Genomic DNA, 144,179 nt, shown 5'->3' with positions numbered 1-144,179 from the left:
ATTCTTGCCTTGACTGTTAGTCTTGTATTTTCATGTATTTTAATTATTATTTAATAAAATTTATATTAAATATCAGAAACTATAGCATAAGGCATACAAAGTGTAATTTTATAAAAGTATTAATTTTATGAAAATTTTATTGTCTTTCTGTCCATGATACACAAGTTCTACATGAACTACACTAATTAAAATCCTAAATTATTTGCAATTCTCTCCAATGTCACCATTTTTGGAAAACTCTATTTTAGATCAGAAATGATTTTTACCACCTTTGTCAGCAAGTAAGAATACTTTTTCTATTTGTGAGCAAAGGACTGTTTAGCTCTGTATTATTCTGCTTTCCTTTCCCAGGGACATAATACTGGATACCCACAACTTAAAGGAGAAGATGGGGGGCTGGGGATTTAGCTCAGTGGTTCCACCGCCTGCTTCACAAGCACAAGGTCCCGAGTTCGATCCCTGGAACCAAAAATAAAATAAAATAAAATAAAGCAGAAGATGTTTACTGGACTCCTGCTTTTAGAGGTTTAGTCTATGTTTCCTAGATTCCAAAGAAGAAACTTCATGCTGCAAGGATGTGATGGAGCACATGTGACCACTACATTGTGACAAAAAAGCAGAGAGCAAGGAAAGAGCATCATTCTGTAATAGATGCAATCATTTCAGTTCTTTTTTGCTCAATATTCTACATAAACAAGTTTTCTTTTTCTAGTATAGTATTCTCATAGATTTATGAATATGATTTAGTAAATCTCTCCCATTTTTCTGTTGAAAATATCACTTTTTAAGTAAAACATGAAAAATCATCTTGCTGGAGCACCAACCCTCCCCCAACTGATATATACTTTCAATGCCTGTAAATTTGGATTAGTTTTCATCATTTGACACACAATATTTCCATCAATACTTCAGCTTAGTCCAATAACATTTTTGACATTATGTTTTTGTCTGCTTCTTTTTTTGTTTGTGTGCTTCTTTTTATCCAGATTCCCTTTGAGTTTATTGGGCTCTCCTCCTCTAGTTTCTTGGAAATGATTGGTGAAGTGAATAATTTCATTTCAGAAGATTCATAAGATATTTTTACATCATTTTGAAACACTTAATTTTCATTATCATTGCTCATAAGTTGAAATTAGTAGATATCACTTGTAAACTCAAACACTCACATAATACTAGTGCCCATTTGACTTCTGTACTTAGCCAGCTTTAAATGAAGCCACAAATGAAATATTTTCAAAATTCTACTCATATCCTTCCTACCAATCTTCATCCTCTCTTCATCTATTATGCTTACTCAATATTCAAGACAGAATCCTTCAAAATATTTTTGACACAAATTTCCATATCCTTTATATTTTAGTCCATTACCAAATTACGTTAATTTTAGTTGCAAGCATCCAAAACTTAGTCTGACCTTTTTATAAAAGCGACGTCATCACATCAGTTCAACTCACTATGTCCAAGAGAGCAAATGCAATAAATTCCTAACTCCAACCTCTCTCCTCACTCCACCCTGACTTTTCTATTTTGGCCGCACAATAAACAGGCATCTCTCTAACATCAACACTCCAGGCATACTTAACTAATTACAATATTTCAATTTGTCTTTCCACTGCACATGGAAAACTATTTTAATGTGAAATACAAGACACCATATGACTTGAATCCTGTCCAATTCACCAACATCTTGTCCAACATGCTTCCTTCTTTTATTTGCTTCCATCTTTGATGATTTTAAATAAGTTACTCACTTTCTAGTTCTAGAATATTTTTTTTAGATCTAGAATATTTATATAAGCTCATACCCTCTCCTGAAATGCTGGTTCTCTGCATTTATTTTTTCCTATTATCTTTGTCCTGATAAAATATTTGCTTTAGAAAAATTTATCTTGCTTTCCTCATAAAAAATAAAGTTCCTCTTTTCACAATGTCTCATGGACTCTATTCTTATTCATCACTATATGTATGTGTATTTATTGTCTAATTTATTTTTTTGTCCCTCTGAGGAAACAGGACTTATATCTATTGTATTCATTGGTAAAAACTCAGAGAAGCACAAAAATACACATTGAGATACCACATTCCTTGAAAAATTAGTCTGAGTGGAAGAGGGATAATTATACCCACTAATTTCATATTTTACATCCCCATCTCATCGATGTACAATTCAGGTTTGAATTGACTGATTATAGACTGTTAGAGTGTAGACAAGGCAGTTTCTCTGATGTTCTTAATTGTACAAAATCTGACTAAAATATATGAGAATTACAAAATAGCAAAGGTAATAGACTTTCTTTTCCACACTTTCTTTTCCATACCTACACTGGAAATTAGTTGAGTGAAACATCATGGACTTAAGTGGGGTGGCCCTGAGTGATTTTCTGGAATTTCCACAGAGCATTTGAAATTACAGGGAAGCCATTATAATGAAGGCACAAAATTTTCTGCCATTAAGGGCAAGAATACCAATGAAGAGTAATTTGGTGTACAATACTGAGATAATAGTTGCTTCTTCGGCAAACAACACATCGAGTAGTGAAATAAAAACTGGCTTGATGAACAAAGACAACCTTTGGAGTTTTTGAAAACTGTACTTAGATAGTGAGCTTAATCCCAGATGGCCTTCTTAAGGACCCTACATAAAGAGAAAAATACTTTATGTTCCAAGAGACAATTCTGTTCCAAAAAACCAACAACAACTGGAAGTCTATTTTGAAATATACTGAAGTGAATTTTTAGGAAAACTAACATATTTATCATCAGATTAAACATTTTTATATCATCAACTGTTTTAGTTCGGATCAAAAATGTTCCCCCAAAGACTTAAGTGTTTGAGAATTACTACCATAGAAGTGGTTGTTACTGCAATTTTATCTGATCATGTAATTCAGAACCCTTTCAGACCATATTGCTTCAGGGGTGGGGGTGGGGCAGAATGATTTAGAGTTATAGTCTGGAGAAACCTGAAAGCAGTTTAAGGCAGAGTTGAATGGCTGCTTCTTGGTTAGAATGCTGATAGGAATGTGACAGTAAAGGCCAGGCCCATGAGGTTTAGTTTAGGAATGCTGACTCTATTAGGAATTGGACTAGAGGCCATCTGTCCAACATACTGACAATAATTTCTCTACATTTTCTTTGCATATGACTGAATTTAAAAGAGAACTAATTAATCTAATAGAGAAAATTTAAAGCCAACACAATAAGAAGACTGTCACTTCTTTCAGATGAATTTACAATAAAATTTGAAAGCAAAATCTAAAGCTCAAAGATTTGGAAAATATTTAGTTTCTCTAGAAAGGAAGAAAACGTAAAGTTGGAGCCACAGAATATACATATATTATATACTCCCTATTCTACATATATATACTATGGTATATGTATACTATAGTAGAATATATAGTATCTGAACAGATAAATGACATTAAAAGAAGCCAAGTAATTTGCACCAGAGAAATAGGAAAGATCCTTTGAGTGAATCTCAAGAATTGGCCAAACCCAACTCATGCAGTCACAAGAGTATAAAAGTATAAATATACTGCAGAAAAGAACCCCAGGGCACTCAGCTCATTTGGGGGGATTTAGGGGAGAATTTCTCTAACTTCAGCCATCCAAGTACTCTACAGCCATGGTCCAAGGGGACATGAGTATTACTGTTAGCTTCGGTCCTTGCCATGATTTATAGGGCACTGATTTTTCAGGCATGTAAAATGGAAGAGTTATACTATCCTTTTAATCTAATAGTGCAATATTTACTTGAATATAATTGAAAATATAAATAAAATTGAGATCACTAATACATTTAAGTGGCATAGTGTCTTGGAGCCTTGCGCTTAGATTTCTGGGAGAGAACTAGGAGCCCAACTGGTGTGGTGTGGCAGGGTCACATCCCTACCAAGTGTAACTGACAGTATAATCCATGAAACTGTACGTGGATACCCCAGCATGTTGTAGACATCAGTAACACAGAATGTCAGCCAAAGCAGGTCAGAAGCAGCAAGAAGAGCCAGCCTTAGAGAGAAGCCAAAAGGACCGCAACTGGCAAGACCAAAGGGGCAACATTAGGAGACCACATCTTGCCAAAAAGTCCTCCAGATTCTTAATGTGGAGCAATGGTTTTACTGTTTGCTTTGCTGGGTTTCTGTCTTGATTTTGTTTCATTCATTTCTAATCCCATATTCTTCCCTTTTAGAATAGGAATGTTTACCCTGTTCCATCGTGTATTGGAAGTATTTAGTTTTTTTAAACTTTATTTATATAAAAGCTCACAGCTAAGAGTTTGTCTTGAATCTCAGAAATTTTGTACTTGGACTTTTGAGTAATGCTAGAATTATTTGGACTGATGACTCTTGAGGATGGACTGAATGGATTCTGCATAATAAAGTGAACATGAGATTTGCAGACAAAAATTCCCAGGGGCAGAATTTTATGATTTTGAACTAAAATGTTGCCCCAAACTCTCATGTGTTTACAGATGGGGTTTTAAACAAAGCTTTTGTAAATAAGGAGGGGAAGAGCAGTTGAAGGGAGGTGAAGGGAATAGGGATAAAAGAGGAATCAACTAATATAATATGCAAGTACAAATTCCCTATGATAAATGTGATCACTATCTATATCTACATTGTACCATTAAAATTAATTTTTAAAAATGATTAGATCATTAGGGTATTAGGCATATCAGTGGATTAATTCACTGATGAGCCCATCATTGTATGTGGTGTTAGGAGGTAGAGTCCTTTTGAGGGAGGTAGGTCAGTCGCAGCATGACTTTGGAGGGTGTGTAACTGTAGCTCTGACTTTTCCCGGCTCTTTCTACTTCCAGCCACTAGGAGTTAAGCTGTTTTCTTTTTCTAGCCTCTTCCACCATGTTGATTCTGCCTAGGAGCCTTACATTGAAATCTCTGAAAAATTGAGGAAAAATAAATCTCTCCTCCTTTAGACTGTGTCAGGTATTTTGTCTCAGCAATAGAAAAGCTGACAAATATGGCAAAATAAGAAGACAACTTATGTTATCTATTCAAGGAAAAATACCAGATATGGTCATCACTATTAAATGTATGGTTTTTAAAGATAAATAGTTGAAGGAGCTACAGTTCTTCACTAAAAGCAGTGTATTTATGGGAAGATTACCCAAAGCCTAAATTATGAGTGGCCATTTGGAGATAATGTGAACTTTACTATGATAATTTCATGAATTAAGCATCATAGTTTTTAAAATGTTTAATTTCTCTGTGATTAACTTGGAAAAATTAAGTGGTATAGGTCATGTCATATCAATCAGAGTAAGGTGGAGATGGTGAGTGAAGACAAGGCTGTGTTACAAGACCATCCTATGATATGACATAGTCTTCTCACAAGGATCTTAGAATATGTATTTTAAATAATGACCTTTAGTTAACTCCAGATATAGAAATGTGTGATAAAGAGAAAACAGTAACTTCCAAGGGGAAATAATGGAAAGTGAAAGTATAAATTTTAAATAGCTTTATTGAAATATAATCGACATAAGTAAACTATATATATGTAAAATGTATAATTTAACGTATTTCTCTATATAAATCCTATTTTTGACAAGTTTTTAAGTTTTGAGATGTTTTCCTATGTACATGCCAAAACTTCTCATAGTGTATTCCTCTGTACCTGAATCTCAGCATCATTATTTTGGAATTCATCAACATTCTTTGTTTGTTAATAGGTGTTTCCTTTATTATTATTCTGAAGTATATCATGTATAAATATCCCACAATTTATTTTTTAATGTGTTAGCAGACATTTAATTTGGGGGCAATTAAAAGTAAAACTCTTATGAACATTCTTCTACAATTCTTTATATAGACATTTCAATTATCTCTGAGAATTGATGGTGGAGGAAGGCCTTGAACACAAAGTCAATATACTTTATATTTTAAAAGAGATTGTCTAACTCTTCTACAAACTGTCTATATTATCTCACCAAACAATGGTACATTGTTTCAGAATGCTCAGTAATTTTAAGTTTAGAATTTCAAATTATTTGGTTTTAAGTGATGTTTTCCTACTGACTAGTGACATTGAAGTTCACTCTATATGTCTATTTGCCACTTGTAAACCTTATTTTGGTGAACCATCTCTTACATTTGTTAATTCAGTGGGTTATTTATTTTCTTGAATTTGAGTATTGAAATTCTTTCATGCATACTCAATACAAATCTTTTATCAGATTTGGGAAGAACTACAAGGGATGTAAAATTTTTACCTTGGTGTCAAGTTGAGAAAACAGTTTTATGATGTAATGGTTGCTGGTAGAATCAGGAGACTGTTAGGTCAGAGTGGTACAGTTTAATATTTACAGAAGTAGTGATAGTTAGAGTATTTTTGTTGTTTTCACAAGTTTTCTTCACTCATGCAAAGGGCCAGTTAACACCTTTAGATGTAGTAAGTTATATCTGAAGAATAATGAAAAATACAAATATTTTGTGGGCAATAAAGGATAGCTATTGTATAAAATTCTTTGAAATTGTAGTCTAGAAGATAGTGACTCACCGATGTACAGAAGTAATCTCTACTCATTGAGATTTGCATCTCAACAACATTTCAATGTCATGCCTATATTTTTGTTTTACTTCTGGTTAATTTTCCCATGAGAAAATGTGTTTGATTAACCTGACTAATAGAGGCTGGAACCAAAGCCAATTTATTTTTCTCATGTATCATTCAATTAATGCTGTTATCAAAAGGATACCCAGCAGAAGCATAATGTCAACTACAGTATCCTAGGCCTCACATCAGGGTCTAACTGAAAAATTTAGGTGGCTTTCTCCTTAACCCTCTATATTATCCTGTCCTGTTTTCCTAAGATGTGAATATAGGTTCAGTGAGAATGTGTTAGCAATTGCCCAAACGTCAGCTTGCCTCACAAGGATGAAGTTTAGGCCATTCTCTCATCCATAGCAGAGATACTTGGGGGCTAAGACAGGCCATCCCTTGCAGGGTTCATTATACTTTGGAGCAACTTTGCCATTGGAGAGAATGGTAATGAAATTGAGATCATAGCCACATTGTTAGGATGCAAGATCCACAGTTAGTTAAATTTAAAGTACTTATAAATATTCCCAAAGCTGCACTGGAGCACTTTTCTCTGAGAAGAGGACCCCAGAGGTGATTATAAAACATGGGTATCCTTAACTTCGTTTCTTCTCAGATACCACTGGGATGTACTGTAAGTTGTTTGTATTTTAGATATTAATGTTGTTATTCTCTTTTGATAGCTCAAAAATTGATGTGTTCTATTTTAATAGCTGTGACTCCATTTCCTTTTTCCAAACTTACCCTACACTGACCTAAGCCTTTGTAGAAAAGTATGAGGTAGAATAAAGTCATGACATCTGTATAAAACTTAATAAGACCTATTAGGTATATTCCATATATTATAGTTTATTTAATCAGATAGTCATTATTATCTGGGAGCATGTCAGTCTAAGGAAAGAATCTCTGTAGCTAACACAGAATTAATGTCATAAATTGTGTGCAAATGTTAGGGAGAATTGATTTTTAAGGTAAAGTATCCAAAATGAAATGTTCTCTCTGCCACAAAAACACTGGCCAAAACACTTTAAAAACTTTTATTGAGACATTTCTAGGTCAAAGGATGCACCTTGAGACCATACTCTTCAGTGAATTAAATTGGACAGATATGGGTAAATATCACATTGTTTCTCTGGTGTGACAAATTGAAATTGTAATAAGGGCTAAAATGCATAATAGACATTGTGAAATAGGAAGATAATGTTTAAATGGAAAGGGGACTAGCAAGAAGAGAAGGGGAAAGGAAGGAAGGGAAAATAAAAAAGAGAAAACAAAGAAAAAATATAAACAAGGCTTTTGTAAATAAGGAGGGGAGGGGGGGTTGAAGGGAGGGGAGGGAAAAAAGAATCAAGATATATCATGTGGAATCACAAATTCCCTATGATGAATGTGATCATTATTTATATCTAAAATGTACCAATAAAATTAATTAATTAAAGAAAAAAAGTTTTGTGGAGTTTAGAGGGAGAATCAAAAATCATTTTGCATTCATGGTTAAGTATGTTAAGCCTCAAAATTTCATATGCCTAAGGATAAAAATATTTAGAAAAGATTCATTAAATATTTTGGTTGTCATTCACAACTGAATGATAATGGCAATATAAGGTAAATTATTGTCAGATGAAAAACAATCAGAAAGTCAACAGAATTTCAAAGGTCCCAGTTTAGATTTGACTGATTAAACATGAACAGAAACAACATCAATAATAATGAGATGCCACTAGTATCCTTGAGAAAGAGAACCAAAAGTTGGATTTTATCAATCTGCCAGGAGTGTCAGTAGCAGTGTATTACACAGTATGGTGCCTCTTGTTAAGAAAACCAGGTTACTTTTGGAAAAATTTTCAAGTTTGCAGTACAGATTTAATCACAAGCATGAAGCTGTGTACATTGGGCCTGGTGAAGACGGTATATGTGTTGCTATGTCTTTAGTTATGTACAAATGGTGAATTTCTGGAAAACTAAAATTCAGTCAGCATTTTAATGTCATGAGATTTCATCAGAGAATGATGCCTAACGATTAAATTTGAAAATGTGACCAGGGTCCATGACTTGTGTGTACATTTCACAGTCCTAAAGAGCAAAGTCTTTATTCTGGCACTCTGTGATTTTCCAAGTCAACAGATTAAATGCCTAGGTCATTGGCAATACCTTAAAGCCAATAAAAATGCAATAGACACATTAAGAAAAATATCAGACAAAGCTAAGAGAATGGCTTTGACTTTGAATATATTGCCAACCTCTGTTTTCAGTTCTATATAGGTACAGATGAGATTAAAAGTGAGCAGCACCCCAGTGTACCTCTGGGATTCAGCTTAGTTTTGATTCCATCAATGAACAAAGCCTCATTATTTAGAGGAACCTCAGTGAATTGAGCTATTACATTTCCTTTGAAAATTGGAATAGGAGGCTACCTTTCACCTGAGAATTATATGCCATATTTTCATTTAAAGTCAAGATCCCACTGAGACTGGATTGGCTACATTCTTTTTCATTTGACATTTTCTTTTGACAAATGAAGTTTTGTCAACTTTTACCATCCTTTTAGTAACTTTATCTGATTTAACCTCACCTCAACATAGTGTTATGAGGCTGGAGAGTCTTAATTTGTAATTAAGTTTTGTAGTTTAGATATTAATATAAAATAAAGCTTATCACTTCTATTCCAAAGTGGAACACATGTTCAAAGTATCAGAAAAGCTATAGGTTTAAAACCTGAAGGGATTATTTCAGGCAGGTAGTTCCCTTCTTTGCCAAACATTTACATTAGAAAAATGGTAACATTAACATGAAGTTCACAAATGTTCTTTGGGTTTCAGGCCAAAAGAACATTTTAACAAGATGGCATCTTGATTTGGGACCTACCCTAGGATAATGACTTGTAAATAAAGTACAATGCTAAAGTATACCAGTTAAAAATACAAAGTTCTGGTTTTGTATCATCAGTTAATGGTGCAAAAACAGTAGTGTTAAAGATCACTGAAAAATGCTAAGCAAAATCTGATCTATGTTTTATAATTATCTTCTTTCAATAAATGTAGAAATACTAGTATAAGATAATCATATTTAAATATTAACATCCAATTAGTCTATGCTCACTTAGTTGCAATTTTCATTTTATTTTTAACATATGATGTGAAATACAAAATCCAAAGGTTTATGTAGGTGTCTTTGGGTAAAATGGATTTTATTATTGGTTTTCTCCCATGTTTACAATTTTTCCCCTTACGTACTGGTACAAGATGACAGAGGCATACATAATGACTCAAATAACATTTTAAACATTATTTTCCTGGAAATTTGAATAACATACAAAACCATTACAGATCTTGAACATTGTTTTTTTCACAGCATATTACCTTAGTCCATTCAGGTTTCTTTATCAGAATTCTGTATCAAAGAATTAAAAGAATCATACCACAGTAATATATGGTACCCATGTTCATAGCAGCACAGTTTGTAATAGCTAAAACTTGGAAGCAGCCCAATTGCCCATCAACTGGAGTCTGGATAAAGAAAATGTTTATACTTTTATAAAATGCAGTACTACTCATCCATAAAAATGAGAAATTAGAGACATTTATAGCTAAATGGATGCACATTGAGGCCATACTCTTAAGTGAAATAAATAGGATATGCATGTGTAAATATCGAATAGTTTCTCTAGTGTGAGAAACTGAAAGTGTAAATAAGGACTAAAAGGTATAATAGATAATGTGAAATAGAAAGAAAAGGGGCAAAGGGGAAGGGGAAGTGGGAGGGGTAGGGGAAAGGAAAGAAGGAAATGGAATTAATATGAGAAAATGAAAAAATAGAAACAAAGTCTTTGTAAATAGGGAGGGATGGAGGGGTTGAATGGAGGACAGGGAAATGGGGATAAAATAAGAACCAAGAGAGATTATGTAAAGGTGCAAGTTTCCAGTGATGAATGTCCTTATATTGTACACCTAAAATGTACTAATAAAATTAATTTTTTTAAAATTATATTATTTTTCCAAAAAAAATGAATTCTGTATCAGAATGCAAGTTGGTTGGGTGCTGGTTAGGGTCTGTTGCTATGGTAAGGGCTGCTATCTGCTCATTGTGTTGTCACATGGTAGAAATTGGGTGAGAAAGCACCCTGGAGTCCCTTTTTATAACCACCCTAATTCCATTGCTGAGTACTCTGCTGTCATTACCTATTTACTTTCCAAAGCCTTATCTTCTAGTACCACCAAATTAAGGGTTTGTATTTCAACATATAAGTTTGAGGTTACATAAACTTTTAGCCCATTGCACATGTCCAGGATTTTGCGTTCCATAAGAGGTTTTATTGAATTCAATTGTCATAAGGGAGGCTATCAGAAATAATTACAAATCTCTCAATAAATTTGTGTCCTTCTTATTAGTCTCTGAGACATTTACATAATAAATACCAACAGCAAATTATCCTGCTTTGTTCTGTAATAAAGACATGAGAAGTAGAAAGCAGCAGATGGGACTCCCATTTTAGACATGAAAACAAATGTGAGGGGAGTTTGCAGGCTATCTTTTTTTCATGTTTTCATACACTGAAGGGAACTAATTGGGTATATAACTCACTTGATTTATCTTTAAAGAAACAACTTGCACACAAAGAGTCACAAAATAGATCAAAGTCAGTAACAACTGCTGACTAGTCAAAACTTGCTCTAGTGTGTTAGTTGTAGGACCACTGAGATAGATAGATAGATAGATAGATAGATAAATTAAATAAATAAATGCAAGCTATTTCATCAGACAATGTGTACAACCTACAAAAGAACTCTTGAAACTAGTTATCTTGTTTGTTTATTCCTTTATAGTACATTTTAAATGAGCCCTGAGTGACAGTATACCTAAGTGAATTGCCATGGATATGAAACTGAGGAACATTGTCACTTGGAGAAGCACAGAGAGAAGGTGGCTAGCTTTTACACTGGATATAAAAAGGAGGTAAAGGTTAAGATCTATTTTTTCCAGTTGCATTAGTTACGTTACACATTGAAATTAACTTTTTAAAATGTATTTGTGATGCTGAAAATGATATTTAGATTTTACATAAAATTACATGGGCATAATCCCAACACTAGGAGGGTGAGGCAAGAGGACTGAATGTTTCATCCCAGCCTGGGCAATTTAATGACTTTTAAAACCCTGTTTCACTAAGTAAGTGTGGAATGGGTAATATTAACTACTACATTGAATGTATACAAAATTATATTTCCCAGGTGTTTTATATACTTTTCTTACTTACAGTGAATCTTTAAAGTAAACATAATGAGGTCACTTATTAAATAGCTACAATAGTGGAAATAGTAGGAAATAATGATTCTAGAGGTTAAAGATGGATCTACATTTCACTGAAGTTCAATGTTCTTCAGTTATGATACTGATTTCCAAACAAATTATTAAGTGCAAAAAGCATCTTATTGAATACTCTTGATAATGCTTTCCTTTGGCTATAATAGTGTGAACTAACAAAATCTATCAAAAATCATTTTCCACTATTTCCAGGGATATACTTTAAGTGAATGGTAGTGAGCATTGAAAACCTAATAGCTACATTTTATCCATCTCTAATTATATGCCTTTTTCTGCTTTCTTTCTTTCTTCTATAATACTAGGACCTATATTCGCCCTTCATGGTCAGGCACTAGTCTTTCTTACTTTTTGAAAATATAGTTAGCAATGCCTAGTTCAGCCTTGCTATGTAAGACATTAAAACTAGACCAAGAACACAGTTGTAGGAAGAAAAAAACTTGAATAACAAATGGAAAATCACCCTCCTCCTGTTTATGATTTTTCTGTGCTTAATACCTTTCATCTATACTCTTGCATATATTCTAGACTTTGTTCACTGAAGCAATAAACATGTGTCAGACCTACGTTAGCCGTTTGGCCAGGGATTTCACACATTGAGAAAACAGGAAAACATACTTACCGCTATTAAATATCTATTGCAGTAGGGGGAAATGACAAATAAAAATGAAGACATCATTTGTTGGCACATGCTATGTAGAAAAATTAGGAGAGAGATAAATAGGATAATGACCATAGCACTTACCACATTGCACTACATTAAAAATATGGAACCAATTATCTGTTTAATTGCTAATCTAAAACTCCCTTAGAAACATCTACATATCTTTCCAATCATTGATTATCTGTTACAGTGTTAGTTCCTTATTTGTACTGTAACAAAATTTGTTGTGACAAATTCCCACCAAACTAGTGACTTAAAGAAGCACATTTATTGTAATACAGTTGCAGAATCAGAGTTCCAAAATAATTGGCTGGGTTGTTTTCCTTCTGAAATCTGTAGTGTACAGTCTGTGTCCTTGTTTTTTTTCAGCTACTAGACTGTATTCTTTGGTTTTCTACCCCTCCTCTATCTTCAGAACTTAAAATACACCATCCTCAATTCTCCATCCTCTGCTGATCTCTGTCTCTGACTCTCTTGCTGTTCTTTTACAAAAACTCTGTCAATTTGTTTAGACCTGTAAAGTAAATATAAAATAATTTCCTTATTTCAATTGCATAATTTTAGCCCAGTAGCAACATAAATTTTGCCACATAAGGTTAAATATTCACAGGTTCTGGGTGTTAGGACATGGACATTTTTGAGGCACAATTATTTTGTCTTGCAGTCTTGTAATCTTTACATATAAATGTGTGTATAAGTATATAGAGATACCTCAGTGCACTAACGCTTTTGTTTGCAAACAATTTGGTTTAGTTCCCAAACAAAAGGGTTTGGCAAAATTTTGTTTTTGTTTGCAAACTCTGCATCAGGCAACTGCGATCATCTTTCTCACACAAACACAAAAGTGGCCATCTCTTCCAAAATTGTGGAAAAAATGAAGTTCATGAACTAAGGTACCACTGTATGTAGTATTCATAAATATTGTATGTGAATATTTATATGTCAATCCTTTAATGTGTATGTATACGCATATTTATATAATATACATTAATGTGTTTGTGTGACTCCTTTTAAAAAATAGAGAGTGATTTTTTTCAAAGCTGTTTTACTGGAAAGGACCTGCTACTTTGATTCAAAAGGCCTGGATCTAAACACTTAAAGTGTTTGAGTTTGTGAGTCTTTTACCTTTTCTTTTCTGTAAATACCCATTCAAAGACATGTAATGAAGCTCAACATGATAATATATAAAGAATTAATTTATGTGCTTAAATTTATTATTCTTCCTATCCTGATCCTTCCAGAGGTTTCATCTTCTAATTTATATAAAATTATAGCAACAGTAAAAAAGTCAAATGACATAGCAATATGAGAACAACTTTCATACACAAAATTAGACTTTGAGTAGTAGCTGTGGAGTTAGAAGGGAATTTTTACTGTGTAGTCAGGCATACCTGGATAGGAATTCTCGATTCTTCAATTTCCTATACCACAATGTCTGTACTCATATCCTGCCTCCCTTTCTCTCCTCCTTCCCTCCCTCCTTTCACTCCTTTCTTTCATTCTTTCTTATTTTTCCTTCCTTCCTTCTTTCTTTCCTTGCCTCCTGGCTAATAAAACCCTTTATTGTACTTATGTCTAGGATTCAAAACCATGAAAAAAATTCAAAAGTACTTTTATTAAGAAGTACATTAAAATTCTTACAAAACCAAAAACAACATTTTTAGGTATCTAGAAACTCTCCACATAAATGATGGGCATGTCTTTAAAAATAACTCAATTTCTCTCTCTCTCTCTCTCATCCTTTCTTTTTTCTTCCTTATTTTATCTTTTTTTACTTATATATTATATATTTACCTTTATTGGGGAATAATAATAATGTCCACAGCTGTTTTAATAATTAACATCTTCCTAGAATGGATGCATGAGGGTAATTAATACTAATAACTAATTATTTTTAATTTTTAATGTTTGGTCATAATTTGAACATTTCATATATTAACCTATTTAATTCCCTAAAACTCTATCACCTATAAAGCAATTACTCAATACAATCTTTTATAAAGATAATCGAGCCACATATAAAGTTTCTTGGCCAAGGTTATGCAGTTAATAAATGATAGAAATAGAGTAAGAGCACAAGATCATTTTCTAAAACCTATGTTTTTACCACCTCACTATAACTTTAATTTTCTTTCTCTTCCTCTCTCGATAAGTAATTTACATTCAAATAGTAGTAATTTATCCATAAACTTAATACATAAAACTTTTTTGTCTTGCCTAACAAATAGATTTATTGTAACAGTGAATTTAGATTGGAAGTAACATTAGCCATACTATCTGCTTGCTTAGCATTTCATTACATTCTTCTAAAGTTTAGGAATTAAATAAGGGGAATGATGACTTTCATGTCACATATCTATTAAGGAATGTGTCATATTTTAATCTTCAAACTATTTCTACCTGAATATCTGTAGCTACTGATTCAAGACAAGATATTCCAGTGATTTCTGCCTGTAATTCCATTGACAATTTCATACCTGACTGTACTTTTTAAAGATCAGGCATAGTGGAAGTGCCAGATCACTGGGCGTATGACCTGGAAGAGTACATTCTTTGCCCCAGCTGCTCTCTGTTCTTCTTAATTCCTGCTTCCCATGGGTTAAGCATCTTTCTTGTCTCATGTTTTTCAGCCTTGCCATTCTGCTTGGAGCTAAGCAACCACGGATTAAATCCTTAGAAAACCATGAGCCAAAACAAGTCTTCCCTCTTTTAAAGTATGAGTGCTGAGTAGTTTATCCTGACAATGGAAAAATAACTAATATAGATTTAAAGCAATTTTGCAAGTTTTTTGAAAATTAGAAATGAAGAGACATTTGTTCTTTGTGTTATATGATTATTCTTTACTTACTGCTTTTCATGTATTGTGGAGAAATACTTTTTCTAAAAATATAATATACTTATTTTTAAAGTAATTCTCTATTAATTCAGTAAGTTCCCTCATATAGATCATATATAGATAGATAAATATCATCTATTTATATACATGGGTCATAATTTAGTATATATATGTAGTTAAATATAGACTAAAGTATTTTAATTTTGCAGTAGCTAATGTAAATATGTAGTAGTTTGTTTCCTCAAACTCTGCTTGTTTGTTGCTGGGGAAGTGGAATATGATGAACTTTTGTATATTAGTCCTGCCTCCTGCAACAGTGATATCTCTGTTATTATTTTTCTGTTCTTTTAAAAATATTTGTTCTTGGCTCTATTGACATAATGTATTACATTGATTGGTTTGCGTATATTGAACCATCCCTGCATCCCTGGGATGAATCCCACTTGATCAGGGTGTATGATCTTCTTGATGATCTTCTGCATTCTGTTTGCCATTATCTTATTAAGGATTTTTACGTCTATGTTCATTAGTGAGATTGGCCTATAGTTCTCTTTTTCGGTTGGGTCTTTCTCTGCTTTGGGGATCAAGGTGATGGTTGCTTCCAGGAATGAATTTGGGAGTACTGCTTCCCTTTCAATTTCATTGAAGAGTTTAATCGATAATGTAAAATAGGAAGAAAAGGTCCGTAGGGGTAGTGGGAGGGGCAGGGGAAAGGAAAGAAGGGAAAGGAAAAATGATGAGAAATGGAAAAAATGGAAATAAAGTCTTTGTAAATAGGGAAGGGTGGAGGGGGTGAAGGGCGGGCTAGGAATGGGGAAAAAATAAGAACCAAGATGCATCATGTAAAGGTACAAGTTCCCAATGAAAAATGTAATTGTGTTGTATACCTACAATGTGCCAATAAAAGAATTTAATAAAAAAAATATTTTAGCATACTTCACTTGCAAACAAAGTTTAATTTATTTTTTCCAACATATTTATCTTTTCTTTTCTCATCATTTTTGTCTTTTCTATTGTGTTAGCTAGGAAATAAGCAGAATATTGGAAAGTAGTGTTGAAAGAATACATTCCTGACATTATTGATTTTGGTAGGAAAGTTTCTAACTTCTCATCATTGATTTATCACAATATCTGTAGTTTTGCCTTCCTTAGAATGTTCTACATTTGTAATTTATAATACAGTTAAACTTTTTCTCATACTCTAGTCTCATACAATACAGAACCCTTCATTTTGACATCAGAATATATGGTGTGGGGTTTACCCTCACAACAAGCAATTTACCCATTCTACGAGTCATCCTTATAATTCAATTTAATTCTGACACTACCAACTGGGAGTTAACATTAGTCTGAACAACACAGCAAGCTCCAGTCTCAAAATAAATAAATAAATAAATAAATAAATAAATAAATAAATAAATAAATAAAGGACTGGGAATGTATTTCAGTGCAAAGGCCTTAAGGTCAATCCCCAGGAATGCATGTACATGTGTGCACTCATGTACACACACACACACACACACACACACACACACACCCATACACACACAATCTATGATATAGAACGTAGACATGAAAAAAGGAGATAAAGATTACAAAGAAACCAAGAACCAGGGTTGTGGCTCAGTGGTACATTAATTGCTTGGCACGCATGAGGTCCTGGGTTCAATCATCAAAGTCAAAAACAAGAAAAAATACCCCACAAAATTTCTCAGAAAATGTCAAATAAATCAACATTGTTGATATTGCAGCCATTGTGATTTATAAGAATTAAAACCACAGAACATTTCAAACACAGGGTTTATTCATATTTAGTATATTGTGTAGCAATATTCTCCTTACTGGCTAAAATATTCTTTAAAAATATTTGTTTATACCAGGGCTCAGTAGAATTTTGTATAAAGGCCAGAAAGTAACCCAAAATTTGGCTTCATAATGTCTGTTCCAACTTTTCAGTTCTTCTATTGTAGAGCAGTAGCAGCAATAAACAATTCATAAATGAATGGGCACAGGCTGTTTTCTAATAAAACTGCATTTCCAAAACCAGGAATTGGGCCAGATCTTGCCCACAGTACAGCTTGCTGGCTTATGTAAGTAACTTAAATTTCAAATTTGTCCAAAAGCCACAATGTGTAAAACTGAAATGTTCTCTCATTTTCAAATAAATATTTATTAATAATAATAGATACATTTTGCATAGCACATACCATTGGAGCTATGTACTCATGTAAATCTTTTGGAATATTCATGAAGCAGATATACTTTTAGGGACAAGTTAATGAACCCGTGATTTGAAACAATCTAGATGTCTAGCTCCATCTTGTTTGTTTGTATTAAGACTTATTCACCACTTTCTACTGTAATTTTACCTAGATTCACTAAACTCTTTTTTTTGTGGTACCAGGGATAGAACTCGTGTCCTTGCACTTGTGAGGCAGGTGGAGGAACCACTGAGATAAATCCCCAGCCACTAAACTCTTAATTCTAACATATAAAATTGGTTGGTTCGATCCCCGGTACCTAAATAAATAAATAAATAAATAAATAAATAAATAAATAAAATTGGTTGACTTTTAATCTCAGAACCACAGGTTTAATGATTCAGTATCTCTTCAAATCAGTGTTTCATTTAAATACAAACAGATTTTTACGAGAATTTGATGCTACTTGTGAGATCATGTATATCCATAAAACATTATAAAATGCTGATCACTTTACTGGAAAATACATTTAAAGTTAAGAGCAAAACACACTACTAATTGACATTATAAAATTATAAATATAAGAATACATAATTAAATAATTAATCTTAAACATAATTCTATATCTTTTCTTGTTTTATTGATCAAAATAGAGAATGCAATGTCTATTCAGTATTGTTTAATGCAATTGTGTAATCACCAAGAAAATTATTTGTAGAATATAATTAAATTAATCATTAAATCTTTTCCAATAATTTTCCATTTTTAAATAACTATTGATTTGAGACATTATTTGGAATGAGAAGGGCTTTTATTATTAAAGTTAGTAAAAACAATAAAATATTAGCTATTAAGTAAATATTTTATTGAAAAGAGATGCTTCAAATTTACTAAACAATATGCATTTTAATATTTTAAATCACATATTGGTGATTGGCATATTTCACATATATACTTTGATAGAAACTAGGACAATTCAGTTTATATAAAGGTTTTTAGTAAGATGTATTGGCAAAAGTAAGTTATGTTCTTTTAAAAATTACATAACTATTTAAATAAAGTATATTAATAACTATATTTAAAACTTTAAAATGTATTAAATTTAATTACAATGCCTTTTAAACTGTAAATATGCGGTACATGTACAAACTATCCATGGTAAATGTAATCATTATGTACAGCAAAAATATATTAAATAAATAAATGAAATTTGGCATTACATAATAAAAAGTTTAAAAGTGGGAAAAACTAAATAGGTATTAGTATAGACTTAAAAAAGAATTTTTAGCCAGGGATTTAGCTCAGTGGTTTCACCACCTGCTGCACAAGTGCAAGGACCCAAGTTCGATCCCCAGTACCAAAAAAAAAAAAAAAAAAAAAAGAATTTTTAGAGCTCTGATCATGAAACAGCAGTTACTAAAAATAAAATGATGTTGAACTCCCATTTAATATAAACAAATTCTGTGATATATACAATCTAAAAAAAAAACCACATTTTTCTCACATTGCTAAGTATTTTAAAAATACATGTTAATTATACCGTTATGTTAAAATGCTCAACACATTATGCTGGTAAGGAATGGGAAAAATAAATCCAATAAACTCAGTTCAGTCTAAATCACCATCAAGGGAACAGAAACAAGTGTGTGTCAGTATGATGAGTATTGGAGCCCAGGGGGACATAACACTTGCTACGTGTAGGGAAAAAAACAGCAGGACTTCTCAGTAAGAAGGAGACAGAGGAAAAACTTGTGATCACAAAAACAGAAAACCATATTGCTGATAAGACATAAGTGCTAGAGGTTTGCTACAACCTCAAGCTGTGCTTCTCCCCACAAAAGCCTCATGCTAATTTACACAAGGCAATTTTAGTTACACAGCTAGAAGAACTGTGAAAAATGAAATTAGTTGTTCTTTTACTAGAGATGATTCATTGCAAACTTCTGAAATGCTTTTCTCTTTTGAACTCAGTGGAAATAGCTGACTCTAGAATTGCTTCATAACATTATTTATTAAAGAAAACAATAGCTTTTTATAAATGCATTTGAATATATCATTACTTTTTTTCTATAATCAGAAATTTCACAGAATTCATATACCTGGAAAAAATTAAGATTAAACCTGACATCTGACTGTTGCACAGAGCCTATATACAAGCTAAAATTAAAGATGCACCAACAAGGATAGATAGGTGGTTTTACAATGATAATTCTAGAAGTGTAGTTTAAAGAGGTGCAAAGAGATCACTTCCAAATTATCTCCCAGCTTGACCTTTCATTCCGTAGCCCAGAATCTGGAGATTTTTCACACTGGTCTCTCAAGAGAAAAGTGTGTCTCTCCTTATCAAAATCTATGTGATTATAAAAGACAAAATAATTGATACAATCTAATTTGGTTGAAATGAATCTCATACACTGTAATATGTAATGCTTTATATTTTCATTATTTTCCAGAAGTGATTAGCTATGATATGTCCTGATATGAGTTCCTTTGTAACTCATATGTACAATAATAATTCCAGTTAGGCTCCTAAATTCTGAGGTCCAGAAAACTTGAAGAGAAATTCAATTTTGAGGTGAAGTGAGAAAAATTTTTCATGAGTTAGTTTATAAAAACAAATTGAGGGAGTCCTGATTTTCACTTACTTAATTTTACTCAGGCAAAGTTGCGTTTATTATATGTATCAGTAATTAAAGAGATACAATCACTTTAATGACAGGATTTTAAAAGTGAAATTCACACTTTTGAAACTAGTAATCCTCTATTTAAATAAACCTATTATTACCCATGTAGAGAATATTTTGAAAGAAATTCCTGTGCCTCAAAATAATAATCTAGAATGTTCACTATATAATTTGTTTCAGGAACTGAACTTCCCCTACACAGCATGTAATGCCTTATTTGCTTCTTTATACTTCTCTAACTTATCTTTGATTATGACTCTTTTACTGTCGAGGCATTAAAGCTCAGATGTTATCAAAATTATCTAAATTCTTCACAAATAATTTGTGGTTATTACACTACTAAAATACTGTTCTTATTGAACTTAAAATCTGTTTCTTACAATGAAACCTGAACAGATGAATCTCCAAAACCCAGATCTGCTAAATGATTTTGTTCTTTTATTATTCCTAATCCAATCATTATTAAATATTTTCATTAAATTCTGCTGGACAGAATAATGTCCCCAAATGAAGTCTTCAGCTAAATAGCCAATGCCCAAACTTGCAGACGTTTTAAATATTCCTTCTCCTTATTTTTCTTTTGCTTCTGATACTAATGTCTGTCCATAAGTTAATTCTGATGAAACTAATTTTCTTGTTCATTTCTGATGAGATCATTTATTTAGGCACAACAGGGAGGCAGAAGTTCTCTACAAGCCTTTTTTTCCCCCTGTAAATTGATCTAGAAACTACATAAACTTAATCATTTAAACAATCCTTAAGAAGCTAGTAAAAATGTTTTCTCCATTTCCTTGTGTTAATGTAATAGTAACTCAAAATTTTTATTTATTTACTTGATTTTATTTTTTAATTTTACTGGTGCATTTTAGGTATACAATATAATGACATTCATCATAGGAGATTTGTACTTTTACATAATCTCTCTTGACTCTTATTTTTCCCCATATCCTGCCTCCCTTCAATCCCTCCACCCTTTGCTATTTATAAAGTCTTTGTTTCCATTTTTTCATTTTCTCATGTTAATTCCATTCCCCTTTCCTTTACCCTACCCCTCCCACTTAACCTTCCCCTTTGCAGCTTTTCTTCCTATTTCACATTATTCATTATACATTTTGATCCTTATTTACACTTTCAGTTTCTCACACCAGAGAAATTATTTGGTGTTCTATTTATTTCACTTAAGAGTATCTCCTCAATGTGCACACATTTAGCTATAAATATCTCTAGTTTCTCATTCTTTATGGCTGAATAGTACTCCATTTTATAAAAGAAAAACAAACCACATCTTCTTTATCCAGTCTCCAGTTGATGGGCAATTGGGCTGTTTACATGTTTTAGCTATTATAAATTTTGCCACTATCAACATGGGTGCACATATACTGCTGTGGACTGATTCTTTTAATTCTTTTGGGAAATTACCCAGCAAGGGAATAGCTGGGTCAAATGGGACCTCCAATCCTAGATCTTTGAGGTTTCTGCATATTGATTTCCACAGTGGTTGCATCAGTTTACATTCCAACCATGGAGAAGGGTTCTTTTTTCTCTGCAGCCCCATCAGCATTTGTTATTGGTTGATTTCATGATAGCAGCCATTCTTTTGGGGGTGAGGTGGAATTTCAGTGCTGTTTTCATCTGCATCTCTTGAATGATCAGTGATGTTGAATATTTTTCATATGTTTATTTACTATTTCTACTTCTTTGAGAAATATCTGTTCATTTCAGATGCCCATTTTTGGATAGTATCTTTAAATTTGGAAGGTCTGAGTTTTTAAAGTTCTTTATATATATATTATATTATATATTTTATATTTTATATTTATTATAATATATAATATTATATCATATAACATATTATATATATAATGATATATATTATATATATTTTTTCTAGATAGCAGACATTTGTCTGAGGAATAGGTGGCAAAAATTTTTTCCCACAACATGGGTTGTCTCTTCAATCTGTTGTTAGTTTCTCTTGCTGTGCAGAATCTTTTTAATAAGAAGAGATCCCACTTGTTGATTCTTTGTGTTAGTTCATGAGCAACTGAGGTTTTGTTCATGAAATCTTTTCCTATGCCAAAAAGTTTAACCTTCAATCTTCTGTTTCTTTTGCAAGAAGTGCTTTTCATTGACAGCATACTTTGAAAGAAGAAATAAAGGAAGGGAGGGAAGAAGTAAGAGAGAAACAAAAATGAAACAAACTATTTCTAAAAACGTACAAATTGTTTTAACATTAGATGAGAATTAGTATTATATTTTATATTATATTATATTTTATATTTTATTATATCATATTTTATAAGCAAAGGCATACATATGCATGTACAATTTAGTTTCTTAGGGAAAAAGTTTTGAAATTCACAAGATATATATTCAATAAAAGTAATTTATAAAACTCTGTCACTTATCTTCTAATATTCTCATAGTTGTCTACACAGCCGTCGAACAACTCCAGTTGCCTGATCAACTACTCTGCCTCTGCTAGTTCCTTTATCACTTCTGTTAACTTTATGAGAGGGGTGAATGAAATATGTAGTGAATGTTTAAATTAAGTATATATATTATAGTAAAAGACATATTGCCATTAGTTCCCCTCAAAGTACACTACACTCCTTTGGGGCCCGGGATTTAGCTCAGTGGTTTCTCCGTCTGCTGCGCCAGCTCAAGGACTTGAGTTCTATCTCCGGTACCAAAAAAAAAAAAAAAAAAAAAACCCAAAACAAACAAACAAAAAAACCACCCCCACCAAAAAAAACCCCGCTATACTCCTTTGCTTTGAGCTTATCCATTGTTCTTCTTGCTTTCTAATGTAGTTCTGGAAGTCTATATTTCTGTGTGCATTTAGAACCTGTGATTTAAAAATGGTGACTGCTGCTGCCAAGTGCCCTCCATAGGAAAAGCAGGCTAAAAACAAGACAGTGTATCCTCACCTATCTTATTCGCACAACCTGGTACCATGAGCCTTCCAGATCTTCCCCAAAGTAAAAAATGACCCTGAAAAGTAAACAATTTGATTTCATTCAGGATATCCAGGCAACCATGACAGCATAATTTACAGGTTAAGACTTCACAAAACTGCTTCAGAAAGTAACAAGCATAATGGGATAAGTGCATTCCAAGTGAAGTGGAATGGTTTGAAGGGAGTTAATGGCAAAATGCATTTTATAGTAATAATTATTAAAAAATTTGAACATGAATTGTATTTTTATCACATCATATATATAGTGATATACATATGTAGTTAAATATATTTGAATATAGTGATATATATATATATATATATAGTTAAATATATTTGTTAGCAGTTGATAATTCTTAAGTCTTGACTCTAGATATTACTGCCTGTCAGGTAAATCTGAATATCTCAGAAAGGCACCTCCTAGTCAACAATAGAAGTCCTAGACATTTATTAATTCAAAGCAAATTACATAAAACTGGAGAAATCCTTATGTAAAATAATTTGCTAATAAGCTACAGCATTATGCTTACAGCTAACATTATGGTATTTTTCACCTAAAATTTTGTTTACAAGGCAGATCTCAAGTGTTCTTATCATAATAAAAAACAAAAAGGAAAAAGAAATTGCCATTTGCCTATTGCACGTTTTAAAGAGGTTGGAGCACATGTCCATATCAATTTTAACTTTATGGCTTTAAACATTGTATTCTGCAGATTAGAGTGCAACTTCATATATAAGTAACATAGCAGTACAATGAGGGAAAGGTTTTTTATATATTTTATAAGAACAAATACTTTTCTTATTTTCTGAAACATTCTATGTCAAACATGTAGTACATACTCAATGTATATTTTTGAATAATGGAATTAATTTAATACTCACCTGTATAAAAATAGTATGTATATATCCATGTTTATATAAGAACACTGATATTCATTCAAAATATCGTCAAGTGAAAAGTGTCTAATGAATGCCTATTATATTTAAAGTTCTATGTTCTTGCTCATGAATGGTTAACTCTATGAGAGAACAAAGATATTAATGAAGAACCACACACAGCTTGCAATCACTATCAAGTTCACAATGTTCTATGTTAATAGTTCTATGTTGATGGTAAGAAAAGTCAAAGTTGGATTTCTTGAGCAAGTAATTTAGCTTTTAGTTGATTGGTATTTAGGAACTGTAATACTAAGAGTTAGAAAGTCAAGTTACTTTAAAGAGTGAACATTCTTTCACACTTCAAAAAATTCCATTCCAGAGGAACAGAGATGAAATTGAAACCTAAGAAAAGAAAGTGTAGACAAAAAGCCAAAGAGGAAGACAAAATGAACAGCTATCGATTGGCGAGTCTGGGATTTAATCTTAGTTACTTTCTCATCTGATACCCAAGTATATTGATATGGTAGCTGTATTTGATTCTCCTCTCCTGTGTGATGAGCCCCTTGAAGACTGTACTTTGGTTATGTTGTGTCTCCAATTACTGGCATAGTGTCTTAAATATATTCAGCACTTAATAAATATGTGCTAAGTAAAAGTACAGAATATGAGACTTAAAGTTCGTCTTTTAAATATCTGTAGTTGGTCTTTGATGGCAATACACACAAATTTTAGGACCAAACTTATAATTGGGGAAATTTTGGAAAACTGGGCCAAAGCGTATACATATTCCTTACACTGGATTTATTTCTTTTACATTTATGCTCATTCCTTATACATATTGATTATACTTATATATATTCCCCATACTTAGCCTTATTCCTGTCCTCAACATTTAGGTTCTAGCACCTTTGCTGGTTTCTTCATAATTGTTTCACTGTGTTTCCTATGTATACACTACTGACCTCATGTAACTGAATGATGATAACATTAATGCCATTTTTTAGTACCTTTATACTATATTCCTTGATAATAGAATTGTTTTTTTCATTAATATGATTAAAAATGGAAAATATATTTTTTAATTTCATGATTTTATATCTAACTTTATATTTAATTTTTATATAAGATTTATTAAATTCTGTATCATCTAGCATATACATATATTTATGCATTCTAAAACAAAGAGTTGTCATTGCTAATAGTTTTACAAATTCCATAATGAATGGAATTGAAAATAATATTTATGCACCAGGACCCCCAAAACAAGGGTAGCAGTAGCAATTCTAAACATAGATGAAGTAAACTTCAAGCTAAAACTGATCAGAAAATAAAGTCACTACATACTAGTTAGAGGAATAACCCAAAAAGAAGAGAGAATACTGGTAAGTACATATGCACTGAATATTGGAGCACCTATCATCATAAAATGAATAATATTAGGTATTAAAATCAAATAAATACTAACAAGCATATTAGTTGATCTCAATACCTCACTTTCACAGATAGGTATAAACAAAATATCAATAAAGAAATACCAGAGGTGACCCACACCCTTGATCATATGGACATAATAGATATCCACAGTTTTCTACCATACTATAATGAGAATATATTCTTCTATGCAGCACATGTAATACTATCCAAAATTGATCACATACTAGTCAAGATGCCTGCTTAAATAAATATAAAAGAATTGAAATCACTCCATGTTTACTATCAGACCACTGAGCAATGAAAATAGAAATCAACCACAGAAAAACCACAGAGAATTTAGAAGCATTTGCAAACTCAATAAGACTTCTGAACACCCAATGGGTAACAGAATATAACAAGGAAGAAACTAAATTATTTTTGAAAGGAAATGACATTGCCTATACAGCACAGCATAACCTCTGTGTCACAAGCAATACAGTTCTAAGAGGGACGTATATTGAAATCAATGCTCATCTTAGTAAAACAAAGTGAGTTCATAAATAACCTAATGAGGAAACTCAAAGTACTCGAGATACAATAGGGAATATTGGAGATATATTCGCAGGAGATTTAAGCTGGACCAATATCTCTCACCATATACACAACTAAAATCAAAATGGATCAAAAATCCATTAAAACAGAAATAGTGAACTTACTGGGGATTAAATAGGTAAATAAATTGAAGTCATAGGTGTAGGCAATAATTTTCTGAACTCCAATTATATGAAAAATAACAGAAAGAACAAATAAAGGGGACTGTATTAAACTAAAATACTTCTGCATAGCAAAAGGAACTTAGAGTGATGAGACAACCTACAGAATGATAAAATATTTTTGACAGCTATTACTCAGGTTGAGAAATAATATCTATAAAATAGATATTATAATATATATAATATATACATAACTAAAAAATTTAGACAACTCAAAGTAAAAGATTCAATCAAGAAATAGGCAAATGAAATGAATGGACAGGTTTTTTTTTTTTTGGTACTGGGAATCAAACTCTGGACATTGGGTGGCAGCACCACTGAGCTAAATCCCCAGCCCTGAATAGACAGTTTTAAGAAAAAGAACTACAAATGAGGGCTCAGTGGTTCTGGTGCCTGCCTTGCAAGCGCAAGGTCCTGAGTTTGATCCCTGGTACAAAAAAAAAAAAAAAAAAAAAAAAAAGGAACTACAAATGATTAACAAACTATGGAAAAATGTTCAACATCTCTGGCTATTAGAGAAACACAAATTAAAACAATGCTAAAATTTCATCTTACACCAGAAATGGCAATCATTAAGTAATCAAAGAATAGCAAATGCTGGCATAGATACAGTGAAAATAGATTCCTTCTGCATTGTTGGGTGGAATATAAATTAAAAGAACTTTTATTAAAATTTCTCAAAGGATTAAAATTAAAAATTCCATTTGACCCAGCTATTCCCCTTCTAGGTATATTTGCAAAACATCTAATGGCATCATATTACAGTGAATATGCATACCAGTGTTTAGAACAGTAAAAGTCATAACATCTAAATCCTAGAAACAGCCTGTATGCATATCAAAATGATGAATATATATAAAGAATATGTGGACTAGTAGAATATTACACAAGCTATAAAAAAGGATAAATTTAAGACATTTGTAGGAATAATGGACACACTCAAAAAGTACAATTGTGAAATAAATCATACACAAAACTTAAACCATGCATTATCTCTCGTTTGAATAAGGCAAAGTAGAGATGAAGAGATAATAAAATTTGAGGATATGGAACAGGAGATGAGGGAGAGAGACAAGGGTAAAGGAAGTAAAAGGACTTTAGATAATTCAGTTACATGTACCAAATATACACAATAAATATAAGGATTTTATGTCATAAACATGAACTAAAGATAATAATAGGAATGAAATGGGCAAAGGGGATTTAGAGAAGGAGAGAGGGAGATATGAGATATGTTGTGTACATACACCACCTTCCCAAGATGAATGTAAATTTAATGTACTGCAAACATTTTTAATAAAATAATAAAGGAACATTTGTTATGGCTTACATCTAAAATGTCCCCCAAACCCAATACAGTTATATTCAGTTCCTGTAATTATTATATTAAAATGTAATTTTTTTATGGTGTGTAATTTTCTTCATGCCTAATCCTTAAATACTAATCTAAAAAATAATGCATTAACATAAGAGGATAGTTCCTTTACATTTGATAAATATTTTTATTATTATCTATAAAATAGAAAGCTTTTAAAATAACTAATCTACCATGAAAGATCCATCATTTTTAAAAAGTACATTTATTGCCATGAATTTAACTTATTCTTTTCTAATGGACATTCCCTGTATTTTTGAATTATCCCAAACTTACACAAGCACACACACACAAACACACACACACATTCATATATCTGTATATATCTGTGCAAATTTTATTTTCACTAGTTAAGAAGTAGTGTATATATTTGAAAAAGGAGGACACAAAAGTAAAGAACAATTAGATAAAGCAAACTCTCACTATTTAAGAATTTACACTTTATCTTTTCAAAATTATACTTTGCTCTTGATTTTGATTACAAATAGTTTACCAAGAAGCACATATTATATCTTTTTTAAAATCACATTTGAAGGAAAATTGTTTTTTAAAGCTTTGTTTGGTTAGACAATTCTGACTAAACTGGAACTCATTATCTGTATCTTTGTGGTGTTTATGGGGTTAGCAAAATAGTGTGTGATTCACATATTCTCCATGATTTCTTTAAAAAATCAATTAAAATGATGTTGATGTTGAATAGGAATATCTCAAATTAACAGTTTATCTACAGCCCAAATATGATAAAACTAATATATTAATTTTTGTTATAACACTGACTTTTTGTTATAGTAGGCATATAATAGAAAAACTAATTATATTTTTGATTATACATATAAATTAGATATCATAGTTAAAATAGTCACAAATTCTATAAAGAATTTTCCTTAAATTAGTTAGGTATATTTTGTATTTTTTGTATGTTTATTTTGTGTTTTCTTTTTTTGAGATAGGATCTTGGTATGTAGTTCAGGCTGACCTTGAACTCACTATGTTGTCCAAGGTGACCTGGAGTACTAGGGGATCCTCCTGCCTCAGCCTCCCCAGAGCGGGATTACAGATGTGCACCACTATGCCCAACTTATTTTCTACCTTTTAATATAAAATACCTTTAGGACTGTGATCAATAAAATGTGATGAACTGGTGTCAGATGTTTTTTGAGACTGAACATAAATTAGTCTGCTTTCTGCCTTGTTCTTTGGGAAAATGGGACTGTTATTCTATGATGAACCACAGTAATGAAGAACCAAAGGAAGAAAGAAGCCCAGTTCCCACAGCCAATGCCTCAGATGAGTAAGTCAATCTATCTTAGACATCTAGTCCTACCAAAGCAGCAAGCTGACTACAGGCATATGAAGGAACTGAGGCAATCAATGCAAAAATGATGGGGAATAATTAGTCATTATCATTTTAGATACCTGAGTTTTGGAGTTGTTTATAAGCATGAATACATGCTATTTATGTATGGATCACTGTATATATGATATGTATATATATGTGTGTGTGATTTATATACTGTATATATATGATATAAACATCTATAATTTATATATAAATATGTATTATATTATATATAATTTGAAAATATGTATTTATATATCATATATAATTTGAAATAATTTTGGAAGAAATATAAAAACAAATTTGATAGATCTCAAGCATAATTCCATATTAATTTCTTTAAATGAGAACAATATTCCATAATATACTTTTCACTGCTGTCACACATATTTTAGTATTTAATCAACTAATTAAATGAGAAAAACATAAAATTATTAATAAAGAGAAAATAAGCAATCCTTAAGCAAGATTTCAAATAAATTATTCCTATTATGGAGTCACATTTTTTATCAAGAAAATTCAATATTTAATAAATCATTAAGAATGTAAAGTAAGGGCCGGGGATTTAGCTCAGTATTTTCTCCGCCTGCTGCGCAAGCGCAAGGACCCGAATTCGATCCCCAGTACCAAAAAAAAAAAAAAAGGTAAAGTAAGAAGAAAAATAACTTTAGAGGTTCCTTATCTGAATACAAAAATAGTTAAGAAAGTTCAAAGAATATAGTAAACACTAAGTAATAAATAATATATATTAATTTCTAATGAAAAGTATAATCACTTTAAGATTCTTGCAGTTTCTTATGTATTATTTTAAAAGTTCATTTTGGAATTTTCTCCCTTCTCAATATATTTTGCTTAGCTAAGTTTTCACCTGTTAGTTTTTTTCTCTTTTTAAATTTTATTGTATCACCCTGTGATCTTAATATTTACAATCAAAAGAAAAGCAATGCTCATAAATTTATATATATTGACTCTGGCAAGTACTGAGTAGATTCTATAATTTTTTGTATGTTTTAGATAATTATTTCCATCTTTCATTAATTGATTTAGAAGTTCCCTTATGAAGTATTCTTCTTTTTAAGCTCTTCTACACAGCATAAAATTGAACATATTTATAACTCTGGCTAAGGAATAACCTTTTGATAGACTACGTTTAGAATTTTGGAAATTCATACTTAATTACACCTTTGCCTATATATTGAGTACTCAAAAACTTAAATTCAAAATACCAGGCCTCTGCCTGTTAGAATGAAGGGGATTGTGCTCTGAGCCTTCCCCCTTGGTTGCTGCAGCAGTAAGTCTAGAATAAAAGACTTGATACTGTGTGAAGTATCCAAGAGATAGAGTCCAGGGTCTTGTATATGACAAACAGAGAACTGCAAGTGTACATCCAATGGTAAAAGAAAAAGCAGCTATATTTATTGAAGATAACAGAAGATGTGCTCAGGTAAGGTCTGTGCCAACAGAACCAAGGAAGCATGAACAAACAAGTAGTGTCAGGACAACAGGAAAATAAAAAACACACAGATGTGTCAGTCTTTCAGATTTTATAAAAGATGTGCAACCCAGTCCAGGTTCCTCTCACTGCATCTCTGGATATGATTGACAGGAATGAATAACAGGGCGCTGAATTATCTTCAGGGCTTCCAAAAGGCATGCTTCCCCAGAGCTCCCTCTGATCAAATTACATACATGAGATATGGTCCATATGTATGAACTTTTACCAAGGTTTAAGTACTGAAAAAATTTCCAAAGTTCAGGTCAGGTGATCTAACATGTATGTGCTCTGGCCAGGAGCTTTAGAGATTTCCTGAGTTTTTAAAAATTTCTGTTTCTCTTAGAATAATGGAAAAAGATCGGCCTTGGCTGTGGGGTGCTGCCCAAATTCTGGTGAGGGGAGGGGATGTGAATTGTGCTACCTATACTGGTCTCACTGCTATTTCTACAAATGTGTAAGGGTTCTTCATGCTTAACTAAACAAGTGAGTGCATAATCCATACTTCCTTCCCTGTCTTGCCCCCGCAATAAATACAGATCAGCAGAGTCTCACAGGAGTACTTTCTGCATGCATCGAGTGTCCCAAATATTGCAACATCCATCTAAGGGAATAGTTTCTAAAACAGCTAGCTCTGGAGGTGGGTGGAGACTCCTGAGTCACCTAGACTATAGAAAACAAAATGGTGAATTCTCAAATTGCAAACAATTAACAGTTATCTCCTCAAGTTCAATGTGAGCAGTTTGATTAAGAGTACAGACATAGGCCTTATTTCCTGAAAGCCAGAATGAGACCGAGACAAATTCTGGCTTTCACCTTCTTTTCAAGAAAAGAAGAAATAAGGACATATATTCCAAATCCCATCCTCCCCAGCTGCATCTCAAAAGTCTGGATTCTATTCCACTCCTATCAAGGCAATAGACAATTTCACATCAAATTTTTGGTGGCAATTAAGAAAAAGATAGCAGGTTGGATAGCATAAATAATTTAGAAGTACCTAAAATCTCTGGCTAGGCTGAAAGAGAAGAATATCTCTTATAAGAGACCAGACTGCAAAGACTAGGAGAGGTGATTCTTTTATGTAATATGCATAAACTAACACAGAAAGTCAAGAAAAATGAAGGAAAAAATTATATGTTCTAAATAAAAGAACAAGACAACTTTAATGAAATTGAGATATATAAATTACTTCACCAAGGAGGTTTTGTTAGGGCCAGATAATTTGCATATAAAACAAATTCTAAAGTTATGCTGTTTGCTCCTCCGGGGAACACACATTGAAATTTAATATATTAAACAGTCTTTGGGAGCAACTGGAAATAAATTGCTATAACTTATAAAAATCTATTTAAATTAACTATTAACAAGGACAACAAAATACTCCATGATAAAATAATTATAGCAATGAAGGATATTTACATAATTCACAATGATGCAGGTACATTGATAATTTAATGAAATATTTAAGATTTAAAGTTAGAGTATGTAGAAGTAGGGAGATTGCATATTACTGGGACTGATCATTAGCAAATAAAAGGAAAACTAGCCACATAAACTCCCTTGTATCTAAAAAATAAAAAATTGTCAATTTGTACATTTTTTTACCCTCTCCAGTACACAGGATAGTATTGAGGGCTAGAGAGGTTTAACAATTTGTCATTGAAAAAATTATTCAATTTTCTCTTTTGCACATTTACTCCTATTTACATTTTTAAGTGTAGCCACTTAATTTTAAATAATACAATCACCAAAAATCCTCAAAATTAGGGAGCTAAGGAAGATGCATACACAGAAGAAATAGTCAGAAAATTGAAAGATATAACTGAAAATATAACAAAATGCATTATAAATTTTAATGAATTAAGAAATAGAAAACAATCACAACTGCAAATGATATTTAACAGATATTTCAAATGGGGAAAATTATGGAGAGGTTGCCATGAAAAGATTTTAACTGCAAATGTTCAATCACAAGTTTGCTTAGAAACTTTTCCTCCTGACAAAAGCAGCCCCAATCTCTTTGTTGAGAGAAGCAGTTCTCCCTCACTTGACTCCCAAGAAGTTCTTACCTGGGAAAGGTATTGTCCAGGGTATAATTATTAATAACTTGCCCTCTTTATGATGATCCCTTACTGTGACTAAAGCTAATAATTAAATACAAGCATTACTAATGACCAAGTCTCTACTTATAGTTCCAGGCTGGGGATTTAGCTCAGTGGTTTCACTGCCTGCTGTGCAAGTGCAAGGACCGGAGTTCGATCCCCAGTACCAATAAATAAATAAATAAATAAATAAATAAATAAATAAGGGGCCGGAGATTTAGCTCAGTGGTGCAGCTCCTGCCTTGCAAGCACAAGGTCCTGAGTTCAATCCCCAGTACCAAAAAACAAACAAACAAACAAACAAACAAATAAATAAATAAATAAATAGATTTTGGGCAGGGATTTAGCTCAGTGGTTCCAGCACCTGCCTCGCAAGCGCAAGGTCCCAAGTTCTATCCCCGTTACCAAAAAAAAAAAAAGGTTCCAAATGCAAAGTACAAAATATGAATAAAATGCACTACTAAGGTCAAAGAAACACATGTGACAGTGACTTTTGTGTTTCAAGGTATTGGAGAGGACAGAGCAGTACAGAAATTGAAACATTTAGAAAATAATGTAGTAGATTTGCTTTATAAATATTTATTAAATCATTCTTAAGCTTTTATTCATTTCTATGCATGTGTAAAGTACTATAATATATATATACTATACTATAAAATATATATTTTTGACAGTTCTCCAGGCCCTTTCTTTGCAGCAGAACTAGATGCCAACTTCTTTTTTTAAAAAATTAATTTTATTGCTACATTTAAGGTATACAATACATTGACATTCATCATTGGATATAATAAAATATTTTAACAATATTGTTTCATAATACAATTTCACTTCGTTAGAAGAAATACATAAATATATATTAAAATGACTGCGCATTAGAAATAATATTTACCCATGTTTTTTGCAGTGGGGTAGTACAGTAACAGTGTGTATTCATAAACAAAAGGACCAGTCCTTGTTTCTTTACCAAAGCCAATAAGTTATATCTTTTCAGTTCTGTGTGCTTTGTTTTTCTAAAAACTGTGTAGGACAGATTGTATCAGTTAAAGAGAATGGTCTCTTTTAAAGTGCAGCAAGGAGTATTAATCACTAGTTTACTTTTTGGCTACACAATCCTGCCAAATTGTGATATCTAGACAAATTTATGAGTTCAGAAAATCCTTGCTATGAATATATATTTCCTACATTTTACCAAAATAATTTAATATGAGGCCTATTAGGGAAAATATAGGAACAAGTGTGGTAAAAGTGACTTGCTTTACAATAAAGTAATGCTTGAATGGTAAGTGATCTAGGAAAGTATTCTAAAATACTTTCTACTCTCAACCATAAAGCATAAAACATACCTAAGATTCTGACCAACTTTATACCTAAGTGAAAGTCGAGTAGTACATCGTAATGTTTCTTATAACAGCAAATCTGAACAGTTTTGACTGTAATAAACCCTCCAAAAGAAAACTTTCTTTCTGAACATAAAACATAAAAAGTAGATTTCACACAATTTGTTAGAAAAGATTGTACTCTTTAAGAGTAGGAGAATAAAAAGGAATAGTTACATTTTAGTACTTCCAAAGAAAATTACTGGCTGAAATAGTTTGTACATGGACTTTTATCAGTATACATTTCAGTTTCACTATATTGTGGAAAGATAACTTAAATATGGTGTGTCTCACGTCAAGTCACATCGACGAATAAGTATTTAGGATATTAACAGAGATTATCTGCTGTTTTTCAAAGTTTTATGGTAGAATTACACAAGGAAACAAAAGAGTATAATTTTCTCCAAATCGTATTATAATATCACAGGAGGATACACTTATCCTCTGCTTTTTTCACAGGATGATAGCACTGCTAGTGAGAAGTCCTCTAAAAACATGATGGGGCACTAGAGCAGGTGGCTCTATTCCAGCTCAGCAGAAGTGCTGCTTGAGAATATTTAATAATAAATTCTAATCGGGTGGATTATTTGTTCTGCTTATTTAGTTTCTCTCAGCCTGTGATGGGAGAACTGTTGAGCAACTTTTGAAAGTGAAACTGGCTACTACTGCTACAGAGCCTATTCTACATTTGTGACTTGAGTATTACATGTCAATGAAGTACCCACAAAAAGCACTAATGCTCAATAGAGTCACTTAAAATTTTGAATTCAAAGTAAGAATCCATGTTTTTTATCTAATAAGCCATTATTACTTCATGGGGGGAGTCCCACTAAGCAACAACTTTAATACCAAAAATACTTAAATCAATCAACTATTTTCTTGGTGGATGAAATATATAATTATTTTTCATAAACCATGTACTCTGAACTTAAATTTTCACCAGTGTTTTCTTTTATTTTGGAGTGCACATAACCCTAGGATAGTTTAAAACAGGAATACTATATCCTGGCAACTTTCCCTCTTAAAGTCTTTCATCTGAATTTAAGTGTGCTATGGAATTTTTCAGCTAAAAATAAGAGTATATATGACTTAGAAAGGTGTAGTTAGTCAACAGGCACTAAAATTTAGTATGTCACTTAAGATTTAAATATTATAGTGCTTTATAATAATACATTAAAATTCTTTAATATTATTGCTGATTCCTATATTACAGATAGGAATACCATGGTGGAGTGATATTATGTAAATTTTACAATATTAAATTTATGTCTATTATTGAAAATCTAGAAATTCTGACACCAGAATCAATGTATTTAATCATCATGTTATTATTTTATATGTTTGTCTTGTGCTTTTACACTATTGACATAGCTATCACTTAAGTAACCCATGGTGTAACTATTCACATATATTAGATATAAGTATATATGGTACATTTTCAATAATCTTTGTTTTTAAAATAAAATCCAGTGTCAAAATTAAAAGACCACACTTTAGGGGTGGGAATTTAGTTCAGTGGTGCTGTGCTTGCCTGGCAAGCGCAAGGCACTGAGTTCTATCTATTCCCAGTACGTGAAAAAAAATTTTTAATGCCTACATTTAAAAAAAATATTTATCCGTAATATTCCTATTTAAGTGGGTAACTTTATTTGATATTGATAAAATAAAATGTGCAAACCAAATGTGAACACAAATTGAAATGATAAACTCATTAATTTTAAAATAAATCAAAGAAAATTAAAGGAAATGATAAAGTGAGATAAAAGGGTTAAAATAATTCACTGGAAATAAATTATGTCTAACAAATTTATAGAAAATTATTTCTCATCTTCAGCTCATAGTGTGACAATTAAATGAAGTGGTTTTAGTGACCTTCTCATACAGAAATATTATTTTCTCCACTTTCACAATTTAAAGAAACCATTGGAGTAAAATGCTAAAAAATATGCAAAAGGTCTGAACAGATTACTTATCAAAACTGATACAAGGATGGTAAATAATGTATGGAAAGTTGATGCCATTGTACATCTTTGGGATCTGCAAATTAAAAACCAGAGACATTATTGTGACTTTTAACCTGTACTGTCAACTTAGTTGGCTTGGAGTCTGCCCAGAGCATTAGTAAAGCACACTTCTGTGTGTGTCTGAATGAGTCATGAAGGTGTGACCTTGGGCACTGTATCTGGCTCTGGTCTGTTTCTCTCAGGCACTGTTCCCGAGTTGCTTTCTGGTCATCATGTAAAAAGCAGCTTTGCTCCACCATGCTGTTATAATCTTGAACTCAGCTGACTCTAAGCTGAAACCATCAGGCAAATAAAATCCTCCTTTAAGTTGTATGTGATAAGTATTTGGTACCAGTAATGCAAAAGCTGACTGATACACTTTTATACACATATTTAAGTAAAAAATACAAAAATACAAAATAGTGGCAATAGTAGTGCTGGCAAGGACTAAGAAGAACAGGAACACTTAGTCATTGGTAGTAAGAATGCAAAAACACACAAGTTTGCAAATAATTTAACATTTTCATAAAAATTAAGCATACTCTAACCACATTATCCAGCAGCTATGCTATTTTGTGTTTACCCAAATAAATTCAAAACAGGTCCATAAATCAATCTGTACATAGTTTTTTTTCACAACCATCTTCACAACTGCCAAAGCACAACAGCAATCAAGATCCATTTCAATAGTGAATGGATAAATTTGGTACGTCAATAAAACTGCATATCATTTAGTGACCAAATGGAGCTATCAAGTAATGAAAATATATTTGAAGGCATGTAAATTGTGGAGTAAAATATCAAAGTAGTCCCAAAGGATAGTGTATGACATTTTATGTTGTAACACATAATGGGAAATACATATTTTAGTTTTTGCTGTAAGCTTCTGGAGCAGAACTATTAAAACCTTTTTGAATCTCTGAGCAAAGAAAGGTGTTAGAAGAACATTTTTAACTAATATCTGATATTTTGCCATGGTTCCTGACAGAAGGAACCTAGTGACCAGAAAGAAAAAAACATGATTAGAAGTCTGGAATTGTCAGCATTATCCTCATCTTCTGGAAAGCAGAAAGCAGCTGAAATTTGATTTAACAATGTATCATATCCTTGTGATGAAGCTTTCAGAAAAACCTCTGATCTACAGGGTTCAGAAAGTTTTAGGGTTTCTGAACACAGGAAAGGAGACATGTCTCCCAAAGGTCTAGTAATTCTGAATCTCTTTTCTCATACCTTTTTCTGTATATGTCATGCTGAGTTCTATTATTGTACAATAAATTAATAAATACAAGCAAACTATTTCCCTAAGCTCTGTGAGGCATTGTAACAAATGATGGAAAGAAGGGATTGGCTTCTAGGTATTACCAATCTATAACCAGTTGGTTAGAATTAATAGAGAACCAGTTATGAGAAGTCTCTGGGATTTTACTTGGAGGATCTGTTGCATAGTGTCAGAGTTAAGTTGAATTATAATGCATATAATGGTATCAGTAAATTTCCTGATTGGGGAGAAATCCCCACATGTTCTGATATTAAAAAGAAGTGTTCTGTATTGAATGTGAGACTATAGTACAAAGAATAAAAGTTTTCTACATGACATATTTCATCTATACAATATCCTCAGGAAGGGAAAACTAATATACTATAATAAATCAATCATGTAAAAGTAGTTTCCCCACTAACATCAGTAAGTTGAGAATGTCTCCTTTCAGCACAGCTTTCCAACATCATACTGATACCCTAGCTAGCAAAATAGGACTGACAGAAAAAGAAAAAGAAGACAAGAAGAAAACATAAATATGTTGGGAAGAATAAACAGTATGTCTTTCTTTGCATATAAAGTACACAAAAATAAGTCAGAATAAATGACAACTAAAATTTGTGGTTGCTGGAGGCAAGGTTGATATACAAGATTCAATCACATTCTACTATACCAGTAATGGACAAGTGGAATTTGACAATAAATTCTGGTATCCTTTACATTAGCTATACCAAAATAAAATATTTAGATCAACACTTAGAAAAATATTACAAGATCTTTATGAGGAAAACTACATAACTAAAAAACTAATTTGAGTGGTATTGCTTGTTCATTAATGTAAAGAATTAATGCAGCATGTCTTTTTTCCCACCTTGAGCTATGTATTCAATGTGATCTTAGTCAAAATCATAGCAAGTTATTTGATGTATATAAACAAATTGAATTTAAAATTTATATAAATAGTCAAAAGCCTAGAATAGCTAATACAATACTGAAGAAAAATAAAGTTGAACAATTGACACTGCCTGAATGCAGTATAAAGTAAGAGTTCATGTAGTATTGATGAAAGTAGTAAAATAGATCAGTGTAACAGAATACAGAGACCACAAACACACCCTTATATATATACTGTATCTCTCTTTGACAAAGAAGCAAAGGGAATACAATAGAAAATAGACAATCTTTTAAACAAATATTGGTGGTGGTAAAAATGAAGTTTCACATGTAAACAAACAAAAATAAGCTACACTAACCTTACACATTTCTCAAAAGTTAACTTACATTATATCACAGACCTACATGTACAAAGAAAAACTTTAATATTCTTAGAAGATAAAATAGGAAAAAAATGTAGATAACATTGTGTTTTGAATGTTATATTTTACACACACCAAAAACATACTTCATGAACTCCAGGTATAATAAACACAAACTGACCTGAGAACAAAAAGGAATATCATGGGAAAAAATGCTGAAAGTGAAAAACAAGGATAATCTCTTAAAATCAGAAAGAAAAATAACTTGGCCTACTGATGGGAACCTAGTGAGTTTAACTGTTGACTTCTCTGCAGAAACTTTGAAGGGCATAAGGGAGTAAGATAATATATCCAGACTACTCAAAACAAAAAACCTTGCAGCCAAGAATACTTTGTCAAGAAAAGGTACCATTTAAAAACTGAAGGGAAGGGCTGGGGATTTAGCTCAGTGGTTTCACCACCTGTTGCACAAGTGCAAGGACCCAAGTTCAATCCCCGGTACGGAAAAAAAAAAAAAAACTGAAGGGAAAATATGAACTTTCTGTGATAGAAATACATAGAAAAGCAATATTTGTGCAAAATGTTTCCTAAAAACAGCACAAGTGTAGTCATAATAAAGTTATATTAAACAAAGAAAATTACTATGAAAGAAAGGTAAAAAAAAAATCTTAATATTAGGTTAAAAAATATGTTACATCAGATGTGTAGTATGTATATAATATTACCTCAAAAAAAGAAAAAATAAAGCTTGATAGAAAGTGTTCTTTCATATCACTGGAAATAAATTAGCCTGAATAGCTTGTCTAGTTAACATAAAAAATGTTAAATCCTAAGGTAGCCGCAAAAAAACTCACAAACTATTATTATTCAACACTATTAAAGAAAAAAAATTGCTAAATTAAAGATATACAAATAAAGGAAAAGAAATAATTGAACACAGAAAAAAAAATGCTATGGAATATACCAGGAAAAACGGTAGACATAAAAAAAAAACTATATCAATAATGCTAAATATAACTTGATTAAATAATCTATTCAAATTCAAAGGTTTGAATTGATAAAAAATAAAATAATGACAAAAATTGATTCAACTAGGTGCCCCGCTGGAGAACACGCTGCATGGACGCCATGCCCCACCGGAGACCATTCGATGCAGACGCCTTGGGCAGCCTCTGAATCTGCACAGCAGAAGCACTGGGGGGACAATAAAGCCCATGGATATGAGCCCCAGAAAATAGAGCAGAAGTGAACAACAGAGAGGGCGTTTCTGACGCTCCTCAATGAAAATGGAAGCCCACTGGAAAAGTGAAGAAAAACTCTTTAATAAAAGCACACTGGACCACTGTGGTTGGTAAATTGGTTGTATCAGCACCTCCCATAGAAACCCGGACTCGCTTAGTGGGGGAGGACAGCAGGAACCTGCAGTAGAAACTTGCAGAGTTTAATCCTGCAGGAGGTCAAAGACTTCAATTTGGATCTTGCAGCCAGAAATCAGTCTGAATCTCAGTCTGGTTTGCTGATACATATTGAATTAGACCCACACACTGCTGCCCACATGCTACCAGGACAATAGAGACATATCCTGAGGGAAATCTTCGTTTGTTAGTTTTGTTTTATAAATATATAAATACATTTTTTTCTTTTTCTCTCTCTCTCTATCCCTTCTGGCTCTATATTTCTCTCCCTCTTTGTTCCTGTTTCTATCCCATTCTGAATTTTTTTTCTCTCTCTGTCCTCTTGACTATCACTTTTATAGGAAGGTGAATATAATTTCTATCTACACTATTGTTTCAGTTTGTTCTGTGCTTATCTCTGTTCTTTTGCTCTGTCTTCTCCACCTGTCTTCAACAGATCCCCACAATTTGTGTGATCCTCCCATGTCCTCTAGCCTCACCTCTAACCTTTAACTCTCTCTCTATCTCTCTACCCCTCCCTCCCGAACCCCTGCTAAATCCTTATCCTGAAGGGTAAATTTGCCACATTGAAGGGTTTATTTACTACAAACATATTTTGGACTGGCCATAGATTTTGAACTAGCTCAAGCGGTTAAAGATGACAGATTAATTGCTACCACAAATTGTCATTTTTTAAGCTGTATTTGATGCTGATTATGTTAATTAGGCTAAGGTGTTGTGATTGATCTAATCAGTTGTTCTCCCAGGTAGACCAAAAACAAGATTGCCTAAGACTCATTAGAGACTCAAAGCCTCAAAAGTCCAGCTATACATGGAAGATATCTCTGAGAACCAATCACTCCATAGGGGTTCTAAACACCAGTAATAAAGATACTCAAAATAAGAAATATTGGAGTATCAGCCCAGGAATTAAAGAGAAAAACAGCACCAACAGTAGAATTAAAAATGAGAAGGCACCTTGGCAGGACACAAACACAGATTTCCAGCTAACCAAAGGCAAATTATGGGGGAAACGAGGTAGAAAATATGATAATCAACCACCTGGACACCCTGAATTGATAGCACAGGAAGTAACAAAACAGATGCCTGAGACTCTAGAAAAATTCAAAACAGAAATAATTTCCCAGATAACTACAGAGATGGTGAGCAGAGTGAAAGACATGATTAGAGGCTCTAGAACAGAAACAGATTAAAAAAAAATAGATGAGCTCAGAAACATGCTGGAAGCCATGAATGCCCAGCATAAGAAAGACATGGAAACCAGGATCACCCAACATAGGAAAGAAGTGGAATCCATAAAACAGATTAAAACAGATATCTGGGAGATTAAAAATTCCATTGAAAGTATGGACAGCAGATTGAGCAAATGTGAAGATAGAAAATCAGATATAGAAGTTAGGATTGTGGTTAGTGACCAAGAAAACCAAGATTTCTTCAAAATAGTAAGGGACCATGAGAAATCAATCCAGCAGCTGCTAGATGATGCAAAGAAAAATAACATAAGACTGATAGAAGTCCACTAAAAACAAGAGAAAGTACAAATGACACAAAAAACTGTTCACAGAATAATAGTAGAAAACTTTGTGGACAGAGGTAGAGAATTGGACATACAGATAAGTTAGGCATGTAGAACTCCAACTAGCCACAATAAAAAAAAATCTACACCTAGACATATCATAGTCAAGATCCCAGAAACCAACAGAAGAACAAAATCCTACAAGCAGTTAGAGAAAAGAAACAAATCACATACAAAGGAAAGCCTATCAGAATCACAGCAGACTTCTCAACACAAACCCTGAAGTCAAGGAGAGCCTGGAGTGAAGTATTCCAAGCCCCACAAGAAAATAACTTCCAACCTATACTGTTGTATCTTGCAAAATTGTCTTTCAAAATTGATGGGGGAAATTAGATATGTCCATGACAAAGAACACCTGAGAAATTTCATGAACACCAAACTACCATTTCAAAAAAATCTAAATAATATCCTAGAAAAATACAATGAAGGTCACAACTCCATAAGGCCCAACAGAGTGAAGCCACTAGGCAAGGCAAGAAACTAAAGGGAAAAGAGGGAAAATAAAAAATAAAAGAGCCAAGAACAGTAAAGCATCATGACAAGGATGAGTCAATATCTATCAATGATAACCATTAATGGTAATGTCCTCAAATCACAAATCAAAAGAAGCAGACTGGAAGACTGTATTAAGAAGCAAAATCCAACAATATGCTATATACAAGAAACACACCTAATTCAAAAAGAAATTCATAGACTGAATGTATAAAGATGGAAAACTGTTCACAATATGACAGGAACATGGTTAAAAGCAGGGGTAGCAATCTTATTTGCAGATAAAAAAGATTTCAAATCAAAACTAATTAATAGAGGCAAGGATTGTTGCTATATCCTTGTGAAGGGAACAATCCAAGAGGAAGAGATGATAATCATAAATATATATGCATCAAATATGAATGCCCCCAACTATACAAAACAAATATTAATGGACATGAAAAACCAAATAAGCACTAATACAATTGTAGTGGGGGACCTCAACACTCAACTGTCACAAATAGATCATCTAGACAAAAAATCAACAATGAAATTCTAGAATTGAACAAAGCTTTTGAACAAATGGACTTAATAGATGTCTGCAAAGTGTTCCACCCCACAAAATCAGCATATACATTGTTTTCGGCTGCACACAGGTCATTCTCCAAAATAAACCACATGCTAGCTCATAGGGCATGTTTAAGTAAATGCAAAAGAATTTAAGTTACCCCCTGCATATTATCAGACCATAGTGCAATACAATTGGAGATCAATAGCATAAGAAACTGCAAAACTCCTACAAACACATGGAAATTGAATAACATTCTCCTGAACAACCAATGGGTCAGAGAGGAAATTAAAGAAGAAATTAGACAGTTTCTTCAATTAAATGATAATGCCAGTAAAACATATAGGGATCTTTGGGACACAATTAAACCAGTTCAAGAAGGAAATTCACAGCAGTGAATGCCCATATTAGGAAAATAGAGAGAGCTCAAATAAACAACCTAATGCAGAAACTCAAGCTCCTGGAAAAAGAAGAACATGACAAACCTAAAGCTTGTACAAGAGAGGAAATTGTAAAGATCAGAACAGAATTCAATGCCATGGAGACTAATAAAATGATATGAAAAAAATCATTGAATCAAAGAGTTGGTTTTTTGAAAGAATAAATAGAATTCATAAACCCTTAGCCAACCTTCTCAAGAAAAGGAAAGGGCTCAAATACATGCAATTAAGAATGAAAAAGGTGAAGTCACAACAGATCCAGCAGAAATCCAGAAGATCATCAATACCAACTTTGAGAACTTGTACTCTAATGAAATGAAAAACACAGAAGGAATGGAGGGATTCCTAATTACATATGGATTGGCAATGTTAAATGAAGAAGATATAAAATTTCTAAACACCCCAATTACAATGAGTGAAATTGAAAGCATAATTAAAAATTTACCAACCAAGAAAAGCCCAGGTCCTGATGACTTCACTGCTGAATTCTACAGGACATTTAGAGAGGAACTATTGCCATTTTTCTTAAAACTCTTCAATGAAATTGAAAGGAAACAATACTTTGATCCCAAAAGCAGAGAAAGACCAAACCCAAAAAAAGAACTACAGGTCAATCTCCCTAATGAACATAGATGCAAAAATCCTCAACAAGATACTGGCAAACAGAATACAGAGAGTCATCAAGACGATCATACACCCTGACCAAGTCAGATTTATCCCAGGGATGCAAGGATGGTTCAACACATGTAAATCAATAAATGTAATACACTGTATTGACAGAGTCAAGGACAAAAACCATATGATCACCTCAATTGATGCAGAAAAAGCATTCCACAAAATCCAACACCCATCCATGATAAAAATCCTACAGAAAGTTGGAATAGAAGAAGGTCTTTATCTCAACATGATTAAGGCTATCTATGAAAAATCAACAGCCAGAATCATACTAAATAGTCAAAAACTGAAAACCTTCACCCTAAAATCAGGAACAAGACAAGGATGTCCACTATCACCACTCCTATTCAATATAGTTCTGGAAACATTAGCCAGAGCAATTAGACAAGAGAAAGAAATAAAAGGCATAAAGATAGGAAAGGAAGAGGTTAAACTGTTATTTTTTGCTGACTATATGATGCTTTATATAGCAGACCAAAAAAACTCTGCCAGAATACTTTTAGACTTAACTGACAGTTTCAGTAGGGTAGCTGAATACAAGGTCAACACCTACAAAAAATAGCCTTCTTGTACACAAATTACAAACTCACTGAGAGAGAAGTTAGGGAAACAATTCTCTTCACAACAGCATTCAAAAAAATGGAGTATCTAGGCATCAATCTAACAAAGGAAGCAAAAGACCTCTTAACTGAAAACTACAGGACTCTGAAAAAAGAGATAGAAGAGAATATATGAAAATGGAAAGACACCCCTTGCTCCTGAGTAGGAAGAACCAATATAGTGAAAAGGGACAAACTTCCAAAACTGTTATATAGATTCAGTAAAATTCCAATTGAAATTCCAATAATATATTTCACAGAACTAGAGAAAACAATCCAAAAATTCATTTGGAACAAGAAGAGACTCAGCACAGCAAACGCAATTCCAGGCAACAGAAACTGGGCAGGGGATATCACAACCCCCAATTTGAAGCTATACTACAAAGCTATTGTGATAAAAACAGCATTGTACCAGCAAAGAAATAGACATGAGGATCAGTGGAATAGATTAGAAGATCCAGAAACAACTCCAGACATACTCAGCCACCTCATCTTTTACAAAGCAGTCAACCATCCTCACTGGAGGAAAGATAGCCTCTTTAATAAATGGTGTTGGAAAAACTGGATTTCAACCTGCCAGAGATTTAAAACTAGACCCATATCTATCACCATGCACTAAACTAAGATTGAAGTGGATTTAAGATCTAAATATTAAAACAGAAGCACTAAATTTGCTGAAAGATAAGTTAGGTAGAACTCTTGAAGACATTGGCATAGGAAAAGACTTTATGAACAAAACCTCAGTAGCAGGGAAACTAGCACAAAGAATCAAGAATCTCATCTTATTAAAAAGCTTCTGCACTACAAGAGAAACCACCAACAGAGTTAAGAGACAACCTACAATGTGGAGAAAACTTTTTAGCAGCTGTACCTCTGACAAAGGTCTACTATCTAGAATATATAAAAAATTGAAAGAAATCAGACCTCCAAATTCAAAGACCCAATTCAAAAATGGGCATCTGAAATGAACAGATATTTCTAAGACAAACAAGTAAAAGCAGCAAATAAACATATGAAAAAATGGTCAACATCACTGGTCATTCAAGAGATGCAGATGAAAAGAACACTGAGATTCCCCTTCACCCCAGAAAGAATGGCTGCTGTCAAGAAATCAACCAATAATAAATGCTGGTGGGGTTGTGGAGAGAAAGGAACCCTTCTCCATTGTTGGTGGGAGTGCAAACTGGTGCAACCACTGTGGAAATCAATATGGAGATATCTCAAAGAACTAGGACTAGAGGTCTCATTTGATCCAGCTATTCTCCTGCTGGGTATTTTCCCTAAAGAATTAAAAGAATCATACCACAGCATATATGTGGATCCATGTTTATAGCAGCACAGTTTGCAATAGCAAAAGGTTGGAAACAGCCCAAATGCACATCAACTGGAAACTGGATAAAAAGATATGTTTTTTCAATAAAATGGAGTACTACTCAGCCATAAAGAATGAGAAACTAGAGACATTTATAGCTAAATGGATAAATATTGAATCCATACTCTTTTTTTTTTTTTTGGTACCAGGGATCGAACTCAGGACCTTGCGCTTGTGAAGCAGGCGCCAGAACCACTGAGCTAAAGCCCTGGCCCTGAGTCCATACTCTTAAGTGAAATAAATAGGACACTTGTAAATACCAAACAGTTTCTTTGGTGTGAGAAACTGAAAGTTTAAATAAGGATTAAAATGAATAATTGATAGTGGGAAATAGGAAGAAAAGTTCAAAAGAGATAGGAGAAATAGGAAGGGTAGGGGAAAGAAGGGAAAGGGAAAATGATGAGAAAAGGAAAAATGGAAACAAAGTCTTTGTAAATAGGGAGGGATGGAGGGGCTGAAGGGAGAAAGGAAATGGGGAAAAAATAAGAACCAAGATATATCATATAAAGTTACAAGTACCCAATGATAAATATAAATGTATTGTATATCCAAAATGTGCCAATAAAATAATCTAACAAAAAAAATTGATTCAACTACATATCTATAAGAGGTATACTTTAGATTCCACAGAGAAATAAATTGAATGTTGTATTAGTCCATTTTATATTGCTATGATGAAATACTTTTAAAGGCTAACTCAAAGGAAAAAGGATTTATTTTTACCCTGAGTTTCAGAGGCTTTACTTTGTGGTGGTCATTGGCTCCAAAGAAGATACATCATACTGCAGACCTAGTGGAGCAAAGCTTCAAGCTCTTGGCAACCAGAAAGAAGATTATAGAGGACAGGCACAAGAGGAAGGATCCAAATAGGAGATACATCCCCCTGGTTCACACCTTCATGACCCACCCCAGCATACTTAGCAGTGATTTTTCTATTTCCTAGATATCTGTCAACCAATAAAATTTGATAGTCAAGATTAGCCATCACAAATGTAAATAAAAATGAACAAAACATTTTGAGTAAACAGCAACCACAAGAATGCCAGCAGGATCCTAATAATGTCATAAAAATGGACTTTAAAATGAACGATGAAAAAAGAAACTGAGAAATGAAGAGACAACTGCACAATTGATCAACGGATCAATTTAAAAGAAGGTAATAAAATTCCAAACATATAAACAACTAATAAAAGACCACCAGCTGCACGTAATGGTGCATGACTGGAATCCGGCAATGTTGGGAAGCTAAAAAAAGAAGCACCACTTTGAGAGAGGCTTGTGCATTTTAGTAACTGTGATACTCTGAGTCAAAATCAAAATTAAACAAAGAAAATGGACTGGGGATATAACTCTATGTGGCAGCCCATCTCAATGTCCATTGAAACGAGACAAATACAAAAACAAAACAAAACCAAAAAAGGAACAAAAAGAAATGCAGAAGGAAATAGACAATTCAATTAAAACTTGGAGACTTTAATAACCCATTCACTAAGGGATAAACCAACAAGACAAAGACAGATCAGAAAGGGAAATCGCACAGTTGAACAACACTGAATAAAAACTCAACCTAACAGGCATGTACAGTACATTTAATGGAGCAGTAGCAGAATATACACTCTTCTCAAGAGCACCCACAATATTCTTTAAGCCTCAGATCATAGAGCAAAAATCAATTCATTTAAAACAATCCAAATAGTTCCAAATATGTGCTATAAATAAAATATAAATATATTATATATCATTATATATTATATTATAATATAAATATAATATAAAATATAAATATAATATAAAATGGAATAAAATATAATAACAATAGCCCGAAAGATGTTAAGAAATTCACTAAGAGTGGTTCTGCTGCCTGCTTTGCAAGCGCAAGGTCCCGAGTTCAATCCCTGGTACCAAAAAAAAAAAAAAAGGAAACTCACTAATATGTTGAAATAAAACACTTTTATAATAAACTGTGAGTTCAGAACATAATCAAAAGGGATTCTAACAATACTTTCAGATGAATGGAAAGGAAGCAAAACAAATGTAACATAATATGAGATTCAGCTAAAGCAGTGTGGAAAGGAAATTTTGTTACTTATAATGCCTGTATTAAATAAAGATCTAAGTAGCATAATTTTCCACTTTAAAACACTGGAATAAGTAGAGCACACTAAATCTTAAATAATGAAATAAAGAATAGGCAAACTACAAGAAATGAATTTAATCAAAGCCTACTTATTTGAAAAGATGATACAATTGACATATATTATCTAGAATAACAAGAAAAATAATAGTATCAAGAATGAAAGAGATTTGATTACAACATTCATAGATACTGAAATTTTAAAAAGGATAGCAACAGTTTTATAACAACAAATTAGAAACATGAATTAGAAAAATCTCTAAAAAGACAAAATCTAAAACTAACTGATTGATAAAAATCTGAATGTACTTATAACAAATGAAAAGAATGAATTAGTAATCAATACCTATCAATAAGAAACACCGTTTCAATAGCCTTGTATTAAATTATAGATAGTATTTAAAAATTTAATTCAAATTCTTCATAACAAACTGTCATTAAATCATATCTAGGAACATTAGAAAAATTTATATATAATGAATTAGAAATTTATTGGTTCAGCATAAGAAAACCAATTAATATAATATATCATATCAATAAAGTAAAGTGGAAAAGTCACATCATTATATCACTAGATGGAAAGGAGGCAATTTACATTTAAAAATTGTGCATGATATAAATATTCAATATATTACAAATATAAATGACCATTCTCAATCACATAAAAGGCATCTATGAAAAATACACAACTAATATTGTACCTATATGAGTGAAAGCTTTCCTCCAAGGTCAGTTGCCAACTTCACATTTATTCAAAATTATACTGGAATTCCAGCCAGAGCAACTAGGAAATAATTCATTTGGATTGCAGAGGGAAAAGTAAAACAATCTTTATCTGTAGATTACATGGTTTTATATGTATAAAATCCTAAGGAATTCACTATAATTTGAATTGCTTATTATTAATGAATTGACATGATAATATATTGAATTATTTGGATATTTATATTTATAATTAACAATATGGAAAATAAATTAAGAAAATAATTCCATTCATACTAGGATCAAAACATTGAACATTTTGGAATACATTAAGCAGAAAAATATTTATTCTGACATCAAAAAAACACCATGGAAAAGAAGTAGTGAATATATATGTATCTTATGCTAATGGACCATTTTAAAATCTTTAATATTAATTCAAACATGGATTAACCTGCTCTCTCAATATTTTCTCACTTGCATTTAGCAGAATAAATGTATGTATTATATATGATGTATTTATCTCTATAGATTCTATCTACAAAGAAGTTTATTATATCTAGGTGTGGTAACACATGGCTAGAATCACAGCAGCTGAAACAGAAAGATCTCAAATTCAAATCCTGTCTGGTAAATTAGGAAATTAGTGAGAGTTTGTCTCAAAAAAAATTAGAAAAAGGGATACATAACTAAGTGTTATAAACCTAGGTTTAATTCCCAGTACCACAAAAAAATGATAAAGAATTGCCTTACATAATTATGAAAGATGAGAATTTCCATGATCTGTTGCCTGAAAGCTAGAGACCCAGGGAAGCCAGGTGATAAAATTATAATCTAAGTCTGAAGCGCAAATAACCAAGGCAGCTCATGCAATCCCAGTCCAAGGACAGGAGAACACTGATGTCCCAATTCAAGAAGACAAATGGGGAGAGAAAGTGAATTCCTTTATTCTCTGCTTTGTTCCCTTCACGTCCTCAGCTGATTAAACACCCCAAACACCTTCACCGACATATGTTGAAATGATGTTAAATCTGGGCACCCCATTGCTCTGTCAAGTTGACACATGAAATCAATCATGTCCTTAATAAAGAAAAAAATGTACATATACATATATTATATATTAAAGAGAGAGAGAGAGACAGATGGAGGAGAGAGAGAGAGAGAGAGAGGGAGAAATGTGTGTTGAATAGTAAATAAAAAATTAACAGTGGTAGAATTCTAAGAATTTTTTTTCAGGTTATGCCCTTGGCACATTTTCCAATAAAATAGATATGATCAGAATAAATGTTGAATATTTAAACTTAACAAAAATTATTACAATAAAAACATTGCCTTGAATCTTCATCAAAATACTCCTCATTGGTCCAAACATACTTATCCCATCGTTTTTGGAACTTTTTGAAACAGTTCTGACATCCTTTTTCATGACTGTCTAGTTGTGCTGTCATAGCTACTTTGATGTCCTGAATTAATCCAAAATGTTTACCTTTCGTGATCATTTTGTCTTTGCCTAAGAGCCAGAAGATTTATGGTGTCAGATCAGGTGAATAAGGTAGATGAAGATACAGTATAATATTTATGAGCCTCCTTTTTCATTAAACGACACTTGGCAACAGGATTTGCAGCGTTTTCTAATCACAACTTGTAAAGACACAGATGAAAGAAGACTTTCAGAAATGCTCTGGAAAGTGCTAAGAGTGATGGGATAAGTGTATTTAAAGTAAGGAGGAGTGTTTTGCGGGGAGTTACTGACACTGTCTTTTATTATAGCTAGTTTTATTTTAAAAATTACCATATATTTCAATGATACCTTGTATACAGTACATGAAGAAAAACATGCCTAAATAAACTGAATAGGGAGGAATGTGAATCTAATGTATGGTATCATCATTTTGATGGATTAATTTATTAATTTCAAAATACCAATGTAATCAAATATGAAATTTGGTTTAAAATTTTATGTTATGTAAAATGTAGAGCTGTGTGAAAAAAACAGTTGAAAATGGAATGGTTTAATAATGTCATCAGGCATATGATTATTTTCTGTGATTATTAATTTTAAAATTCCCTGCAACATTATGTTAAGGATATAATAACAGATGGGGATTTCCCTAAAGAGAACTTGTAGCTTCACTATGCAACAAGATTTATTTGGCTCATCAAGAAAATATATAGTAGGTCAGAACACACAATCCCTTGGGGCTTCTTAGTCATTAAAAAAAACCTATGAAGATTTACTCTTGTAAGAATTACAAATAATTGTTCTTTCAAAATTTCATAGGAAAGGTTAAAGTCTGTGGTTTGGAAATTAGGAAGAAAGAAAAATCCCTACATCATTACTCAAGATCCTTCTATGATATTTTTATGGTGAAAAATTCAAAATATAATGAAGTATAAACAGGAATGGTAACTACCTGTTTCCTTTAATTAATATACGACTATCATGCTTTTTTTACTAGCTTTATTTATAAGAGTGGGGATACTCTAAATCATGTGGCATATGATGTTAAAATAAGAATCTAATGAACATACCAACTTCATTTACCAATCTCAGCTAAGACAAAATTATAACCCCATTAATGTCTAAATTCATGAGCTATTCTCTCTTTAAATATATGAACTCTATATCCTTTAAAATGAAATATTGATGCTGTAATATTAAAATTATAAGATTAAAAATCAGTAAAGATGACCAAAATTTTGGTAGTTTGGTCATTTATATATCTTTTAGTTTAACAGAGAGTTCCATTTCTGTAATAAATTGTATGCAATGCTTAACTGATTTTGGTATGTATAATCTGCCAACATAAACAACTTGAAAGGTACCTGAGGCTAGCCTAAGGTCAAAGCCACCAATGTAAGCAAAAAACATCAATAAATGGGATTTTTTGATGTCTTAAGCCCATTCCTGTCACAATATAAATTGTAAATTTGACCTTTAGTATCAAACCAACTTATTACACACATACGATATTTCTTCTATGTAATTTTAAAGTTATATTCTTCATGGATGTTTCTTTATACTTTAAGATGATTTTGGAAATAATGAAGAATTATATGACTTTTAATATCTCCATTATATATGTAAATGTGTGCCAGAGGCCAGGTCAACCAATATTTTACTTAAAAAGCCAAGTATATAGAGAGTATGTAGTTTAAATCTATAGGCTGTTCTGCTGACATAGGAAAAATAAAACTCCAGATCTACTAGATGTCAGATGTGCCGAGTTTATGTCCCCAAAACATCAAAGAATGAATTCCTAGGGACAATGGTAGTTAAGAGTAAGAAATGTTTATTAAGAGAAAGCTCCTCAGAAACAGGAGGGTTCCCAAAAAGAGTTGCACCAAGGCACTTCCTCTGGGATAACTTATACAGCAAAATCACAATGAGGGTACAGCGTGGCTCAAGCTACCATCAACCTATAGGATTACAAGTACAGACATTTAGCTAATATTGATCCAAGAAGGAAATGAGTCGCATACCAAGGGTATACAGAAAGAACAAATGCATTTTGAAAAAGGGAGGGGAGTGTGAGTCCAGATGTTCTCGTCACCCAACCATGCACTTGATGCCTGTCTGGGCTCACTGGACCAGGTAGTGCTAATTGCAGTATAATCTCAATTGCTGTTTACCAGAGACCCCTTCAGTGGGTTCCAATCTCCTGCTCAGTGCTAGACACAGAGACAGAGTTAAAGTGACAGATAGAGGGAGCCAGGATGTCCAGTGCTTGTTCAATCAAAGACATGAGCAAGCAAAGGCCCTGAACATCCAGAGCTGTCAGTATTTATTGATGACATCATAGTTAGATTGAGTAAAGGGACTATGTGAGAGGATGTGTGTAGTGGCTGTGGACTCATTACTGATGCAGGAAAGGCTTGTAAAGGAAAAGGCAAAGCATTCTTGAATTAGGAACAGAACAAACAAAATACAGGTCATGGTTGATAATTAATTTTGTCTTTGTAGTAAAACAGGTTTTAAGTCTGGGAAAGGAATTTGGGTATGAGTCACTCTGATCTTGGCACATAGGCTTGACTCACTCTTAAAACTAGTCACTTGTGGGTTAACTCTTACAGCCTGCACTGCTCACAGCCTGCTTTGAGCATAATCAATAGGATGGGCCCCCACATCTGTTTATCTTGCAGGCCTGGTTATCACAGGCCATCCTAAGGCCTGCCTCTTTTCAAATTTACCTCTAGCCACAATTCTGATGTCTCTATTTCTTGTGCTGACTTCCTTGAAGGTCCAATCCCTCTCTTATTATATATTAATTTTTTTCTTAGGTGCCTATAATACTGTCAATTTTACAGCTATGTGCACACAACTCTCTTTGAAAAAAAAAAAAATCCCAGTCAAAGGCAACAAGTAAATGGATATGTTCCACAAAAACAGGCAACTAGCCTGTGGGCCACAGTTTGCCAATCTCTGATGTACATTATTAATTTTCACCATTCCCATGCCTCTAGGATCTATAAATCTGTTAAGTTTGAAGATGACGCTCATGGTCCTGGGCATAAAAATAGAGTTTCTAGAGTTCTTATCAGCAATCTTATCATAACTTTTATTTTCCTAGAACTAATTTGCCAACATTGACTACATTACTTTCATCACTATGGTGTGGCTCTATCCTTGCACCTCTGTTGGAAGAAGCAAACAACTAAAATCCCTAGTGCCTTGGTACAGTCTTGCTGAAACATGCAAAAATGCAAGTCAATCTGTTCTTTACTCAGGCCATTTCTTCCTCATCTAGCAATCTTGAGGGATGAGAGTATGACTATGCTCAGAAGATCAGGCTTACTTCAACTTACTATAAAAGTAACAGTTCCAGAAACTCAGTGCTATTTTTCTATATTATTATTTCCTGTTTTTTCAGGCATTCACAATGGGCATTTTTTAGCATTGAAACTTGGGGAAAGCAATCAACATGAAGCACTTGTCACTGCTTTTTCCATAAATAATAAAGCATTTTCCTCTTAACCTATGAGTCTCGTAATCTTTAAGTATCCACAAAATAGTGGAAGATGTTGTTTTATGGTAAGAACAATAAAGTTTCATACCAGCACAGCTCTCAGCAGGTTTGGTTACAAAGACGGGATGCTCTTTGAGATATAGTTTCATAGGAGAGAAAAGACAAAGGAGACTAATATAAAAAGCTAATATAAGAAGTGTCCCCAGGATCAGACTGTGAATATTCTCAATCAAATGGGACCAGAGTAGGGGAAGGGTAAATATTTTTTTCACTGTTCAGTTTATAAATCATCACAACGATTCCAAAGCAAAAGCAATATGTCTGTGACTGCTGAGTGAAAATGTCCCCTTATCTTTATGACCTGAGTTTCTCCCCCCACCCCCATTCCTCCCTGCCTCCATCATTTTTTTCTTTGAACTTCCTGCTTTTGGCTTCCTTCTCAACTGTGAATTTGGATACTTTAAAGAAAGATCTGAGAATAATCAGAAATTCAAGGTAAAGAAGGACTTAACTTTCTTTACTTTTGTTGGATATGGGAGGGAAGAGGTAATTGATTCAGATGGCTGAAAGCCTTACAGACTGTGAGGAAGAGCTCTGGTATATTAAAAGGCAAAAGAAAAGATCTCTTGGACCAGAGATTTCTGGTTGCTGAGAGATGTACAGGGGGAGAATGCAGAGTCTATGGGGTAAAGAAACAAAAGAAACAAAGCCTTTCTGGTAAAGTGTGCTAGGGTTTTCAAGCCTTATCTCTTCATTAATTTCCTGGCAGCTGTTAAAATTACTAATGAATTAAATTCCTAGATCTCTGTTTATATGTGGAAAAAAAACTGCATCAAATCAACTGATAGAGTTTGATCAAAAATTTCAATTTAAAAGGTAGGTCACATGAAAATGATATCTATGGATCAATACCATGTCCACTTGTGGAAAATGAGTAGTGGAGAGAGATGTCCTAAAGCTTGTACAGTAAATGCTCATAAGGTGAGAGATGAATCTCCCATTCAGGGCACTGCCACATGTTCAGGACAAGCTCTTCAGTATTTTTGTCCAGTGGGGGATGGCACATGTGACTCTCTCTTCTAATAACTCAAGCTTTAAATTGATGATAGAGGGAGAAATGATGCCCTATTAATTGATATGTTAGAACTGTCGCTCTCAGAGGGAAAACTGCCGTTATCACACCTCTGCCACCAGAGGTGTTTGACTAAACTTTACAGAATTTAGAAATTGCCTTCCTAAATAATATTTCTTGGGATTATAAAATGAATTTCTTAACATAGACCTCCGGCAGTCAAGGAAAACTACTGTCTCTTCAACCCCTAGTATATTTTCATACTTTTGGGATATTGAAGACAATACATGTTAGTGTAACTGATGATTTTATGTACTGGAGCCTCTACCAAGGAAGGGAGCATCTACTTAGTGACTCCTCTTGGAGTTTTGGATTATGATCTCTCTGATATAACTCTCAAGTATATACCCTGTTCAAATTGCCATTTTCTTACTATTTTAGTTACTTTTTTCATCACTGAACTACAACCCCTGACACTCACAAGTTAAAAGAGGAAAGATTTATTTCTACTCACTATTAGTAGAGGTTTCAGTCCACAGTTGGCTGGCTCCAAGGCAGAGTGGCATGGCAGAGGTGCATCACAGAGGAGAAACAGTCCATGGAAGGGTAGGCAGAAGGCAGCAAACAGCAAGCAGCAGCAGAAGAAGCAAGCCTGCTAGTTGTTTTTATCCTAAACAGACTATAGACTTTTGAGTGGTGTCACACACACCAAGGCTGGGGCTTCTTTCTTCAGTAAATCCACTCAGCCACATTGAGTACTATGCTAATTCCAATCAGTGGACTATCTTAATACCACTCATTCTTAATCCAAGTATCAGACATTCTTGATTCAGCCAGCTCTGAAAAGCCTCACCTATGAATGCATGAGTCTTTGGGAGGGGCATCTAGATACAAGTCATAGTAATTGCTCCATTGCCTTGGAAATAAACAAATACTTGACCAATGAGAGCTTGTTATTTTTTGGATTGAGGCTCTCATTTTAGAGTTTTCTAGATATATTTGATGGCTCACAAGTGAAGAACTCAGATAAAGACTTTTCTGATCAAAGGAAAGAAAAAGTATATTCAAGGGTAGAAATTACCTAGTCTCAAAGTGTCATTTTTATTTTTCATTTTATTATTTATTTATTTATTTTGGTACCAGGGATTGAACTCGGGACCTTGTGCTTGTGAGGCAGGTGGCAGAACCACTGAGCTAACTTCCTGGACCTCATGTTTATTTTATATAGGGAAGAAATAGCTAACATTTTCATAGAAAAATTATTAGGTACTCTATCTTCTGAGTCAATGATAATGGCTAAATAGGATCCTGGATTTATCCCAAAGCTTCCAGGCCAGGTCCTGTTATTTTTTGGCTCAGGTCAGTAACAATGATGTGGACTAGGCTGCTACCATAGTTCAACCTCAATACCAACATAACAGAACCACAAATAGACAAAGTTGCCAGTCAGTTGGAGCAAGCACAGGACATCCTCATATATCTAGTCAACAATTCTCTTGATGAAATTTGTTATATTTTAACTTACTCTGAGTCTATAGTCAATGGGAAAGACTTTAGAATGCTACTTTTGAAAAAGAACAGCTGAAAGAATAAAGACATCCTTCACTGAGGCCAATAATTAAGTAGTAATTACTACTGCTTATTGGATTTTCAAAGTAAATGATGCAAATACTAGTGACTAACATCTTCCTATTTGATTTGATTAGTTGACATCAAGTTTTTGATCATGACAAAACTGAAAATATAACACTCAAGATAGTAACATAGCTACCATCATAGACCAAACATTATAAAAAAGGATTGAAACTTTCTAATGCAAAGATATCTGATATTTGTATATGTCTCAACCTTTGCAAATGTATCCTGTTTGTCATATTGTAAAAAGGTCATGATATGGATGTTATTGTCTCTATTTCTCACTAATAAATCAGTTCAATTAGATCTTAGATTTCCTTTTGGCTCAATCAGTAATAGTATCTCATCTTTTTTTTTCTGTAAAGTTACATGTCTTTTGTTATTATCATATTAGCTGATTTCCACCAGATTTCAGGACTAATTTTTTTTTCTTTCCTTAAATTCTTTTATTGGTAAAAAAATTCTTCTATTGGTACATTTTAGGTATACATTTAGATTTATCATTGGGAATTTGTACCCTTACATGATGTATCTTGGTTCTTATTTTTCCCCCTTCCCCTGCCCTCCCTTCAACCCCTGCCTTCTTCCCTATTTACAAAGACTTTGTTTCCACTTTTTTCATTTTCTCATATTAACTCCATTCCCTTTTTTCCTTTCCTGTAGCCCTCCCACTTCCCCTTCACTTTTGCCCCTTTTCTTCCTATTTCACATTATCTATTATACCTTTTAGTCCTATTAACACTTTCAGTTTCTCACACTAGAGAAACTATTCAGTATTTATATGTGTGTCTGATTTATTTCACTGAAGAGTATTGCTCCAATGTGCATCCATTTAGCTATAAATGTCTCTAATTTCTCATTTTTTAAGGCTGAGTAGTACTCCACTTTATAAAAAACGCACATTTTCTTTATCCAGTCTCCAGTTGATGGGCAGTTGGGCTGTTTTGAAGTTTTAGCTATTACAAATTGTGCTGCTATGAACACGGGTGCACATATACCACTGTGGTATGATTCTTTTAATTCTCTGGTGAAGATCCCCAGCAGTGGAATAGCTGGGTCAAATGGGACCTCTAGGCCTAGTTCTTTGAGGTATCTCCATACTGATTTCCACAGTGCTTGCACCAGTCTACACTCCCACCAGCAGTGGAGCAGGGTTCCTCTTCCCTTACAGCCCTGCCAGCATTTGTTATTGGTTGATTTCATGATAGCAATTAAATTGAATCTATATGGCAGTTTTGGAAGTATGGCCATTTTCACTATATTAATCCTTCCTACCCAGGAGCAGGGGATGCCTGTCCATTTTCTGATATCATCTTCAATCTCTCTTTTCAGAGTGCCATAGTTCTCAGAGAAGTGGTCTTTGATTTCTTTCATTAGGTTGATTCCTTGGTATTTCAGTTTTTTGGATGCTATTGTGAAAGGAATTATTTGCTCTATTTCTCTCTCAGTGAGTCTGTTGTTCATGTAGAGGAAAGCTATTGATTTTTGTGTGTTGATCTTGTAACCGACTACTTTACTGAATTTGGTTATGAAGTTTAGAAGACTTTCGGTGGAGTTCTTGTGGTCTTCAGCATAGAGTATCATGTCATCTGCAAATAATGACAATTTGACTTCTTCATTTCATATCTTTATTCCTTTTATTTCTTTCTCTTGTCTAATTGCCATGGCTAATGTATCCAAAACTATATTGAACAAGAGTGGTGTTAGTGGATATCCTTGTCTTTTTCCTGATTGTAGTATGAAGGATTTCAGTTTTTGACCATTTAGTATGATACTGGCTGTTGGTTTTTCATAGAAGGCTTCTATCATTTTGAGATAGAGACCATCTATTCCAATTTTTTGTAGGGTTTTTATCATAAATGCATGTTGGATTTTGTCAAATGCTTTTTCTTCATCTATGGAGAAAATCATATGGTTTTTGTCCTTGGCTCCATTGATATAGTGTATTACATTGATTGATCTGTGTATGTTGAAACATGCCTGCATCCCTGGGATGAATCCCACTTGATCAGGGTGTATGGTCTTCTTGATGATCTTCTGCATTCTGTTTTCCAGGATCTTATTAAGGATTTTTGCATCTATGTTTATCAGTGAGATTGGCCTATAGTTCTCCTTTTTGCTTGGGTCTTTCTCTGCTTTGGGGATCAAGGTGATGCTTACTTCCAGGAATGAATTTGGGAGTATTGCTTCCCTTTCCATTTCATTGAAGTGTTTAAACAGTAGTGGCAGCAGTTCCTCTCTAAATGTCTTATAGAATTCAGCACTGAAGCCATCTGGCCCGGGCTTTTCTTAGTTGATAAGTTTTTAATTACATTTTCAATTTCATTCATTGATATTGGGTTGTACAGATTTTTTAGGTCTTCTTCATTCAACTTTGGTAATTCATATGTATCTAGGAATCTGTCCATTTCTTCTGTATTGTCCATCTTTTTGGCATATAGATTCTGGAAGTAGGTATTGATCATCCTCTGTATTTCTGCTGGGTCTGTTGTAATTTTACCCTTTTCATTCCTAATTGCATGGATTTGGGCCTTTTCTTCCCTTTTTCTGAAAAGGTTGGTAAGGGTTTGTCAATTTTGTTGATTCTTTTGAAGAACCAACTCTTGGCTTCATTGATTTCTCCTCTGATCTTTATAATTTCCTCCCTTGTATGAGCTCTGAGGTTGTCCTGCTCTTCTTTTTCTAGAAGGTTGAGGTGCAGCATCGGTTGTTTAATTGGGCTCATTCTGTTTTCCTAATATGCATATTCACTGCTATGAATTTCCCTTGTAAGACTGCTTTCATTGTGTCCCATAGATTCCAATATGTTGTATTGTCATTATCATTTAATTGAAGGAACTGTCTGATTCCTTCTTTAATTTCCTCTGTGACCCACTGGTTATTCAGAAGTATGTTGTTCAATTTCCACGTGTTTATTAAATTTTTTGAGTTTCTTTTGCTATGGATCTCCAATTTCATCACCCTACGGTCTGATAATATACAGGGGATAACTTCAATTCCTTTTCACTTACTTAAATATGTTGTATGTGTGAATATGTGGTCTATTCTGGAGATTAACCCATGTACAGCTGAGAAGAATGCGTATTCTGATTTTGTGAGGTGGAAGACTGTATAAACATCTGTTAAGTTCATTTGTTCAAGACTTAGATTGAGTTCTAGCATTTCATTGCTTACTTTTTGTCTAGTTAATCTATTTATTTGTGACAGTGTGGTGTTGAAGTCCCCCAATAAAATTGTATTAGTGCATATATGACTTTTCATGTCTGTTATTATCTGTTTTATATAGTTGGGTGCACTAGTGTTTGGTGCATAGATATTTATGATTGTCATCTCTTCCTCTTGGATTCTTCCCTTTACAAGGATGTAGTGTTCTTCTTTGTCTCTCTTAATCAGTGTTGGTTTGAAATCTACTTGATCTGCAAAGAGGATAGCTACTCCTGCTTTATGGGGGGTTCCAGTCACATGGAGTATTGTTTTTCACCCTTTAACTTTCAGTCTATGAGTTTCTTTTTGAATGAAGTGTGTTTCTTGTATGCAGCATATTGTTGGATTTTGCTTTTTGACCCATTCTGCCAGTCTATTTCTTTTGATTGGTGAATTGAGACCATAAACATTGATAGTTATAACTGAAACATATTGACTTGTCATTGCTATGGCTTTTTCTTTTTGTTGGGTTCTCCCCCTTTACATTTAATTTCTTGTCATGCCAGGTGGGTTTATTCTGCTTTGATTCCTGGTGTTGTGATTCTCAATGTCTGTTCTGAGGATATTCTGTAAACCTCTTTGGAGTGCTGGTTTGGTATTCACGAAGTTCCTAAGGTGCTCTTTGTCATGAAAGTATCTTATTTCTCCATCCATTTTGAAAGATAGTTTTGCAGGGTACATCAATCTGGGTTGGAGGCTGTTTTCTTTTAGGGCTTGGAATATGTCACTCCAAGCTCTTCTTGCCTTGATGGTTTGTGTTGAGAAGTCTGTTGTGATTCTGATGGGCTTTCCTTTGTATGTGATTTGTTTCTTTTCTCTAACTGCTTCTAGAACTTTGTTCTTCTGTTGAGTTCCTGGAATCTTAACAATTATATGCCTATGTGTAGATTTTTTTTGATTAAGGCTATTTGGAGTCCTATATGCCTCACTTATCTGTATGTCAAGCTCTTTTCCCCTGCTTGGGAAGTTTTCTGCCATTATTTCTCTGAAGAGTTTTTTATTTATCTATTAATTTTATTAAATTATTTTATTGGTACATTGTAGGTATACAACACAATTACATGTCTCATTGGGAACTTGTGCCTTTACATGATGCATCTTGGTTCTTATTTTTTTCCCATTCCTAGCCCTCCCTTCCCTATTTACAAAGACTTTATTTCCATTTCTTATCATTTTTCCTTTCCCTTGTTTCTTTCCCCCTGCCCCTCCCACTACCCCTACCCCTTTGGACCTTTTCTTCCTATTTTACATTATCGATAATACATTCTAATCATTGGTACATTTTAGGTATACAATATAATGACATTCATCATTGGAAATTTGCACCTTTACATAATCTTCTTGGTTCTTATTTTTCACCCTTGCCCAGGCCTCCCTTCAACCCCTCCATTCCTCCCTATTTACAAAGATTTTGTTCTTATTTTTCAATTTTCTCATATTAATCCCATTCCCTTCTATCCTTTTCCCTACCCCTCCCACTTCCTTCCCCTTTGCCCCTTTTCTTCTTATTTCACATTACCTATTATACATTTAGTCCTTATTTACACTTTCAGTTTCTCACATTAGAGAAACTATTCGGTATTTATACATGTGTGTCCTATTTATTTCACTTAAGAGTATGGCCACAATGTGCATCCACTTAGCTATAAATGTCTCTAATTTCTCATTTTATATGGCTGAGTAGTACTCCATTTTATAAAAAAACACATTTTCTTTATCCAGTCTCTAGTTGATGGGCATTTTGCTGTTTCCAAGTTTTAGCTATCAAAAACTGTGCTGCTATGAACATGGGCACACATATATCACTGTGTTATGGCTCTTTTAATTCTTTTGGTAAGATTCCCAACAGTGGAATAGTGGGGACAAATGGGACTTCCACTCCTGGTTCTTTGAGGTATCTCCATACTGATTTCCACAGTGCTTGCACCAGTCTACACTCCCACCAGCAGTGGAGCAGGGTTCCTCTTCCCTTACAGCCCTGCCAGCATTTGTTATTGGTTGATTTCATGATAGCAGCCATTCTTTCTGGAGTGAAGTGGAATCTCAGTGTTGTTTTCATTTGCATTTCTCAAATGACCAGTGAAGTTGAACATTTTTTCATGTATTTATTTGCTATTTCTACTTCTTTGTCTGAGAAATGTCTGTTCATTTCAGATGCCCATTTTCGGATTGGGTCATTAAATTTGTGAGGCCTGATCTTTTTAAGTTCTTTATAGATTCGAGATAGTAGACCTTTGTCTGAGGAAGAGCAGGTGAAGAGTTTTTCCCACATTGTGGGTTGTCTCTTGTGAAGAATTTTTTTATGTCATATGCACTCTCTCCTGTTTCTTCATTGACCCCAATCTGTTTTATGTTATTCTTCTTTGTATCATCTAGCAGCTGCTGGATTGATTTCTCATGTTCCCTTAAAATTTTGAAGCAATTTTTCTTTTCCTGGTCACTAATTGCAATCTTATCTTCTGTATCTGAAATTCTGTCCTCACATTGGCTCATTCTGTTGTGTAGACTTTCTATGGGGTTTTTCATGTCCTGGAACTCTATTTGCATCTGTTTTATGGATTCCATTTGTCTCTTATGTTGGGATTCCATCATGTTCCTCAGCTCCTCTCTAGATTTATTAATCATGTCTTGCACTAAGGGCACAATTTCTCCTGTTATCTGAGAAATTATTTCTGATTTCATTTTTTCCAGATCCCCTTTTGTTGCCAGTTCAGCGAGTCCAGGTGGTTAAGTATCAGAGTGTTCCATCTCATTTCCCTTAGGGGTTGCTGAAGGTGATTTTGATGTCTGGTTTTGAGACTTATTTATGTGTTTTCTCATTTCAACTGTGGAGGTGCTGTTTGCACCTTCACGGATTACCTCCTCTGAGCTGCAAGAGGTGGGACAGTGGCCAGGAGCAGTGGTAGGGATGGTGGCCCAAAAGCCCTTTCCTTTGGGCTGGGAGCAGCAGTAGGGATGGTGGCTGGGAAGCTCCTTCCTCTGGACCAGGCTGCTCTTCTTTTTTAGAAGCTTGAAGTTCAGCATCAGGTTATTTAACTGGGCTCGTTCAGTTTTCCTAATATGCGTATTCACTGCTATGAATTTCCCTTGTAAAACTGCTTTCATTGTGTCCAATAGATTCCAATATGTTGTATTGTCATGGTCATTTAATTGAAAGAACTGTCTGATCTCTTGTTTAATTTCCTCTGTGACCCATTGTCTATTTAGTAGTGTGTTGTTCAATTTCCATGTGTTTATGAAATGTTTCCATTTTCTTTTGCTGTGGATCTCCAATTTCATCACTCTATGGTCTGATAATATACATGGGATAACTTCAGTTCCTTTGCATTTACTTAAATATGTTATAAACGTGACTATGTGGTCTATTGTGGAGATTGACCCATGTGCATCTGAGTAGAATGTGATTTCTGATTTTGTGAGGTGGAAGACTGTGTAAACATCTGTTAAGTTCATTTGTTCAAGAGTTAGATTGAATTCTATTATTTCATTGCTCATTTTCTGTCTAGTTAATCTATTTGTAACAGTGGGGTACTGAGATCCCCCACTACAATTGTATTAGTGCATATATGGCTTTTCTTGTCCGTTAGTATTTGTTTTATATAGTCAGGTGCACTAGTGTTTGGTGCCTAGATATTTATGATTGTCATCTCTTCCTCTTGGATTCTTCCTTTTACAAGAATGCAGTGTCCTTCTTTTTCTCTCTTAATCACTGTTGATTTGAAATCTACTTGATCTGCAAAGAGGATAGCTACTCTTGCTTTTTTTCAGGTTCCCATCACCTGCAGTATTTTCTTCCACCCTTTAACTTTCAGTCTATGAGGTTCATTTTGAATTAAATGTATTTCTTGTATGCAGCATATTGTTGGATTTTGCTTCTTGACCCATTCTGCCAGTCTATTTCTTTTGATTGGTGAATTGAGGTCATTAACATTGATGGTTATAACTGATACATATTGACTTATCATTGCCATGACTTTTTCTTTTTGTTGGTTCTCCCCCTTTACATTTAATTTCTTGTCATGCCAGATGGGTTCATTCTGCTTGGCTTCCTGGGATTGTGATGCTCAATATCTGTTCCTAGGATATTGTGTAAAATTCTTTGGAGTGCTGGTTTGGTATTCATGAAGTTCCTAAGGTTCTCTTTGTCATGAAAGTATCTTATTTCTCCATCAATTTTGAAAGATAGTTTTGCAGGGTACATCAATCTGGGTTGGAGTCTGTTTACTTTTAGGGCTTGGAATATGTCACTCCAAGGTCTTCTTGCCTTGATGGTTTGTGTTGAGAAGTCTGCTGTGATTCTGATGGGCTTTACTTTGTATGTGATTTGTTTCTTTTCTCTAACTGCTTGTAGAACTTTGTTCTTCTGTTGAGTTTCTGGAATCTTAACAATTATATGCCTATGTGTAGATTTTTTTTGATCAAGGCTATTTGGAGTCCTATATGCCTCACTTATCTGTATGTCAAGCTCTTTTCCCCTGCTTGGGAAGTTTTCTGCTGTTATTTCTGTGAACAGTTTTTTATGTCATCTTCACTCTCTCCTATTTTTCCTTTGACTCCAATCAGTCCTATGTTATTCTTCTTTGCATTGTCTAGCAGCTGCTGGATTGATTTCTCATGTTCCCTTACAATTTTAAAGCAATTTTTATTTTCCTGGTCACTAATTGCAATCTTATCTTCTATATCTGAAATTCTGTCCTCACATTGGCTCATTCTGCTGTGTAGACTTTCAATGGAGTTTTTGATCTCCTGTAAAACTATTTGCATCTCTTTTATGGATTTCATTTGTTTCCTATGTTGGGATTCCATCATGTTCCTCCTCTCTAGATTTATTAATCATGTCTTGCACTATGAGCACAATCTCTGCTGTTTTCTGAGAAATTATTTCTGATTTTATTCTTTCCAGATCCTCTTTTGTTGCCAGTTCAGGGTGTCCTGGTGGTTGAGTATCACAGTGTTCCATCTCATTTCCCTTTGGGGTTGCTGTAGGTGATCTGGACGTCTGTTTTTGAGCATTGTTTACATGTCTTCTCATTTTGACCTGGGGTGGAGGGGTGCTGTTGGCTCCTGCACAGCTCACCTCCTCTGAGCTGGGAGTGGTGCACAGCAGCTCAGAAGCCCTGTTCTCTGGGCTGGGAGCCACAGGATGGTTGGTAGCCTGGAAGCCCCTACCTCTGTGCTGGGAATGACAGGAATGACAGCAGCCTGGAAGGTCCTTCCTCTGGGCTAGGTTTGGCAGGACAGAAGGTGGCACAGAAGTCCCTTCCTTTGAGCTGGGAGATATGGAAATGTGGCTCAGAAGCCCTTTCCTTTGGCCGGGAGTGGTGGGATGGGAATGACACAATTTTAACTAAAAATATTTCAATATAAATAAAATGGCCAATGCACTAATTGTCTAAGGATACAGTAGGACAATATCACAGATTGGATGATTTACAAGTGGACATTTATTTTGTTACCATTCTGGAGGCCAGAAATCCAAGATCAAAATGTTTCTTGACGATGCCTCTCTTCCTGCCTGTGGTCAGCTGTCCCCCACTGAGCTCACATATTCTTTCCTCTGTGTGCAAGTGGAGAGTGAGGTCTCTTGTCCTCTCTTCTCATTTTATAATCCCAATAACACTTATTGAATTAGGTCCCTCTGCTTTGACAGCATTTATCTCTATCTCTCTAAAAGTACTTTTTTTCTGGATAGAGTCATAGTAGCGGTTAAAGTTCCAAAATATGAATTTTGGGAATTACAATTTTGTCCTTACATTAAAATCCAAAATATATTTATAGAAAATAATATTTGAATTTGCATACATTAGGTAAAAACATGAGCCTATTTAGACCCAACTCTCCAACCCCATGTGTGGATTGACATATAGTTCTGGTGGGAAAAAAATAAAAAATAAAAATTCATAGAATCATGTGTACTGCTCTTATTTCAAATGAGTACTCTCTTGAGAGGATGTGTAATCTTCCCATATATTCTTACTTTCCTTTTATTAGTCCATTAATTCTTTCACTGTTTTCTAGTATCCTTTTCCTTCAAAGTCTGAAATCCTCTCTTTTCAATTTCAATTGACAACCTGGCTTCCTAATTTACTGTGAAATTAATTTTTTAGATGCATTTACTTATATCTGCAGCTGAATACTTGCCTGCTCTTTCAAATTCTGAGAATCTGTATAGGACCAAACTCTGTAAATTGGATTCCATGTGCTCTTACCCCCTCCTCTCCAAAAGGAACTGGAGAAACAACTCCCTCACAATAGCATCCAAGAAAATGAAATACCTAGAAATCAACCTAATGAAAGAAATCAAAGACCTCTACTCTGAAAACTATAACACTCTGAAAAAAGAGATTGAAGAGAATATCAGAAAATGGAAAGACATCCCATGCTCCTGGGTAGGAAGAATTAATATAGTGAAAATGGTCATACTTTCAAAACTGCTATATGGATTCAATGCAATCCCAATAGAAATATCAGCAGCATATATCACAGACCTTGAGAAAACAATCCAAAAATCCATTTGGAACAAATTTGCCCATTTGTCTCTACATTCTCCATTCCCTGTAGACTGAATTATTTACATTAAGGCATAAAATGAAATTATTTTGTGTCTGCCTCCCCTTATAATTACAGCCTCATTTCTCTTGTGTATACTTGAAAGAATTTCCTAGACTTCTCTTCAATTCATGAAAATTCTGCTTCATCCTCAACTGCTGTAAGGTCACAAATCCCCCCCCCCCATTTTATTCAATGGAGTGGTAATTGATCTGTTGCCTGCTTTTCTTTCTTTCTTTCTTTCTTTCTTTCTTTCTTTCTTTCTTTCTTTCTTTCTTTCCTCTTCCTTCCTTCCTTTTTGCATAAATAAAGTTTCAAGTTCCCATGTTTTCTCTGTAATCAATCAATTCTACTTGTACATCTTCTTGACAGAGTTGACTTTCTAAAACCTAATTTACAGGGACTAAAGCTTAGTGGTGTCACATTTTCCTAGCATTAGCAATGCCTCTGGATCAATCTCTAGCATCCCAAAAATAAAAATAAATAAAATGTTACTATCACATTTCCCCATACAAAGTTTTGGCTCACAGCTACTTAAAGAGGTTAATGGAATTTCTACCAGTCTGATATTCAAGGCCTTCTATAGTTGAACTCCAATCTATTTTTCCATCTCCAATAATAAAGTTTTTCATATTGAAGATGGGGAAAGAAATTCAAATCCAGTTTTTCCAACACCATTTATTAAATAGTCTATCTTTCCTCCAATGAGGGTGTTTGGCTCCTTTGTCAAAGATGAGGTGGCCAAATAGGTCTGCAGTTGTTTGTGCATGTTCTAATCTATTCCACTGATCCTCAGGTCTATTTCTTTGCCAGTGCCATGCTTTTTTTTTTATCACAGTAGCTTTGTAGTATAGTTTCAGGTTGGGGAATGTGATACCCCCTGCCATGTTTCTGTTGCTTAGTATTGCTTTTGCTATTCTAGTTCTCTTCTGGTTCCAAATGAATTTTTGGATTGTTTTCTCTAGTTCTGTGAAGTATATTGTTGGAATTTCAACCAGCATTGCATTAAACCTATATAGCAGTTTTGGAAATATGGCCATTTTCACTATATTGGTTCTTCTTACCCAGTAGCAAGGGATGTCTTTCCATTATTTACTGTTTTTTATTTATTTATTTATTTATTTTACAACAAGTTTTTTTTTAATAAGAAATGGGCAAAGCCAGCTTTCTTTTCAGAGTCAAAATGCAGAACAAATGGAAAAATTATGGTATTTAACCTTCACAAGTTTGAGCCTCCACAAATAATGCAACCAAGTTTTACATTTTTAACAGCCCTTCTACATACACTCCATCTTCTCCATCTCAGTTCAAGTTTTATCTTCGTTTCCAATTATGCTAATTCCATTGTTATTCTGACAGAAAAAACCTTCCCAGATTTTGTCAGATTACTACTTTGCTTACCCCCTCCACTACTACCCTAAAACTAGAGAAGGTGGAGTGTAATATGAGCAGTCTTATGCAATTCATGAAGACCACTTAGTCCTTCCATGAATCTGGTTATGAACATTTGTTTCTTTTTTTGTTTTATGGTACTGGGAATTGAACTCGGGACCTTATGCTTGCAAAGCACGTGGCGGAACCACTGAGCTAAATCCCCAGCCCTGGCTGTGAACATTTCTATTGTATTGTGACAATGACTCCCAACTGTTACTTCTTCATAAGAAATGGGGGGAGTAAATTCTTAATAAAAGACACTAGGTACAAAGCAACATTTTACTTTTGCTGTGCTTAAAAAAAGGTCATATTTTACAGATAAAATTTGGAACCCTGAATACTGACACATTCTCTTATCATGCACAATGCTGAGGTTCTCTTACGGTTCACTTTAAAACTGTAATTAAAAATGTACAAAAAAGAAAAAAACCTCAACCCACAAAGCTTCTAAAAAAGGAACCCACAGGCACTTCCTCTTGTGGAATGTATAAAAAGCCTACTAAAGAGAACAGTTGACTACTTGTGAAGGTTTTGGAGAAATATGTATCAGTTCATTTTATTTGGGTATTCAATAATATCCATGTTGATAATGCTGACTCCATAGCTTCTGACCCCAGAATTGACCCTGCTGCCACTGCTTGTAGCCCTGAGATTGATTTTTGTAGCCACCATGGTTTCCTCGTCCTCTGAAGTTCTAGTTATAGTTCCCTCTGTTAGGCATTCCACCTCTGTTGTAGTTCCCTCTCTTTGAATAATGACCTCGGCCAGGAAAAACAGGGCCACCAGGGTATGGATAATGGATTCCACTACTCCCACCACCACCGCTACCTCTCTGAGGAATATTGCCCCTCCTATTATATCCACTATGGTTGCCAGGAGCTCCCCCTCTGAAGTTTCCACCTTGCATATTGAATCCTCCACGTCCTCTATGGCTGCCACCTCTGTTAAACTGGTTTTTGCCACTCTTATTTTTATTGCTCTTCTTTGAGCCAGTATTCTGCTTCTTTTCTGGTGAAAGTGCTTTTTTGCTTTCTTCCTTATATTGCTCCAAAAGTTTTTGGGCCTCTTCTTTCTGGAGTTCAACATAGGTTATTTCATCAAAACACTCAGCCACTTCTGGCAGTGTGGTTTATTTCATTTTTAGGACTGCATGTTCTGGCAGGTCTTTTCCCTTGACTTCCACTTTCTTCTGTGTTCTCTGTTTACAGTCCTCATCTTTTGGGCAAACTACCACAGCTTTTGCTGGAAGCCTGCAAACAGGCATATTTTTTTTATCTGGGCACCAGCTGACACATTTGTCTGATCCAGAATGAAATTTCACTTCTTATGAGCAGCAATCTCAGTGAACTTTCCAAGACACTGTGGGGCTCGCTGCAACAGTGTGTTCAGCTTTCCAGTATCTGCCATTTGCTTCTTAAAAGCTGCCACCATCATTTTGTCCATAATAGTATTTGTTCCAAGAATGTTGTATTTACCAGAATTTTCAGCTGCATGTTTAGTAAACTAAGTAGTTTTTGCAGCTCCTGGCAAGCCAATCATCATCACAACTTCACAATCTTTCTTTTCTTCAGGCCCCTTAGGTCCTCTTACTCAATCCTCTAAGGGGACATTTTGGATAACTTTTCCTTCTGACCAAAATGAAATTCAACTGCACAGTTTTGGCAGAGAACATGTAGGAAGAGTGGCCACCCAGCAAGAATTTCCTTACTAATTTTGAAGGCAACACCAAGATCTTGCCCATTAGCAAAAGAAAGTTCTACTTCATCACTTTCAAAGTTAGCAAAACAAGTAATCACATCATTTTCATCAAATTTTTCTCCATAATCTTCTGTCTCACAATTGCATGTTTTTATTCCTTTTAGTGAATATCCATAAGAAAATTCTTCTTCACCGAGCAACGTTCCACTTGTGGTTAGTGACCATCCAATGAGAACTTCATGTATGTCAATATCTTTTGTATATAAATGCCTAACAGGGATCTTCTTGGTAACCTTCATCTCAAAACAGACTTTGCCTCTTGACAGACCATAAGAGGCCCTTCCTCCAGCCCCCCAAAAAGCAAAGCGGTCCACAGTAAGGGAAGAAGCACTGAGGCGATCTCTTGATATTTTAAAATGTAGATCACAATTATAAGTATCAAGACAAACCACTCTGTCATCGAAGTGCTCATCTTCTTCAACAGGGGGCTGAGATTTGGCTCTGCTGTACTTGTTTTCTTTGATGTACTCAAAATATCCTCGGCCATGGTCTTCTGGAGGTCTCATAACCCCTCTCTTTTTATCTCCGCCTTTCTGCTCTGTTTTGCCATTTCCTCCTACTTGCTGTTGGCCCTGCCTCGCCCCAGGTAGAGCCACGGTCACCTATCACTGCTAAGAGTGAGGTGGGCCCGCCACTCTTCCCTGAGGCCTCCTTGGTGACCCGCGCTGCTGGGGGGGCTGGGGCTGCAGCGTTGCCAGCCGTTGAGCCTGCTGCTCCTCGTGCCTGTTCTCGCGCCCTCCTCCTCCTCGCCGAGTCTGTCCTTCTCTTCCTGGAAGCCCTGATAGTGGTTGTTCTAGTCCTCCGACACGGCCTCCTTCTCTTCCATCAGGCCTCCATTGGCCGCCCCCTCAGCCCCATTCTCCTCCCCTAGCTCCACCTGGAAGTCATCCAGCGCGGCGATGCCTTCCTCCTCCTTTCCCCTCCTCCTCACAGGCCTCCTGCTCCAGGCCTGAACCCCAGCGCCCAGCGGAATCCCCGCCCAGGTCAAGGCTGCTGTTCCTGGGCTCCATGGCGGGTTGGTCCCCGGCTTCCTCATCGTTCAGCGTGACCTGGAGCTGATCCATGAGGCCTTTATTAGACAGATGCCGCTTCTTGAGCTCTTCTTTCAGCTCCAACACTTTCAGCTATTTTACATTAACGGCGAGGAACTCACGCTGAGGGCCCCAATTCACACTGTGTGCTGGCTCAACCTTGGCTCCCCTCCGTCGGCCACGGGTGGTGGCTGCTCATTGGCCTGGGCGGCAGCTGCGGCTGGAGATGGGTGCGTGCTGCAGAGCAGACCCACCTGCTGTTGAAGGGCACAGATTCCTTTCACTGAGTTCGAGAGGGAGAGGCGGAAACTCACCTGGTGCAAGCAAGCACACAACGTCCTCTTCCCATTTTCTTATATCCTCTTCGATCTCTTTTTTCACAGTGCTGTATTTTTCACTGTAGAGGTGTTTTGCTTCCTTTGTTAGATTGATTCCTAGATATTTCATTTTTTTGAATATTATTGTGAAGGGAATTGTTTTCCTAATTTTCTCTCTCAGTGAGACTATTATTTGTGTATAAGAAGGGTATTGTATTTTGAGTGTTGGCCTTGTATCCAGCTACCCTACTAAATCTGTCAAATCTAGAAGTCTTTCGGCAGAGTTTTTTGGGTCTTCTATGTTAAGTATCATATTGTCAACAAATACTGACAGTTTAACTTCTTCCTTTCCAATCTGTACTCCATTTATTTCTTTCTCTTTTCTAATTGCTGTGGCTAATGTTTCCAGAACTATATTGAACAGGAGTGGTGATAGTGGGCATCCTTGTCTTGTTCCTGATTTTACCATGAAAGTTTTCAGTTTTTGACCATTTAGTATGATGTTGGCTGTTGGTTTTTCATAGATAGCCTTAATCAGATTGAGATAAAGACCTTCTTCTATTCCAATTTCTGTAGGATTTTTATCTTGAATGGGTGTTGGATTTTGTGGAATGCTTTTCTGCCTCAATTAAGATGGTCATATGGTTTTTGACCTTGGATCTGTCAATATAGTGTATTACATTTATTGATTTATGTATGTTGAACCATCCTTATATCCCTGGGGTAAATCCTACTTGGTGAGGGTGTATGATCTTCTTGATGACCCTCTGTATTATGTTTGCCAGTATCTTGCTGAGGATTTTTGCATCTATGTTCATTAGGGAGATTGGCCTGTAGTTCTCTTTTTGAGTTGTGTCTTTCTCTGGTTTGGGGATCAAAGTAACACTTGCTTCCAGGAATGAATTTGGAAGTATTGCTACCCTTTCAATTTCCTTGATGAGTTTAAAGAGTAATGGCAATAGTTCTTTAAATGTCTTGTAGAATTCACCAGTGAAGCCATCAGGAACTGGGCTTTTCTTTGTTGGTAAATTTTTTATTACCTTTTCAATTTTACTCATTGTAATTAGGGTGTTTAGAATTTCTATATCTTCTTATTTAACTTTGACAATTCGTATATATCTAGGAGTCTGTCTATTTCTTCTCTGTTTTCCATTTTATTAGAGTACAGGTACTCAGGTAGGTATTGATGATCCTCTGGATTTCTGCTGGGTCTATTTTGACTTCATCTTTTTTGTTAATTGCTTGGATTTGAGCCATTTCTTTCCTTTTTTGATAAAGTTGGCTAAAGGTTTATCAATTTTATTTATTCTTTCAAAAAACCAACTCTTTGATGCATTGATATTTCTGTATCATTCTCTTAGTTTCCATTGCATTGATTTCTGCTCTGATCTTTACAATTTCCTCTCTTGTAGGAGCTTTGGGTTTTTTATCCTCTTCTTTTTCTAGGAGCTTGAGGTTCTGCATTAGGTTGTTTATTTGAGCTCTTTCTGTTTTCCCAGTATGAGCATTCACTGCTATGAATTTCCCACATAGAACTGCTTCATTGCATCCCATAGATTCCTGTATGTTGTACTGGCATTATCATTTACTTGTAGAAGCTGTCTAATTTCTTCATTAATTTCCTCTGTGACCCATTGGTTTTTCAGGAAGGTGTTTTTCAATTTCCATGCATTTGTGGGGGTTTTATGGTTTCTTATGTTATTGATTTCCAGTTATACTGTACTATTGTCTATAATATACAGGGGGTAACTTCAATTCATTTACATTTACTTAGACTTGTCCTATGAGCTAGCATGTGGTCTTTAGGTTTTGAGTCTTTAATGGCTTTGAGGCTATCTCATTTTCATTATACCAGAAGCACAACTGATTAGATACAATCAGCAACACCATAGCATTAAGTACATCTTAGAAAATGACAATTTGTAGTAGTTATTAATCTATCACCTTTAACTCTGTGAATTAAATCAAAATCAAGGATCAACCCAACATATGTTTATAATGAGTAAACTCTTCAATATAGCAAATTTTACCCTTCAGGATGGGGAGTTAGAAGGAGTTGGGGAGGAAGGGATAGGTCGGTAGAAGGATAGGGGAAGGTTAGCATTGAGGCCAGAGGACACAGGTGAGAAAAGGAAAAAGAGAAGAAAAAAAAATAAAGTAGAAATACAAATTAGGGCCAGAACAGGAACACAAAGGTAGATGAAGGACAGTGTGTGACAGCAAGGGAGAGGGAGAGGGAGAGGGAGAGGGACAGGGAGAGGGAGAGGGAGAGGGAGAGGGAGAGAAGAGAAAAGAAAGAAAAAAGAGACGAATAAAAATTTGAAAAGAGTAGAAAAAAATAAAAATAAGAGCAAAAATATAGTGATAATTTTGAAAATAAATAAAAGATAAAAATGAAGGGCCTCCTTCAGGGTATGTCTCTGTTGTCACAATAGACAATGTGGGAACCATTGTGGAGATATAAGTCAATGACTCTCAGCAAGCCAGTTGCAGACCCATGAAATTTAGGCAGATTTCTGACTGCAAGTCCCAAGTTGAGCTCCTTGTCCTCCTGCAGGGTTGAACTCTGCAAGGCTCTACTGCAGGTTCCAGCTGTCCTTACCCTGAATATAGTCTAGGTTCTGATGGGAGGTAATGATCCCTGCAACTTACCAAGTACAGTGGTCTGGTGTGCCTTTATTTAAGAGATTCTCTTCACTTTTCCAGTGGGCTTCAGTTTTCATCAAGTAGCCTGAGAGAGGCCTTCTCTCTGTTGTTCACTTCTGCAGCTCAGGACAATGGCCTTCATGCCCCCCTGTGCCTCTGTAGTGTGGATCCATGTAGTGGCAAGGCCAGGAGGCTGGGGGAGGGGGTTCTGGGGGCCGGGGGTTACAGCTGTCCTCTTGGGTAAGCTGCTTGCTGGTGGGTGAGCTGAGGGGTCCTCACTCTCTTGCTGGTCTCCAAGACTATTTTAATTATCTTGGAAAATTTTTCTTTAACTCTTGCTTCCTTTGTTATATTTTCAATAATATAGCCAGATTGACCTTCTCAAAATGTTACTACATCTTGTAACTCTTTTTCTCAAAGTAGTCTACTGGCTACCATTTCACACGGAAAGTGTGTTACATGATCACTACTCATCTATTACTTTTGTGAAAACAATGTTATCCCTTAGTTTATTCTGTTCTACTCACAAGGGTTTGCTTAATGTTCTTCAGATCTTCTAGTAATGGGGCCACCCCCTACGTGCTCTTTATTATGCTCAGAATAGTCTTCTAATGCAAGGATTACCTCTTGCATTTAATCTGTATTGTGTTTTAACAGAACTCCCCTTCCCAGCAACTTTAATAAAATTACAACTTTTGGATATGTTTATTTTATTTGTTATATATTGCCTGTTGAATGAGACAAGTTTGTTCTCGTTGGTATTTTTTAAACCCATTTATTTGTTAGACAAAATTTAAGTTATTTTCAATTTTTGATTATTACAAATAAAGCCACTATGAAACCATATTCATAAGTTTTTATAGGCACATGAATAGAAATATAATATGGTATGCCATCTTAAAAATATTTCCTATTTTTTTCATGTTAAAATTATGCATGCATATAATCCAAGTATTCACTCTTAAGTATGTATTCCATGAAAACAAAAGGCATGTGCTTATCCACATCAGTTTCAACATGCTACATCAATGGCAGGTCTTATCCCTAAAATTGTACTCAGTAACAGGGAACTGTATATGCAATATGCAGTTTGCATCAGTGTAATCAACAGCAGCACATTACAAATGACCCATATGCTTTCCTTAGGGAGTAGGATGATTTTGATTTTATTTGTATAAGGAAATAGCATTCAGTTTCAAAAATAAAAAAAATAGCCATGGATAAGAGATCATTTTTAAATACAAAAAACATTCACAATAGTAAGTGAAATGATGAAAATAATTTCTGTGAAAGCAAGATTCTTTTTTTAATAGTAAGATTATTTTTCATTCTTTGGTAAATACATTTACCTGGAAGTGCTCACTTTTATATCTTTAATATATTAGCATAACAATTGAAATGATAATTTCTGGCATTTCATCAGTAAAATTATAAGAAAAGAAATAATAAATTATATATGTATAACAAATATCTGATATTAGACAGATTGATAAAAGATTATAATGCCCTTCCAGAAAAAAATTGATTGTAGATGTTTACTAACATTTCTATTTGTTTTTCAGCTAAAAGAAATATTATCCAAGAATAATCATATCTTAATTATTTTAAAAGAGGTTAAAGAATATATATAAATTTTCCAATGATTTAAAGAAAGAAAAGCTTTTTACAACATAATTTTTTTTTTTTTTATTTTAAGGAGAAATGATTTGGTACTCTACAAGAGCTGATGATTTATAAAATTTTAAACATTGTTATATGCATCTGTGTGATTCTGTACATACTTCATATTTGAAAATAATTTTATAAAAGATTCACCAAATACAATATATTAACACTAATATTTTAGAATATAGTTTTAATCTGTTATTCCTATGAAAAATAATTGGAGAATCTTTTCAGTTGTATAAAAATTTATTTTGAATGCTATATTCTCAAAATTGAAAGTGATTTGCCTTATTATTTGTCTAAAAGTTTGAAAATGGCATGTCCCAAACAAACATTTACTTTTTGGAAAAGATATGATAGCCTACATTGTCAGACTTAGTGTGAAATCATGAATCTATGACAGATTCTATAAATCAGCAATTCAATGTCCTTCTGATATCCTGAAATTGTATAGCAAGAACATTCTAAATTACAGCACTACTAAACATAGCATCAGTTTTACTTCCTACAGAATTCTATATTGTCAAATAATGCTCCATGCTTTCCTAGCATTTACAAAGATCCAATATAAATGAACTGTGTAACCCTGAAAAAGTCAATTTTTCTGTTAATATTTAGCATTTCATGATATCAGAAATACCTAACTGTTTGATTAGCTGTTTTTGCTAGCCTATTATACACAAGGTCATTGTCAATTAGCTAGTTCCAATTCATTAATAATGTACTTTTCAACTAAAATGATAAATAGAACTAGCTAAATTTATCAGGAAATTAGACAAGCTCTCTGGTTTAGGACTTACATAACCAGTTCATAGCCTTAGCTTGGCTAAATCCATTAAACACTCAACTTGCTAGGTCAAGCAAATAATACTTTCAAAACAGCAGAAATTAGTTCTTACAGTAGGAAAAAAAACTTCTGAAAATAGGTTTGCTAAACTCATCCATTTCTATACATTATAGACTTGCCAAATCAGATAAAACATAATGTTTGAAAATGCATGTACATGGAAACATAAACCATTACTGATTCCTGATATTTATTAGATTTGGATATTGATTATTGTTTCTAATATTTTAATAAGCCAAATATGAATGTTTAATTATGCTAATATAAAGCAAAGCTATGTTTAATAGTCAATAAAGGTTTAAAAATAAGCACGCTGAAAAAACATTTCAATGGTCTCTTATTTAAAGAAAGACTATACATTGGGAAGGGGTAGCACAAAAAAGTAAAGAAAGAAGAATCACTGTATAAAGAATAAATCTTTTTCATAGAGGTCTGTATCTCTAAAAGCACATCATCTAGAAAATATCCTTTTAAAATCTGTTTATGCATTGGAAACACTAGGAATCAGTTCCCAATCCTTAACTTGAATTGTAAAGAAAGCATAAGAATTGGCATAACTGCATAGTTATGATAGAAAAAGAGAATTCATTCAATCCAGTGTGTGGAAACTAACATGCATACAAATTAAAGAGTGAAGGAGAAATATCAAAAAGATTATATGTGAAAGAACAAAATGCACCAGAAAAACAGAGAATAGGGAAGAAATGTAACCACAAACACTCATATAAAATGAAGCATAAGTTAAAAAAGATTATGATTACTAAAAAGAGAATAACTTTGAAAAATATCTATAATATTTTGTAAGGTGCATTTATAAATATTACAAAAACATGACAAATACTAAGACACTGGACATGGATGTGTTTTATAGATATTTATTTTTAAAAAGTATAATAACAATGCAATACGCTTGGTGTTTAATCACAATTTTTAATGTATCATAAGTTATGTAGACCAAAACTAAACCAATAATCTATCTTTTAAGTGTTTCAGGTACTTGATTATAGTTTTATGTGTATGTTTATATTATTATATGATGAAGAATAGAAATTCTGGAAAGACAAATAAGTACTGGTTATATTAAAAATACCTGAAATTTGCTGATTTGATATTAGGCTTATGTAAAATACCATAACACATGTTTTCTGAATAGAGAAGTAGTTTTTAGGTAGAATGAGTATATTTTAAAACTGTAACAATATGCCTCAACATACTGATGAACACATAACAAATGTCAGATAATCACTCCAAAGTGTCAATCATGCTAATTCCTGAATTCACTTGATATCAAAATTTATTATGTCCTACACTAGACCCAACATTTATTCTTTATGTGAAAAGAAAAAGATATTTGGTTTTTATATAGTATTTAGGCATATGAATGACTCATCTATGTTCACATATATTTCATAAATTTTTAGACAAATATTTCTTAAATTTAAATGTTGGAAATAATAAACTTCAAAGTTATTTATATTTCACCATTGCATCATACATACCATACGTGTTAGCTTTAAAATATATGTGATATGAAAAATAAAGTGTGATTTTGCAAAATGGACTTCTTTTAAAACTACTTTTCCCAGAAAGGTTTGATGAATCAATTTTCAGAATAATAAAATATGAGCCCACTACAGACAGGCAGGTCTGCACATGCCCTACCGAGGTCTCGAGTCACATGGAACATGTAGAATCAGCCCGCTGCAGACAGGCAGGTCTGCGGACACCCTACTGAGGTCCTGAAGCCCCCACACCAAATCAGCTCACGCCCCGGCAACAATTCACTGGACCTCCCCCCTCACTCCTCTGTACAGCCACCTGGTTCCACACTACAAAGATGCAGAGGACACTGGACCACAAGACCATGGTACTGAGTCCCACTGCTCCTGGCCCAGAGGTAGGGGCTTCTGAGTCACCATCCTACTGCTCTTGGTCCAGAGGAAAGGGCTTCTTGGCTACCATCCCTCCCTCTGCTCCCAGCACACAGGAAAGGGCTTTTGGGCCGCCTTCTGTCCCACTGCTCCTGGCACAGAGGAAGGGGCTTCTGAGCCACCATCCCACTGCTCTGGGACCAGAGGAAGGGGCTTCCTGGCCATGATCCCTCCTGCTGCTCCCAGCACACAGGAAAGGGCTTTTGGCCCACCATCCCAACAGTAGCAGCTCCCGACCCCTGTCCCACCTCTCCTAGCTCATAGGAGGTAATCCATGCCAGTGCAAACAGCCCCCCCACCCCGGAGTCAAAATGAGAAAACATGTAACTAAGTCTCAAAACCAGACTTCCAGATCACCTACAGCAACCTCAAAGAGAAATGAGATGGAACACTCTGATACTCAACAACCTGAACCCACTGAACTGGCAACCAAAGGGGAACTGGGAAAAATGAAATCAGAAATAATTTCTCAGATTAAAGGAGAAATTGTGCCCCTAGTGCAAGACATGATTAATAAATCCAGAGAGGATCTGAGGAACATGATGGAATCCCAACATAAAAAACAAATGGAATCAATAAAATAGATGCAAATAGATTTCCAGGACATGAAAAACTCCACTCAAAGTCTACACAGCAGAATGAGCCAATGTGAAAACAGAATTTCAGATATAGAAGATAAGATTGCAATTAGTGACAAGGAAAAGAAAAATTGCTTCAAAATTATAAGGGAACATGAGAAATCAATCAAGCAGCTGCTAGACAATGCAAAGAAGAATAACATAAGACTGATTGGAGTCAATGAAGAAACAGGAGAGAGTGCAGATGACATAAAAAAAAAAATTTCTTCACAGAAATAATGGCAGAAAACTTCCCAAGCAGGGGAAAAGAGCTTGACATACAAATAAGTGAGGCATATAGGACTCCAAATAGACTTGATTAAAAAAAATCTACACATAGGCATATAATTGTTAAGATTCCAGAAACTCAACAGAAGAACAAAGTTCTATAAGCAGTCAGAGAAAAGAAACAAATCACATACAAAGGAAAGCCCATCAGAATCACAGCAGACTTCTCAACACAAACCATCAAGGCAAGAAGAGCTTGGAGTGACATAGTCCAAGACCTAAAAGAAAACAGCCTCCAACCCAGATTGATGTACCCTGCAAAACTATCTTTCAAAATGGATGGAGAAATAAGATACTTCCATGACAAAAAGCACCTTAGGACCTTCGTGGATACCAAACCAGGACTCCAAAGAATTTTACACCGTATCCTAGGAACAGACATCGAGGATCACAACCCCAGGAAGCAAAGCAGAATGAACCCATCTGACATGACAAGAAGTTAAATGTAAAGGAGGAGAACCCAACAAAAAGAAAAAGTCATGGCAATGACAAGTCAATACGTTTCAGTTATAACCATCAATGTTAATGGTCTCAGTTCAAGAATCAAAAGAAATACACTAGCAGAATGGGTGAAGAAGCAAAATCCAACAATATGCTGCATACAAGAAACACACTTAATTCAAAAGGAAACTCATAGACTGAAAGTTAAAGGGTGGAAAACAATACTCCATGCAACAGGAACCCAAACAAAAGCAGGAGTAGCTATCCTCTTTGCAGATCAAGTAGATTTCATACCAACACTGATTAAGAGAGATGAAGAAGGACACTACATCCTTGTAAAGGGAAGAATCCAGCAGGAAGAGATGACAGTCATAAATATCTATGCACGGGGCCAGAGATTTAGCTCAGTGGTTCTGCTGCCTACCTTGCAAGCACAAGGATCTGACTTCAATCCCCAGAACCAAAAAAAAAAAAAAAAAAATCTATGCACTAAATACTAGTGCACCCAACTATGTAAAACAAATACTAATGGATATGAAAAGTCATATATGCACTAATACAATTGTAGTGGGGGACCTCAACACTCCACTGTCACAAATAGATAGATTAACTAGACAAAACATAAGTAATGAAATACTAGAACTCAATCAAACTCTTGAACAAATGAACTTAAGAGATGTTTACAGAGTCTTCCACCCCACAAAATCAGAATACACATTCTTCTCAACTGCACATGGGTCATTCTCAAAAATAGACCACATACTAACATAGAACATGTTTAAGTAAGTGCAAAGGAATTGAAATTATCCCCTGTATATTATCAGACCATAGTGTGATGAAATTGGAGATCCATAGCAAAAGAAACTCAAAAAATTTCATAAACATGTGGAAATTGAACAACACACTTCTGAATAACCAATGGATCACAGAGGAAATTAAAGAAATCAGACAGTTCCTTCAATTAAATGGCAATGACAATACAACATATTGGAATCTATGGGACACAATGAAAGCAGTCTTATGAGGGAAATTCATAGTACTGAATACGCATATTAGGAAAACAGAATGAGCCCCATTAAACAACCTGATGATGAACCTCAAGCTTCTAGAAGAAGAAAAACAGGACAACCTCAGAGCTCATACAAGGGAGGAAATTATGAAGATCAGAGGAGAAATCAATGCAATGGAGACTAAGAGAATGATACAAAAATATCAATGTATCAAAGAGTTGGTTCTTCAAAAGAATCAGCAGAATTGACAAACCCTTAGCCAACTTTGTCAGAAAAAGAGAAGAAAAGGCCCAAATCCATGCAATTAGGAATGAAAAGGGTGAAATTACAACAGATTCAGCAGAAAATCCAGAGGATCATCAATACCTACTTCCAGAATCTATACGCCAATAAGATGGACAGCACAGAAGAAATTGACAGATTCCTAGATACATATAAATTACCAAAGTTGAACAAAGAAGACCTAAAAAATCTGTACAACCCAATATCAACCAATGAAATTGAAAATGTAATTAAAAACTTATCAACTAAGAAAAGCCCAGGCCCTGATGACTTCACTGCTGAATTCTACAAGACATTTAGAGAGGAACTGCTGCCACTACTGTTTAAACTCTTCAATGAAATGGAAAGGGAAGCAATACTCCCAAATTCATTCCTGGAAGTAAGCATCACCTTGATCCCCAAAGCAGAGAAAGCCCCAACCAAAAAGGAGAGCTATAGGCCAATCTCACTAATAAACGTAGATGCAAAAATCCTAAATAAGATCCTGCCAAACAGAATGGAGAAGATCATCAAGAAGATCATACACCCTGATCAAGTGGGATTCATCCCAGGGATGCAGGGATGGTTCAATATATGCAACTCAATCAATGTAATACACTATATCAATAGAGCCAAGGACAAAAACCATATGATTATCTCCATAGATGCAGAAAAAGCATTTGACAAAACCCAACATGCATTTATGATAAAAACCCTACAAAAAATTGGAATAGATGGTCTCTATCTCAAAATGATAGAAGCCTACTATGAAAAACCAACAGCCAATATCATAGTAAAGGGTCAAACACTGATATCCTTCACACTAAAATCAGAAACAAGACAAGGATATCCACTATCACCACTCCCATTCAGTAGAGTTTTGGAACCATTAGCCACAGCAATAAGACAAGAGAAAGAAATAACAGGAATAAAGATAGCTAATGAAGAAGTCAAATTGTCATTATTTGCAGATGACATGATACTCTATATAGAAGACCCCAAGAACTCCACCAAAAGTCTTCTAGACTTAATAACGAAATTCAGTCAAGTAGCTGGTTACAAGGTCAACACACAAAAATCAATAGCTTTCCTCTACACGAATGACATACTATGGCACTCTGAAAAGAGAGATTGAAGATGATATCAGAAAATGGACAGACATACCCTGCTCCTGGGTAGGAAGGATTAATAGAGTGAAAATGGCCATACTTCCAAATCTGCTATATAGATTTAATGCAATTCCAATTGAGATCCCAGCAGCATACTTCATGGACCTTGAGAAAACAATCCAAAAATTAATTTGGAACAAGAAGAGACCCAGAGTAACAAAAGCAATTCTAGGTAACAGAGACATGGCAGGGGGTATCACAATCCCCAGTCTGCAACTCTACTACAAAATTACTGTGATAAAAACAGCATGGTACTGGCAAGGACACAGACCTGAGGACCAGTGGAACAGATTAGAAGATGCAGAAACAATGCCAGTCACATTCAGCCATCTCATCTTCGATAAAGGAGCCAAACACCCTCACTGGAGGAAAGATAGCCTCTTTAATAAATGGTGCTGGAAAAATTGGGCTTCAACTTGCCAAAGATTAAAACTAGACCTATATCTCTCACCATGCACTAAACTAAAATCAAAATGGATTAAAGATCTAAATATTAAAATAAACTCTGAACCAGTTGGAACAGAGGTTAGGTAGAACCCTTGAAGATATTGGTGGAGGAAAAGATTTTATGAACAAAACCTCAGTTGCCCGTGAACTAGCACAAACAATCAACAAGTGGGATCTCTTCTTATTAAAAAGCTTCTGCACAGCAAGAGAAACCAACAGCAGTGTGAAGAAACAACCCACAATGTGGGAAAAAATCTTGACCTGCTCTTCCTCAGATAAAGGTCTACTATCTCGAATCTATAAAGAACTTTAAAAGATCAGACCCCCCAAATTTAAAGACCCAATCGAAAATGGGCATCTGAAATGAACAGACATTTCTCAGACAAAGAAGTAGAAATAGCAAATAAATACATGAAAAAATGTTCAACATCACTGGTCATTGGGGAGATGCAAATGAAAACAACACTGAGATTTCTCTTCACTCCAGAAAGAATGGCTGCTATCATGAAATCAACCAATAACAAATGCTGGTGGGGCTGTGGGGAAAGAGGTACCCTGCTCCATTGTTGGTGGGAGTGTAGACTGGTGCAAGCACTGTGGAAATCAGTATGGAGATACCTCAAAGAACTAGGACCAGAAGTCCCATTTGACCCCACTATTCCACTGCTGGGGATCTTCCCCAAAGAATTAAAAGAATCATACCACAGTGATATATGTGCACCCATGTTCATAGCAGTGCAGTTTGTGATAGCTAAAACTTGGAAACAGCCCAAATGCCCATCAACTGGAGACTAGATAAAGAAAATGTGGGGTTTTTTTTATAAAATGGAGTACTACTCAGCCATTAGAAATGAGAAATTAGAGACATTTATGGCTAAGTGGATGCACATTGAGGCAATACTCTTAAGTGAAATAAATAGGACACACGTGTAAATACCGAATAGTTTCTCTGGTGTGAGAAACTGAAAGTGTAAATAAGGACTAAATGTATAATAGGTAATGTGAAATAGGAAGAAAAGGGCCAAAGGGGAAAGAAGTGGGAGGGCTAGGGGAAAGGATAGAAGGGAATGGGATTAATATGAGAAAATGGTAAAATAGGAACAAAATCTTTGTAAATAAGGAGAACTGGAGGGGTTGAAGGGAGGGCTGTGCAAGGGTGAAAAATAAGAACCAAGAGAGATTATGTAAAGGTACAAATTTCCAATGATGAATGTCATTATATTGTATACCTAAAATGTCCCAATGATTAGAATGTATTATCGATAATGTAAAATAGGAAGAAAAGGTCCAAAGGGGTAGGGGTAGTGGGAGGGGCAGGGGAAAGGAAAGAAGGGAAAGGAAAAATGCTAAGAAATGGAAAAAATTGAAATAAAGTCTTTGTAAATAGGCAAGGGTGGAGGGGTGAAAGGAGGGCTAGGAATGGGGAAAAAATAAGAACCAAGATGCATTATGTAAAGGTACAATTCCCAATGAGAAATGTAATTGTGTTGTATACCTGCAATGTACCAATAAAAGAATTTAATAAAGTGAAAAAAATAAAATAAAATATGATTTCAATTTTATTTTAAATGCATTTTAAATTAAATGGAAAATTATATTAATTTAATTTAAATATAGATTTAAATCAAACTTTAATAAATTTAGCCTAATTTCTACATGAAAATTGAATACTTCACTTATCTAGCAAAGGAAAATATAAAAAAAGTATGGAGTTTAGTTTCTGTTCTCATTAACTCTGATGATTCATATTCTTTTCAAATACAAATGACACAAATGTATTGCATCTGTCAAATTTTACTGGAATCATATGAGGTTAAGGGAAATTGAGTTAAGTATAAGAAGGAGCTTTATGTTTGAAACATTGAATTTCTGATTTTAAAAATTCACATTCTTTCTTCTATAGATCAAAACAGCAGACTTATTGTACCATGTTAAATTATGTTTTAAATGTATGAATAGAAATACTTTAAATATAGTTATTGACAACAAAAAAAGATTTAGAATTACAGAATTTTGGAATTGAAGAATTATATTTAACCACATAAGGTATGGAAAGTGTTTAAATATTTCTACTTTTCTTATATCACCAAATTTAAAACACTGTTAAACTGGAGGTATTTTAAATTAATCGAAGTGCTTTTATCATTTACAGCATAGAAAGAGTGATAGCAATGGTACTCATTTTGTAAGAGCCTATATGAAAACTAATTTTATATTAAATACGTACACTTATACCCAAGTACACACATGGCCTGATGAAGTTAAATTTTCTTATGGAGTATCCTACAAGAGAATTTAAACTAATATCCTAGTGGATACGGTTACTGTCCAGTGTCCGAATATTTATTCTAAACATTAGTTCCCTTGAGTCCTTTATTATCTGTTTTCTTAACCTTTGTTTTCTGAGTATGTCTCAATTCTAGTTTAAAAAAATAATGTTTCTCTTAATTCTAAGAGATTTTTTGATTCAGTGAATTGTTAGAAAATGTAGATTAAAAACTAAAACAAAATATACAAAAACTACTTTGAGTACTTAGAAGTGTTTTAAAATTTAAAATTAACTCCTTTTGTAATTCTTTTCATTAAACTTATTTTAAAATTTACATAGTTATAATTATTAGCTTTTCTTTTCAACACTTGGGAAATGAACCCAAGGCCTTCACATTGAACTACCTCCTCCACTTGTCATTGTTTTCTTTATTTTTTGTTTTTGATACAAGGTCTGTCCAAGTAGCTACATTGACAAGATTAGTCTTTAATTCTTCATATTCCCCAGAGTTCTGGGATTACAGACTTGTACCACCACACCCAGCCTGGCCATGTTAAAATACTTCATAACATAGATTAAATATTTTTCAAAACATCTTTATAATATATGGTTTAATTAAGGAAAACAAATTACTTGCTAGGAGGAAATCCACAAGTATAATTTATCACACCAGTAAATTTAATGAAGTATTTCAAATTTTTCCTTCACAGTTGTCAAATATTATTTAAGACAGTGTAAGTTCTCATGTTCTAAAGTAAAGTTAATAAAGCTTAATTTATAATGTCCTAATACATGATCTTCTAAAGGTATTTATTTAATGGCAGAGAAAAGGGTATTCAGCACAATCTGTCCATCATTACTCAGTTTGTTATTGGGAGTACTATCCTAATAATTTGGGAAAATAAAAAGTATTTGAGATAGCAAAAAAATTAATGGAATGGAATAAGTCAATATTTTGTTTTTGTAGGTTATAATTATGCGTGCATATAGTACTACAAATAGAAGAGCTACACATAACTGGTACAGTAAGAAAGCTTAGTAGCAAGATGTAAAGAAGAAATAATTGAACATATAGCCTGTCATCATCCTATGAACTCTAGCACAGCCAAAAGTTATGGAAGAGGAATCTATTTCTGAAGAATAAATACAATGATTAGAGAAAAATGATATATTATTTAAATTACAATTGTCCAAGCCTAAATTTAAACTATGATGTAACTATCGATATTAAATGGAAATAAAATAAAAATTACTTGTGATGGAAAACACATAAATATGGTTCAGTTTGCCAAAATCTGAACTCTTTTATCAATAAATCATCAATGAAGATAACAAGGGTAAATTTTATGTAACTCCTAATATCATGCACTAACAATTGCACAATACAATCTGAGAAGTAATTTTACACAATTTAAATTAAATCTAAATGCACTGAAATCCTGTACTTTGTGATCAAATTACAGTAAACATAGGACATAGAGGAACTACTCATAGGGCACCAAGAAAAGTAAATTTGCCTTACCCAGAATATGAGACATTATATAAACATGTGATTGTTTTAATCAATTAATAGCATGAAGCGCTGATGTTGAAATGAACAGGTAGGGATAAACAAAACTTAAATATGTGCTATAATATGCAAACATAAAAAATCATGATCCTGATTCAGACAAACCAACCTGCTAGAAAAAAGTGAGGAAAATATGTATATAAATGGAGATATTACTTGAATACAAAGATGAATAGTAATAATATCAGATGTGATATGAAAAAACACATAAAATAGGTCATAAGGTTATAGAAAGAAGACCGTATAAAACAGGACAAAATTTGATATTTCACACTGATATATTTATGAAGTAAATAACATTATATCTGGCTCTAGTGTGGTAGCTTATGCTTGCAATCCCAGCATTAAAGAGGCTGAGACAGGAGAATTGTCCCAAATCTGAGGTCAGCCTGAGCTACATAGTAAATTTAGAAGCATTGAGAACTAGATAGTGAGATTCAGCCTCAAAAAAATGGTAACAATATATTGGGGATTTGTTTTATAAAGTTTAGCACAAAATACGTGGGAGGAGCCCATTTAGTATGAAAAGACTGACAATTTTTACAATAATACATTTTTAATATCTTCTATCAGAGTATATGAGAGTAGGTAGAGACTATGTATCATAATTTTTGTTTCCATTTATTTTACACCATACACAAATTCTCTTTCATAAGTAATAATTCAGTTTTTAAACTCATTTGGGAAAACTTTATGTAGAGTTATAAAACACATCAAGCTACAGATATTACAGATACTGCTTATTTATTCTACTTCAAAGATTTCTTAAGAGAATTGACTTCCACTCCATATTGGAAAATTAACATTGTTTCATTACAATTTATCATTGTATATTGTATCTTATTGAAAGTTCTCTATTTATTAATCTGTCGTGATTCTTTAAATCGACTTTGTTTCTAAGAATACATGCAAATTACTCCTTCCCAAACAATCTGTACTTTTCCATTTTCTGTATTGTCTCAGTTCTATCTTTCAGAAGTTTTTGTTAACGTCTGGGCTTTGAAGAAAGGGGTAGTCATGAATTTTGCATAGCCCATGTGTAATTGTGAAGATTTTTCTTGTATCATGCATCTTAAAAGTTATGACAGTCTTCATTTTATCCCTTTGAACTGTTTTTTAACTTATACCTTAAGTACTAATTCTGTGAGGTTTCTAAAATTCAGAGGAAGGTAAATACTTGTCTCATAATAATATGGCTGCAATGAAAAACACATGAGATAAAAATAATAGAACTAAGAATATAGTAAAATGGCTACAATTATTAGAATTTAGATTGGAATAGTTATATTTCTCCAATACACATAAGTACTATCACCAAATACAATCATACACTCAACACTCTGCTTATTTAATATAGAACATGTCATTGATAGCCTGTCCATGACACATTTCTTCCCTTCCTGTGTGGTAATATGACCTTGCTTTCCTTCAAGTCTTTCACTCAGTCAACATGACTATGATTCGTAGAGAGATAACTTCATCTACTGCGACATGGTGGACCAGATTTTTCTTTTGCTTTTCATAAACTCTGGTTCTCTTTAATGAGAGAATTTCCTTATCCAAAATACCCGTGACTATACATCCTCAGAATACTAGGCAGTGTCCTCTGTAGAGACCTTGCATCATTAGTATCCTACTTTCTCTTTCTGGAATTCCAGATGCTTAGAAATAACCCTGGACCCAAAAAAGTCATAGCCTATTTCAAGCTAGATTTGGTATATTTTGGGAGTGCAGCAGTTGAAAAGTTATGCATTATATAGTAAAACTGTCACATATAAAAATAATTTCTTCATTATAAAAGCCTTTTGGAGTGATACATAGTTCCAGACATTTGATTGAGCACCTTACATGTGCTACTTGATATAATTTTCACAATAACCACATGATAAATTATGCCATTGATAATCACATTTCACAGATTTTCAGATTGAAACTTACAAAGGTTCATTAAATGGCAATGGTCAAATAGAATAATGGTAGACAAATGTTCATTCACAGGTTTATTAATTTCTTTTTTTTAACTTCTATCAATGTTTGCAGTACACAATGATTGCATCCATTGTAACAAATTGGTACATGTACATAATATATTTCAATTCATTTTTCTCCTTTCCACCACTGCCTTTTATTTGGTCAGCATCAGATTCTTTTTTTATTCATTAAGTTTATTGGTACATTTTAGGTATAGAGTATGATGACATTCATTATTGGGAATTTGTACCTTTACATGATGTATCTTGGTTCTTATTTTTCCCCATTCCCCTGCTATCCCTTCAACCCCTCCACCCCTCTCTATTAGCAAAGACTTTGTTTCTGTTTTTTCTTTTTCTCATATTTATTCCTTTCCTTTCTTTCTTTTCCCCTACCCCTGACATTACCCCATGCCCTTCCCCTTTGGACCCTTCCTATTTCACATTATCTATTCTACATTTTGATCCTCATGTACACAGCATCAGATTCTTTTATAAGATTTTATAAAGTTAATTATTATATATACAGATTATGAAACAGACTAATACCAAAAAAACATAAAACACATAGAACAATTATATTAATTCAAGGTACACTTTTAGATACATTGTCTGCACCTGATTATTAATCTCAAATTTATTCCTTACTAAAATAGTAGTATATATGCAAATCCTTTAAAAATTTCATAGTTCATATAATTCATTTCATCTCAATTTTTTTGAAACTTCTGAGAAAAACTGGGCTTGCATCAAGCAATCTTGGCACAGAAGGAAAATTTATTGAGTAAACATATTTTTAAGCTTACAAAAGTACACAAGTTATTCTTGTTATTTAAAAAAATCTTATCTAAATGTATTGAGTCATTTTCAGCTTTGTTGCCTTTAATAGGAGAAAAAAATAAAACATGACATAGCGATTGCCATTTACTCCTTCTCATTGTTAAGTATTTGGACAGTGAATTTGAATATCTATGATTCTATTCAAACTTTCCAGTGAATAATAAAGAAATAATACATTATTCATCTCCCTAATCTATTGAAGCATATTCTGAAGTATCTTTATAATCAGAATTTCACCCACTTAAAACCTAAACATGTCACAGACAGCTTTATATGTGACAGTAATCAAAATAAGATACAACAATAACACCATGTGAGGAAGCAAGGAACCATGGGGATGTTATTTATTGAGTACATCTATAGATTTCAGTAAATTGGCTCTTTCCTAAAGAAGAAAATAAATCACCCTTACTTGAAATATACATCAAAATTATATCATCTTAAGAATATTGTGTATTTACCTTTATACTAAATTCTAAAAATGTTATTTTATTTTTTTTCACAGAAGTAAATTTAATAAAAAAGAGGCATGAACTTCAAAATATGGAAAAACATCCCAAGTCATAGTTTGGGAGAATTTATATTGAAATAACTAAAGTATTCCACAAATTCAAAGCAACTTCTATCCAATTAGCAATGACTTTGTTAAAAAAAGTTAATATTTATACACTTTATTAGGGTTGTTATATTTTTGTGATTAAGTCTATATATAATCAGCCTTTAAAAATTGTGAATACTATTGTATATCTAAAATGTAACAATAAAAGAATTAAAAAATAAATAAAAATAAAAAATTGTGAATGTTAATAGGCACTTCTGATTTACATATCATATAAGGGATTACTATAAAGCAGTAAGGAAAACTGGAAGCATTAAAAATTTGGATTCTGATATTGGTTTACATTTTGTTTGTCAGAAAGCAGAAGGTAGAATTCAACTTGAAACAGGCCAATAAAACAACACATGAAACAGTTATGACAAGGGGAAAAAAAAGCCAGTAAGTGTAACATATTAATGGGATAATATTCTAATGTGATTTTTTGGACCAAAAAAAGGGGGGGGCTAGATTTTCTTCCTGGAAAAAAACCCGATATCTGAAAGTATAAAAATGAGGTATGTATAGTAGGGATATTGAACATTTTATCAAGAAAAAAGATCTGACAGTGCAGATAATGGGAGAGGCAGAGTAAATTTGGGGTATTTTTAATAAATAAAGTAAAAATGCCCTCAACAGCAGCAAATCATTAAATCAGAGCAGTCTAATGGAAGATTATTGATTTCCAACTTAATAACTTTAATGTAGAACTAGACTTCTTTAAGAAAATGAGTTTTACTTTCAGGGAGCAGGAGAGGAAGGAAGTATCTGTTTGCTGGTAATGAGAATTTTCTAACACTGACAATGATGCTCATTTGCATTAGACTATATATCTAGTAGGTCTTTTTCCATCACAGATTCCATCGCCTATGTATTACATAGCTTTGATTTCACTCTAAAATGATCACAGAGTAACATTTAGCAATGGAATAGACTTAACTTTTAGAGCTTCTCGTTACATGAGTAGATTTTATATTCCAAGGTATCTGATTTTCCATGATAGTGTTGGCCACATCTGTTAAAAAGCCACTTTATGGTCCAAATGTATTAAAAACAATACACCGTTATTAACAATACCCATTCTACTATGCAAAAGAACATCAGAATTTATTCCTCCTCTATTAATTGTACCTGTTGACCAACCTTTCCCTAAACTCTTCTACCCTTAGCCTCTGATAACCACTATCCTACTGTCAATTTTTAAGAGATTAATATTTTTAAATGCAGAGCATGGTGGCATAGTGCTGTTATCCCTACACTCAGGAGGCTGAGGAAGGTAGGTCACAGGGAGTTTGAGGCCACCTTGGGCTACAAAGCAAGACATACCCCCCAATTAAATGTGATATACAAGCCAAATCATGAACTTTTTTTTTTGCTTGGTTTATTTCATGTAATGTAACATTCTCTAGTTTCATCCATGTTCTTGAAAATGATAGAGTTTCATTCTTTAAAACAAAATTTCTGAATGGTAATCTATAGTGTGTGCCAAAGAAATGTATACATACTTCAGGAAAAGAATAATAGTATGTTTTTCCAACAAATGGAGTTACCTTCGTATGGGGGACTCTAGAGGATGTCATATATAGCAGAAAACTCACTACACTGCCAGCCTTTAGAGAAGGAATTGAAAATGCACCTGCAGCAATCTCACTGAGCAAGATTACCCAGGCAGCAGTTCACCATACTAACAAAAGTCTGGGAACTAGTGGCCACCACTTTGAGCATCTCTTGTAGATAGAAAGATAGGAAGTTTCTCCTGTATTGATGTTTTAGTTAGAGGGATATGTTTGGTGTTATGAGTATTTTTCAAGGAATTTAAGAATGACATTATGTCAGTCAGTTTACAAGATACTGATGAGAGAAGTGTCTGCATTCTGTTTGCAAATAAGGAGGAAGTATTACTGAGGCAGTTATATATGTGTAGTTGAAAACAGATTGTATTGCCCTAGAGAAAGACAAATATATTTTTGTCTCAAGGGTCAGAAATTTCCTGTTACCTCAACTTATGAAAATTATGATTTAGTTCCTAGTCAAAATTCTGTGTAAAATAATACCCTCCACCAATTTCTTTCCCATTGTATGCCCTTCTTAAATAGTTCTTCCTAGTAAAAATGTTTAAACTAAATTAATAAATGGGAAAAGACATATTTCCCCATTGTTCACATTGCTTTCATTTGATATGAAATTTTTGAAATAAAATATTATTCACTTAAAAAGAAAAATGAATATGAATTGTAGGGAACAGGGCAAGGGGACATTACCTCTGCAATGGGTCCTGTAAGCTATGACAGCACAAGGCAAATTAAAGAATAAAGACAGGTAACAAGACTTATAGAAGCTGAGCTTTGGGCCTGATCAATGCTGCTCTGGGCAGCAAAGATGAAGGCACCCTAAGATTGCCATTATTTATTGGTTTCACAAGGAGTAACAGATGACTCAGAGGGTGACAATAATCCTAAACTGACACAAATCTTATGATCAGAGGAAGTATCAGATATCTCAAAGGGTGGTAGTAATCCTATGGCCATGAGGATCTTATGCTAGTAAGGATCTTAGTTTGATGAGAAGCTTATTTTGATTAGGATGATAAAATGAGCAAAGACATTCTTACAACAGTAGGTGGGATGAGTTAATCTGATAAGAAATTTGTCCCTTCCTTGGTGATATCTTTCTCTTACTACTCTGTTCTCAAAGAACCAGGATGCCTTTAACTGACATAATCTTGCCTTTGAGTGTCATAGCTTCATGGGATGATTTAGGTCTTGGCTGTGCCCAGAGGCAAAAATGAAGTTATATTTTGCCATGTCATAGTCAGCCTGTAGGGAAGAGGACTAGGCCTAATCATAATTTAATTGTGAAATGATTTTACCCCATATTATGTAGAATGGCTCCTGACAATGAATTATATACAATTTATTCTTTCCATGGGACTACATAAAAGAGAGACAGATTTGTATAACCAGAGTTTATACTTAAACATTGGCCAGGTATTAATACTTAAACCTTACCAGAAACAATCTATTTTCAGACAACAAAAGAAAAGTACAATTTAAAAACTATTTGAAAATTATATATAGATAAAAGTATAAAAAGAAAAGCAAAAATGTAGACATCATAACATGAAATATAGTGTTACACTAAAACTAAATTCATATGATATTGATAAAAGTAAATTTTTCAAAATAAATTATTTTAAGAGCTCTTCTAGCCAGGCGTGGTGGCACATGCCTGTAATCCCAGCACTCTGGAGCTTGAGGCAGGAGGATCACTGAGTTTGAGGCCAGCCTAGGCTACATAGTGAGTTCAGGGCCAGCCTGAACTACAAAGGGAGACCCTGCCTAAAAAAAAAAAAAAGCTCTTCTAAAATTGTACATTATATATATACATTCTAATTTCTATGTATATCAAGTTAAAACAAAGCAAATCTTTAATAAACACACAAACCAAGCATCAAATAAATAAAATTTGATGGAAAGTAATTTGTAATCTATTAGACCTATAAACTGGAATTTCTTAAGCTTCAAGTATTTGTTAGAGTCACAATATATCTTTAAATTTTTATTTTTCATTGTAAACTTACAAAATATCAACACGTCCCTAAAATGTGACTCATAAAAATGTATTGCCTAATAAGTTACACAAAGTTCAATGCAAAATCCATCCATTTTAATATGTTACTGGTGATAGGGCATTAAATTACAAATGTGAGATAATAAGCCTAACGGATTGTACTTCATATTTCTGAGTTCAAATCTTACTGTGTTGATTTATGATCAAACGATTTACCCTTTATCAAATGCTGTGGGCACAAGTAGACAGATTCACAGAATAAATCTTTAATTTTCATACTTCCATGAACATTTTATGGTACTTTTATTTTAAAACCCCTTTACAACAATCTTGTTACATGTTGAAAATAATAATAATAATAATTTAGTTTTGGTAAATTAAGCTATTTTTTAAAGGATAAGATGATTAATTGAATCTCTTAATGGCTAATATATATTTTCCACATAATTCAGTTAAAATAATTTCTGTATATTGTGTGTTAAATGGAAGATATGAGATTTGGAAAATAAAAGCCTTATATTATATTTGTAAAAATATGTGTAATAAGTTGAGACTTCTTAAATATTTGCAAACAAATTTATATTCATGATAAAAATGTAGTTTATGAGATACAATAACACTTTGACTATTCATTTGTAAAATTAATGTTTGGTAAATCAAATACAATAAGTAATGTGAGCTCTTAGGTGTCATATGCCAGGGACATCATATATAATGTAGTCATAAGTTTGTCTCTGCTCTTCATAAATTATTTACCATGAAAATAACCTCTCTGATGTTATGCAACAAGGAGTTCTTGCTTTACAAGTCAAAGATGATTGCACTTAAAAATTTATTTGTTATCTTATAGTCACTTATATTTGTACAATAATTGATCTTACTAATTATAATTGTACTTTAGAAAAAAATTGGGACAAAATTTATTTGGCTTTTATTCATGTCAACAATGACTTAATAATAAAATTATTAAATTATTTTATCTTACATACAGTACTTGAAAACTCCTTCGGGAAAAGCGCTCTGGAAAACATTTATCTTTTTTTAAAGTCAATGAGAAAGAAGACAAAAATAATGACAAAATGGTAAAATACATATTGTTCTACTAGAAAATCAAAACATTTCAATATACTTTGGAATAATGTTCTAAAAAATTAATAATGAGAAAACAATGTTAAAGTTTAGTAATTTCTTTCAAGCAAAATATAGCACTGTTTTAAAATTTCAATATCATGGATTGGTAATGCTAAATTTTTTCATACACTGTAATTTATGTTTTATTGTTACTTTATTACCTTTGTTTAACTACATTGATCATTGCTATTTGTCTAGAATTTTATTATTTGTATTTTGATATTCTTTAAAAACAAACCTATTAATTGACTGTTTATTATCTATAGTAATAGTAGTATTTTCTTTTGGTTTTCCTAGATTATTTCTGTAAATATACACTTTACATAACATCTACTTCTTTTTAAATTTGTTTTGATTTTAATGAAAATGCTATAATTATTAGAGCATAATAAAAATTCAGTCATGTCCTTTGGTTTTCTGATTGATAGTTGATTTTTTATTGCTATATTGCATTTTACTGAGATAAAGAATTAAGACTTCTAATTAAAAGCACTTTGAACAGAAACATACTTTTGGAAAAAAAGTATAGTGTTCTGAGTTTCATTTATTATGCATTTTTTATTTTGTTTTAAAATATGAACTTTTAACAGAGCCAGAAGAGTCTCTTTGTTTTTGTTTAGATATATTCTATATGGTAGAATATGTGACAATAAATTTAATATTAATTGAGTAGAGGTCCAGATAAAGATATTAACCTAATTTAATTATGTTTCCATGTTGTAGTTTGAAGAATGTTTTAATTTAGTTTCCATTTTCTCTCTTTAGATTTAATAAAGTAGAAACATAAGAAAAAAGGGCTGATATGCTCCAGCTAACGTATAAAGAAACTTTTTCAAATGACAAAGTTTAATATTGAGGCAATTTGCCCTACTCTTTTGAACCTTTAATACTGTACTAATAAAAAGTCTGATACAGTGTTGAGTGTGAACCTTACGAAGTGATAACATCTATCTACTAAATGTGCTCTACAATTCTAATTGAAAACAATATTCAGCAATACCATTAAGGTAATTAGAAGCTCCATTGTAAATTAACAACTTTAAGAAAACTAATTTTCTAGATAGGATTGCATGGATAATGCAGGCAAATATGTAGCTAATAATTGTAATTCTAAAAGTATGCTTACTCTCTGTAGGAACATTTTAAGACTTAATATTTTCTAATTGTTACTTTCATTTAACTTTTTCATTAGTTGAAACTTTTTCTCTTTTAATAAAATCACATTAACTTTAAACTACATAGTATATAATCAGTTGCTTATTATCCTCTTAATTAAAATAGCATTATAGTATATTACAATATTAGTATATTAGTTTATGTACCCTTATATATAGTGTACTCTACCATAGAGATATGCTTAGAACAGGAAAGAGAAAGGTACCTAAAAGGTAAAATGATTATGAAAAGAAATTATCTGTATACAAAATCTATAAATAGAATTTAACAAATATTATTATTCACAAATCAGAAAAAAATTCAAAGTGAATAGATAAAAATACAATGCTTTATAAATAACATTAACATGCCTCATGTTTGATAAATTTGTTTAGTCATCAATAACAATTTTTGAATTATTTATTGTCATTCTAAAATTCAAGGATAGCAAAGATATCACCATATTAATGCCAAGTCACATTCAGAGGTTGTCCCTTCACATCAACTCACCTGTAGAATCATTGCCATGTTGTTATTCTTTATTAGAATCATAATTTCCAGGGCCAAATATGTAGCTCATTAGCACAGTGCTTGCCAAGCAAATCTGAGGTCCTGAGTTCAAATACCAGTACCAAAATTTCAACCAACCAATCAACAAACAAACAAACACAATTTCCAGCAAATGCATACTGAAGTTTAAGTCACAGTGAGGTAAAATGATATAGAAGGAGAAATATGAAAAAAACTTAGTCTAGTCTTTTGTTCTGGGCAATCTTTCATAAATTCCCAAGCTAAAGCAGATATTGTCTGCTTCTTCTTCCAAATAACTTTCCAAATTTCTCATTAGACATAATTAAATTTAATGTTCTGGTTTTTATTTTCTTTGTTTACAGAGATAATTTCTGTTGTATCTACCATTATATCTACATCAGCTAACATAATATCTGGCACATAATATATATAAGATAAATAATAGACAAATAAATGCATACACTTAACCATTTGTTCCTTAAGAAAAATCACTAAATTTTTTAAGCCTTGAACATTTTACATAGAAATTTAACATTTTGACTTATCCAAAACCTTCAAAATACAGACAGATGGCAATTTTGTATAACTATTTACTTATAAGTTCCTCTGATCTTTGAAGTTTTTCAAGAAAAAGAAATCAAACATACTTTGTATAACCCAAAGCCTGGTGTAGTATCTATATAATAGTAAGTCTAGATAAGCTTTTAATAAACTATGTATGAGGAAAAATATGAAGCAGTTCATGAAAAATTGGATAAAACATCTTTTTATTTACCTTATTGAAATATAAGTTGTTAAAAAGCTGAGATGTTTAAGTCCATATTCTATTTTTATCTGTTTTTTCTGTGGCATATATGTGTGCTTATATGTATATGCAGCATATATAAGTTGTTATTTTATGACTTGTAAAACTAGAAGTTACACTTCTATTTGTGTAAAACCATCCCATAATTAGAGAACATTACATGTTTAAACCTGATAATTGACTACTCTCATAATTCTGCATGTTCCTGAACTGTTATGAGGAATGAAAATCTTTCTATTTTTGTGACAATTAATACTTCACCTTATTTCTATGGTGAGTGAACACATTGTAGGTGGTAATTTTATACACTTTAATAACAGAGTGGTGCTATCAAGTCTCCACTCAACTTTTTAAAACTTCATTGGCAAAAAAAGACTTAAAGATGTCATCAAGTCAAAAAGAGGGAGAAACTTTAAAATAACTCAGTGATAATTGAAAATTCAGCTGTGTTTTGTTCATCTTTGATAAAGAAAGTTTATAATTACATTTCTGCAAAATGGAGGGATAGTAAATATAAGAAGTATAGTCTTCACCATGGATATTATACAGTACTAAAACAACAATTCTTTGTAAAGTTTCCAAACTCAATTCAAACTTAATAATTATGGAAAACAATTATTGATTTTTTTAAAAAATAGAATTGAATACTTAAAATAATCAATGTTCATAGCTTTACTATCTGCTCTCCTATTGATGAAATGTTTATCAACCTCTATGGAGCTTTAGAATATCAAAGATCAAATCCATTTGTCAGTGATCTATAAAGGCAGATTAAATATATCTGTGCTCTCTGTTTCTTAAATTTTGACATATTTTGATCAATCACACTGGATCATTTGGTAAGAATACACAGAATCAGAAAAAGAGATAGAGAAAGAGAAAGAGGGAGATTCTAAAAAGAGCTCAAGAAAATAACTGGAAAAACTTTCATAACAGCTAAAATTATAATCCCTATGTACAATTCAGAGCTAATTTTACAAAGCAAAAACAGCAAAACAAAACCCAACATGCCACACACACGCACACACACACAACTGACACCCTAGGGTTCTTTCTTAATAAGATTTTTTATTCTAGAGACATAAGGCCACTCATTTCTGTAGTAGTTGTTCAAAAGCTTTGTCAGACACTTGTTAATCCAGGTCCTCTGAGAAGCAGATGCCAAGAATCAAGGAGATGCTCTAGAAATCCAGTAACAGAAATGCTTTGCAGAGAACTTATAGAGGGAGCCAAGAGTGTCTGGGAAAACAGTCAGCTGTAAATGAAGATCTGACCTTAAATGAAGGTCAGAGGGAAGGAGGGAGGGCTGGGTGGAAATATAGCTACGTGCTGATACTTCTGAGAACAGTTTCAGTACAGTGAAATGTGCTCCAGCTGATGCCTTTTAGAAGAGTCTGATGTCCTTTGGAAATGGGATTGCTTTACTATCCCATCATACTTTGTCCAGTGTGGCAGTCCCCTCTGAGAAATAGGGCTTCAGCAAAAGTATAGTGATGGATCTAGAGCACAGCAGCTGGGGCTGTCAAACAGTTACACTCTCCGCACACAGAGATCTTAGAAGCTCCTTCTCATTAGGTTTGTGCCAAGGTTTGCTCTAAACTGAATCCAGGACTAAGACATGAATCCTTGTCCTTTCTGAAAAAGGACTTTTGAAAATCTGTCTTCAAGTCATACACAATAGCAGGATAGGAAATGCAGCTGTTGCCTCAAACAGACACACAAGTGGAAGTGAATCTTTTAAAGTGTGAGCCTTTGGTGCCAAGAGTCTGGCTCATGTCAGGTATATTATTATGAACACTCTGGGATACATTCACTTTTCTGCAACAAATTAAAAATCTATGATCTGTCACAGATTTATAAAATTAAATGACTTCAGTTTTCTTAAAGTTACCAATGATCCTGAACATTTTCCAAAGGAATTGCAAACCATTATGACCTGTAATGAACTCATTGACTAGATTAGAATTAATTACTCAAAGTTGTTTTCCCAGCAGATGAATTCTGAAAATTACATACAGAATTAGATTGACTGATAAACAAATCATTTCGAAGTATGGGAATTTCTAGAAGCAGACAAAGATAAATTGATAGACTTTTTTTTTGCATTCTCTTCCTAAAATATTAGTCATTTTTCGATGAGTGAGAATCCTTAACTACAATTTTTTGTTCTGAAAGACCTATTGATATTTTAGGCACCTTATAGATCCACAGTTATTTAAGTTTCAAGATTTTAAGATCATTGAAATGCCTGAGAAGCTGAACAGCTCATAGACAAATTGGCAAAATTAGCAAATCTTTTTGAAAGCTTTGCAATTCTTTGTAAGAATTGGAAGAAATAGAGGAGCTAAATTAATTTATGTGAATTTTTACATTTCAAATTACATCACTAAAGAAAATGATGTAGAACTTTCAAGAACATGGTATGTTTAATGTAAAAGAGAGAAAAATCAAATAATTAATATATTTTTAATTTCTCCTGGAGTATACTATTCCACTGAGCAAAATAAGCACCAAAGTCAAGTGTAGCAATAGTTCTATTAAAGAACGTATTTAAAATATGCTGAAAAAATTTTATTATCATTAGATCCATCCAAGTGTGGCCTGATAAAATCAGACTTCAATTTCACTACTTTTCTACTTGTAGAGTAGGAAGACCCCTTCTCTCATTGGAAAATTACAGCTCATCAAGTTTATTTTCTTAAGGGCAATGAAGCTAATAATACTGTATTACATGAAGAAAACATGTCATTCTTTCTTTTCTAAAATTGTTAATATTCATAAGTTTTCTGTCCAGTTTATTAATGTATAACTTTATTATCATTCACTAAACACACACATATACAAAAATTAAAATTATTCAAAGAAAAACAATGCAAGGGAAAAAAAACTATAATAACATTCAAATAAAATAGAACTCAACCAAAGCAAAACTGAAAAGTACTGAAACATTTTTTCCATATAATTAAAAAAAAAATCTCAACCATTAACAAGACATCAGAAGATGTGATTTGTTTTAGGAAGATTTTCAAAACTAATATTGAACAAATAGTGGTCTGGAGAAAAAATTCTAATTAACTAGTAGACTCCACATAGGCCTAATTTTTTTAATTTAAATTTCAATACAGTCATGTGACACGTGATGGAAGTATAATCTGAGAAATACATTATTAGGCAATTTCATCCATGTGTATCACAAAGTACCACACAGAGTGCCAACTTCTAATTACAAACTGAAAAGGCATATGTCAATCACCTGTGATGGCCCCTTGATATTATCCAAATATGCGGTTAAACATGAGATACATGAGGCTACCACTGGCATAGCAGCACACTGTTTTACAGTAAACTTTTATATATAAGTAAGATTATGCTCTAAAGGATGAAAAACACAGCATGTTATGATAACTACCTAAAACAGTAACAGTCATTTATAACACTATTGAGTACTGTGTACTATATACATAGTTGTATGTGCTTCTTCTGGAAGCATACCCTTCTCTCCTTTGATCTCAGTGACTCTTCCTTCCCAACCCACTGATGATCTCCAGCCTAGTCTCTATCTACATCTCTTCCTACAGTTTTAAACACAATCTATATATGGATTCTTTCCAGATTCCAGCCTGTAACCTGATCTCTCCCCTTCCCCTCCTGCTGCCCCTACCCCTTTGAACCTTTTCTTCATATTTCAAATTATCCATTATTTGTTTTATCATTTTAATCTTTAATTACACTTTCAGTTTCTCACAGAGTATGACTACATAAGCCATTTGAAGTACACTTTATTTAAATTTTCATATGATAGCAATCAAAACATCTTTCTCTCCTCTGCAGTGGTAGTTCAGGCTCTATTGAATCTGTCATTGAGACTCCAGAAACATCATCATCATGATAATAATAATAAGAAAATGTAGGTTATTAAAATTTAATTTCAATCATTTTCATTTATATTACATAATTGTTTAGCACACAATGAATTCAAGGACATCACTTTAATTTTTGGTAACTAATATCCAGAATGAAGTAAGGTGGAATTCAACTTATTGATGACTTTTTCCTACAGAAGGACCTTGGAGTCTTCGGACCAGTTACTAAGAAACAATAATTTTCCTAAAAAAAAGTGTGAGAGACAGATGTATCCATGTTCTGGGATTTGTTAGGCATAAAATAATCTCCCTTTCTTTTTTCATAATTCACTCACTGAATCTCTAGTTTTCATTGACACATTATATATGTTAAGTGCTTGGGTGTGTGCATGTCTGTTCAAATATATGCTTATTCACAGTGATAACTAGTTTACTTGCTCTTAGCTAATGGACATAATGTTTTGTACTATATTAAAATGAGAATTTTCTGAATTTCTATCCTCTCTCTCTCTCTCTCTGTCTCTCTCTCCCCTCATAAAATAATTTCAACTTGATGTTTTCATCAGTGGGTTTTTGTGAATTCTGAATATTGACAATCTTATACCTTGCTAGTTTTCTGCTTAATATTCCAGACATTATTTGTTATTTATGACTTCTTTACAAAGTAAGTCCACAAATGACCCAGGTAGTTCCAATTGTTGCTATCATCAGCACAGTGTCTGGGATATTATTATCTTATTACTGGTACCATCCCTTCAACTATTACCCAGCCATAGTTTTACTTCAGGCTTTGCCAACATAACACACTGGTTTCTTTGGTTTATCTTGGTTATGCTTTACTTGCAAAGGTTAGCATCTCTTGACCAAAGGAAGAGAAAATATCATTTATATTATTATAAAGTTAATCAATGAAATCTTAACATTGTTCTCCATCAAACATGATTATAACTACTATTTTTAGTCCCAGAATGCAAAAGTAGAAAATTAGGTGGAATTCATAGGGTCAAAAAGAGTAAGGTAAATATTTGTATCATGCAAAAGCTTAACAAGAATGACAACACAAATATTTTAAACCCCAGTGAAATGTTTAAGCAAAAATCCACATATCTACTTAAAAGTCATTAAAAGCATTCCATTCATTATATATGTTAAAATTACTGCAAGGTACAAATGAATTAGAAGAGCCTACCATATATATATATATATATATATATATATATATATATATATATATGCAAGTATATATATATGTATATATATATATATACATATATATATATATATATATCTTCAAAGGGTTCCAAATCTTTTCTAAAATCTTGAAATCATTTACCTTCTGATGACAGCCAAAGTAAGAACCACCTGAAAATTCTATTCTGCATTTATATTATAAATAACTTTGCCACATCCTGTTCATTGCTCCCATTGTTATTGCCTATTTGGAAGTAAAGTCTAAATAGGTATCTCACTGCAAGAAAGAATGCACAGTAGTCAGTGATACTACAAACCAATATTTCCTCTACATATTGCAACACAAAATTAGTAAAATAAATAACAAAGATCTCAGCAAATTAAACAAAAGAAAGACTAAAAATCCATTACATAATAAAAATGCTAAACAAGTTAGGTGGAGAAAAAGCATGTCTCAAGATAATAAACCAAACATGACATAACTCACATTCAACATAATTCAGAATGAATTAAAGCTGAAAACTTCTTTTCCAAAATCTGGATCAAAACGAGGATGCAAACAGTCACCATTTTTGTGCAAGTTGGTATGAGATGCATTAGCTAGAGCAATTAAGCAAGGGAAACAAGAAAAAAAGACATGCCAATTAGATGATATGAAGTCAACTTCTTTCTGTCATGACATGGTGTAATATTTTTAAATGTTTACCTTTTGTGACAACCTCTAGCTTAATCATAATTTGAATTAATATTTGATCAGCATTTCTCACACAAAAATTGTCAAGCTGATTGTATAATTACATAAACATTCAAGAGATCTAGAATGGTTGGAATAGTTTGGAAAATAAAATAGAAATACTTTTGTTACCTAATATTAGGACAATAAAAGAAATACAATATAGAAAATAAAGCATTAGAAAGATGAAAACAGAGATTAGAGGTATAGAGGAGGGGATTCATAAATATGTCCATGTATCTATGATCAATTAATTTAGGCAACTATCCCAAGGCAATTTATTGGAGAAATAATAGTTTTTCAAGTAAATTATACTGAAAGAACTGGACATTAATATAGAAAATAGTGAACTTCAAACATGTCAATAAATATATTGTTAAAATTATCATATAATGTACTATAGACATTTTTAAAAAAATAAACCTAGTCATCTTAGGAGAAAACAGAATGATGTGACATCAGGTTAAGCAAATATAAACTTGAAATGTAGCAAAAAGCATGATAATCAAAGAAAATTGGATAAATTGCATTTTATCAAAGTTAAAAAATAGATAAGAAATTTAGTTAGTCATATGGAAAATATGTACACCTGTCTTATCAAATAATTTCCATGAAGAATACAGAGAGAGAAACATCTCTATGAGACAATATAGCACTGAATATACAATACACTCAGCTATAGAAAAAAATGAAAATTGTCAATCAATAAATGCACAGTCTCAGAAAGGTTTTATAATTTTAATCTTTATAATAATGACTATAGTAATAGCTGCCACTTCAGTTATTAATATTTTAACATATAGTTGTCCATAACTAATGAGATGATATTTCAAAGTAGTTTTCTCTACATTTTAAAATTAGAAATTAGGGAAACATTTTCACCTTTTAATGTGATTCATTCTTATTTTTTTACATACATTTTGGAGAAATTTACTTTTTATATTTTTCCATTAAGTTTATTTGTACATTTTAGGTATACAATACCATTACATTCATCATTTAGATCTTGTACCTTTACATGAGGTATCTTGGTTCTTATATTTTTTCCATTCCCCTGCCCTCCCTTCACTACCTCTAACCTTCTCTATTTACAAAGATGTTATTTCCACATTTTTCCTTTTCTCATATTTTTTTCTTTTCCCTTCTTTCCTTTCCCCTACTTCTCCCACCTTCCCTACTCCTTTAGACCTTTTCTTCCTATTTCACAATATCAATTATATATTGTGATCCTTATTTATACTTTTAGTTTTTCACACCAGAGAAACTATTCCATATTTACACATGTGTGTCCTATTTATTTCACTTAGGAGTATGGCCTCAATGTGCATCCATTTATCTATAAATGTCTCTACTTCCTCATTCTTTATGGCTGAGTAGTACTGCATTTTATTAGAAAAACCCCACATTTTCTTTATCCAGTCTCCAGTTGATGGGCAATTGGGCTGTTTCCAAGTTGTACATATTACAAACGGTGCCAGTATAAACATGGGTGAGCATATATCACTGTGTTATGATTCTTTTAATTCTTTTGGGACAGTAGCCAGCGGAGGAATACCTGGGTCAAATGGGACTTCTAATCCTACTTGTTTGAGATATCTCCATGTTGATTTCCATGGTGGTTGCACCAGTCTGCACTCCCACCAACAATGAAGAAGGGTTCCTTTCTCCCTACAACCCCACCAGCATTGTTATTGGTTGATTTCTTGATAGCAGCCATTCTTTGTGGGGTGAAGTGGAATCTCAGTGTTGTTTTCATCTGCATCTCTCAAATGACCAGTGATGTTGAACATTTTTTCATTTATTTATTTGCTACTTTTACTTCATTGTCTGAGAAATATGTATTCACTTCAGATGTCCATTTTTGATTGAGTCTTTATATTTGGTGGGTATGGTGTTTTTGTTCTTTATATATTCTAGATAATAGACCTTTGTCTGGGGAACAGCTGGTAAAATTTTTTCCCACATTGTAGGTTATCTCCTAGCTCTGTTGGTGGTTTCTCTTGCAGTGCAGAAGCTTTTTAATAAGATGAGATCCCAGGTGTTGATTCTTTTTCCTAGTTTCCATGCCACTGAGCATTTGTTCATACAGTCTTTACCTACGCCAATCTCTTCGAAAGTTCTACCTAACTTATCTTCCAGCAAATTTAGTGTTTCTGCCTTAGTATTTAGATCTTTAATCCACTTCTATTTTACTTTAGTTTATGGTGAAAGATAGGGGTCTAGTTTTAATCTTTGGCAAGTTGAAATCCAGTTTTTCCAACAGCATTTATTAAAAAGGCTATCTTTCCTCCAGTGAGAATGGTTGGCTCCTTTGTCAAAGATGAGGTAGGTTAGTATGTCTGGAGTTGTTTCTGCATCTTCTAATCTATTCCACTGATCCTTGGGTCTGTTTCTTTGCCAGTACCATGCTGTTTTTCTTCTTAAATTTTTTTATTGGTACATTTTAGGTATACAACACATTTACATTTCTCTTTGGAACTTGTACCTTTACATGATGCATCTTGGTTCTTATATTTTCCCCATTCCTACCCCTCCCTTCACCCCCTCCACTCTTCCCTATATACAAAGACTTTATTTCCATTTTTTCCATTTCTCATCATTTTTCCTTTCCCTTCTTTCCTTTCCATTGCTCCTCCCGCTACCACTACCCTTTGGACCTTTTCTTCTTATTTTGCATTTTCGATTATTCATTCTAATCATTGACACATTTTAGGTATAAAATATAATAACATTCATCATTGGAAATTTGCACCTTTACATAATCTCTCTTGGTTCTTATTTTTCACTCTTGCACAGCCCTCCCTTCAACCCCTCCAGTCCTCCCTATTTACAAAGATTTTGGTCCTATTTTTTCCATTTTCTCATATTAATTCCATTCCCTTCTTTCCTTTCCGCTGCCCCTCCCACTTCTTTCCCTTTGCCCCTTTTCTTCCTATTTCACATTACTTATTATACATTTTAGACCTTATTTACACTTTCAGTTTCTCACACCAGAGAAGCTATTCGGTATTTATACATGTGTGTCCTATTTATTTCACTTAAGAATATCACCTCAATGTGCATCCACTTAGCTATAAATGTCTCTAATTTCTCATTTTTTATGGCTGAGTAGTACTCTATTTTATAAAAAAACCACATTTTCTTTATCCAGTCTCCAGTTGATGGGCCTTTGGGCTGTTTCCAAGTTTTAGCTATTACAAACTGTGCTGCTATGAACATGGGCGCACATATATCGCTGTGGTATGATACTTTTAATTCTTTGGGGAAGATCCCCAGCAGTGGAATAGCAGGGGCAAATGGGACTTCCAGTCCTAGTTCTTTGAGCTTTCGACATACTGATTTCCACAGTGCTTGCACCAGTCTACACTCCCACCAGCAATGGAGCCGGGTTCCTCTTTCCCTACAGCCCCATCAGGATATGTTATTGATTGATTTCATGATAGCAGCCATTCTTTCTGGAGTGAAGTGGAATCTCAGCATTGTTTTCATTTGAATCTCTCAAATGACCAGTGATGTTGAACATTTTTTCATGTATTTATTTGCTATTTCTACTTCTTTGTCTGAGAAATGTCTGTTCATTTCAGATGCCCATTTTCGATTGGGTTGTTAACTTTGGGAGGTCTGATCTTTTTAAGTTCTTTATAGATTCTAGATAGTAGACCTTTGTCTGAGGAAGAGCAGGTGAAGATTTTTTCCCACATTGTGGTTTGTCTCTTCTGACTGCTGGTGGTTTCTCCTGCTGTGCAGAAGCACTTTAAAAAGAAGAGATCCCATTTGTTGATTGTTTGTGCTAGTTCAAGGGCAACTGAGGTTTTGTTCATAAAATCTTTTCCTCCACCAATATCTTCAAGGGTTCTACCTAACCTCTGTTACATCTGGTTCAGAGTTTCTATTTTAATATTTAGATCTTTAATCCATTTTGATTTTAATTTAGTGCACGGTGAGAGATACAGGTCTTGTTTTAATCTTTGGCAAGTAGAAGCCCAATTTTTCCAGCACCATTTATTAAAGAAGCTATCTTTCCTCCAGTGAGGGTGTTTGGCTCCTTTATCGAAGATGAGATGGCTGAGTGTGTCTGGTGTTTTTTCTGCATCTTCTAATCTGTTTCACTGGTCCTCAAGTCTGTTTCTTTGCCAGTACCATGCTGTTTTTATCACAGTAGTTTTGTAGTATAGTTGCAGGTTGGGGATTGTGATACCCACTGCCATGTCTCTGTTACCTAGAATTGCTTTTGCTGTTCTGGGTCTCTTCTTGTTCCAAATTAATTTTTGGATTGTTTTCTCAAGGTCTATGAAGTATGATGCTGGGATCTCAATTGGAATTGAATTAAATCTCTATAGCAGTTTTGGAAGTATGGCCATTTTCACTATATTCATCCTTCCTACCCAGGAGCAGGGAATGTCTGTCCATTTTCTGATATCATCTTCAATCTCTCTTTTCAGAGTGCCATAGTTTTCAGAGAAGAGGTCTTTGATTTCTTTCATTAGGATGATTCCTAGGTATTTCAGTTTTTTGGCTGCTATTGTGAAAGGAATTATTTGCCCTATTTCTCTCTCAGTGAATCTGTCATTGGTGTAGAGGAAAGCTCTTGATTTTTGTGTGTTAACTTTGTAAGCAGCTACTTGACTGAATTTGGTTATTAAGTCTAGAAGACTTTTGGTTGAGTTCTTGGGGTCTTCTATATAGAGTATCATGTCATCTGCAAATAATGACAATTTGATTTCGTCATTAGCTATCTTTATTCCTTTTATTTCTTTCTCTTGTCTAATTGCCATGGCTAGTGTTTCCAGAACTATATTGAACAAGAGTGGTGATAGTGGATATCCTTGCCTTGTTCCTGATTTTAGTGTGAAGGATTTCAGTTTGTGATCATTTAGTATGATATTGGCTGTTGGTTTTTCATAGATGGCTTCTATCAGTTTGAGGTAGAGACCATCTATTCCAATTTTTTGTAGGGTTTTTATCATAAATGCACGTTGGATTTTGTCAAATGTTTTTTCTGCATCTATTGAGATGATCGTATGGTTTTTGTCCTTGGCTCTATTGATATAGTTTATTACATTTATTGATTTATGTATGTTGAACCATCCTTGCATCCCTGGGTTAAATCCAACTTGGTCAGGGTGTATGATCTTCTTGATAACTCTCTGTATTCTGTTTGACAGTATCTTGTTGAGGATTTTTACATCTATATTCATTAGGGAGATTGCCCTATAGTTCTCTTTTTTGGTTTGTACTTTCCCTGGTTTGGGGATCAAAGAAACACTTCCTTCCAGGGAGGAATTTGGGAGTATTTTCTCCCTTTCAATTTCATTGAAGAATTTAAAGTATAGTGGCAATAGTTCTTCTCTAAATATCTTGTAGAATTCAGCAGTGAAGCTGTCAGGACCTGGGCTTACCTTTTTGGTAAATTTTTTTATTCTATGTTTTCAATTCCACTCATTGTAATTGGGATGTTTAGGATTTTTATATCTTCTTTGTTCAGATTTGGTAATTCATATGTAGCTAGGAATCTTTCCATTTCTTCTGTGTTTTCCATTTTGTTAGAGTATGGGTTTTTGAAGTAGGTATTGATGATCCTCTGGGTTTCTGCTGGATCTGCTGTGACTTCAACTTTTTCATTCCAAATTGCATGGATTTGAGCTTTTCCTTTCCTTTTTTTGATAAGGTTGGCTAACAGTTTATCACTTTTATTTATTGTATAAAAAAACCACCTCTTTGGTTCATTGTTTTTTTGTATCATTCTTAGTCACCATTGCATTGATTTCTCCTCTGATCTTTATAATTTCCTCCCTTGTTTGAGCTTTGGGTTTGTCTTGCTTTTCTTTTTCTAGGAGCTTAACATTCACCATTAGGTTGTTTATTTGTCCTTGCTCTGTTTTTCTAGTGTGGGCAGTCATTGCTATGAATTTCCCTCATAGAACTGCTTTCATTTTGTCCCATAGATTCCTGCATGCTGTACTGGCATTATCATTTAATTGCAAAAACTGTCTAATTTCTCCTTTCATTTCCTGTGTGACTCATTGGTTGTTCTGGACAGTGTTATTCAATTTCCATGTTTTTGTGAAGTTCTTGTAGTTTCTTATGCTTTTGATCTCCAGTTTAATTGTACTATATTCTGACTATACACAAGGGGTAACTTCAATTCCTTTGCTTTTACTTAAACATGTTCTATGAGCTAGTATGTAGTCTATTTTGGAGAATGACCTGTGTACAGCTGAAAAGAATGCATATTCTGATTTTGTGGGGGGCGGGACACTCTGTAGACATCTATTAAGTCCATTTGTTCAAAAGCTTGGATCAGTTCTAGTATTTTATTGTTGATGTTTTGTCTAGATCATCTATTTGTGACAGGGGGTTATTGAAGTCCCCATTACAATTGCATTAGTGCTTATTTGGTTTTTCATGTTCCCTAATATTTGTTTTGTATAGTTGGGGGCATTAGTATTAGTATTTGGAGCATATATATTTATGATTATCATCTCTTCCTCTTGGATTGTTCCTTTCACAAGGATGTAGTGACCTTCTTCATCTCTCTTAATCAGTGTTGGTTTGAAATCGACTTTATCTGCCAATAAAATAGCTACCCCTGCTTTTTGCTGGGTTCCTGTCACATGAAGAACTGTTTTCCATCCTTTTACTTCAGTCTATGATTTTCTTTTTGAACTAGGTGCATTTCTTGTATATAATGTATTGTTGGATTTTGCTTCTTAATCCATTCTCCCAGTCTATTTCTTTTGATTGGTGAATTGAGACCATTAACACTGATGGTTATAACTGCTATGTATTTACTTATCATTGTCACGTTATTTTTCTGTTTTTGGCTCTTTTTTACTTTTCCCCTCTAATTTCTTGCCTTGCCTGGTGGATTTGCTCTGTTTGGCCTCATGGAGTTGTGACCTTCATTGTCTTTTTTCTAGGATATTTTTTTAGAATTGTTTGGAGTGTGGCTTTGGTATTCATGAAGTTTCTCAGGTGTTCTTTCTCATGGAAGTATCTTATCTCCCCATCAATTTTGAAAGATAGTTTTGCAAGATACATCAGTCTGGGTTGGAGGTGTTTTCTTTTAGGGCTTGAAATAGCTCACTCCAGGCTCTCCTTGACTTGAGGGTTTGTGTTGAGAAGTCTGCTGTGATTTTGATGGACTTTCCTTTCCATGTGATTTGTTTCTTTTCTCTTACTGCTTGTAGAATATTGTTTTTCTGTAGGGTTTCTGGGATCCTGATTTTTATATGTCTAGGTGTAGATTTTTGTTGATCGTGTCTAGTTGGAGTCCTATATCCCTCACTTATCTGCATGTCAAATTCTTTTGCCCTGTTTTGGAAGTTTTCTGTCATTAATTCTGTGAATTTTTTTTTGGATGTCATTTGTACTTTCTTCTGCTTTTTTCTGGACTCCTATCAGTCTTATATTATTCTTTCTTTCATCATCTAGGATCTCTTGGATTGATTTCTCGTGGTCCCTTACTATTTTTAAGAGATCTTTCTCATGGCCACTTACTGCCATCCTGTCTTCTCTGTCTGATATTCTGTCTTCAGATTGGCTCAGTCCACTATGTATACTTTCATTAGCGTTTATAATCTCTTGGATGTCTGTTTGAATCTGTTTCATGGATTTCATTTCTTTCCTATGTTGGGCATTCATGGTTTCTATTTGGAGAAATTTACTTTTAATAAATATGATTTTAGTCTGTATTTTGGCATATTTACTGAATAAATCTAATCATATTTAGTAAATATACCTTTTTAAAAAGTAAGTTATTGAAATAAGTAATAAAATCCTAAGTGAAATTTATTACTTGACAAGGAAATATATGACAGAGAAATGTGTGACAACAAATATATGACACCAAATTGAACATGTTTTTAGTCAATGTTGAATTCAATGGAATAAGTAAAAATCTCCACAGTATTAATTTGTTTACTTTATCAGAAAAATAAACTGACATTATTAATAAACTATTAGGTAGCCTGATCAAGGAACTGAATTTTAATTTGAAGCAACAACAATAAGTATAAATATGTGTGAAGATAAATCAGATGTAGTAAATGCCAGTCATATTCTGAATCTGAATGGTTTTATGTCTGCAAAGCTGAATTCAGATAGTCCAGGACCAAGAAATACAGTGTCATTTATCCTAGAATGCAAAAAATGGGAGCTAATAAATCAGAGATAGCATCAGGAATATGTTACTCAAATCTTTTCATGGGACCATAATGAAAATATTAGTCTCTCTCATCTCAGGCCATTAACATAGATGCTTTATAGATAAAATAGTTACATGCTTTAGTTTCACTGGGGGTAGGATTATAATCATATCATTTGGCATAAATTGGGCTTCCATTTAGATAGTCATCTCCTTATGTAATAAGCCATGTTTTTCAGTCTGGACCCAATTATGCTTTTCACTTGCTGTTTTGACTTTGATTTTATATCTTAGCCAATCTCAAAGTGAAGTTTTGTTCAGAATCATATCTTTAACATGTTAATCCAACCCAAAGCATGCTTTACAAAGTGTAATAAATAACACAACACTTTATTCCTGTTTTTATTTGGTTTCCTGGGGATGATGGGAACAAATTTGGGGCAATTACATAGAAATATTCTTTTTGTTTCTATAATAGTTAGAAAAGTGTATATTGATTTTTTTCTCTGATTATGTATGTGTATTTCCCTCTCCCATAAGCATACATAGACAAATCTCTATGGCCTTTTACTATTAAAGTGATTTTTTAAAACCATGTAAATAATTCTATACTGTCAACTCTACTCCTGATGTAAAGATAAAGAACAATAAGTAATATCATTCCAATCACTGTTTTTCAAATCAGATACATCTAAAAAGAGAAAGAGGAGAGGAGAGATTTTGTAGAATTCTCCTTTTGGATGTCATCACCACAGAACAACTTTTTGGTTAACAATCAGCCTCATATATAAGGGTGGATCCATAAAATTATGACAAAGCTAAGAAAACTACCACCACCAAGAAATATAGCACTTGAATATTTCAAGTCATACTGCAATGCACTGTGAATGTGTTTGTGATGATGATAATGTAAACAAAGTTATGTGCTGCCAGAAGTATACAAGGATAGCAAAAAACTTATGTAAAGTGGATAATACTTGGGAATAATAATGTGACTGTTATTAGCTTATATATTTCATATGCTTTTAGTTATAATTTTAAAGTGTACTCCTATGTATATACACAAAAAATTTTACTATAACCCAATATGCATTAGAAGACTCACACCACATCATTTTCTTTTTTTCTTGATTGAATCTCATGTTGATTTTTTCATGATCACCTTAAGAGCAACAGGATATAACATATAAATATTTCTTTCATGTGGCATAGATTTTTATTACAATATATTATCTAGTCTTGTGTAAATAAAATACAATTTATTTTGGTGACAAAATTATGGAGTCACTTACCTAAGCATTTCATAGAATATATACTTTTTGTTAAGTGATGTGTGAATGTATACACGCACACACAATTTCCAAGAAGGTGGTTTTTATGAATAAACAACCTATAAATTTGTAATGACTATACTTACTCCAGAAAATTAATTTTTTGAGACATTTCCCATCAGTGTCATTACAAATATTGCTTTAACTTATTAAAAACTGAAAACTTATGCTTTGATACAATTGGGTGATTATTTAATTAGAAGCAACTTAAGTTGCTGTAATATTATTTTGCAAATAATATGTAATTAAAAATTGTACTAATACTTTATGTTCTAGGTAATGGAGATGTATGCCATCTCATATAAAGAATACTGTCACTATAATTGATTTATCTAGCTATTCTCTGATATTGATTTGTTTTTCAACAAAAGTTATATAATTAGAATCAAGACGATAGAAAGTTTGGACATATCTGTATTGTTCCTCATATCAAGATGGATTAATTCCCCTAATATGACATTTGTTCTCTTGCTATACATAAATAACTTTTATTAAATGGTAGTATTATTTTCAGTGTAATTTCAACATGATAAGATGCATAATATTAATTGGTATAAAGGAGATAATTTCAAATATTAGGATTAAATTTTCCTTTTCTGCCAATTGAACAAAAAAAATAAGAGAATACTTTTGATTTTTGATGAGAGCCTATACTATGAATCTGGGATACTTACATTGTCACATGATTTCCAGTTTCTCTGGACCATAAGTAGCCATCTAAGAATTTGAAGACTCTGAATATCTTCACTGACAAGGACTGGAGACGACTAACTTGTCTGTGTATGTACATTTTACATATTTGCAACTCAGGACAGAGAGATTACAATTCTGCCAGAGTGTTCATTTTTATGGAGAAGATTAATATCATTGAGTTGATACTGATGAGAGAAAGGAATTGTTAAAGTATACACATTTAATACATACTTTTAAATTTTAGGCATATTTAAATGCCTAAATATTGTTATCTTTTACTTATCTATATATAAGTTCTTTTTAAACTTTCAGGCAATGTGAATCTTTTTTTAATCATTAAGTTTATTAGTACATTTTAGGTATACATTATGATCACATTCATCATTTGGAATTTGTGCCTCTACATGATCTATCCTGGTTCTTGTTTTTTCCCCATACCTCTTCCCACCCTTCCAATTCCTCCTTCCCTCTCTATAAGAGTTTTGTTTCTGTTTTTTCCTTCTTTTCTTATATTTTTCCCTTCTTTCTTTTCTCCCACCTCTCTTACTTCCCCTTCCCCTTTGTACCATTTTTCCTATTTCACATTATCTATATACATAAAATGGAGTACTACTCAGGCATTAAGAATGATAAACTAGAGACATTTATAGCTAAATGGATGAACATTGAGGCCATAGTTTTAAGTTAAATAAATAGGATCCACATATGTAAATACTGAATAGTTTCTCTCATGTGAAAAACCGAAAGTGTAAATGAGGACCAAAATGTATAATAGAGAATTTCTGCCTTGGAAAAATTCTACAAGTGTAGATGCACAAGCAAATTAACTGGACAAGATGTCCCTCAGGTCTCTTACCTATTCAAGAGTGAATTCATTAAATTCTAAAATATACTAAACTGAACACATATAGTGCATGAACTGGATAAATTACGCTGCAGTATACAATAAATTAACATTAACATTAAAATATGCTATCATTCAAACATAAAATCATGTTGTCATTTAACTTATTAAAATACATATGAGTCCAAGTGCAGAAGAACAAGGCTGTAATCACAATCTCTCTGGATGCTGAGGCAAGAGGATTGCAAGTTTGAGGACAGTCTAGGTACCTTAGAGAGAGCCTGTCTCAGAATAAAAAAATTGAAGACTGGAGATATAGTTCAGTGATACATTGCCCCTGGGTTCAGTTCTCAGTAACATGCACACACACACACACACACACACACACACACACACACACACAAATGGGCAAGATATTAAGCAATATCATGATGGTCATTTAAAGCTTGTAACAATGAAATAATAGTGATATATATATATATATATATATATATATATATATTCTTCCCTCCCATTTGATATATACCCAAGTTCCAAAGGAATGATTAGAGTAATGTCAATATTTTCATTTGTGCACTGGTTTGTCTCCTTTTAAAAGAAATCAAGCTCAAAACAACAGTAATAACAAAAATAGTAGAGTTCTAAGATAACAGAAATATGCTAGAACATCTCCACCACGTCTTTACCTAAATTTGTAAAACTGAATTTTCATAAATATTCAGAAAGCAATGTAAATATTGCTTGAATATTGTATATGATTCACTTGATAGACTAATTTTGACTAATAATATTTAGAAATTTTAAAATGTGGAAAAATTCAAATATGGACCATATACATTTTATATATATATATATATATATTATTATATATATGTATCTTATGCCATATATATATATATATATCTTATGTCATAGGCAGTGAATCTTGAATGGCCAACTCTAACTTTGCAAATTGTTTGGATAATATTATAGAGTAAAATCTTTGAATTGTTTTATAATATGTGGTTGAGGCCAAAGGAAATGTAGTGTTTTATAAGTGACTACATTTATAAAATCTTAAAATGCTTATGATTATTTATTTATTTATTTATTTAATTTTTTTCCAAATTAAGTTTATTGGTACATTTTTGGTATAAAACACAGTTACATTCATCATCGGGATCTTGTACCTTTACATGAGTATCTTGGTTCTTATTATTTTCCCCTTCCCTTGCCCTCCCTTCACCTCCTCCACCCTTCCCTATTTGCAAAGACCTTGTTTCCATTTTTTCTCCTCTTTTCATATTTTTTCCTTTCCTTTTTTTCCCTTCCCCTACCCCTCCCAGTTTCCCTGGTCTTTTAGACCTTTTCTTCCTGTTACACAACATCAGTTATACATTTTTTAAATTACAATATTAAGATCTAGGAGACATTACCACAGATTTTACAGAATTTAAAAGGATATAGAAAGCATATTACAAAAATCTTTATTGAAATAAATTTGACAACTTCTAAGAAGTACCTTGGAAGACAAATTAATGAAACTAACTCTGGAGGAAATAAAAAATTTGAATAGCACCTATTAAAGAAAGTATATACCTAGCTTGAAAACCTACCTATATGACAACAGCAGGCTCATAAACATTTTAACTGATAAATTATATCAAACAATTAAAGCAGAAAAAAGAAGGAACACTTCTCCCCTCATTTTAGGAACTCAACATTGTGCTAATCCTAAAACTGGATAAAGATAATAGAAGAACAAAGTACGAACATAGCTTGAAATTTGTTTAACAAAACAAACTATTGGAAGTCAGATTTGCCAGGATGTAGAAAGTGGTTTTGTTATAGGGATGACAGTGTTGGTTCAGCATAGGAAGATCCACCCCCAAAAGTCATCGTTTAAACAGAGGAAAGGAAAAAGCCATATGATCCTGTCACTAGTTGGAGAAAAAGTATTGGACTAAATTCTACAGCTGTTCATAGTAAAAGCTATCAGGAGGCTAGAAGTAGAATAGAAACTTCTCAACAGATTAAAGACATGTACTCCATACTTTCAGTGAGAATGCCTTATATAAATGAAGAAGATACAATGCTTTCTCCTTAAGGTGGGGAACAAGGGCATATATGCTTACTCTTTATCTGTCCATTAAACTTGGAAACCTAGGCCCCACCAAAATAGTCTGGCAATAAAATGACACAATTATGATAGGATTGGCATGGCAGAAGCAAAATCTTTATATGTAGATGAAATGATCATCTACAGAGAAAATACTAAGAAATCTCTAGGAGCCCCTAGAACTTGTACTTGAATTTAGCAGGATTAGAAAACACAAGGTATATATAAAAATTCAGGTCTGTGTATACTTGCTATAAATGAAGAACTGGATATTGAAATTTAAAAGGTATGTAGGAGTATAAAGGACCCAGAAAAGCCAAAAACAAAAACAAAATCAGTGTTGGAAGATGTTTAGTACCTAATTTTAAGCCTTCTTCTAAAGCTACAGTAATCAAGGCAGTGTTGGTATGAGGAAAGACATATAGATCATTTGAATAAAACAGAGAATCTAGAAATAGAACCACACATATATGGTCCACCGAGTTTTGGAAGATTATTTAACATTAGTATTTTATAGAATATAAACTCAATTCAAGAGCCAAGGAAGAGATAGTGTCTTCAGCAAACGGCACTAGAACACCTAGTATCCGTATATAAAAGATTAACCTCAACCCTTTTTTTCCATACATGAAAATAATTTGAAGGGATCTATGAACCTAAATAAGAAAGCCTAAAAGTATAAAACTTTAAGAAGAAATTATAAGGGAAAATATTTATGAATTCAGGGTAGGCAAGAACTACCTAGGATACAAAAACCATGATGTATAAAAGAAAAAAAAAATTGATGAAATTCCATCAAAGTTTAGAACTTTAAATGACATCATTAAAATGAAAAATAGTCCTTAAACAGAGCATATTTACAATGCATATAACCTATGAGCAGAATATATAAAGAATTCTTAGAGCTCATTAATAGACAACCCAATTAAAATGTAGACATGAGAAGATGATAAATAATCAGTATAGCACAAGGAATGGTGTCCAATTCTAGAATCAGAAAAATACTAATCAGTACAATAATAAGATTGAATTATACACTCATTAGGGAGAAGAAGTCAAAAGTTTTAAAAGCATTGTCATGACTTTTTCTTTTTGTTGGATTCTCCCTCTTTGCGTTTAATTTGTCACATCCAGTGGATTCATTCTTCTGGGTTTCCTGGGCTTGTGATCCTCATTGTCTTTTCCTAGGGTATTGTCTAAAATTTTTTGGAGTGCCGGTTTGGTATTCATGAAGTTCCTGAGGTGCTCTTTATCATGAAAGCATCTTATTTCTCCATCAATTTTGAAAGATAGTTCAGCAGGGTACATCAATCTGGGTTGGAGGCTGTTTTCCTTTAGGGCTTGAAATACATCACTCCAAGCTCTTCTTGTCTTGAGGGTTTGCATTGAGAAGTCTGCTGTGATTCTGATGGGCCTTTCTTTGTATGTGATTTGTTTCTTTTCTCTCACTGCTTGTAGAATTTTATTCTTCTGTTGGATTTCTGGAATCCTAACCATTATATGCCTATGTGTAGTTTTTTTTTTTTTTTTTTTTTTTTTTTATTAAGGCTAGCTGGAGTCCTATATGCCTCACTTATCTGTATGTCAAGTTCTTTTCCCCTCCTTGGGAAGTTCTCTGCCATCACTTCTATGAAGAGTTTTTTTATTTCATCTGCACTCTCTCCTCTTTCTTCATTGACTCCAATCAGTCTTTTGTTATTCTTCTTTGTATAGTCTAGCAGCTGCTGGATTGATATCTCATGTTCCCTTACAATTTTAAAGCAAATTTTCTTTTCCTCCTCACTAATTGCAATCTTATCTTCTATATGTGAAATTCTATCCTCACATTGGTTCATTCTGGTGCACAGACTTTTGATGGAGTTTTTAATCTCTTGGAAATCTGTTTGTATCTGTTTTATGGATTCCATTTGTTTCCTATGTTGAGATTCCATCATGTAACTCAGATCCTCTATTTTTTTTATCTGTGTCCTCTCTAGATTTATTAATCATGTCTTGCACCATGAACAAGATCTTTGCTGTTATCTGAGTAATTATTTCTGATTTTATTTTTCCCAGATCCTCTTTTGTTGCCAGTTCAGAAAGTCCAGGTGGTTGAGTATCAGATTGTCCCATCTCGTTTCCCTTTGAGGTTGCTGTAGGTGATCCAGAAGTCTGTTTTTGAGACTTGTTTACATGTTTTCTCATTTCCACGGGAGGGGGTGTTTCTGGCACCCACACAGCTCACCTTCTCTGCCCTAGGAGCTTGGGATGGCAGCAGGGAAGCTTCCTTCTGGGTTCTGGGACTGGCTCACCTTCTCTGCCCTAGGAGCCTGGGGCGGAGGCAGGGAGCTTCCTTCCAGGTGCTGGGACTGGCTGACCTTCTCTGCACTAGGAGCCTGGGATGGAGGTGGGGACCCTCCTTCCGGGTTCTGGGACCGACCGGCTGAGCTTCTCTCACTGGAGTACTGCAGCCCCATGAGAGTCAGCTCCTTCTCCTCCTTCCAGAAGAGCGAGAGGAACCAGTCCAGAAGAGAGATGAGTGCCAGCCTAGTGGTAGCCTGGAACAAGACAGAGGAGGGTGGGAAAATGGGGACAGAGACGACTTCCACATGAGCAGGCCTCGGCCCAGACCCCTTAACGAGGCTTTGGATCATCAGCAAGACATTGACTTACACAGGGTGCTTACAAGGGGAGTGCTTATGATTATTTATAAATTAATAACCTTGAATGAGTCTACATTTACTTTCAAAACATATTTATATCATATATTTATAAATAATATCTGTTAAATATCCTTATGTGGTGTGAACCATACATTTTGGTTTCATTAGATAACATGATTGAAGACCGAAGCTGTAATAAAATCTTAAAACTCATCAAAGGAAATTTAAATTAATATAAAGCATAAAGAGTGAAAAAGTAAGGAAATCAATACTTATTAAATACCTGCCATATATCATCATTAGTATATATGATCTCATTTCTCCTCTGAAACATAAAAAGTTATTTTTAATTTGAGATTATGTAACTTTTAGAAAATAATGCAATTAGTAAGTGCCAAAACAGGAATTTAACCCCAGCACTAAGTCTAATGCACTTATATTCTAGTAAATTATATTATAAATCACTTAGATAATATAACTGATATTTTAATGGTTTTTGTTTGTTTGAAGAACCACCTCAATGAAATAGGCATAATAGGAAGATTTTAAATCCTAGACTATCAGTATAATTTCAACTGGTTTCTTTTACATTCTTTCACTTTAAACAAATCTCTTTAAGGCAAATTATGATGCTGATACTGTTCCTTTAATTCAAATAGAATCCTTTTACATAGATCAATTTAATGTTCACACATCTCATTTTATCTAATTTTTCCATACATATTTTTTATTTGTTACACAGAATAACAGTGAAATAATTTCTATCAATTTGAATCTGAATTTATTATTCCTGAGGGTCAAATATAGTAAAATATAGAAAGATTCATATAATTCAAACTCATCATTAAAATTTATATAAAAAGGAGTGGAGGCTCATGAATCATTAGTAAATTTATTGAGCTCACACATGTTAGGAGTAGTAGATCTGCAGCCCAGTCTTTTGAATGTCAAGACCAATAAAATCTTCTCTATGTTACAGCTGTCCTTAGTGATGATAGGTCTTTCTGAAGATGAAAGAGAAAAGGAAACTGAACAATATTTTCACTGCACTCATGTCTAGTGTTTCATCTTTGATCTACTGTAAAATTGCTCTTTTCACTGATTTACTATCCACTTGCTTTGGCCTGTTGGAAAGAGGTAAGAATATGGAAATAACAATTTCCTTTGGGAACTAAAGCAGGGAAAATTGAAGCAGAGAGGCTACTGTCAGAAAGAATCAATCATAGTAGTCCAGATCTTTTTCTAAAGGAAATGATTTGCAGTATCCACATAACAATTATATTTTACCACAACTATTTGGCACATGAAATCTAGGTCTTAAAAAACAGTCCTTAAACTTGCCATACAAAAGCATGATATTAGAGGCCATTTAGTGTTGAACAGGATTTCTCCCATGAATTGTAAGTAAAACATTTTCAAGTTACAACTTCTAAAGTTACATAGCTCCAAGTATTCCCTCATAGTGAGTGTTTAATAATAATAATTAAAAAGGAATGAAAATAAACATTTGTCCATGGTTTATTTACATATGCTCTAAATTAAAAAAATATTTGCTTTTGCATATGTTCTGGATATGTCCTGTAATATTGACTCATGTGTGTAAAATAGGACATGCTTTTTGTATATATTTAGGTAAAATTACTTATAAGGTAATAATCATTATTATTAAATAAAATGGGAATAAAATATTTTAATCAAACTCAGACATTTTATTTTTAGAAATTTCACTTTAAAAAGAAATGTGTATGTTGCATTTATAATGTTACATTTTCTATAGGTTTCCATAAATGCAAAAAATCTTTGATATATCCCCTCTTTTGAGAGAAAAACCAACTAAAGTTTTATACTAATCAGTTTTTCAGTTTTTAATGAAATATCTGAGGAAGATTGCTCACAGCTCTGATGGTCCAAAGAGAAAGGGCTGCATCCGGTGATTACCTTCTTATTGACAGAGTCCCAAGCAGTGCAGGACATCGCACGACAATAGATAGAAAGCATGCCCTTGTATGTATGCCTTCTGATCTCTTTCCCTTTTCATACTAAAGCACCTTTTTTAATCTTGAAACTGAATTTTGATAACCTTCTATCCTAATCATCTCCCAAAGTCATGTCTAAACTGTAAAATTTCATCATTTAATTGTTTATAAGAAGGATTTATTCCAAAAGAATAGTCCTTGACAGACACACCATATCCAGATCCAAATCACAGTAATATGGAAATACAAATATAAAACATATTGAATTGCTTCTCAACCAATGCTCAATTTGTCTACCACATCCATCAATTATACACAGAATTTTAAAGACACTTCTATAGTTTTCTTATTTTGTGAGAAAAATTTATTTCTATTAATTCTCTTTCAAATCAGTGGTTTTATATACAATCTCTCAACAATGTCCTTGTTTTCACCTCTAATTCTCTCCTGAAAACTTTAAAAATAATACTTTATTCAGCTGTATGAAAAAGTATAATGTGCTTCAAAGTGGACTTTGGGACATTTCGTAGTCTAGGTACTCGGAAGGCATTTGTAGATTTACATTCATCAGTGACCATGACTTTTATGTTTTCTGTATAATCATTTCTTACAGCTTTCACTTTTCTCTTATTTTGGACAAATGTTAGTTAAATGTACACGCTCTGCATATTTTCAAAGAAATAATTGCTTTTCTGTTTTATTATATTTTTCTATTCTTTGAAAGTGTTTGACTACTAACTCTCAGTGATTTCCATTTATATAGTCATATGTTTAAAACTTCTTAAAACTTTTATTCTCTTGTATTGTGGACCCTTGATATATTACTGGAAACCTCTGCAGTAGGCTTCAGTATCCTGCCCAGTGTATGATGCATGCCTGAGAAAAAAAAAAACTAAAGATAGAACTAAGAGAGACAGAAAGTGGGGTACAAGGATAACCAATGCCAGTGCAACTGACAAAGGAGCTGGCCAGTCCAAGCCACTGATTTCTATTGGTAATCAATTGGGGTAAAGGGAAGCTATGTAGAATGGCAGAACTATGTGCAAAAATGTGCAGTCCCTCAGTTTCTATAGAAATTAATGTATGCAAGCCTCATAAAGGACAAGACAAAACATTCGCAAATTAGGAACAGAATAGACAAAATATATGGTTGTAATTAGAACATTGTCCTTTAGTAAGAAGGTTTTAATTGTGGAAATGGAATTTGAGTGTGAGTTACTCTGACCTCAGCATGTAAGCTTCAGCAGGAGTCACTTCTACAAACAAGCCACTTGTGGGGTTAACTGTTTATAGCCTGCACTGCTTACAGCCTGCTTTGAACATACTCATTATTGCGGTCTCCCACATCTCCCCCTTCTCTGTTTGCAAACAGCAGCAGCTGCATTAGGGTGACCTCTGATTGTCCTTACAGGCTGTTTGCTCCTGGGTCTCATTGGAAGATGTGCATGAGGTCTGGTGATCTCCAAAAGTCCAAGGGCTGTTACAGGTAAGGGAAGTCACTCAGATGCAGCCCTCAGAAGGGGTGTCATACTGTGCTGCTTGCAGCAAGTCCATCATCTCAGTCCATGGTTGTTGTACATTCTGGGATGATGACCACAGCATCTTTTTATTTTCTGTTGAAAAATAAACACCCTGGTTCCCATGTTATTAATTGTGATGAGCTATTTATCTTTTAGTTAGTCCATCCTTTGACAACACTACAGTTTAGGACATGTCTGTAATTTTAACTTTGTATATATTTACTTTTGATAGGTGAATTTAAAAAACAAAATGAAAGTGACAAGAGAAAGTAGCAAAATCTAATTGAGCTTGTGGAGGTAGCTGTACCCCCATTTTGTTTATATAATTGTGTTTTTAGGGAAAGATGAGTATGTCCAACAATGGCTTGTCCCAGTGGATTGTAAGGACCTATAATATGTTTAACTGACATAGCTGTCTACAATAATATCTTCTATAAAGAGCATCCTTGGGGTGGGGATTTAGCTCAGTGGTTCTGGCACCTGCCTTGCAAGTGCAAGGCTCCAAGTTTGATCCCCAGTACCAAAAAAAAAAAAAAAAAAAAGAACATCCCCAACTGTGGTTAGGGGAGAAAGGGCATAGTTTCAATCCAACTGCTTTGAGCTGAGAAGGGTCAATGTAGCAGTCAGGGGCTCTCTTCAGAAAGGCATTTTTTTAGGCCTTAAATACAAATCATTTTGTAATTTAGCAATTATAAGCTCTTCTTTATAAAGTCAATCTGGTGGATTTTGGTAAAAAAAATATGTAGCATATTTGTTGTTGATTTTATCTATATGATCACTTGGAGTTTGGCAGTCTATAGCAAGAATAAAGAAAATTATTTAAGAAATTAGAGCATATATAATCAAAGTACAAGTACTAAAATTTAAAAAAGCAAATTGGGGAAAAAGCTATGTTTAGAAACTGTTATTAAGGGTTAGTAATAGTGATTGTAACCTGCTGGCTCTTAGACTCCTTTCACTAATGATGTTTATCTCAATGATGGAATTCCAATAGATCCTTCTGACCCTCCACTGTGGACTTGAAAGCAGGGAAATGAAGAGAACAGTGACTGAGAGACCTGCCTATTGCAGAAGTTTTCAGTAACGTTTCAGGAGTCCCATGTAATTTTTGCCCCATGTTGGGGCACTCCTGCACCCTTGACTGTATTTTTTACTATCATTTTCTATTCTTGTATCACAGATTCAGTTTTTTAAAAATTTTTGAATGAATATGATGTCATAATTTCTAAAGGTAATAAACTGTTTTCTAAAGTTATTTTAAATTTTATTTCCTAGATTTTTTTTCATCCTGTTTTTTTAATTCACTTTTGTTAGTCTGTTAGTTTTGCTTTCTTACACGTTGGAAACGTTTGAAAATATCATTTTGTTGTAATGTGTCCACTGGTTGTGACTATATAGCAAGAGTTATTTATAGAGAAACTGGTCAACCCTCTTTATGAAATATAGGCCACTAAATTTAATTTTTAATATTCTAGTTTTACATTATTTCACTTTCTAAGGAAGAATATCTTGCATATCTCCTCAAGATGTTTTAGAAAGATATTTGAGATATTTGTGTTGTTAAGTAACTAGGGAAAAATGCTTTAAATGCCGTTTATAATTAACCTGTAGTGACAGAAGTCAAAATAGTTACTCCCACAAGATACAGGTACAACATAAATATTAACCGATATAGAGAACAGATGAATAATCTAAAGTTGTAAAAATATTATATAACTTAATTTAAGTGGAGGACTAGAGTTACTATGCATAATATTTTTAAAAAATTAAGTGGCATTCTTAAATTTGTTCTCTCTCAAATATACATACATTTGTGTGCATGCATGAGTATGTGTGTGTGTAAATTAAAGAATTTAAAACAATTTTAAAAACTGATAAAATTTATTTCACAATGAATATCCAAATAAATTCAGATGATGTGATTTTAACCCTCAGTATAGAAATTGGTTGCATTTCTGTGGCTTCTCAGAGTGTAACAGATGGACATGTAGGGAGACACATGAAGTCTGAAAGCATAGCCTCCAGCCTTGAACTCTATGAGAGGAGGGTAAAGGTTAAACATTGAAGGGAAATGAAGGGGGCTTTAAAAGCTCTGCAAAGAGAAGGAAAAAGCAGAACTTCAAGGTGTTCTGCTAAAATTCCATAGTTTGCTCCTCATCATGGACTTCTACCAGGAGCCTGACCCAATTACCTTACAAAATCAATCTATGAAATTTAATATTGAGTGAAAAAAATAAAACAATTTTTCACTAAAATTGGAATTTCCATTCTTAGAAAAGTAAGAAAAGATTCACCTCTAGATATCACAAATTTTATAAAATTTTGGAAGATCAAAGCTAGAAATGAATGGATTTGATAAATAAAACTTCATATCAGAAAATGCTATTTTAGCAACATGTGTATATCTCTTCCCTAAGGCATTCCAAAACAGAAGTTTATCTGTGCTGGTTCATGTCTTCATCCAAATATCTCAGTGTTGTTTTCAAACAAAATGAATGAAATATTACAAAATAATATTAATAAAAATTTATTTTCAAGTTAATTAAAATATATTTACTATATGCACAACTTGATGGATAGTAGATGTTTTACATATTGGGTTCATATGTAAAAGGTCAACAATATCCTTCTTATATTTATAAATTATACCCTTTCTCCCTATGAAGTGTGAAAAGTTAAGAATGAAAATTAAAATAAAGTTTATATCTAACTGAATGTCAGTAGTGGCAAATAATTTATTAAATTTGAATGATTGCCATTAAACAAAAAGACCTACAAAATGCATTGTGAAAGTATTAGTGCAATTTCATATTTGTTTCAAGATCAATTATTAATACAATTAATATTAATATAATTAATATTAATATAACTTTTATAGACTTTCTCAAAATAAAAATAAAGCAAATTATGTGTAGAAATTTATTTACTGAACAATTATAAAGCATATTTTGAAGTTTTTTGATATCTATATGTATTATTATTCTGATTGCAGGTTTTTAAAGCAGTGTTTGTTATTATTTACTAATCATAAATAATACCTTCATGATTCCCTTTTCCTACTTATCTCTCAATGATAGGATGAAATCTAAATATCACTCTACACAATTAGGTTTTGTATTATAGGCAAGGAAGAGTATTACAATAATTTTTCTCTGCATGTATAAGATAGCTATATTCCTCCTCATGTAAAAACTTAATTGAAATATAATGGAAAGGATCTTTATTCTCTTTTTGGTGTATAATAAACCTCTCCAAGGGAAAGTTAAGACAAGACATATCAACTTTGTAACCAAAGAATGAATCTACAGGATTTTCTCTGCTCTTTGAATGTAAATGTTCATCTTGGGAGAGGTGAATATCTGTGGATTTTTCTAAATATAACCTGTCATCAGTTACATTCCAAGTCTTATTTTAAGTGCCAATCCCAAGTTTCAGTAAAAACTATTCAGAAAATCCTAACTGTGAAAACATAAACATAAGTTCTCTAAGTCCTAAAGTTCTAAAGTTCAAGCACATTGGCACAAATAAAACATAGATACTTCTGAGGAAAAACAAATTTAATTTCCTAAGTGCAGTGATAGTTTAGTCTATAGTCATCATTATTAGGATTAGAAGTAGGTATACTGCTAATATGATTTCTCATCATAATTAAATACTTCTTAAATCTTGGCTTATAATTACAAAATAATTTATCAGAATATATGTTTTTTACCTTTGAAAATAATATTGGGAACTAGTGTGGTATGTCGTATGATATATTGTTAACATTTGATTCATAGAGACATTAACACTACAGGAATTTGAGTATCAGGACATGAGTTTCAGAATCATTCAATGTTCTCAACACTATCATTATTAATCTTGACATGCCAACTTTATTAAGTTAAGAAATACCTAGCAGATTAGTAAAGAACATTCCTACATGTGTCTGGGTGAATCATAGACTTGTGAATTACCCCTTACCCCCTCTGCTATGGAACTCATAAGATGTTCTCTTTTCTGGCCACCATGAACTAAAATTTTCTCTGGCATTCAGTCCTGCCATGATTCCTGTGATTTGGAGTCAGGTGATCATGGAAAGAAACCATAACTATAAGCAAATTAATTCACTCCTTTGAGTTATGGTTGTTGAGTGTTGTGTCTCAGTAATAAAAAATTTAACACAAAAATTGGTACCAGAGAATTGAAGACATTGTTGTGACGATGCCTGACCATGTGGTTTAGAAACTTTTGGAATTGATTTGTGAGAAAAGTTTGGAAATGTTTGAACAGGAAGATTAGAGAAGCTTCACAGTGCAGTAAGCAAAGCCTAATGGGTTATTCTGTTCAGAGGATGGAAGACCAGAATCCTGATAGGAATGAGGACAGGAGGTTTTCAGGGGAATGATTATTCTATTTGAAACTGGCAAACATAGCTAACATTTCACTTTCACAAAAAAATGAGTTTTTGTTTTGCCCATGTCATAATACATTGTATGCAGCTGAATTCAAAGGTGGTGAACTAGTTGATTTGGCAGAGAAAATTTTAAGACATCCCATTTTTCAGGCTGTGGCATGTGTATGGTTGGTTGTTTTTAGCCAGATTTACAGAGAACTAGGAGCCAAAAGCAGATGTGAAAAGTTTGTATTTTCACCAAGAGGGAAGCACCTACAAAATTGAAGACAAGGAGAGCATGGTTGCTGAAAAGATTAACATTAAAAATGAGCTAAGAAAATTACATCAGAATAATAAGGTAGACGTCTTGAAGGTATCATCTCAGGAAATGGCTAAAGTCCACAAATCTCAACCTCAAAGGTACAAAAGTGTAACTCTTTCACTTGAAAAGCAGGCCCTGGGGCACCTTGATAATTCAGTGGTTCAAAGGGAAATGTTTCTCCAGGCTATAAATGGCTCCCAGAGCCATGATCCAAGGGTGCTTGGCTACTGTTCAAGCTAGCAGCAAACTTTAGCATCATCTACAAAGTAGTGGTATTTTAGGACCACAGAATGCAAGAGTTATGAGATCACAAAAACTTCCAGTCAGATTTCAGAGGAAAGCCTGGGAGAGCAAGAAGTGTGTCCTTAAAAGGGCCAAGCATGAAACTGTAGGTGCATTGGATACTTCATGTGCTTGGAAATTGCTGTAATGTGGAATGTCTTTTGAAGAAAATTTCCACTCATGAGTGAATCTAGCCTAAGGTACAGGCTATATGGGATGCAACCAGCAATATCATAAGGATGGGCACTGCTAAGCACTATGGAATTCACATCTTACCAACATGTACTTTGGATACTAGGGGAAAAAAGGGAAAATAAGGATAAAATGGAAACAAAGATTTGTAAATAAGGAAGGGAAGAGGGCTTGAGGGGAGGGGAGGGAATGGGGAAAAGAAGAAGAATAAAGATACATGATGTACAGATAAAATTCCCCATAATGAATGCTCTCACTATGTATATCTGAAATGTACCAATAAACTGTAAAAAATCAATAGACCAGACTTTAGTGATATGGAGTATTTAACCTCTTCTTCCAGTTTCATGTTTGTTTTTTTGTAATGGAGGAACAAGGTGAATATTGTTTTTTTCATTTAATTATGCATGAGAAAAAGTATCTTATATGTCAGTTAATATATTTCCTCTTTAAAAACTTAAATATATATAAAATACAATTTATTGCCAAATTATTTCTACAACATTGAAGTGAATTTGAAAAAAAAAATCTCTTATCCGTGATGATAGTACTGTTATTTTCTATGTTCCTTTCTAAAACTAATCCTCATATATGATTTACTTTACATAACTGTCATTATAACCATTTATGTAACTGTCATTAAAATTTATGGATTAAATGAATGTGTTTTAATAGAGAACTGAACCACATAAAATAAAGTTGTAAAGTGCAGTTAAAGATAAAAATGCTGTCTTGATTCAAAAAAAAAAAAGATTTAATGTTTGCCCTACCGTTTTTTGGTGTTTTTTTTGTGGTACCGGGGTTCAAACTCAGGGCCTTGCGCTTCCAGGATAGGCAGTGACACCACTGAGCTAAATCTCCGGGAACCCTGCTGGGTTTTGATCCTGCTTTAATTCAGTTTTCTTCTATCACTGTACTCCTCTCTTTAGGAATTAAAATGGTTACCTTGTGCCATTGTAACGTGGAATTCTGTAACTTGGTTTTATTGTTATTTTTATTTTTACAGAGGTTCACAGCTAACATTTCACCTTGAGTCTCAGAACAGACATGGGATGGAACTTTTGAAAAATTCTGGAACTGTTGAAGCTTTGGGAAAAAGATTATTTCATTTCCAGTTGTTTGTAGCATAGTATTATGTCAGTGTGATAGTTAACTGTGGTGTCAACTTAAGTAAGAAAGGACAGCTCATTGGTTTAATGTAGTTCTGGGTGTATCTGAATGATGGATTTACTGAAGAAGGAAGATCCACCATGGATATCCATGGCACAATTCAATAGGCTTGTAACCTGGATGGAATATAAAGGGACAGAAAAAGGAAATCCCACTTCTGCTTCTTTGGAGGAGCTCCAGTATTTGGGATGGGCTTTGGGTAATTATAATTAAAAGGAAACTCCTCAATCCAGAAATCTTCTGCACAAAGTAGTGAAAAGGAAAAACAATTTTATTATTGAGTAAGCATTCTATCTAGTCTGTGAGTACATCACAGGTAATCTGCTAAGAAATCAAAAGATAAAAAGGAATCTTGACTATTATGCAAGGAAGATCCAACTATATGTGTGTGTGTGTGCGCGTGCAAGCACGTGTGTGTGTGTGTTTGCATGTTTTGAGATAAACAAGAATCCTTATCACCCATAGTTCTTCCTAGCTTTACTTGGTAATTAACTGAACTTCTGTGCTAGCTAATTGGCTTTATCCAGAAGAAAGCAAACTTGTTACATCTTCATGATAGAAGGAGGTACTTTTGCAACTTGCAGCAGGTCCCCACAAAAATTAGACTCCTAACATGCCATAAAAACTAAATATAAAGGGATCTACCTTGATTATTACGTTTCAATTAGATGGCTCCAAATACATGAGCAATATAATCTTAGGGTTATAAATTGACAAAAGACCAATCTAGTTTTCAGAAGTATTCAAATACATTTCAAAAACAGGGTGATGTACCTAACAATTTTAATTTTTCTAAAGTTAATTTTTCTTAGTTGATATTAGACAAAGGAGGAAGAATAATATCTAATTTTCAAAAGAGAGAATTAACACTCTTCAATTTTTTATGTCTTTTCATTTGCTTTTACATTTAAAATCAACAACCAAGTATTCTAATCAGGAGAGGAATGCAAATAAATAAGTCAAATAAATCTTATTAAATTCTAGTTAGGTTTCAACAACTTATCTTTCATAATCACATCTAATCTTTATCACTGTCCTGAATGTAGATAATTCTACATGCTTTTCATATAAGTTTTATGAATCTAGGCCATAAATTTAGCATGATGATAGAAGACATTGAATAGCAAAATTTGATATTTTTCTGCAGAGAGATTTTTCCAGTATTTAATCAATACTAATTTATAAACTATTATGTGCAACTATATTTATTTAACATAACATCTTTCAGATGAATTCTATAAAACTAAATCAGAAATTCCTATTGCTAATATTTGTGATCACTTTAGTGTGTTATTTTCAGTTTAATGATTACATAATAATGTATACTTGGTATATAGTTTTTTTAAAAATTTTTTAAAAATTTTTTTTATTTTTTTGGTACCGGGGATCGAACTCGGGTCCTTGTGCTTGCACAGCAGGCGATGAAACCACTGAGCTAAATCCCCGGCCCACTTGGTATATAGTTTTTATTATTTAAAATTCGAATCTGTACACATCATGAAACATCATTTTTCCTTAAATAATCCGTTTTAATTAATTTTCTACTGTTAGTAATGCAGTATGAAAGTTAGGAGAATTATAAAGGAAAAAAGCTAATTCTGACTCAGCACTAGCCCAAGGGGAAATACCCACATTTTGTGAAGATCCATCTGCTGATGAGTCCTAACATAACACAGAGCTTCACAGGTCAAGAAACAAGAAACACACAAGTGTATGTGCATACTCTAATCTCTCTCTCTCTTCTCTGTAATGCCAGTGGAATTCAATCAAGGGGGCTCTGACATGATCTCTTTATTTAATTCTCATTGTGTCCCCAAGTCTCCACCTCTAAATATCAACTTAGATTAAGATTCCTCCCTTTAAACACCTCAAAAAGAGTATTAAATTCTAACATGAGTTTCAGAGAGACAATCTCTCAAAATTTGTACACATAAGTCACACTACTAATGCAGGTTATTTCTAAAATGACAATGGATGAATTTGGGGGAATCAATTATTTAGTTCTTCACCTAAAAACAAGCTTCATATTTGAATAGAAATTTTAATATATTAGGTAAAACTATGTTATTAGTTTGAATAAGATTACACTCAATCATACATCTCTATAATACAGTATGTTTTATAAAATATGAATGTTAAGAAATAAAGTACACTAAGAAAGACCAATTATGTTATTATTTCTTCTCTATAAAAGATATGATAGATCAAACAAAACATAGTATGATACCAACTAAATGTATCTCAGTCAAATAGTCATACTTTTATTGGAACCCAACTCATTTAAAAAAATCCTTAGCACATTCTAAAATTCAAGACTGTTCAAATGATATAAGAGGAAACTAACATAAAGTAAGAAATTTGTTCTCAGAAAATAATACTATATATATATATGACCACTAGTAGCACAGTATCAACAGCAGGTGGATTGAAGCAATTGGGAAGAGATTGGTTACTTTAGTAATAACAAGCAAAAGTAGGGGTCTGTTCTTTGCCAAACCTGGAGGTTTTCATCTTGACTTGAATTTGAGCTCTCAGACTTGCAGTATGGATATAGGAAAGATAAACAGTTCACCAAACATCCTTGTCATCTACAGCATCCACATTTCCCACAGTTGTTTTAATATTTGTATAAAGCAATTTTACAAAGAAATTGTGGGGAAAAAAACACTTTCAATAAATTAAACACATATATTAACTTTAAGAGACTATTTTATGAATTCAAATATGTTGCATTTGCATATTTACATATACCCTGCACATTATATGTGCATGATCTATTTATATATTATATATTCATAGATTGTGCATTGTAAAATTCAAATCTTAATTTTAAATGCAGCAGAAAACATGAAAGTAATCAATTTTCTCATTTTTTAAAATGACAAATTAAAGTTTAGTGTTTAATAATGGAACAATAATTGAATAAATTATACAAAGTACAAAGTGGACAGTGACACATGTATGCACTGTGAAATGATTAAATCAAAATGGGCAACAGTGCTGCAACCTGCACAGCATAGGGTCCAAAGATGGGGAGAGAGATGGGAGGTGAAGAATAGATGATGAAGAGACCAAGAATATTCTTGAAGTTTGGGACCAGGTGGAACCATAGTTTGTCGGGAGCTAATGGCTGCCTGGAACACCACGGGTGCTCTTTGTTTATGGTAGAAAGCAAACAGGAAGAGAAGGCGGGGCAAATAGTGCTACATGGCCTATCTGGCCTAGGCAGAACTGGAATTTAGTGTGATTGTTTCGCGATCGGGGTAGGGGTATGCTCAGGAAGGGAACAGGGAAAAATACACAATATAACTGTCTCCTGGGGCAGTGGCATCCAAGGTCTGTAATCTATGGAGGAGAAAGGGAGTAGGGAGAAGAAAGGGAGGAAGGAGGAGGTGAAGAACCATCTTCAGGCTTGGCTCACAGCACAATAAAACCATCATTTCACTGGCCTATAATTTCCTCATGGTACAAACATTAAAAATGTCTTTTAGCAATTTTGCAATATAAAGAAAATTTTGCTCACTGCTTATGGAGAAGCCACATGAAGATATTTTGATACATCGAGGAATGATTAGATAGACTGGTATATGGTCTAGATCTGACACTAGGAAAAAAAAATGCCTTAAGAAAGAAATACTGTAACAGAGTGAGTTCACTACTACAGCCAGGGGTTACTGAAAAGAGGATTCAATAGGCTAAAATCTAGAATAACTACAGTGGGATAATACTTTATGTATTTAATGTACTAGGTAAGTGTTCTAGTAATGAGACATGTCAGAGATAAAATTTATGTTTAAATTGAAAATTTTAAAGGATACAGTGTTTAAGAGAAAAGTAGAAACTGTTGAATTCTAATCTTTACTAGTATAGAAATTGATCTGGGGTTCTAAAATAAATTGTTAACCATTCTAAACAGTGGGAATATAAAGGATCAATATTTTCTTTAATGAAAAAGAAAAATAAATCAAGGCAATAGAAACATATTTAGATGAGTTTCTCAAGCATAATAAGAGAAGGGACAAATAAAATACTGTAAAGTGAGGACCATGAGCATTTGTATCTTATCTTCATGCAAGAAATGGGTGAAGCTCTGAACAAACCCAAAATCACTTCTATTCTTCAGAGAAAGAGAAGAGGAGCAGGCATTGCTGTATAAAGAAAGCTTGTTTTTCCCCAGATATCTATGCTGGATTCTAAATATCTGATGTAATGGTTTGGACATTGGGTGATTGGTAGGTAAATAGGTAATGAGGTAAGAGCCCTGTTGAGTAGGACTGTGACTGTATAAGGTGAGATGAGCTGGGAATGGTGGAACATGCATGTAATGACAGTACTTTGGGAGGCTGTGACAGGAGGTTCACAAATTTCTCTTCTTGGGAAAACTAGTGAGAATTGGTCTCAAAATATAAACAAAAACATTGTGAGGGGATGGAAATGTAGCTCAATGCAAAGACCTTGGGTTCAAATGCCAGTACTGCACACACACACACACACACACACACACACACACACAAACAAACAAACAAAGAAGGGTTGGGAGACAAATAATATCTATTTTCTCAATCATATGATGATATAATAAAAAGACAGTCATTTGTAAATTAGGAAGAGGGACTTTGCCAAAAACCAAACCACATTGGCACCAGGTGCTTGAAATTTCAGCCTCAAAAGCTGTGAGAAAAAAAAATCATTGCTTAACCTTCTTTTTTCCCTCCATCTGTAACAATTTCTCATAGCAGATCAGGCAGGCTAAGATACAAGTTTGAAAAGTGGTTGATAGGGTTGAAATGGCAGTAGTCTTAAAGATGCTAGACAAAAGGCTTTTAGCACTTTTCTGTGTGGTGCTAAGAAAGAGTAGTCAGTATATGGATTATATAACAATGAACCAACTGCCTGAGACTAATTAATTAGTGCATCTTGCACAGAGATTGAAAATTCCTCAGTCTCAAGTGCAGAACACAGATGTCCATGGAACCTAATAAATATGTACAACTTGGAAAAGATAACGCACCTGTAGATGATCCTCTAAAACAGGTAAGACATTGCTGCAATGCTTCTCTGAAAGCCTAGTTCATTTCAGTAGCTGAAACAAAGAGAATAATCTTTTTTGTATATAATATAGTCATGTCTTTCAGCACTTTTAAAAAAAGCAAAGACTAATGAAAATGCTAAAGCATCTTGAAATATACTGGTTGAAACTGTCACCTAATACATGTCAAAAATTCTATAACATGTATAAAAGATACTAATTCTCAAAACAGAATTATAAATATAAATCCTCAATTTTTAAATGCCCATTGAAGAGATAACATCATAGAAACTCAAAGAACTTTAAATACACACAAGAAGAAACAAGAAACTGCTACCCAATTTGGCTAAAGATGTTCTATCAGAACCTAGAACTCTACCAGTGCAATTCAGCAGAAAATATCAGCACAAGGGGAAAAGACAATATGTTGTTTACTGAACTCAGCAATATAAGAAGATATGGGTAGAAGGATAGTAGCAGGCTTCAGAAAATCTTACCCCAGGCTACTTTGGAAACTCATGGAAAGAAGCAATTGTTAAAGCTAATACAGTGCCTCACCTAGCATGTAAGTAAATTTATGATTAATCTCTGATTTTCCCCTCTGCCAATGGCTGCTGATTATAATACCAAATGACAGAACAGACACTGGGCTTTCCAGATAAACTAACAGAAATAAAGTTTAAATACAGAATTTTGCTACAACACTTATGATTTCAATTGAGTATTGATGGGAGAGTATGAAGTGTGGGCTTTTAACCCTTTGTGTAGATTGATTATATAAGATCTATGCTTCCATAGAAAGCAGTGTCTAGATTACAAGCTGAGGTTATTAAGATAATGGAGGAGAGCAATCTTCATCTCTTTGGAGATAAATGATATGGGGAAGGTCCCCTTAGAACAAGGCAATACTGTAAAAATCTTGTGTCATATAAGCTAAAATTAGCTCAGGATATTTTACAAAGAAGCCTCAAATTCCACATCTGTGATGGCATATCATGTAGTAGAAAATGGGAGAGAGTCCAGGCTTCCTGGAAAGAGACAGAATCCCCCTGCTGCAACACAGAAATGGATTATTAAATTCTTAAAATAAGAGTGCAATAATTCTCCTAAAACTATAATGAGATAGGGAAGATAGGAGCAAATATTTTTTACTTCAAGACTAGAGACAGTGATAGAAAGGACAGTGGAGGTAGATTAGACAGAGAGAAGCTAAAGCTGATGGTAACCAATTCTGCACTGAATCTGTTGGACATGGAGTTTGGTAGTAACAAATAATATTGCCTGTGTCATTACATTAATCTCCTACTCATACTGTGTCCTTCTTATTAATAGCTTGCAACTATAAGGTCTGTCACACTTTCAAAAGCATAAAAAGGCATTTATATATGACACCAGTTTAGTTATCATACAACATTCAATCATAAATATGAATATATATATGTACATGTTTGTGTGTACAGTCATAAAAATCCTCTGAATCTCAAGGGAAAAGTATTTATTTTTCATGCATCCAAGGAGATTGAGATGTATATTGTTAAATAACTTTCCCCAAACTTTCCAGCTAACACATGGTAGAGCCAGGCATTAAACTCAGGTTCTTATTAATAATGAACACATGACAAATGCTGGGGTTTTCTCATTGGTAGCTTCAAAAACACTTAGCGTCAATGACCAGAGTTTAAGCTTTCTCCAATTCTATCTTAGTAATGTAGCTTTATTAGGTTTGTAGAATCCCTATGTGAATTTTAAAATCACAGTTATAAGGCATAAATTCCTAAATGGTTTTATTTAACCTTTAGATTCAGAGCCATATGCCTAATTTAGTGTCAAAAATACTCTTCCTAATATAATGATTTAAACATGGAGAAACAAATTAGAATATTGTTCAGGATATGGTTCTTTAATTTCATTGTTATTCAAATTAGAAATAAAGAGTATAAAGGGAATTACTAAAAGAGGTATTTGGGGGTCAGATGGGAAAATGTTGGTCAAAGGATATAAGATTATGGTTAGATAGGAAAATAAGTTAACTAGATCTACTGTACAGTGTGGTAACCATAGCTAATGACAATATATAGATTTCATGAAAAACTACTGAGAATTGATGTGTTCGCCTCACATAAATGTTTATATAATTTTTATATTACTAAGATAAATTTAACTATTCCACAGTGTATATATACTTCAAAACATCATGTTCTATTTAATAGCTAAATATAATTTATTTCAATTAACATAATGAGTTTATTTTATAAATCTCTTGAATAGATTCACCCTTTCTTTCAGCATTCATAACTGATTTTGCCTTTAAATCTTCACTGATCAAAAATGTCTTTCTTATGGGGGTTTTATGTCTATATGGATGAATATAACATCTTGTAGAAAAATGAAATTAGTGTTAAGAGTCACAGAGCAAGATTGTGTAATTTTGGCAACATAACTTAAGCTACTGACATGTAGTCACACAAAAATAAAATTATGATAATTCAATATTATCCACTTAAATTCTAGTTTTGAATTATAAACAGGACTTCTGCCTTAAGTAGATTGGCTATTTTGAAACAAAATTCAACCTGTTCTACTAAAACTATTTAATATATTTAGTAATTTAAAATTATATTGAAAGATGAACTATATTCTTGTATATTCTTGTTATCTATGTCTTTTTTTTGTTGTTTGGTTTTGGAGACAGGGTCTCACTATTTAACTCAGGCTGGCCTCAAACTCATGACAAATCTCCTGCCTCAGCTTCCCAGGTGCTAAGATTACAGATGTACATCACTGTGCATGTTTCTGTGTCCATTTTGACATCTTTCAAGTGTTTTGTTCCAGTGTTGAAATAATTTTGTATTAATTTATCATGTATACTATCAGAATTGAGGAAAATAGAATAAACAAGACAATTAATTTTATAACAGATATCCAAATTTTATAATAGTATTCTGATTTTTAATTTTATTATGTTTTATTTCCATTTTTATTAGTAGATGTTAGCAGTACATAATGATCACATTCATTGTGATAAGTTAGTGCATGGACATAACACATCTTAACCCTTTATTCATCCTCTTTCCTCCCTCCTCTCCAGCCCCATGCATCATCTCTTACAAAGATCTATCTCCCTTTTCCTGTTATCTTTTATTTTGCTCTTATTTAAACTTTGTATTTCTAACCTAAGAGAAACAATGTAATATTTAAGCATATGTGTCTGGTTTATTTCAGTTAAACTTATCGTCTCAAGGTGCATCCATTTTCCTACAAGTGACTCAAATGTATCTTTCTTCATGGAAGAGTGACACTCCATTGTTAATAAATACTGCAGTTTCTTCATACATTCCTCTGTTGATGGACAAATAGACCACTTCCAAATTTCAGCTATTATATTATGATTTTTGTTGCTATAAATACAAATATTTATCATTATAATAAAATGTGCTGTTTAAAACGAGACATTTTTATGAATTCATAGAGTTAAAGTTCAGGTAACAATTTTAAGAATTTTAATACTTTTAAAACAATGTATTTAATTATTCATTATACATTTTAAAATCTAACTAACTCCCCAAAAGAGTAGTTCATTATAAAATGATAGTTTCTTCATTCATATAAAATACTTATTAGCAACATATACTGATTATGAAGTTTTACATATTTTAGGCAGATTGTTAATAAAACATGAAAATATTCTCTGTTTTTCAAGCTTTAGAAAACTATTTCACTCTGAAGATATTTAATTTTATATCGACCTTCCCTTCTTCTGTATTTTGGATGGTGCTAGGAATTTAACCCAAGGCTTTACAGAACATGAGTCAATTACTCTTCCACTAAAATACATCTGGAATTTTCTCTCATTGTTTTTTTACAAAATATCTCTCTGAGATTTAGTCAAAAAAATGGTAAAAATTGTACATATTTAAAAAAAAATACAATGAATTCTTATTTAAAAAGTAAAAATATCTCCAAGGTCTTGGAAAAATAGAGTATTGGAGAAAATACATGGAAATGTCCAATTCTGGAAAAAATCACATGAAACTAAATTTATACTTAGATAAAGTTGAATATATATATATATATATATATATATATATATACACACATATATAATGTGTGTCTTAAAGGGGAAATATTATATACTATATGTAATAATTGTAACCATAAGTTCTTTAACAATAATCAGCAATTCATATTTTATCTCATATAATTTCATGCTGAGGGTTATCTTTTGAATATAATTTTCATTGTTTATTCTGTTTGGTAATAAAAGATATCAAAGTGTGTTATACTGTCACATAAGACAGGAGTTGATTAATTAAAATACAAATAATATATCTATTTCTATAATGCTATCTCTGAAAAAGATAATTTTTAGTACTGAGGTTTTTTGTCATACTGCATTTTTCTAATTCTGATGATGTTTGTGTTCTATCAATTATCCAAAAATTTCAAATAATTTTTCAGTGGCATTTGAAATATTGCCTAAGACAGAGTTCCTTCAATGGTACAGTAAGGACTTTCACTGAACCTATCTTCCTCTAAGAGCAATTTAAATACAATATACAACAGTAATTTAAAATTCTAGACTAGACCAATGTACAAAATGAAAAGTGTCTATTTAAGGGATAAATAACAATAAAATAACAACAAATATACTGGTCAATGAAGACAACAATGTTTTATCATGGAATTATTTCCATTTTCAAATTTATGAAACTCTGGAATAGTACAGAAGTAGTAAAAGTTCAGTCACTGCCAGGGGATTGAGAACAGAAATGAAGATGAATGAAGAAGTAAAAAGGCATTCTAGTGTGATGAAACTATTCTGTATATTGTCATGGTGCATTCAAAACATCATGCATTTATCAAAAGGAGAGTACAACACTTTAGTGAATAATAATGTACTAGTATACAGTCTTTAGTTGTAAAAAATTTATAAGACTAAAGCAAAGTGGTATTAATATGGATGATTCTATTTATATCATCATAATTATTCCTTCATTTTAAATGGAAGAAGAAATAAAGATATCCTCACAAAAACTAAGACAAAGATTTGTCAGTAGCAGAACAACTTTTTAAAAATTACTAAAGTATTTCATGTTCAAGTATGACTCTCCAAAATAGAGATAGGATAGGATCTAAAATAAACTACTTAGACATCATACAATTATCTTCTATGTTCCTAATTTTAATCCAGACAAAGTACTTGGAGATGTGAAAAAATAACCACAACTATGGCCTATAGCTGCTAAACAAGTCAGCTGCTTAGTGGTGAGCTAAAATAACTTAATAAACAGGGGACGTATTGTCCTTAAAATAATATGTACAATACTTGAGAATATTTTCTTGTGAAGTCTTCTGATCTACCTCTTAAAATAATTTCTCTATTTTAAGGGTTATAAAATTGAACTGGGAGTTCCAGAAAAAGTAATTACTTCATTAATACTTTTCAATAAATGGAAACATGTACCTTAGAAAGGAGAGAGGAGATTTCAAGAAGATATAACAGATGAAAAATTGGCAAATATCTACAATATATACATATATGATAAACTTCACTTAAAGAATATAGGCCCAAATATCAGACAAAAGTAGAATGTAGCAAAAACAGTTTTCAGGGAAATAATGGTGCCTCAGTTCATGAACTTAATTTTTTCCATGATTCTGGTTGCAAACCAAATTAGATAAGGACAAAATCAAATTTCCCCATAAGATCAACATTGAACCTAACCACTGAATTTCATTTGGTTCTTGTCCACTTCAGTTTGCTACCAGACTAGTGTTAAGAATTAAGTTCATAAAAGAGGTACCACTTATACATGAGCAATAGACAATTCCATCAATAAATAATTGGAGCTTCTAAAAAGTATGATACAAATTTAGAATAGCACAATATACATATGGATGTATACATAATTTATAATAAACAAATATTGAGTTTTAAAGTATTTCTGAGTACAGAAAGCATACAAAATAATTTTGCACTCATTTTATGAGACTAATATAGTCCTGAAAATAAATCCTGTTATGACAAAAGGGAAATTAAATATCTTAAAGAGTTTCAAATATAAATAACAATATATTCTACTAAAATATTATAATTTAATACAGTAATTTTGTGTTATAATATACATTAAGTTCATAGTTTTTAATCAATGTATATATGTATAAATTTATTTAAATATTTGTAAGTTGTTTAATATTCTAAAAATTGAAAATCAACAAATATAATTATTTAAATAAGTTAATAAAATACTTGTAATAATCCATCATTCCTCATTTAAAACACAATAATAATCTAGGATTAGGAAAAATACTAATAAATCTTTTAAAAACAAATAGATATATCATATGGCACAAGTACCATCCATTGTCACTAAAGACCATACTATTTTGAAGGAAAGTCTTCCCTTATGTTCTATGTTAATTTTCTACTGCTCATGCATATCTGCCCAAAACTACATACACTTATTTTTATTACGTAAAATTCATTTAAATTTGAGTAAATTAATTTTTTGTCCCGTGTGAACACACCAAATCATATCATTCCATTCTTGTGATAATAGGCATAAGACTATTCTTAATTTTATTGTATGGGAAAAGTTATATGCATTGTTGTTTAGTTTTGTAAATGAAAGCATGTGAGAGAATTTCAGAAATGTATTTTTAAGAATAACCTTAAGGGGAAAAATACATACATTTCCTGGGAATAGAACTTCAGAATATGGAGATACAGTACAACAATGAAATGCAATTAACACTCTGTTTAGAAATAAATTTAAGAAAAAGGAAGGTAAAACATATTATTTAGTTCTCCCTCATTCTATGACATCAAGAAATCCTATCATATACTTTATATAGAAGACCCAAAAAACTCGGTCAAAAGTCTTCTAGACCTAATTGACAGATTCGGTAGAGTAGCTGGATACAAGGTCAACACTCAAAAAACAATAACCTTCTTATACACAAATAGCAGACTCACAGAGAGAGAAATTTGGGAAACAATTCATTTTACAATAGGATCCAAATAAATGTAATATCTAGAAATCAACATAACAAAGGAAGCAAAAGACCTCTACACTAAAAACTCCAGCACTCTGAAAAAGGAGATCGAGGAAGATATAAGAAAATGGAAAGACATGCCTTGTTCCTGGGTAGGAAGAACCAATATAGTGAAAATGGCCATACTTCCAAAACTATTATATAGATTTAAGGCAATGCCAATTGAAATTCCAACAATATACTTCACAGAACTAGAGAAAACAATCCAAAAATTCCTTTGGAATCAGAAGAGACCTAGAATAGCAAAAGCAATTCTAGGCAACAGAGACATGGCTGGGGGTATCACAATCCCCTACTTGAAAATAAACTACAAAGCTATTGTGATAAAAACAGCATGGTACTGGCAAAGAAACAGACCTGAGGATCAGTGGAATAGATTAGAAGATGCAGAAACAATTCCAGACATACTCAGCCACCTCATCTCTGACAAAGGAGCCAAACACCATCATTGGAGGAAAGATAGCCTATTTAATAAATGGTGTTGGAAAAACTGGATTTCAACCTGCCAAAGATGAAAACTAGACCTGTACCTATCACCATACACTAAACTAAGATTGAAATGGATCAGAGGTCTAAATATTAAGACAGAAACACTGAAATTGCTGCAAGATAAGTTAGATAGAACTCTTGAAAACATTGGCATAGGAAAAGACTTTGTGAACAAAACCTCAGAAGCACAGGAGCTATCACAAAGAATCAACAACTGGGATCTCTTCTTATTTCAAAGCTTCTGCACTACAAGAGAAATCACCAATAGAGCTAAAAGACAAGCTGCAATGTGTGAAAAAAATTTTAGCAGCTGTACCTCAGACATAGGTCTGCTATCTAGAATATATAAGGATTGAAAAAAATCAGATCCCCCAAATTCAATGACCCAATTCAAAAATGGTCATCTGAAATGACCAGACACTTCTCAGACAAAGAAATAAAAGCAGCAAATAAATATATGAAAAAATGTTCAACATCACTGGTCATTAGAGAGATGCAGATGAAAACAACACTGAGATTCCCCCTCACCCCAGAAAGAATGGCTGCTATCAAGAAATCAACCAATAACAAATGCTGGTGAGGATGTGGTGAGAAAGCAAACTTTTGCCATTGTTGGTGGGAGTGCAGACTGGTGCAACCACTCTGGAAATCAGTATGGAGATACCTCAAAGAACTAAGACTAGAAGTCCCATTTGACCCAGCTATTCCCCTGCTGGGCATCTTTCTCAAAGAATTAAAAGAATCATAACACAGTGATACATGTGTGCCCATGTTTATAGTGGCACAGTTGTAATACCTAAAGCTTGGAAACAGCCCAACTGCCCATCAACTGGAAACAGGATAAAGAAAATTTTTTTTTTTTATAAAATGGGGTACTATTCAGCCATAAAGAATGAGAAACTAGAGACATTTACAACTAAATGGATGCATATTCAGGCCATTCTCTTAAGTGAAATAAATAGGACACAAGTGTAAATACTGAATAGTTTCTCTAGTGTGAGAAACTGAAAGTGTAAATAAGGATTAAAATGATTAAAATGAATAATTCATAATTTCAAATAGGAAAAGGTCCAAAGGTGTAGGGGTGTTGGGAGGGGAAAGGGAAAGGGAAGAAGGGAAAGGAAAAATTATGAGAAAATAAAAGAAAATGAAAATGAAATCTATGTAAATAGGGAAGAGTGGAGGAGGTGAAGGGCACACGAGTAATGGGGGAAAAAATAAGAACTAATATACATCATGTACAGGTATAAGCACCCAACGACAAATGTAAATGTATTGTGTACCTAAAATGTACCAATAAAAGAATTTTTAAAAATCCTATCATAAATTAAAATATCATTAATTTTTCAAAAAATTAGAAATTCTTCACCATAGTAAAGTGGTTCATAAGTCTTTGAACTTTGAAGAAATATATGTCATGTATTTTATTTATCTTATATAGAAAAAAGAGAATGTATGATGTCCAAACTATAATATCACCAGCTATGCCCCTAAAAACAAAACTTGATAGTAATTACAAAAGTGTAATTAAGAAGGTGGTTAAACTGCTTAAATAGATAAAAAGCACTTAAATATCAGTATTTACATCTAGCAAAAACCTTAGTTTTGGTACCTATAGAGGAATTAATTTCCAATGAATTTAATATAAAATTAACAGTAAAAATAGTTTTGAAGGAAAATACTAAGGAATATATTATTATCAATGGACTAGCAAAAATTTTGTAAGCAGAGGAAAACAGCTGGTGATGATAAAAATAGGATATATTACAAAATGCTGAATTTCCAATTTGTAAAAAAAGCAAAAATAAGTCACATAACAGTGAAAACACAATTTACCTAGGAGAATAAGATATTCATAATACATTTGACATACTTGTATGTAAACAATAATTTAGAATCTTCTAAATATTTATAACCAAAGAACTTGCACACTTTATAAATGAGGACATGAAATTGAAGAAAATGCCATGAAACTGTGCACATATTCTTTAGCCACTATTAATCCAAAATAAACTAATGACCAAACATCAAACAGCAACAATGAAAAGGATCCAAAATCTCTAGGTTTGGTAAGGAAAAGGTCAATCTCGTACATATTGAAAGAAATTAAAATGAGGCACTGTTTTGGAAAATTATCTAATAACATCAATGAAGGTGAGTACCATCCTCCTTTCTGATTCAATAATTCTACTACAGGAACATATATAGCTTAAAGACAGAAAGTGCTTTATGTAAGCATATGACACAATGTTCATCAGAGCATTATTCATAATAGACAAAAACTGAAAACTAATTCTAATGAAAACTAGTACTGAATTCCAAGGAATATATCATAAAGAAAAGAGCAGACAGCCAAAATATTAACTTAAAATTTAGGCAAAGTTTCATGTATACTAATCTTTTATGTACATGAAGTGTAAATATAGGAAGAAATATTTGTATTCATAGGTGTCAAAATACTACTTAATCTAGAAAAATAATAACTGCAACAAAATAAATGAGGCTTCCAAGCTGTTGAGAGTCAATTTTCACTATTTTCAGTATGAAGTAACAGGAATTTAGTATATATTTGTTTCCAACATTCTATTTTCTTAGTCATTTTAATCTAGATTTTCTCACTAATCTATGTTGTATCAATATTAGTAATCATGCTTTAACCACTAAAATATTTCAAAAAGTAAAATCATGTAAGATCATAAATTGTACTCTTCTAGACCTAATCTATATTTCTAGAATTCTACATGATAACACTATGATGGTTTAGATCTAAAATTTCCCTCAAGAGCCTTCATGTTTTTATAAGTTGATTGAATGAGAGTACTCTACTCATCAGTGGATTTATAACCTGATTGTTTATTGGTGATGTGGTATTAGTTGAGGCATGGGCAGAAATTTTCTCAGTAGGAAGTGACCTGGAAGGACTCTCCCTCCTGAGGTCTTTCTTGCTGTCTGCTTCCTGACTACCATGATGTGAGCAGCCTTCCTGCACTGTGATCTTCCATGCCATAGTTTTTTTGGGGGGGATCTGGCTTACCATAGACTGAAATAATCAGCCAAAATAAACCTCTCAACCCTTAAGTTGCAGGGTTCAGGTATTTTTGTCACTTTGACAGAAAAGTGAGAATGACAAGCACTAAATATAAGGTTTTCAAATATACATTATATATTTGCTAAGGTAGATAAAGAAGTAAGCCATAAATATGTCTTAGGAAACTCAAAAAATTGGAAATGTACAATAAGTTACTAACTCCTTACAGAGATATATATGTAAAAGACAGCTTGGAGTTGAGGCTGGTAACAAAGCAAAGCCATTCAAGAAGGGTATAAATTGTCTTTGATATTTCTAATACCTATTTTGCCTTAAAAGCATATATATATTTCATCATTATATAAATAAAAATAAAATTCTAATGACAAAATATTTTGTTTGAGGTTTTTCATTAATTTTTCATCATACATTTCTAACCTTAAAAACAATATACTCAGAGAAAAATATTTTTAGTTATGCTTGACATTTTCTAGCATTAATCATGAGAAGCCCCTGGCCTTTTTTTCCTATTATATTCAGACATTAAAATACACTGAAAAAAAACTAATGTTCTTTTAGTAATATTATATTGTCTTTCTTTAGCCCAGAGTAGAAGGCACCTCCATTCTGTTTGAAGGAATATATGTGTTATGGTTTGGATGGAAAATGTATCTCAAAATTCTCATGTGTTCAGAAGCAGTGCTTTGGAAAATGTTTGGGCCATAGGGCATTAAACACATACAGATTAATCCATTGATGACTTCATACTTACTTTTAAGAGATAAGGCCAAATTGTATCTCTACCTTAAGCCTCTTTTAAAGCATTCTTATTATTTTGCTAACCTTAATTACACAAGACCTATACTGTAGTTCCTTAGACTCTCCTTCTATTTTTTTTTTTTTTTTTTTTTTTTTGGTACCGGGGGATTGAACTCAGGTCCTTGTGCTTGCAGGGCAGGCAGGGGAGCCACTGAGCTAAATCCCCGGCCCCAGACTCTCCTAATATAATGTCTCGCCTCTTTCCAATATATA

General features: G+C 33.2%; 1 non-coding gene and 1 pseudogene across 1 annotated transcript; one reads left to right on the top strand and one right to left on the bottom strand.

Moving 5' to 3' along the window:
- Positions 1 to 67,568: 67,568 nt before the first annotated feature.
- On the bottom strand, positions 67,569 to 119,682 carry LOC101712345 (heterogeneous nuclear ribonucleoprotein U pseudogene; annotated as a pseudogene).
- Positions 119,683 to 122,175: 2,493 nt separating this feature from the next.
- On the top strand, positions 122,176 to 122,261 carry LOC147822238 (small nucleolar RNA SNORD62). Its single transcript, XR_015445927.1, has one exon. It is a non-coding gene; the product is annotated as a small nucleolar RNA SNORD62 (small nucleolar RNA).
- The last annotated feature ends 21,918 nt before the right edge of the window (positions 122,262 to 144,179 follow it).

Source organism: Heterocephalus glaber, unplaced genomic scaffold (genome assembly GCF_053883595.1).
Source record: "Heterocephalus glaber isolate CG9 unplaced genomic scaffold, H.glaber_assembly_v1.0 deba00001666, whole genome shotgun sequence".
NCBI classification, from domain to species: Eukaryota; Metazoa; Chordata; class Mammalia; order Rodentia; family Bathyergidae; genus Heterocephalus; species Heterocephalus glaber.
The sequence above is the reverse complement of the archived record's forward strand: the minus strand, read 5'-3'. Positions and strand labels throughout refer to the sequence as shown.